This window comes from Hyperolius riggenbachi, chromosome 1, assembly GCF_040937935.1.
Source record: "Hyperolius riggenbachi isolate aHypRig1 chromosome 1, aHypRig1.pri, whole genome shotgun sequence".
Classification (NCBI taxonomy): Eukaryota; Metazoa; Chordata; class Amphibia; order Anura; family Hyperoliidae; genus Hyperolius; species Hyperolius riggenbachi.
The window spans coordinates 498,901,999-499,046,177 of NC_090646.1; positions in this window are offsets into that span (position 1 = coordinate 498,901,999).

The window sequence follows — 144,179 nt, forward strand, 5'->3', positions numbered from 1 at the left end:
TTTGGCTTAGCAAGAGCTCTATAGTGGTCAATTACCTAGCATTTTTGCTCACATACACCTCCTATACACACCTATATTGTTGTTATTTAGATAGACATTGTATTTTAGTTAGTAGCTTGTGTGTTACATAGAGACAGGCAGCTGCTGCAGGCAAGCTTACACAGCTTTAGGCCTCCGGGCCTTGCCTGTGTGGGCAGCTGTCCTCCTGTCCTCTGTTACTTTTATTTCTCATCTTATCTATATCAGTGTTTCTGCTGTCCTTTACTACTGAGTGATTGTATTTTGTAGTTATTATACTGTAACTGTACTAGGACACTCACTGTCACTGTTTAGCTCCTGCGTGTGTGCGTGCACAGTACACACTCTATTTCCTTCTGATTACTACTAATTATTGTAATTTCTAGTTGTACTTACTACTGTTACTACTTACTACTAGGGACACTCAGTCACTGTTCATAGGCTAGCTCCTGCGTGTGTGTGTGCGTGCACTGTCTGTGCAGTACACACACTCTATTTCCTTCTGATTACTACTGGTGATTATTGTAATTTCTAGTTGTACTTACTACTGTTACTACTTACTACTAGGGACACTCAGTCACTGTTCATAGGCTAGCTCCTGCGTGTGTGTGTGTGCGTGCACTGTCTGTACAGTACACACACTCTATTTCCTTCTACTTAATCTGATTACTACTGATTATTGTATTTTCTAGTTAGTGTACTAGGGGACACACTCACTGTTCACTGTTCACGCTTACTGATTACCGATTATTTTATTTTGTATTAGTACTGTACTAGTAATCACTTAGCGATCTAATCACTTAGTGATTAGTGTCACGTCACCCACCAACCCACTCCATTAAAGTACCCCACTTTTTCACCCGCCCTTTTAAAAAACTTTTTTGTTTACGCCCAAAACATCTAAGATGTCTGGAAGTGGCAGCCAGCGCGGTTTGGGCAAGGGGAAGGGCAGCAAGGGAATCAAGAGGAGAGGGAGCAGCATTGTGGCAAGCCGCGGCCGCGCCACCATGCACAGTTCCGCAGCAGCAGCAGCTGCGTCAGTGGCTAACATTCCGCCTATAGTCACTGGCCGTGGACGCCTTGGGCGCCGCCCAGCAGGAGCAACTCACGCTGCAGAGACACAGCAGCAGCAGCGTGTAGTACCTGCTCCTATTTTCCTCCAGCCGGGTCGGAAACGTCCCATTGAGGAAAAGGATGCAGCCACTGTGGTGCAACTGATGACGGAGGATGAGCAGCCCACCATCATCTCTGCATCCGATGCCTCCACCCTCACCACCACCACCACCCCTGTTCGCAGCAGCCGCCCAGTAGGGCCTGGGGAGGAGGCCAGTTCACCGTCACAAGTTGGCGACCTGTCACTCAGCAGTATTTTTACCCCAGGCACCATCAGGGTATTGTCTGCTGTTGTTGGCGATTTGGAGGAGGAGATGCTGATGGGCACTTTGGGGGATGGGGGATTGGACAGCAAGACAGTGGCGACAGTCAAGCAGCCCATCCATGCATCAGGAGAGGAGTTTGGGGGGTCATCATCCCAGCAGGACATGTTTCAGGAGGGGGAGGATGATGATGATGATGATGACGTGGTGACAGACAAAGACTGGGTGCCGCCACCACCAGCACCTGGGGATGTCATCATCAGCAGCTCTGAGGAGGAGGAGGAGGATGCGCTTGTGGGCCTTGCAAGGAGGCGCATCATTGCAAGCATTGGCAGCAGTAGGCAGGTCCCACAGCCTGCTGGTGTCTCAGGCTCAGCAGCAGCAGCAGCAGCATCTGCCAGTACCACCACCAGCCGCCCCCAAGCCCCCCAACCACCACAGGGAGACAGGCAGCAGCGGCTCCAGTCCGTAGGGGGTTGTTCTTGTCACCAATCTGGCGATTTTTCACAATGCCCACAGTTTTCAGCAAGTACGCCACTTGCAACCACTGTCAGCGGAAGTTGAGCAGAGGTGCAGACCCCTTAAAGTTCAGCACCAGCTCGCTCATCAACCACCTTGCTGCTAAACATTTCCACCAGCATGAGGAGTTCCAGAGGCTAAAGGCATCTGGTGCTGGCAGTGGCACCACACCCATCACTGCACAGCCTTCAGCAGCAGCAGCAGCAACAGCAGCCACCTGCCCTCCTGCTCCTCCAGCAGCACCAACAGGAGTGCAGAAACGCACTGCTCCTCCCCCCTCTGCAACTCCTGCAGCCGACACAGAGGCCTGTTCTGGCAGCCAGTCCTCAGTGGCCTCCTCTGCTGTGTCCGCTGATTCCCGTGCTAGCAAAAGGCCACGCCAGAGCCTTTTGAGCGAGTCCTTCCAGGGGGTGGTTAGGGCTCTGCCTCCCAGCAGCCGTTGCGTGCGTCAGCTGAACGGCTTGCTGGCACGGGCCATGTGCTCCCAACTCCTGCCGTACACGCTCGTGCAGGAGGGGAGCGACATGCGTGCGCTGCTTGCTTGTGCAGCCCCAGACTGGCAGCTCCCCAGCAGACACTACTTTGCCCGCAAGGCCATTCCTGCACTGCACTGCTTTGTGATGGCCAATGTGGAGCAAGGGATGGAGCACGCGGTTGGTGAAAGGGTCCACGTCACCATGGACTCCTGGAGCAGCCGCTTCGGGACAGGCCGCTACCTGTCCTTCACTGTCCACTGGGTCAGCTTGGTGGAAGGGGGTGAGGATGGGAGAGCAGCAGCGGGCACAGCAGCAGCAGCAGCAACACAGTGGGTGGTGCCACCCCGCAGGGTCAGGGGAACTGCAGCAGGTTCCTCCGATCCTCTGCCATCCTCCGGCACACCTGGCCAAACCCCCCGCCTCAGCAGCGTGAAGGCCCGCCACTGCCAAGCGCTGCTGCAGTTGGTCAGCCTTGGGAAGACCAAACTGACGGCAACCCATGTGTTGGCCAAACTCCAGGAGCAGGAGAGGATTTGGCTGACCCCCAGAGGCCTCAGAGTCGGAGAGGTGGTGGCCAACAATGGGGCCAATCTGGTTACCACAATTGACAGGGGAAACCTGACCCACATCCCCTGTCTTGCCCACGTGCTGAACCTGGTGGTGCAGAAGTTCTTGCGCACCTACCAGGGGATGGGCGAACTGCTGGAAACGGCAAGGAATGTTGTGCGTCACTTCCGGCGCTCGGCTGCAGCCTGTGCAAGCCTGGAAGACGTGCAAAAGGAGCTGGAGCTGCCACGCCATCGGCTGATCATTGACGTTCCAACTCGCTGGGACTCCACCCTGGCGATGTTGGAGCGTCTGGTTGAACAGAAGCACGCTGTCAACCAGTACCTTGCCCTGGCCACTGTGTCCGCCGCTCAGAAAAGGGACAAGACCAGCAACATCCCGTCCATCGTCCCCGATGACGACTGGAGGCACATGCAGCAGGTGTGCTTAGTGCTGGCTCCCTTTCTGCAGGCCACTAACATGGTGAGCAGGGACCATGCTATGGTCTGCGAGTGGGTGCCCCTGGTTTGTCTGCTGAACAGGGCCCTCGATGCTTTGCTGGAACAGGGAGCGGCAGCCTTGGACCAGCAGGAGCGGCATGCAGCTGCACAGTCCACCTCTGAGGGGGAGGAGGAGGAGGACTTGGTGGAGGTCCCTGACCTTGCTGCTGATGAGGGGGATCAGCACAGCGCAGCAGAGTTGGTGCGGGGGTGGAGAGAGGATGAGGCCAGCACACGTGGCCCGCCTCTTCCCAATGGCAGCGTACATGCTGACGTGCCTGCGCAAGGACCCCAGGGTGATCCAGATGAAGCAGAGGGATGACATCTGGATCAGCATGATGTTGGACCCGCGCCTCAAGGGGAAGTTGAGCCAGTTCCTGCTGCCTGCAGGAGGAGAGCCAGCGCAACAAATAAGGAGCTTGCAGCAGGCCCTTGTTGAGTGCTTGGAGGAAGCCTTCCCCCAGCCTTCCACCCCCACTGTCCAGCCAGCACAGAGGCAGCAGCAGGTGCCTGCATCCAGCAGCAAGCGCCCCACAGACCTGCTGTCTCTCAGAAACAAGCTCTACAGGACTGTAGAGGCTCCGGCAGCAGTGACTAGAGAGGAGGTGCATGCAGCAGCATCCTCCTCCGGTCACAGCCAGCGCCTGACCCGCATGGTGGCTGACTACATGGGGTCCTACAGCGGGCTTGACAGCGATGCCCCTGTTGATCCCATGGAGTATTGGGTCAAGCGCCTGGAGATCTGGAGTGAGCTGGCGCAGTACGCCCTGGAAGTGCTGTCCTGTCCCCCTTCCAGCGTGCTGTCCGAGCGCTGCTTCAGTGCAGCTGGTGGCGTGGTCACCGAGAAACGCTCACGTCTGTCTCACAAGTCTGTGGACAGACTGACGTTTCTCAAGATGAACCAGGCGTGGGTGGAAGGCGAGTTCCTGGCCCCTGTTGTCGGCGAGAGGGGGACATGAACTGGCTGCCGGAAGAACCATCGTTAATGTGCCTTACCACCCTTTACCACCTCCTGGCTCCTGCTCACTAAGCCAGCCTGGTTCACTTTGACTATTACGTCGCCTGCAGCCACACATTTTACATCTACAGTGAGCTGCTGTGTACTGCCCTTCTGCTGTCTGTCTGTGTTTCCCACTGCCAAGGGTACACAGATTTACCTTCTGCTGCCACTCTGCCACCAGCTATTACGTCAAACAATAGCTGCCCCTGCTGCCTGTATTTACCTTTAAAAAACAAAAAACAAAAAAAAGGTTTAATTTTTCTGAGGTGCCCGGGTTGAAAACTGTGTTGTCCCAGTTGTGTATTGGACACGATGTGGGCTGCACGACCGCTTTCTGGGACCTCCTGCTGTGTTTATTTATGCCCTGGTATCACCGCTAGGTACCAGGGCTATTATGTCACGCTGCCTGCCTGCTGCCACACTCACACTACTCCTCCATTCCTCCTGCTGCTGCTGCTGTCTGTCTGTGTTTCCCACTGCCAAGGGTACACAGATTTACCTTCTGCTGTCACTCTGCCACCAGCTATTACGTCAAACAATAGCTGCCCCTGCTGCCTGTATTTACCTTTAAAAAAAAAAAAAAAGGTTTAATTTTTCTGAGGTGCCCGGGTTTAAAACTGTGTTGTCCCAGTTGTGTATTGGACACGATGTGGGCTGCACGACCGCTGTCTGGGACCTCCTGCTGTGTTTATTTACGCCCTGGTATCACCGCTAGGTACCAGGGCTATTATGTCACGCTGCCTGCCTCATTGACTGCCTGCTGCCACACACTCATCCTCCTACTCCTGCTGCTGAATTTACCTCCTGCTGTCTGTGTGTTTCCACTGCCAGGGAGCACATATAATGGCGCTTCCACCATGCGCCACCAGCTATTTGTTACGCTTAAAAATAGCTGCATTTCTTTAAAAAAACGATAAAAATATATATACTTTTTATTAATACTTTGTGATTTTATTTTTAGAGGTGTCCGGGTTGAAAACTGTGTTGTCCCAGTTGTGTATTGGACATGATGTGGGCTTCACGACCGCTGTCTGGAACCTCATGCTGTGTATTTACGGCCTGGTACCACCGCTAGGTACCACAGCCTATTATGTCTCGCTGCCTGCCTCATTGACTGCCTGCTGCCACACAATCATCCTCCTCCTCCTGCTGCTGCTGCTGAATTTACCTCCTGCTGTCTGTGTGTTTCCACTGCCAGGGAGCACATACAATGGCGCTTCCAACATGCGTGCGCCACCAGCTATTTATTACACTCAAAAATAGCTGCATTTCTTTAAAAAAAAAAAAGAGAAATAAGTGAAGAAGAAGAAGACGATATAGAAGAAGAAGAAGATATAGAAAAAGAAGAAGAAGGAGAAGAAGGAGAAGAAGGAGAAGAAGAAAAAATATAGAAAAAGAAGAAGAAATAGAAAAATAATAATAATAAGAAGATATAGAAAAAGAAGATAAAAGATATAGAAGAAGAAGATGAAGATGAAGATGAAGATGAAGAAGAAGAAGAAGAAGAAGATGAAGATGAAGATGAAGAAGAAGAAGAAGAAGAAGAAGATGAAGAAGAAGAAGAAGATGATGAAGAAGAAGATGAAGAAGAAGAAGAAGATGAAGAAGAAGAAGATGATGAAGAAGAAGAAGATGATGAAGAAGAAGACGATATAGAAGAAGAAGAAGATGAAGAAGAAGATATAGAAGAAGAAGATATAGAAGAAGAAGAAGAAGAAGATATAGAAGAAGAAGAAGAAGAAGATATAGAAGAAGAAGATATAGAAGAAGAAGAAGAAGAAGATATAGAAGATGAAGAAGAAGAAGTATATACACTGTACTGAACAGAATTTTGGACACAACTTCTCTTTCCACCTTTTTTTTTTTTAAAGGAACATCCCCACATAATCACTTGCTGTTGTTACTTGGAAAAAAAGATGTTTCTTGCATCATTCACCCTTAAAACAAGTGTTGGAAGCTATTTAAGGCCAATTCGAATAGTCAGCTCGAATAATGAGCTCGAATACCGACTCGAATAGTGAGCTCGAAGTCCGAGGTCGAATCGAATAGTAAAAAAAATTCGATTTGAACATTCGACCGAATGCGAATAATTTACTATTCGAATTCGACCAAACTCGAATAATAAAAAGGGGTATCCGAGCACCACTGGCAGAGTGTTTTTTTAGCAAGAAAAAAATATCACTTTACTTCAGCAGTAAACAAATATCTGTAATTACATGGGTTAAAGCTTCATGTACACTGTAAATTTCTGTCAGCTTTAGGGTGCGTACACATGGCCAACTGATGTCACCCATCGGGGATCAGGAGCTGATCTCCTTGGGTGACATCGCTGGGCTGCACACGCCTGTGTCAGCTGTGTAGCTGACGTGCTCTGTTGCTATGTGGGGGGGCCACAAGGAGTGGCGCATGCGTGATGTCATGCAAATGGCATCAGCGTCGCTGGGGTTGGGTTGGGTACATTCGTCCACTGGCTCACTCACGGGTTGGGGGTCGGGGGTCGTCGGTTGCCATACGTATGCCTGATTGTCAGCTGAGGTGGTTGTTATTGCCTGTCTCAACTGATTTAAGTCAGGCATATGTACAAGGCTATAATAATAATTCATCAATTAATTGATGCTATGGCAGTACAGCTTTAGCCGTACTAAACCAAAGAGGAGGAAGAATGATTGGCAGCAACAATAGAGTGAGTAGCCCACTCCTCACGATAGCTAGCAAGATATGACCCCAGTATTAGGTAGCCCCCTCCCTAGTATAGTAAGCCAGATGTGCCTCCAGTGGCCCTCCCATCCCCAGTATAGCTATCAGATGTGCCCCCAGTATTAGGTTGCCATGGCCAGTCTAATGGCTCATACACAAGGGGCACAACTGTCGCCACAAACACGTCGCACGCGCATGTTGCGGCGGCAGGCCCCCCATGTGTATGAGGCACGCGCCACGAACCATCGCTACTTAGAGCTGTCACCAGGCGATTGACGTGGCCAATCGCCGGCAACAGCTGTCGCCGCAACTGTCGCTAGTCCGCCACGCGTACTGCATGTGTATGCGGACTAGCAACAGCAACCCATCCACTATGCACGGAGCTTCCGGCGGGGGGGGAGGAACCTTCGGCCACAGCTTCCGCCGCATCTCTGTCCCTCTGTGCACCGTGTGTACGGCTGCTGCACAGAGGGACCTGACGACGAGCTGTCGCTGCTTTTTTTTTTTGCCTCTTGTGAGACATTTGTGCCTCGAGTGTACCAGGCTTTAGGTTTCACATTACCCTGAGCAAAACTAGACTTTAGTGTCCCCCAATTATGACCCTCATGCAGGGTACAGAACGAGTGAAACATTAGCACAGGGGCATATTCCCTAAGCAGCGATAAAACTGTTATTTTACTGTCAGCAATTTTACAGTTACTTATGCCATTTGCATGTGCACATTGCTTGTAATAAGCAACAGTAACTGGCATAAGTACAGCTGTCTGCAAATAATAATAATAATAATTTTTGTAGGTCCATGGAGGGCAAAGTCTAAGGTGCCAGGACATCTGTGCCTAAAGGCTCCTGGGATGTACATCCTGGCTTCCTTTTGTGAGTATTATTTAACCAGGCATGTACACTGAAAAAAACATGAATAATATAGATTCTGGGGCTCTGTGCGAAGCTCTGGAAGTCTAGTTGTTTATTCAATCTTACAAAAGTGTGTGAGCAAATTTAGTCTACAGAAAATGTGTAATTTAGTGCATGGATCCCCAGTAAATATAGCTTTCCTGTGAATTAGGTATTTACATTTTTACTGCTGCCTATCATATAATTATGCTTAAAATTTAGGCAACAGCTTCTTTTAAAGACTTTTATAGAGCGTGAAATAACTTTGCTTCTTTGTGATAACATTACTTCGCTATTCTGCATTCAGGAACATAAACCATAGCCTTCGTTTTACATTCCAATTAATTAGGTGCTTCATTTGAGAGCTCTCGTCAAGCAAACGGCATATGCCTCGGAGCTGCACAGTGCCAAATTCTCAGAATAAATATCAAAAGCTATGCATAGCTAAAATAATAATTGTGGCCTCCGAAATGGTATGTGTGATAATGAAATTATCCATTCCAACTGGTACACAGAGTTTTTGTAAAAGTCAGCCTACACGTGTGGCATATTTTTCGTCTTCATAAAAATCACACGAAATGCCTGATGCTGCTTAATCACGCTCAGACATCTGGCACAAATTGGCTGCCAAATATTTATTGTATGACACCTCAGACCTGGCAGATGTTTTGCAGGGAAACGAGATAGGAAAAAGTCACAGATACAATGTTGAAAGCGATTATTATGCATGCGGCAGATAAATCCTCCTGAAGTCTTCCTAATGACACTCCCTGTACCACAAGCTGCTGCACATGAAGAACGTGAACAGCTAATTAACACCAAGGCTGAATGTGTCCTGATTTGATGAATGGGAGTCCTACAAGAGGAAGGGAAAAAAATACAGAGAACTAGCATGGCCTGCCTGTAATACAGCACAGACAAGTGCAAGGTGACGAGAGTCTATAGCAAAAGCAATGGAAGGGTTTTGGAAGCAGGACATTTCTGAATGCTTGTATGCAAAACACTACAGCCTGACAGTGTGGGTATCAAAATTATGATGACATGTAAGTATTTAATAAAAGCAGTCTTAAAAAAATCATGGGATTAAGAAGTGAGCTATATAGGTCATACTTGGGTTAATTTATTGTTTCTGAGAAGTGAGTATATAGCTCAGGGGTGTCCACACTTTTTAGGCCAAGGGACATTTTCCTTTTCTTGAGAAGGCCAAACTCGCGAAATTAAACAACATTTTTGCAGACTGCCATTAGGTACACTATGCCTGTGATATTTTGTCAAAACATTTCCATAGGAAATAACCCATGTACCGCATGCAGTTAGCACAGTAGTAGCTGCTAATCAGTGGCTGTTACTGCTGCTGGCACAGTGACAGCTGCTCCTGACCGGCGCCCAGAGCTCTACTGTCATAGAGATGGCAGATAGAGGGACCTGCAGGGGTGTAACTTTGAATGGGGCCCCCTCCCACCTTCTCTCCGTGCCCAGACTTCTCAAGCATTACTACAGGACACAGCACTTGGGGAGGGGTAGAAAGACTGGATGTATAACCTGCTGCACATTGAATGGGGACTGTCTACAAATCTTTGTCTGCAAAACTTTGTATGATTCCTTATCAGTGGCTGAGCAGATGCAGTCATTAGAACAAATGAGCAAAGAGCAGAAAGTTTTTTTTCTCTCCTTGCCCTTAGTTCTCAGTGTGCCAGGACAGGGCCCCCTGTGGCTTATGGGCCCCCCTGCGGCTGAATCCCTTGCAGGGTCTATTGTTACACCCCTACCTGCGGCGATGGGAGAGCGGCGTAACCAGTGAGAACAATGGATCAGTGCGGTGATTCGTCGGTAAGTGCCGTTTTACGGTACCAGCAGTCAGCAGTCTCTGGTCCTTAAGAGGGCAGAGACTGCTGGTACGGAAGTAGTAAAGAAAGTAAGAGTAATGTGTGTTGTGCTGATATTATTATTATTATTGATTTATAAAGCACCAACATATTCTGTGGCCCTGTACAAAGATCAATAATACCCCAAGAGGCAGAAAAGGACTGCGCTCCACAGCACTTAATCTATGTATATATAGCACCAATGTCACCAGTATAGGGGATCCGCAGACTTTGCTCGAGTACACACACTCTCCAGTAACGATCTAGTCCACCAAAAAAAGTTGCGATCACAATCCTGACCTCTCAGCGTAGTATAGGATTTCCCTGTAAAGAATCCGAATATAGTGCAGTATTGCTTATCATGAACCACCCAGTGATTCACTTCACACAGTTGTGTAAAAGATAGCCTCCACCCAGATACAGAAGAAACACGGGGGAATACTTTTCACCCCCTTAGTGAGTCTCACTCACCAGATAGCTTCTTGTATTCCAAACATATAAGCCCTCCAGCCTTGGCAACAACAATTCAGGACCTTCAGATATAAAAAGCAGGACTCGCATAGCATAAAAACTTTTTACATTTATTACTAAAACACTGCTTAAAACATGCGTACCGGATTTCAATTCACAAGCGCTTATCTGTGTGTGCCAGCACCGCCGCGGTCGGATCTCCGCTGCACGCCACAGTCCCCGCTTACTTCCTCCTTCCGTCCCACGTGACTCCTAGGCTTCGCCCTACGCGTTTCGTCATTTGACTCTGAAGGTCCTGAATTGTTGTTGCCCAGGCTGGAGGGCTTATATGTTTGGAATACAAGAAGCTATATGGTGAGTGAGACTCACTAAGGGGGTGAAAAGTATTCCCCCGAGTTTCCTCTGTATCTGGGTGGAGGCTATCTTTTACACAACTGTGTGAAGTGAATCACTGGGTGGTTCATGATAAGCAATACTGCACTATATTCGGATTCTTTACAGGGAAATCCTATACTACGCTGAGAGGTCAGGATTGTGATCGCAAGTTTTTTTTGGTGGACTAGACTGTACAAAGATATCATGGCACAGTTCTTAGTGTAGTGCAGCTGGAAAGTCAGCAAAACACTAGGCGCTAGTCTACTCTAGGTGATGCAGCAGGAAACCTCATAGGGAAATTTCACTAATGTGACTGGGTGAATGGCACCCTCTCAAATTGTTAAGTTACAGATAGGTTGTCGTAAACCACGCACCCGCTATTCGGCCAATGCTTCATGCTGTAGAGAGTACTGTGACAGGAGAACTGTTCCCTATGAGGTTTCCTGCTGGGTTCTCTAAACACTGCAAATAAGTCCAATAAGCAGAGGAATCTGCTTAAAGGAAACCTGAGATGAAAAAAAGAATGTACTGTATATGTACCTGGGGTTTCCTCCAGTCCTCTTCAGGCCATTGACTCATTCGCCGCGCATGTGGTCTGGCCACCCATGCACCCCCATCACGCTCCATAACTGGAAGCAGTTATGTTGTGCAAGCACAAGAGGTTCCTGGCAATGGGAGTACATCGACTGAAGCCGACTTGTGGATTTACCGGGCCAACTGGCAGTTTGAAGGGGGCTGGAGGAAGCCCCAGGTACATATAATTTTTTTCCCCTTCTCAGGTACACTTTGAGATTCTCTGTAGTTTTTTTGTGAAATTGCAAAAAAAAACCAACAAAAATATATTAGTATCTGTAATACAGTGCTATAGAATGTACATCTAACACTACCCCCTCCCCATTACCCCTTACTCCTAATGGCTCATACTCACGGGCTACAATTGTCGCTAGTCGCTAGCACACGGGAGCGTGTGCGTGACAGACCGGCGTGTCCCTCCGCATACACACTTCGGAAGAGGGATTAGTGGTGCGACGGAAGCTGTCGCCGACGTTCCTCCCCCCCGCCGGAAGCTCCGTGTGATGCTTATAGGTTGCTGTCGCTAGTCCGCATACACACGCGGACTAGCGACAGTTGCGGCGAAGTTGCTGCGGCAACTGTCACCAGGTGATTGACCGCGCCAATCACCTGGCGACAGCAGCGACGAGCGACGGTTCGGGGTGCGCGCGCCATACTCACGGGCCACCTGTCGCCGCAACACGCGCGTGCCACGTGGTTGCCGGGACAATTGTAGCCCGTGAGTATGGGCCAATACTCTCTCACCCTTTTGTGTCTTGGAATTTGTTACACATTTATTCATATTAATTTTGTCACTAATTCTGTATTTTGTGCCAATTCTGTATTTTGTACCAATTCTGTATTTCGTATATTGGTGTATCTCATTGTCTGTATTATTTTGTACCCCATGCTTGTTTCTTACATTGTACTGCGCCACGGAATGTGTTGGCACTTTCTAAATCAATAATAATAAAAACTCTAAACTAACTGACCTTCGAAGTGGCAACCAGTAATTTACTCTTCTCTGCTCCTCTGCTGTGTCCTCTGGAGGTACAGGGGGCGCTAGGCTATAGGATAGCCGACCATCCATTTCCGCTATGCTTGCTGCAGCCATTCACCGACGCACAGAATAACCCCTCGGCTCTTGGCTATAGTACAGCTGAACAGCAGTTTCTTCTGCTACTCCGCTGTAGCCAAACTCCAGTGCCTAAATTATGCACAGGTCACTGCTATAGCAGTAATTAACATTGGACTCTATGTCGCGCCTATATTACTAAAACTTGGTAATCTGCAGCGTTCTTTAAAAAAAAAGTGAGTGATAAGCAAGCCATTGTCTTTGAGAAAACAAAGACACAACAATATTAAATAGTATAAAATGAAAGGGTTGCATGATAATGGGCTTGGGAAGAATGCTGTATAGATTTATTGAGGGAAAGCATCCAGCATCGAGTACAGCATTATAAATCATCAAGGACATGAATAATTGGTGTTACAGAGGAACACAGGAAATAAAACGTAGGTTAAGGAAAGGGCAAAGGGCATTCCAAGAAGAAATCTTCTGCAAACATAATTTAATTCCAAAACATAAACTTATTATCTACACCTGTCTTTATTATACAGCTGCATAATAATCCTCTCTTGTGTACAACAGAAATTACCATCTAATCCTTTTATCCTAGGAAAGGTTTATACACATCTCCTCTGTGAATTAATCTTGATAAGTCCCCCTGATTTATTACCATGGCAAAGGTAGTTCACTTTTTTTCTTTTTTGCTTTAATGAAGGGCACTATTGTCTTTGCCTTTCAAACTCTGCTTCATAACTGACGTTGGAAGATAGCTGTCTGAATGTTTGCTTTTGACACCTGAGTAATCTTTTATAGTTCCTAGTATTGTAAAAGCATTGATCAGCCAAAACATTTACACTGCCTGCCTAATATTTATGTGTTGGCCTCCCTTGTGCTTTCACAAACTGCTTTGCCCCTCAAGGCATGTATTCCACAGAACGTGACCTATGCTATCTAACATCAACACTTTAGCAGCAGAACTTTTAGGTTTTGTAATGTGACAGATAGGGCTTCCTGGACTGGCTGCATTTGCTTAATTCAGAGCCTAAAGGAAATATGATTTATCAAATGAAGCATCTTTCTTCTATTGCTCGATGGTTCTGATCCTCATGTGCTTTTTGTAAGCACTTTCATTGGTGGACAGGACTGAGCACCAGAACTCTGACTGGTCTGTGACTCCAAAGCCTCATAAGCAACAAGCTTTGATGTACTGTGGGACTTTTATCACATGGCCAATTATGTAGCAAGTTGGGTTACAGTTGGCCATCAGTAGGATCAGAGCAGATGAACGAACGAGTCTTCACTCCTCACACACATCAATTCACATCGGGTGCTTATGACTGTGTCACCACTTCAGCGCACTAGTTTTGGTAAGTACTAATAGTAATCATCCACTGCACACCAAAGCTGGCAGAAACCCCTAAATACCTCTTATTTTGGTTATGATGTGACAAGATCTGTAGAGATCCCAATTTGACATTTGCAAAAATTACTCACAAAGCCCTTGTCAATGATGTTCCTGGGATCCCAGGGCTGGATCAGTGGAGGCGAGGCGGACCAGGGTAACCTCTGGATTGCCCAAAGGCTTTACTCTACTGAGGTAACTGCCTATTTGAGTTGAGTTACTTCCCCCCCCCCCCCCTTCAGATACACTTAAAACTAAGAGTTTGAAAATTATAAATTGTGAAAGTTAAAATGTTGGTATTCAGACATGACTTGTGGAAAGTTATTGCTACAGTTTTTAATAGGGTCATGCCCCCTGCCATAAGTACCAGTAAAGAGTTGATGTGTCCTACCTGCAAATAACAAATTTACCGCATCTTTATGCAACAGGCCCTGTAAGTGAAAGAAAAACAGGTTGTTTTTTTAAGGCATCAAAATACCGCAAGAGGGATGAATAGCATAAATTGCATAAAAGGTCAAGCCTGATCAGCAGTTGTTTCTGCTTAGTAACTTATGCCAAATGAGACTCGACATAGACATAGACAGACATGAGCATATAAACTCAAGGCTGGATGTTGAGGCAACTGGAGAGGATATAAAAAACAGCCTTGTGCAGCTAACCTGAATCATATAATGCAGGGTTACTTATCCCTCTCCTCTAGGCCCACTAACATTGCGTGTTTTGCAGGAGATTGCACATATTTACAGGTGTGGTAATTATAGTCTCTGCACAGATACCTCTGTGGATTTCAGAATCTTTGAAGGCCTAAACACACTACGTCCATGTGTCCGCTTTACATGTGCTGCCATGCCTGGTAGCTTTCTGCATATGCTCAGTTTGTTAAGACTGTAACTGCACTTGCAAAGAATGCTCCAAGCTACGGGAGCATGATGGAAGAGGCATGCGACCCAGAACAGTGCAAGCGCAGTGCCTTGCAACCCAGCTGGATTGTATGGACTTCATAGGAGCACAACGGATTGAACCGGAAAGGTATTGAGGAACAAATAAGAATAACAGAAGAGGTGGAGGAAAAAAGGTATCGAGAAAGCTAATGGAATACAGGGGGCTGAAAGGAGCCCCAGGTAAGTAAAAATAATTGTCTCCCATTTGTTGCAGGTTTACTTTAATCACTAACTGAATAAGGTAACTACTGAATGAGCCTCCTGGCACCTCTCATTAGAGTTATAGGCAGTCCAGGTGTGGCAGTGTTTTCCAGGCCCTGAATTTACTAGGGCCCCAAACAGCAGTCCCCCTGTGATGCCCTGAAGGCAGCCCTGGTTGGAACTTGAGTACAGTGTTGGGGATTGGGGAACAATGATATAATGGACTGATTAATGCACTGGAGATAAAGTTTGGACCTGTGCTAATACTAGAATTTTTCTTGATAGTACTGAGACAGTTCTTGATAGTACTAAGACAGTCCTTAAATCATACCTGAAGCATTCCAAATGAAAAAAAAGTCGATACTTATCTCAGTAGAGGGAAGCCACTTTTCTACTCCAGAGGCTCCCTGGATCCTCCTGGTGCACACCGTTTCAGCACTGAGACCTTCTGTGTGTATGAGCATGGTTGTACTGCACCTACATGAATATGGTCCATGCACGCCTAGCGGCATGAAGCCACTTGTGCATGTTTTTTTTCATCCATGTATGAGTGGCTTCATGCTACTAGGCATATAATGAATGCACTCAGGCAAGTGAACTTTGGACGTGGAATTACACAGACAGGAGTGTGGCAATGGAGATGAAGAGGGTCAGGGTCATGGCCAGCAGGGATGGGATTAATGAGCACCCCACTATTACTGAAGGAAATGCACATGGAATTCTTATATGTTATAATCCCGATGACAGATAGCCTAACTTTACCAATAAAGCATGTGATGGATGTTTCCAAACTATCAAATAGACTCTTTTCAGTAAGACAGTTGTCAACCAAAAGAATAAACACGGAATTCCAATGTGATCAGTGAACAATCCAAAATGGCACAAATGTGGTAGCCACAGCCAGAACCTACAGCTCTTGAACACGTTAAGAGTACGGGCAAGACTCTCTACACCTGGCTGGGTACAACAACTGCATTCACATGTGCCACGGATGCCTAGGTTACAGATACCCTATGTATAGCCATGGAACTGATTAAGTGTACCCTGAGAAAAGATCTTGTGTTCTCAGCTTGTCCAGCTACTGTGAAATGTGAGTGTCTCATGAAAGCCAAAGGTATAAGACTTTTAACAAGGATGTAGAATTCTGGATCCAAACACTGACAAAGGGCGTGGCTACAGCGGGCAGGAAGTGTGGCGGTGTATGGAGGAGAAGTCCTTAGATTTTACTGATATGCTTGATATTTCTTAATGCTTGTAATTAGCGATACCATTTTTATTGCTTTGAATTAAAGGTTTTACACTATAGAAGCTTCATTTAGTTGCAGTGGGCTGTCCTTGATCACTGTGGAGGGATTGAGTAACACCGACAGAGGACAACGAAGCATCTGCTGTATGGCAGCAGAGTGGTGCAGCGGAAGCGTGCTGGGCCCATAACCCAGAGGTTGATGGATTGAAACCATCCTCTGCTAGGTGTACTTTGTTTTTTACACCTTGCTTTACCACATGGGCCAATCGGCAGCCATAGCCCCTTAAGATAAAGTGTCATTAGGGCTTTGCTGTAACATAGATTGTAGTGTAACTATTTCAACTAATGTACCCTTCTTAAACTTGAAGATTGTATACAAATGTAAACAGAGTGGTGTAGTGGAAGTGTGCTGGGCCCATAACCCAGAGGTTGATGGATTGAAACCATCCTCTGCTAGGCATGATTTCATTTTTGCACCTCGCTTTATCGCATGGGCAAAACGGTTTCCATAGCCCTGTAAGAGAAAGTGTAATAAGGGCCCTGCGTAACATAGATATTACGGTAGCTAAGACTACTCATAGGCCTTTCTTGTAGTTGAAGAGATGAGTGAATTGTGACATCACACTTAAAAAAACACACACAAAAAAACAGCAAACAGAGAAGCTTCCCCATATTGGAGCATTGGATTTGGTAAAGTCTTAAGCCAATGTGTTGTAAGAGTAGACACAAGTAAGCTTTAGGTTAGCAGGAATGGTTGCATGGCCACCTATCTTTTCATCCTTCCCACCCTTGCCCTGAAATCTTCCAGACTTCAAATTCAGCATGTAGTGTTGGTGGTATAGTGGAGAGCATAGCTGCCTTTCAAGCAGTTGACCTGGGTTCAATTCCTGGCCAATGTATGTGAGCTTGCTTTTGACATCCTACAAATCCCTGGAAAACAAGACAAAACAAGGGAGGAGGAGGAGAGAGAGAGAGATTCCAAAATGGTTTGGAAGCATTTTAAGGCCATTTTCGGTTTTCAATCCGGATATCCGAATCCGACCGGATATTGGGTTCGGATATCCGATTTTACTCGGATACCCAAAAGTTCGGATTCGGATATCTGATTTGGATCCGGATATCTGGATCCGAATCTATTCGGAGTTTAAAAATTGGTATCCGAGCACTCCTGTCAGTGGACAAAATTGAAAACATTATTAACCAATGCCTGAAAAAGTGTTAGTCAGTAACACAAAACAGATGTTGAACTCTCATATTGAGCAAAAGACCAATTGCGCTGGGTATAACTGATCAGTGTTTTAGCCCATCAATAATAATAATAGATGCTTATACATAGAGTAAGTATTATAAAATGTATAGTTGTATTCTTATAAAACATATATCAAACAGTTGTACTCCTAAAGTATATTCATAAAAATATGTAGCATAAAACGACATAGGTACCAATGTAATCAATAAAATTACTTTGAAATATAACATTCATCCATTCAAGCACACTCAGACCTTCCAATGTGTAAAAAAGAAGAAAAAGAAAATGTGTGAAATGGATAGGTGTGGGGCTATTTGGGACAAGTACGCAGAGAGGGGGAGGGGTTTGGGTGCGTACAACTTATTAGGTAGTAGCTAATTGGGCTATGGATGTAGATGGTGAATTTATGATGGAGACTCAGTGGATTGGAGGGTGTCAGTATTTATTGCACACGATTCCTCTTCAGTGGTCTTGCCGTTCCCCTTATAATTAGTCCTACTGAGTAGAAAAATTGCTGATTCACTAGTCAGTGACATAAAGTTCCTTCCCCCATATTAACGCTATCCGGCGTATATTTCAGGAGCGGTATACCTTTGGATGTAGTTTTGTATACTCACGCTCCCCTCTAGGTTGCCTCTAAGTTGCGATGAGGGTGTGAGTCCAGTTCGCAAATTGGAGCTACGGCCGGCTGCTCTACAACTCGTAACAGCTCGCGTCTCCCGTGTATTCCTCTGCCGCTGCGGCGGTGAAGCGCAGTGGCAGTTCCGGGTGGCGGCTAGTTCAGTTCCGGTGATGTCACCTGTTGCCTGCGTCTCCTATTGCGTGGTTGCGTAGTTACCGCTATACAGCTTCACTACACAGAGTTAGTAGAAGTCGTTTTCCGTGCATTTAAGTGGTATACTGTATTCCTTGGTGCAATTCGGATCCCCAGGTAGATTTACTGAAGTGCTGATGCGTTTCAGCGGTCCACAGCCGCCTTTATCAAAGCCAGTAAGAAGTGAACTGCCGCCTGGGATATGTTATAGTCTGTATGTTCCCTCCCATATTGATTGAAGTTTCTCCTGGGTCATAAAGGGTGAGTTGTCCATCAATGTCTATAGTCATAGATCTCATATTAACTGACATATGTCTCTTCTCATAAATATGGTAAGAAGTTTATTCAAACGTATCTGGAAAATAAAAGATAGTGGCTCGGCTTTATATTTTTAAGAGAGAGAAGTGGGATTTAATCTGGTGGTGTGATGTTTGTTTAATTCGACGGGGCATAGTACATTTAGGTCCCCTGATCGTGAAGAGTATATATATATATATATATATATATATATATATATATATATATATATATATATATATATATATATATATATACATACCATAAAGGAATTTTGTTAGAGAGCTCAGTAGGGGATCGATAATCTATTTATATGGGATGGGGATAAAGTCGCATTAAGGTCAGCCTTGAAATCAATATCACCAAACCTACAAATGTGTGTGCTGATATACACATACACACGTAAGTATACACACGTGTGTATGGCTTACGTGTGTATGTGTATATCAGCACACACATTTGTAGGTTTGGTGATATTGATTTCAAGGCTGACCTTAATGCGACTTTATCCCCAAACCATATAAATAGATTATCGATCCCCTACTGAGCTCTCTAACAAAATTCCTTTATGGTATGTATATATATATATATATATATATATATATATATATATATATATATATATATATATATATATACTCTTCACGATCAGGGAACCTAAATGTACTATGCCCCGTCGAATTAAGCAAACATCACACCACCAGATTAACCACTTGCCGACCGCACACTCATAACGTGCGTCGGCAAAGTGGCAGCTGCAGGACCAGCGACGCAGTACTGCGTCGCCAGCTGCAGCCTAATTAATCAGGAAGCAGCCGCTCGTACGAGCGGCTGCTTCCTGTCAATTCACGGCGGGGGGCTCCGTGAATAGCCTGCGGGCCGCCGATGGCGGCTCGCAGGCTAGATGTAAACACAAGCGGATATAATCCGCTTTGTTTACATTTGTACGCCGCTGCTGCGCAGCAGCGCCGTAAGGCAGATCGGCGATCCCCGGCCGGGGATCGCCTCCATGTGACAGGGGACGTCCTGTCACTGGCTGCACAGGTAGGAGAGGGAGGGGGAGGATTTCGCCGCGGAGGGGGGCTTTGAGGTGCCCCCCCCCGCAAAATGCCAGCCAGGAGGAGCGATCAGACCCCCCCTGCACATCATCCCCCTAGTGGGGAAAAAAGGGGGGCGATCTGATCGCTCTGAGTGCCCTTTGATCTGTGCTGGGGGCTGCACAGCCCACCCAGCACAGATCACCTAAAACAGCGCTGGTCCTTAAGGGGGGGTAAAGGGTGGGTCCTCAAGTGGTTAAATCCCACTTCTCTCTCTTAAAAATATAAAGCCGAGCCACTATCTTTTATTTTCCAGATACGTTTGAATAAACTTCTTACCATATTTATGAGAAGAGACATATGTCAGTTAATATGAGATCTATGACTATAGACATTGATGGACAACTCACCCTTTATGACCCAGGAGAAACTTCAATCAATATGGGAGGGAACATACAGACTATAACATATCCCAGGCGGCAGTTCACTTCTTACTGGCTTTGATAAAGGCGGCTGTGGACCGCTGAAACGGGTCAGCACTTCAGTAAATCTACCTGGGGATCCGAATTGCACCAAGGAATACAGTATACCACTTAAACGCACGGAAAACGACTTCTACTAACTCTGTGTAGTGAAGCTGTATAGCGGTAACTACGCAACCACGCAATAGGAGACGCAGGCAACAGGTGACGTCACCGGAACTGAACTAGCCGCCACCCGGAACTGCCACTGCGCTTCACCGCCGCAGCGGCAGAGGAATACACGGGAGACGCGAGCTGTTACGAGTTGTAGAGCAGCCGGCCGTAGCTCCAACTCGCGAACTGGACTCACACCCTCATCGCAACTTAGAGGCAACCTAGAGGGGAGCGTGAGTATACAAAACTACATCCAAAGGTATACCGCTCCTGAAATATACACTGGATAGCGTTAATATGGGGGAAGGAACTTTATGTCACTGACTAGTGAATCAGCAATTTTTCTACTCAGCAGGACTAATTATAAGGGGAACGGCAAGACCACTGAAGAGGAATCGTGTGCAATAAATACTGACACCCTCCAATCCACTGAGTCTCCATCATAAATTCACCATCTACATCCATAGCCCAATTAGCTACTACCTAATAAGTTGTACGCACCCAAACCCCTCCCCCTCTCTGCGTACTTGTCCCAAATAGCCCCACACCTATCCATTTCACACATTTTCTTTTTCTTCTTTTTTACACATTGGAAGGTCTGAGTGTGCTTGAATGGATGAATGTTATATTTCAAAGTAATTTTATTGATTACATTGGTACCTATGTCGTTTTATGCTACATATTTTTATGAATATACTTTAGGAGTACAACTGTTTGATATATCTTTTATAAGAATACAACTATACATTTTATAATACTTACTCTATGTATAAGCATCTATTATTATTATTGATGGGCTAAAACACTGATCAGTTATACCCAGCGCAATTGGTCTTTTGCTCAATATTAGTGTTTCTTGTTTCGTGTGGGCCAGTATCCCACTGGCCCACACGTGACCAGTTAGCAGCGGGTGAAATAGGAACCTCCGAGATCAACCTACAATAGCGCCCTCCACCCCTTCAGATGTTGAACTCTCTGCACTTTACCCTCTTTTTCATCTAAATAATGAGTTACATTGCTATTGTATTTTATGCTTTTGAAGTTATGAGCATTCATGGAATAAATATTTGGAGGACTCCACTACCCACTTTTAAGTCATTGTCATACGGTTATGAAAAAGTGGCAAGTCACGTGAGTATACTGGGTAAAGTGCACTCATGTACATTTGTATTTTGCTTGAAGAGACTCCGTAACATTAAAAAACGCCCCTGGGGGATACTCACCTCGGGTGGGGGAAGCCTCCGGATCCTAATGAGGCTTCCCACGCCATCCTCTGTCCCACGGGGGTCTCGCTGCAGCCCTCCGAACAGCCGGCGACAGACCCGACTGTGACTTCAATATTTACCTTTGCAGGCTCCAGCGGGGGTGCTGTGGCTGCTGTCGGCTCCGAAGTAGACGGAAATACCCGATCTCAGTCGGGTCCGCTCTACTGCGCAGGCGCCGGAGACTTGCGCCTGGGCAGTAGAGCGGACCCGACGGCGATCGGGTATTTCCACCTACTTCGGAGCCGACAGCCGTCAGAGCGCCTGCGCTGGAGCCGGGAAGGAAAATAATGACGTCACCGATGTACGGAGGGCTGCAGCAAGATCCCCGAGGGATGGAGGTGAGTACCCCCCAGGGGACGTTTTCTCGTTACAGTTCCTCTTTAATGTTTAAAGAAATTGGGGTCAGGTTGCTTAGAATCCCATGAGGGTAAAAAGGTTTTCTAGCTACCTTTGCAGGATTTAATAACAGACTTTTTCATTTCACCCTGGCCATATTGAAAACTGCAATATATAATTTCAGTGACCGGAGACACAACGTTCAACAATGACAGGTTCGCTTAAAATGGCTGCAGTCTTTAAATTGCATTCATTCAATTTTGCAGAGATTTAATGGAGATGACAATGTATCTTCTAGAAGATGCAGTCATTTTGTTTTATCATAAAGCCGATCCCAATTCCCAAAATGTTTTGGTGTAGTAGCAGACAAACTAAAATATTGAACCATCTGGTCATCTCATTGTGTCCTTCGCCAAACATTTCTGCATTCTTCAGATAATACTCGCAAAACAGCTGCTTTCGCTTTACCCCCTACTCTGTCTGATGAGGTTAATAATAACGCAGAATGCATATGTACAGCATTAGCTTTCATGGTAACATGCATAATTAAATCCCCAGAAGAACAATAGAGCTTTGGGGAAGCAAACTTCCTTAATGTGCTGGGCAAAAAGCCAGTTTTTAGCAGCTGTTGAGGTTTGATATACAGATTTTGGTTAAGTGAATAATTTATCATGGATATTATCTGCTGCGTGTAACATCGCGGCAGTTTGTATGTCTGCACATATGGCTCTTGAGATTCCGCAATTTCACCATATGCTCCTGGGCCTTATGTCCTTTCAGATGCCTTACCTATTATGCTGCATGTTCTGCTGTGCTCCTAAATGTAAAGGTGATACATGTTGGCTATATTTTGTTGCAGTGGAACTGCAAGTACATGCTATGTGATGAATGGCCAGTGCAAAGGTATAACTGGTGAGAGATGTAGGCCTGGATTTACATCACTGAAGCCTATAGGCACAGATGTCCTGGCACCCTAGACTATGCCCTCTATGAACCTACAAACCCCCACTAAACTGCATTGCAAGTATGCTGGCTGGCCCAGCGGTAGCCAGAGGTACCCTCAGTATAAAGTAGCTAGTAGTGCTCCCGACTGAAGGGAGATCTTGTCAGTGTAATGCCGAGAGCTGAATGAGTAACCTCTCATTTATGCTATGCTCCGGACTCTGCATAGGGAAGGAGAGGGGGAGACACTAGAGGAGGGGAATAAGCCACCTTTCCATCATCAGGCTCATGTAGGCGCGTGCCTGCAGTGCCTTATGGTAAATCTAGCCCTGGCCAGAGGTATACTTTTTTGTTCTTCCTGAGTGCTGTGCCCTCTATCATATTCAGCTTTAAACTCTTCCATTTTCACTAACTTCCCCTCTTCAATGAGCAATTTCTATGTACATCAACAACTCCACTTCTTTATGAAGCAGTTGTGTGCATTCTGTATGCAACCCACATGTGAAGCAATTCATGTACAGCTGATCTGTCTTCTGTGTGCAATAAGCTTCCAATAAGTAACAGCCCCATTCTATGTGTAGCCCCTAGTTCAGATGTACTCCCATTCTAGGTGTAGCTCCCACTTTCATGCACAGATGTCCTTGGTTCCTTGTCTGGGTCTGTATTTTATGTCCCTCTACTCCTTCCCGTTGTGCAGCCTTCTGATTCCCTTTTCACACCTTGCTTTCAAAGCAACAGCCCCTTCTTCCATATTATTATTATTATTATAATTATCTAGTATTTAAATAGCGCCGACATCTTCCGCAGCACTGTACAGAGTATATATTGTCTTGTCACTTACTGTCCCTCGCAGGGGCGTAGGAATAGGCCCTGCAGCCCCTGCGCCCGCGGGGGGGCCCGGCCCCCCCCCGGGGCCCGCTCGGGGCCGTTTTGTGGGTGCTGGAGGGGTGGCAGCATGAGGGGAAAGCCTTGCCCACAGTCGGCGGGGAGAGGGGTAGTTCCCCCCTCTCCCTCACCTCGGGGCTCTCCCCTCTGCGCTCGTAAGTGTCTGTGGGGCTGTGGTGGGCAGTGAGCGGCGGGCAGATACATACCTGCTTCCGTGCGTTCCATCGGAGACTTCTCCCTCTAGCGGCTGACGTCACTTCCGGAAGTGACGTCAGCCGCTAGAGGGAGAAGTCTCCGATGGAACGCACGGAAGCAGGTATGTATCTGCCCGCCGCTCGCTGCCCACCACAGCCCCACAGACACTTACGAGCTGGAGGGGAGCGCAGAGGGGAGATCCCCGAGGTGAGGGAGAGGGGGGAACTACCCCTCTCCCCGCCGACTGTGGGCAAGGCTTTCCCCTCATGCTGCCACCCCTCCAGCACCCACAAAACGGCCGCGAGCGGGCCCCGGGGGGGGGGCGCTCAGAAAATCTGCAGGGGGGCCCGGTGGGGCCTAGTTACGCCCCTGGTCCCTCGAAGGGGCCCAAAACCTAATTCCTACCATCAAATATGTCTTTGTATGTATCGTGTAGTCTATGTATCGTAGTCTAGGGTAATTTTTTTTTTTAGGGGGAAGCTAATTAACTTATTTGTATGTTTTTGGGATGTAGGAGGAAACTGGAGTGCCCAGGGGAAACTCATGCAAACACGGGGAGAACATACAAACTCCTTGCAGATGTTGACCTGGCTGGGATATATTCACCTCTCCATAAACACCTCTCCTCACACCATCCCTCATAGCTTATGAGAGGTTTAGTCTAGGAACTCAGAAACTCAGGAACTCAGGGATCTTATTTGCTGTCTTCTGACAACCTGCTGTCTGCAGCTATCTATGCTCAAGTCAGTTTCCTGAAAAATTAAAGCCCAACTAAATAAACAAAGTAGAGCTGCCTTCAAGTATTTTAGCCTTGAAAAGTAGAAATACCACCAAGCAGGAGGCGCGATCTCCTGCAAAACAGAGCCCCAGGACTTTACGCCGATCGGTGTTAGGTGGTCCTGGGGCTGCCGCGGCGGCCACGCCCATCGACGTGACATGGTCGGCAAGTAGTTAACAGTAGAAGCTCCTGAGAGATATATGGGGAGAGAGCAAGCAAGAGAGGGGACCTCCTTGTCGTTCAGTGGGAATGCAGAGTGGATTTCTTCTTCCCAGTGGCTTGTCACACTGTTTCCAGAAAAAGAGAAGATATGATGGCAAACCTGTAGAGCTTGTTATTGTACCCACTGATAAATTACTCCTTCTGAATCAAACTGGAACTGTTGTCAAGTCTTGCCTGTGTCTCCACCACAGCCCAGGCAGGAAGTCTCTCTGGTTACCTCTAAAGGCAAGTGGGCTGGAGAAGAGAACCCATTGTATCTGGATAGGGATGGTCAATGCGAAGCAAATAATGCTGTTTTGATGAAGGACTATATACATTATGTTTGCAAATGTATGCATCTTGAAAATGATTATTGCCAAGGTTGGTTTTAATTGGTCTTTTTTTCAAGCTGATTACCCCCTTAGTGGCAAGCGACCGCATTAAAATGTCCTGCTGGAGGCTGTTAATGGCTCAAGTATGTTTTAATGCGTCAACGCCATGCACGTGTACTCGCCTGCCCACCACTCTTATACTCTGGGACTCGGAGATCCGTGTTTGGGGAAGGGGAACAAACGTTCCCCTAACCAATCACAATGCCTGGATTGAATAGACAGGATCCCGATCAGGGGCCATGTCCAGTGGCGTAGCTATTGGGCTTCCCCAAACACTCTATACATAACAATTCCACGTATCAAAACCTGCCAAGGACAGCCACAGTATAAGTGCAAGATGGGGATGGGGAACAATTTGCTAATGATAACCACTATTCAAAGCATCTATAGAAGTCATTATTACCAGCACAGGACCAATAAAGAGCTAATACTGCAGTTGAGGGAGGACCCAATGGGGCCACTCTGGCCCAAGGGCCCCAGTGCAGTTGAGACCTCTTCAACCCCTATTGCTACACCACTGGCCATGTCAATTCATAATGACAGGAAGTAGTAAAAGCATGAATTAGTGTAAAAAAAACAAACAGTGAGCACGTCCAGGAAATCAGGATAGTGTTTCTATCATCATCTAGTGGCAAAAAGTTAAATTATACACCCACAATAAATATATAATTAAAAATTAATAAGATTAATACCGTCCAAAAAACACTGTACTCAAAAAAACCTAAAAGAAAACAAAACAGAAAAATTTCACCTGTATTTCCAAATAATATATTGTTGACATACATTGTGATAGGGACATAATTTAAATGGTTTAATAGCCAGGACAAATGGGCAAATAAAATGTGTGGGTTTTATCCACAGAAGAACATTTCATTTTAAAATTATACTAGCTGAAAACTGAGAAATAATGATTTTTTTTCATTTTTTTTCGGATTTTTCCCATTAAAATGCATTTAGAATAAAATAATTCTTAGCAAAATGTACTACCCACAGAAAGCCTAATTGGTGGTAAAAAAAAAAAAAACAAGTTATAGATCATTTTGTTGTGATATATAGTAATAACGTTATTGGCAACTAATAGGGAGGAGCACTGACAGGCGAAAATTGCTCTGGTCCATTAGGGTAAAACCCCCTTGGGGGTGAAGTGGCTAAATTTGCATTCAAAATTTGTTTAATACTTATATTTGCATTTCATAAAACGTCCCTGTACCTGGTGTAGCAGTATGGCTAATAAAGAGCCTGGAAAAGTACTGTCAAGAATGTAAATATCACTCAGGTTTCTCTAATTTACATCCCGGGAGCTGTGGTCCCCTCCAGAAATCCACCTGTCTCTGTTATTAATTAGCATTCAGGTGGGTTATGTTAAACAGCGGAGGCTTGCTCACACCCATTGCTCTGTAACCTGGGGAGCTAGATTCTATCATAAGTTATTTTAACCCCTCGGCTCCCTTTAACACAGTGACCCCAGTCTTGTAGACCTAACTGGTAGGGATGCTCACCGCATTCCGCGGAATTCCGTTTTCCGCAATTCCGGCCGGAATTTGGTGCTTCTATTCCTTCACATCGGAACGGAATTGCTATACCGTTCCGACGGAATTCCGGAATTGCTATGCGTAATTCCACCGGAATGCGGATTTTTGTATGCCAATCACAAGGAAGCCCCTTAAAGTGAAAACATCTGGATTTCTGCATGAAAATAGGAATTTCTGCCCAATTAGAGGCTTACAAAAACCAACCAAACAGATTTGTGCATGAAAATCGGAATTATTTCAGCACCAATTACAGTCTCACCAAAAACCAATCAATCCTATGTTAGCAACCAGCTCCCTAGCTATCTCAGCTATCCCAACCATTTTGTATAGGTCCCATAGCCTATGCGACACCTCCTGCGGCGCCCAAACGACCGCCATGGAACCACTGCCAGGTCCCAAAGCTTACGCGATACCTCCTGCGGCGCCCAAGCGACCGCCATGGAACCACCGCCAGGTCTCAAAGCTTACGCGACACCTCCTGCGGTGCCCAAACGACCACCATGGAACCACCACCAGGTCCCAAAGCTTACGCAACACCTCCTGCGGCGCCACCATGACCGCCATGGGACCACCGCTATGTCCCATGGCTTACCCGAAAACTCCTGTGGCTCCAAACCACACTTATAATGACCGCCGTGGAACCCCATGGCTTACGCAACACCTCCTGCGGCATCAAAACCACCACCATGGGACCACCGCTAGGTCCCATGGCTTACGCGACACCTCCTGCGGCGCCAAAACCACCACCATGGGACCACCGCTAGGTCCCATGGCTTAAGCGACACCTCCTGCTGCCAAAAAAAAAAAATGACCGGTGGAACAGCCAATAGGTCCCATGGGCTACCATTTAGCATAAACGAGGTTTAAATTGCGATTACATTAATTTTTCCGCCGGAATGCGGAATTCCACGGAAATCCACAAAATTCCGCGGAAATGTAACGGTTACGGGAATTTACCTCTGGCGGAATTCCGGAGGAACGGAATTTCCTCTTTCCGATCATCCCAACTAATTGGTCTTCAATGTCTGGAAAGTGGGTTGCACAAACAAAATTTTTATCAAAGCTTAGTTGGGCAATTCCAACCATATCCAGTTAGGATTAGGCTAGGGTTATCTATGAGGACTAGTAGAAAATATTGGGTTAGGAGGATAAGGTTGTTAACGATTGACTGGAGATTTGGTTAGTTGGTTTGGTTAGGGTTGGGAAGTTGGTAATGGCTTGCTGGTGGAGCCCATTTGGGTGATCAAAATCAATGTTTGTACAGTGAATTTTAGATATTTTGTGCCTAACTCAGGTGATAAAATTAAGGCTCACTACTTTAGCAATGATAGGATCCAAATGTAAACATCACAAACAGAACTCAGAGGCTTTTGAGTAGAGCAGATTGGGTCCAAATAAGTATGCTATTATTGCAGTAAAGTTACCTACAAATGTACTTGGCTACTTTGCTGGCATGCTTGGCTACTTTGCTGGCATGCGTCAATCCTTCCTAGCAAGCTGCTCCTATGTGGACAGATGACAGGCAAATCATTCCAGTCCCCACCCCATGCCTCATGACTCTATAAGCAAGGGGGGGGGGGGGGGGGGTTGCAAGTGCGCTGGAGACTTAAGCCTGTATTAAGCCAGTTTTCCTGATTCAAGACTTCTCGTCTGTAAAATACAAGCTCTAGTTTATTGGCTAATTTAAAAGAAAATTATTAACGTTTCAGCTTGTAAGCCTTCTTCAGACACTATTCCTGTTGACTGACAATGTTAGAACATAGAATCGGAGGAAGGTAGAGACATTTTTTTTGCAAATATAAGTGTCATCCATGTACCTTAATTACAAGGGATCTTGCAAGGATTGTGAGATATTTATAGCAAATAGACAAGACCCTTGGTTTACTTAAAGGGATCCTTAACTGAAAGGGATATGGATGTTTCCTTTTAAACAATTCCAGTTGCTTGGCACTCCTGATGATCACTTTTGCTGCAGTGGTGGCTTAATCACACACCTGAAACAAGCATGCAGCTAATCCAGTATGACTTCAGTCAGAGCACCTGATCTGCATGCCTGTTCAGGGGCTGTGGCTAAAAGTAGGCGGCTAAAAGGCGGCGGAGCTCCGGACAGCTGCGACTTGGACTTACTGGTAGCTGAGGCTGTGACTCTGTAGAGCTTCTATCTCCACTGTTGGGTCTGCTTCTCTGATAGAACCTGTCACCTTCTAACTCTGCTGTCGGGCCGCCGGTACTTGACGATCCACTGTCAACCGGGAATGCCCTTACGCAAAAGGACGTACCGTAAGTCAGGTACATGGTGACCGGGTTCCTCTCACAAGTCTCCTGCAGCAGTCTGCCAGGCTTCTATCTCCATATGTGCCTGTAGCCTGTCACAGTACAGCGTGCATGAGAGCTCTGGCCGGTCCGGCAGATATTCCCGCGGCAACATCATGTGGTATCAGCGATTCCATGGGGCAACATCACATGGCATCAGCGATTCCCCAGGGCAACATCACGTGGCACCAAAGAGAAGGGGAAATGGTGCTAGTGTGCGCTGTTTGATGTGCGCTACAATGCTGGCACTTAGCATTAATATAAATAAGTGCGGAAGGTGCTCTCTCAGGCTGCCTGATCCCTTCCTATAGTTTCTCCCAGACCCTCTCACTTAAAAGTATGTTTCCAGCACCAGAGAGGAGCTTCCATACTTATTTATGTGAATGCTAGCGCCAGTGTTGTAGTCCAGCACAGACACAGCATGCTAGCACATCATTTTCCCTTGTCACTGGACGGGCTGGCAGACGAAGGGGAAAGGGAGGTGTCTGGAGCTCTGCTGCCTGCAAGACCGAGCTGTCCTATATATATATATATATATACATACATATATATATATATATATATATATATATATATATATATATATATATATATATATATATATATATATATATATATATATATATATATATATATACATATATATATATATATATATATACATACATATATATATATATATATATATATATATACATATATATATATATATATATATATATATATATATATATATATATATATATACATATATATATATATATATATATATATATATATATATATATATATATATATATATATATATATATATATATATATGTAAGGCTAAAGAACAGAATTGAGGCTAGTTTACAGAATAAAATTAGAGCTCATAAAAGCAGACAGCAGCCACAGTACTGTGGCATGCAGTATATAGGCTTATACCCATTTGCTGTTAGAAAACATTTGAAGCATATAAATATGTACAATGGAATCTGTTAAGATTAAGAATATGAACTACCGTAATTGCTTAAATTTATGGAGTCTAAAAAGGTTGTGACATGCTTTTTTATGAACCAAATTGAAGTTACACTTTGGCTTCACTTCTTCTTCAGCAAAATTCTCAAAGAAATGATCTTAGCAAGTTGCCAGCAATGCATCTTGTAATCAGTATACTGTACTTAATTAATGCAATACTCTCAATAAAACTTTATTGGCCTTTCTTGTTATTTTTCATCTACTTTGTCGAGCGACTCTGAACTAAATTCTTAAATTTACACATAAGTGCTGATATTCTCATTATGGTTGAAGGATGGAGCATATGTTCCAATTTCACACAATTATGAATGCTAAAAGAAATCTGTCTATTTCTTCCCCGAATGCATGAAATTCCGAGTAGCAAGAACGATAAAACGAAAATGTTAATACTTTACTTGAAAGTCAATAGCACCACCTACTGGTAGTGTACATCTATGGATACAATACAAACTGGTGCCGTAAAACAACAGTACTGTTACAGATTTCATTTTATTCAAAGCAACCTGCAATGTACATATAGAGAAAAATAGAGAAATATAGAACAAGCCATCTTTTCCCTCAAAAAAAAAGAAAATGAAACAAAAAAGCCACCTAACGCTTTTGTTTATTTTCTGTCTTTACACCCAAAGTATTTTTTTTTTGTTTGACAGGCCTAGAAGATGTGTGCAGATCTTCTGATCTGATTTAAATCTGACTTCACTAGATTATTATTGTTTTTAAAGTTATTTTGTATTTTTCAACTCTGACATTTTACACAGCACTGGGGTTGTTGAGCAATGACAGCAGGGGTGATAAGTAGTGACAGGTGACAGTTGATAATACATGACAGCAGCAGGTGAAGAGCAGTGGCAGCTGGGGGTGTAGAAGTGAGCGGTGGGGCGCACATTTAATATAGCAGCCTGTTAAATTGGGCACCAGATGTTGCTGGTGGTAAGCAGAACATCAGTAATGTAATGGAGACGTTGATCACAGCGCACAAGGAGACATGTCTAGCTAACAAAATGCACAGTCCTTTATTGGGACGAACAGACATCAGCAGTAACAGGTATATCCTCAAAGTGCACAGCAGCATAGCTGAGCATAAAGCATAGCAGCATAAAGCTTAAACAGCAGCAAAGCCCTGGTGAATCCCAAGTTTCAGCAAGGGACTTGCCTAAGCCAGAGGTACTGTACATGTGCTTCTCCAAAACCAACTAACTCCAGTCTATTGTTTTTTTTCAGGTAGGAAACATCTGCCCTTTTCCCTCCCTCCCACAGCTAAGTAAGTCAGATGTTTTGTCTCTTTTCTAGAAGGGTTTGTTGGATGAAGGAGAATGCATTGTACAGTTAATCAGCACTCAGCAGATCACCTTGGGACAACCTTTTTCCCTCATACATTACAAGTACCTATATGGGAACCTTAACAGGTTCCCTTGATGATTCCTATGAGCTACCAACTGGTTAGGCTTCACCATGGCCAGAAAGTTCATTTGCATTTGATGCTGACTGCTCCACTGATACTGGATTGGTGAAGTTGTAGGTCAAGGCTTACAGTCCAAGGTCGATGAATCAGTAGTCCAAGGTGGCCAGTGTTAGAATGTAAGTATACTTGAATTCTAGCCTCCGGTACGAAAGTCTAGTAAAGACTTGAGATGCAGGGTCTCTTTAAGCATAGTTTCTCGGAGAGAAATGATACAGTCATTTACAAGAACATGTTCCTCTAAGGACACATGATATGTTTTCAGGTCTAACTGTACCGACTACTAGGCGACTAAACGGTAAACAAAGCCGATATTTGGAAAACATTGCATTCTTCGCAACTAGGTTATAAAGCACTGGTATATTAGATGATCATGTGGGTCACATGCACATGCCCACCAATTGTAGGCTTGGGGGTATGGCTCGGGTGATGTCAGAATTTAACTCTTTGATGTTCATATAAAATAGGGAGACAGGATGGCAGAGACTACTTTACTTCACTTCGTCTTCTGCATGCTATCCTGCTCTCTACGCTTCCTAGTTAGAATAATAGCTTCATGTCTGTATGCTGTAAATATATGTGATGTACATAGGACATAGGAAAGACTGTTTATACTCTGAAGAAATCAACATGTAACACAAGATGCCTGATTGCTGAATAAACCCCTTGAAAGGTGAAGGTGGCTGTCTCCGCTCTATCTCCTGTATGCTGTCGCTGTGAGTTGCAGCTCTAATGAGTTGCTAATGCCGGAATAAAAGGTGTGTTGTGCTGTTGCCAATAGCAACCAACGTATAACTTCTTACAGCCAGCATGGGGATTACAGGTAAGGCAGTCTTAAGTTGTTGGGAGGCCTGGTCACAGGCCTGGTTTCAAGTGACTTGGCAGTCTGGGCATGTCTTTTCCATGCTATCAGAACTTATCCATACCTCCCAACTTTTCGAGATGAGAAAGAGGGACACTTAAGTCATGCCCATGCCACACCCATGATCACGCCCCTTCACACCCCTAGTCACGCATACCATAAAGATTTCATAAGAGAAATAATGTTGCTTTATAAATCAAACAACACTGGTCCTTTCTATCCCGGTTCATTTTCCTTCATATTAACATTTTAAAATTAGCAATATATCAATTCAAAGGGTGGGAATAAAGTTTAGAGTCTATCAAACACATTTTTAGTATATAAATGAGGAGGAAAGAGGGGCAGGGCTCCCAAAGAGGGACTGTCCCTCCAAAAGAGGGACAGTTGGGAGCTATGCTTATCCAAACCTCTTAACAAAAGCCCAATCTGCAAACACACAAAATAACAATATCAATTCACTCCATACATTTGTGGACCCTCAGAATAATCCATACTTAGGTGATTCTGGGGTACATGCACAGGAAAAATTAGCTTAAAGCAAAACTGAATAGTTAAAAAACACAAAGTGTTTCACTTACCTGGGGCTTCTGTCAGCCCCTTGCAGCCTCCCTGTCCCGCGCCGGTCCTCCATGATCCTCCGTTCTCCCGCTGCCAGCTAGTTTCTGTTTGGTCGACGCAGAAAATGCACCTGCGCGCCTCGAGCCACTTGTATCTTTCTTCACGTTCCAGCCCGCAGTAGTGTCCTGTGCTATTAGCGCTGGTTGCTATTGCTGGCAGGAATGCGAAAAAAGATACAAGTGGCCCGAGGCGTGCAGGTGCAGTTTCTGCGTCGACCAAACAGAAACTAGCTGGCAGCGGGAGACCTTGTGACCTTAAAAAGGTAATAGTCCCACTTGTCCTCAGTGTTAATGTTCATTGACCTGTAGGCATCAACCGCTGCACCTTCTAATGTTCCCACTCGGTGGCGAATCCACTCTGCTGCAGGGATCCCTTCAACATCACCCTTTGCCTAGTTAAATGTCTTTAAGTCATTGCGAGCGACACAAATGGGCCCTTATGGTGTGGGGTTAGTGTGTGAAGACCTACTGTGGTTTCTAAAGGTCTCTCCAAAGGTCTCTCACTCCTGTCTCTTTTGTGCTCATTGAATGACAGCTCTTCTGTCCTCCAAACTGTTATAAGGTCAGTTGTACAAATGTAAAATTACAAACAAATGCATATCAAACAAACAAACAAACAAAGGCCTGTATACAATTGCAAATGTGAAAGAGCAAACACACAATGGGCCCAATCCAATTCACTTTATCTCCTATGATTTCTCCTAGGCAATAATATGAAATGCCCTTTAAACGAGAAAATACTTAGAAAAATGATATCACTTGACAGTACTTTTTCACCTACTTTTTGGGACTTTTTCAGTTGCTGAGTGCTGAAAAGTTATTTTAAACAGTAGATGAAAAAGAAGCTCCTGGGAGAAAACGTGGAAGAAAAAGTGAATTGGATCAAGCGCTTTGTGTTTTGGATTTGCATTTTGCGATCTGCTGCAGGGGAAACATGGCCTTAGGATCCTAGCAACTTCATGGTAAATATCATTGATCTGACAGATCACATTTGTAACATTCTAACTTCATGCCTTTCTTCAGTGGGCAACACAGATATTTTCCTTTCCACTGTTTTTATTTAAGATTGTGGATGGGAAGGTGGATCCCCATAGCCTAAATCTTATGTAATTTGCTTCCTACTGAGCATCACTAAGATATTTAGTCATCTTCTTCATTCTGTCCTTTACAATTATGTCTGATAACAAGGACATATTGCAGCTGCTTCCGTATGAAGTGACAATTATTGTAATTTACATTGGCTAAATATACTGATTTACATCAGTAAGCTGATGCACACTGACATTTATTAGCAGTACAGTATACATACGTACTGGCATTCACAAGATAAAAACTTCCCACTACTTCCTACAGGGTTTAGGTATATGATTACTGTATGTGAGATCACAAAACAAAGCATGGAGCATTTTAGTAAAGCAACACTGCCTGATTATCAGTACAGTGCCAATTTTTTTTAATGCGCTGGATTGTGTGCCATAGACAGACTTCAGTTGTATCACTGTGAAACAGAGCCGCAACAGGACAGTAGGAAAAGGGCATGAAACAAGGGGCTGTACATAAATGTTGGCCACACATAAATGGGTGAACAATTTATAAAGCCGTGTTTGTATGTTCTCCCCGTGTCTGCATGGGTTTCCTCCCACATCCCAAAAACATACAGATAAGTTAATTGGCTTCCCTCTAAATTGGCCCTAGACTATGATACATGCACTACACTATATAGACATATGACTATGGTAGGGACTAGATTGTGAGCCCCTCTGAGGGACAGTTAGTGACAAGACAATATACTCTGTACAGCGCAACGTAATATGTCAGCACTATATAAGTACTAAAATAAATAAATAAAAATGTGAATACCTAGCATTCACATTAGGAAACATTCATTGGTGACATTTAAAGCAGTGGATGGTGTGAGTGAACACAGACCTGCACATTTTCCTCAGTCTTTTATCTTCTATCAATTAGCTTTGCATGTTCTCAATCATAATGTGACTTTCCTTTAGTGATAAACTCCTATAACCCTATTTCTTCTGACATTCTCTGCTGATCAAAACATATGATAGTGGCAATGCTCCCTCCGCCACAAGGTGGTAGTATTTAACTTTTTAATGAAAGGATAAATGGCAGCACTGTGCATGCAATGCTAAGATATTACCAATTCCAAATCCCACTGAAAAAAATGAACAGTAGAAATCGATCCTACATGATACACACACACGCACACACACACACGCACGCATGCACGCACGCACGCACACACACACACACACACACACACACTACAGTTAGGTCCAGAGGTAATTTTTTTTAAATTTTGGTTCTGTACATTACCACAATGAATTTTAAATGAAACAACTCAGATGCAGTTGAAGTGTAGACTTTAAGCTTTAATACAGTGGGGTGAACATTACAATACAATTGCATAAAAATGTAAGGCAACTAACACGTTTTTTAACACAATCCCTTCATCTCATGGGTTCAAAAGTAATGGGACAAATTAAAAAACTGGAAGTAAAATGTTCATTTTCTACTACATGGTTAGGAATCCTTTGCTAGCAATTACAGCCTGATGTGGACACCACCAGATTGCTGGGTTTCCTCCTTTTCAAGTGTTGTTTCAGTTGCTGTTTGTTTGTGGGCCTTTCTGTCCAAAGTTTAATCTTCAACAATTGAAATGCATGTTCAGTTTGGTTACCATCAGGTGACTGACTTGGCCATTGAAGAATTTTCCACTTCTTTGTTTTAATAAACTTCTGGGATGCTTTGGCTGTATGCTTTGGGTCATTGTCCATCAGTATCATGGAATGCTGCCCAATTAATTTGACTGCATTTATCTGGATCTGAGAAGACAGTATGTCTCTGAACACCTCAGAATTAATTTGGGTGTTTCTAGGACGTATCACATCATCAATAAAAATTAGTGTCCCAGTGCCACTGGCAGCCATGCATGCCCAAGCCATCACAATGCCTCCACTGTGTTTTACAGATGATGTGGTATGCTTTGGATAATGAGCTGTTCCACACCTTCTTTTTTCTTGCCATAACTCTGGTAGAGGCTGATCCGGGTTTCATCTGTCCAAAGAATGTTTTTCTGGAACTCTGCTGGCTTTTTTTACATGTTCTTTAGAAAAGTCCCATCTAGCCTTTCTATTCTTTACAGACTTATGAGTTGCTTGCACCTTGCAGTGTACCCTCTGTATTGACTTCCATCTCTATATGGTAGACTTGAATAACCAGTGTTTGTTTCAGAAGCATATTTTCAGTCTACAATCCCATAACTCTAGCTCTCTACTGCAGTCAAATTTGGGTAGGTACAAAAATGTCATTGTTATATTTGATTGGATAATAACACATCTCTTTTTTCATATAATTTAGTTTATTGAAAGAAAAAGAGTTGCATCCACAAAAAATGCAAAAATACCATCATCAATAATGACACCATAAAGCACCCCTTTCTCTATTTTCTCCTACAAACCCTATTAACTATAATAAAAAAAACAAAACCCAAATCAAACAAAAGACATCCCATCCTCTCCTCTCCTCCCCCTCCAATCATCTATATCAAAAATCTCATATAACAATCTTCAACAAAGCTGATAAACCATCCCACCCTGCAGTCATAATTCCAAATTTTTCCAAAGAGACTCCTCCCTTAAACGCTCATCTTAATTTCATACTCGGACGAGTTCTGGAACATAAACCATTTATGACATTTATCATTAAATACCTCCCATCCAACTTTTCCCATTTCCATCCTTAAAGGAGTCATCAGGGAAAATTAGTAAAATGAGGTTTACTCACCTGGGGCTTTCTTCAGCCCCTTGCAGCAGACTGTCCCACGCCGACCGCTCTGCTCCCCGCCGCTGTCCAGGTCTAGCTGCACGGTGCAGAGGCCGACCGCGGGGTCGGCCTTACTGCGCCTGCACGAGCCGCCACTGTCAATCATCGCCACGTGGTCCACGGCGCACTGCGCAGGCCTGTACAGTGTGCTGCAGACCACGTGGCGATGATTGACAGCGGCGGTTGGCGCAGGCACAGTAAGGCCGACCCTGAGGTCAGCCTCTGCACCGTGCAGCGAGACCGGGACAGCGGCGGGGAGCAGAGCGGTCGGCGTGGGACAGTCTGCTGCAAGGGGCTGGAGAAAGCCCCATGTGAGTAAACCTCATTTTACTAATTTTCCCTGATAACTCCTTTAAAGAGAACCCGAGGTGGGTTTGAAGAATGTTATTTGCATACTGAGGCTGGATCTGCCTATACAGCCCAGCCTCTGTTGGTCTCCCAAACCCCCCTAAGGTCCCCCTGCACTCTGCAATCAGACATAAATCACAGCCGTGCTGTGCTGGCTGTGTTTACATCTGTAGTGTCAGTCTCGGCTGCTCCCCCGCCTCATGCAGAGCTCCAGTCCCTGCCCCCCTCCCTTCCCTCTAATCAGCGGGGAGGGAAGGGAGGCAGGCGGGACCAGAGTTCTGCAGGAGGTGGGGAGAGCAGCAGACTGACACTATAGAGAAAAACACAGCCAGCTGCGACACGCTGTGTGTCGACAGCGAGGTTGTGATTTAACGGGGATTTCAGAGTGCAGTGGGACTTTAGGGGGGTTTGGGAGACCAACAGAGGCTGGGCTGTATAGGCAGATCCAGCCTATGTATGCAGATCACATTCTTCAAACTGACCTCGGGTTCTCTTTAAGGGTAGGAGGATTCTGACATCTCCACTTAACTGGAATCAAACTTTTAGCAGCAATCAATAATTGGGGAACCAACAACCTCTTATATCAACAAATAGATTTCACCGTATCATGCAAAAACACTGTAGAAGGATCCCAAATAACCCTAGTGTCGATAACCTTATTGGTGCATTCCAAAACGTATTCACAAAAACTCACAATTATTGGACACTCCCATGCTAAATGCAATAGTGTACCTTTTGCCCCGCAACCTCTTCAACACCTATCACTCAGTGCTGGTCGTAATGGAAAAATCTACGCTTACGGATCATTACGCGTAATTTTACGCTATTACGCATTACGCAATTACGGTTACGGCGTAGGAAATTATCTACGGTACATCACTGTAATTACGCGTAAACTTACGCAGTTACGCGTAAGGATACTGTAATGTAGGCGCTTACACTACGATGTTACGCGTAGTGCTGTAATACCCATTAATGCGTATTTTTTTACGCATACGGACGATATGTACGCAATAGCCGTCAATGTGACAGTTATTGCGTACATATCATTCGTATGCGTCAAAACGTACGCTTATACTGAAGGGCGGGAGAAGATACTATTAGTTGCTTAGGATGTTGACTGATTGGCTACTCTTAGAAACGGGGAGTTTTTACGTTAGTAATTACGCGTTAAATTACTCGTAAGTGTTCGTAAAATTACGCATACCTAGCAATTACGGTAGACAGTGTAATTACGATACCACTCTACTGCTTACGCGTAAATAATTACGCGTAAGACCGTAATTTACGCGTAGCGCTTACGCGTAAATTTACATTGAATTACGATGCGTAATTACGCTCATGCGTAATTTCGGCCCAGCACTGCTATCACTTATACCAGGATATATAACGGCCAATCTATTAGGTGTTCTGTACCACTTTGTTAGTAATTTAAAGTTAACTTCCTTAATCTTAGAACTTATAGAGGTAGCGTGCGCTAGAACGCAAATTTGATAACACATCAATCACTCACTTTTACTCTCCTGAATAATTATTTCTGGGTGATTAACTCCTTAATGTCATCCCTTAATACATTTCACATGAAAAATGTTAGCAGGAGATTGGTATATATATATATATATATTATATATATATATATATATATATATATATATACTGATATGAGAAAGTTGTGCCATGTTTTTGAACAACATTATCTGATATAATGTGTTAAGAAGTTCCTTTTATCCAATGCCAATGTGACCTAAGCTGTCAGATTGTCAACATATCACCTGTCAACTTCCAGCTGGTCAAAAAAAACCTCCCAAAAAAACAAAAACCACAACAGGACAACTTAACCTCCTTACCGGTCCAAAAAATCCGGCAAGGAGGCAGCGCCGCACTTTTTTTTAATTTATTTTTTTTTAAATCATGTTGCGAGCCCAGGGCTCGCTACATGATAGCCGCTGAGCGGCGGCATCCCCCCACCCACTCCGATCGCCTTCGGCGATCAGAGTATGCAGGAAATCCCGTTGAGAACGGGATTTCCTGCAGGGCTTCCCCGGTCACCATGGCGACCAGGCGGGATGACGTCACCGACGTCATGGACATCGTGACGTCAGAGGGAATCCCGATCCGCCCCTTAGCGCTTCCTGGCACTGATTGGCCGGGCTGCGCAGGGGTCAGGGGCGGGGGGGGGGCTCCGGCGCGGCGGGTAGCAGCGAATCGGCGGTGAGCGGCGGCGATCGCATACTACACGCAGCTAGCAAAGTGCTACCTGCGTGTAGGAAAAAAAAAATATGCAAATCGGCCCAGCGGGGCCTGAGAAATCCTCCTGCGCAGGTTACCCCGAACTGAGTTCAGGATAACCGGCAAGGAGGTTAAGTGAGAACGGAGAGTCATCAGGACAAAAATGGTATGTGTACATCTTTCAAGCTAAACTTTAGGCACATGTGGACGCTATATCTTAGGCCCGCAGAATATTTTGGAAAATAGGAATATTATAAAAGCAAGCAGAAATTATTTCGGTGAAATCAAATAAGATGCTCCAATTATAGAATTAGCCATATATGAGAGCATGTTTTTCCAAAACAAACAAAACCTACTGCTACAGACAGTTTCTATTCAGAAAGTAGCTTCACAGCTCACCTCTCAATGTATGTCTTCACCAGTATCATTCACATGACTGCTGTAGGCGAGTAATCCTTTGATTTGTGCTGAGTCCATAATAGAAATTTCCTTTGTTATGAATACTATATGAAGGACAAGCAGAGTCTTACAGCAGGCCTCTATGTGTATGGTAAGGACGTTGAATGGTGGTGGAAGCTAGTTTAAAGGCGCTATAACAGGAGTGCCCAGTGAAGATTAATGCTTAGCTCTCCCTTATGGCAAAATGTTGCCCCTGCCTATCTATAAAGTAAAAGGTGCTGCACATACCCTCATCCCCATGCAGGACAGGAGCATGGTTGCATAGCGGTTAACACACTCGTCTTGCAGTGCTGGGTCCTCAGTTTGAATCCCAGCCAGGGTACTATCTGCACAGAGTTTCTATGATCTTCCTGTATCTGCGTGAGTTTCCTCTGGGCACTCTGGTTTCCTCCTGCATCCCAAAAACATACGGATACGTTTATTGGCTTTCCTCTAAATTGGCCCTAGACTATGATACATACACTACACGATACATGCATGGACATATGATAGGGATTAGATTGTCAGCTCCTCTTAGAGACAGTTAAGTGACAAAGACAATACAGTACAGCACTGTGGAAGATGCCAGCGCTATAAAAATACTAAATAATAATAATACTAATAATACTATATTCATTCTAGATTGTCATTCATAAGAAGTATACCTTCACTGCCAAACTTATTACGAGAATCTTACCTACAAAACCAGAAATTCAGTCTCAGTGGAGACACCATCTGAAGTTTTTTGTCCTTCTAAGCAAGGTAGTTTGTCAGTGGTAGAACATGTGCCAACTGCAAACAGAGAAAGAGAACTTCATAATGTCCCATCCTGGACTGTGCTTACACACTTTAAATTCCTCTGCAAGGAACACTCTTTTGTTGGCATCATTGTAAGTGACAGCTTTGGAATTATTACTGTACGCACATGTTGTCTGCAAAACAGTCATGTTTTCTTCTATGCAGAGGGGAAGGAAAGGACAAGGAGGAGGCCCACCACTGCAGGAACCTCAATATGAGTCCTGACAAGAACAGAGGTCATTCATAAGTGAACCGCCAATGATGGATCACTTGCATCCATCTTAGTGACTTCAGTATACACCTGTGTATACTCTAGATATTTGCCCAAGATGATCACAATCATTTGTTTCAGCCAAGGAAAGGAGTGGATGTAGGTTAATGGAGAGTTTAGTTTCTGTCTCTCTAGAGCTGCTGATATCAAAACTAGGAAGCAGTCATGCTCGAATGTACCCAAATTCGATTCGAGTACATTCGAACTCGGGTCCCGGTCAAATTCGGATTCGGCCGTGATCACGACCATAGAATTCGATTCGAATTCGAGTCATGATCAGTAATTGAATTCGGGTAATAGTCGTGAACATGAATTCGGATGGCCTTAAAGCAATTTTTTTTTAAAGGGAAATCACAATTAAACAGGTGTAATTAAAAAAAATTGATGGAAAACTTTTTTTCTGCATTTCTTGTTTATTCTTCTTCACCGTCTTCACCTTCTTCTTTTTCTTCGCTCTATCTTTTTCAACAGCATAGCTAAATTTGTGGCGTAATAGCTAGTGGCGCATGGCAGCAGCGCATTATTCTGCGGACCCTGGCGGCGGGAACACAGACAGCAGGAGGTTAAATTTAGCAGCAGAAGGAGGAGTGATGTGTGGCAGCAGGCAATGTAACGGGCCATGGCACCTAGTATTGCTGTAAACACCATACAGCAGGAGGTTCCAGACAGCAGTCAGAAGCCCACATTGTGTCCAATACACAACTGGGACAGCACAGTTTTCAACCCAGACACCTCAGAAATATATATATATATATATATATATATATATATATATACATATATATATATAACAACAAAATGTAGCTATTGTAGTGGTATAATAGCTAGTGGTGCACAGCAGCATAACTCTGTGGACCCTGGTGGTGGGAACACAGACAGCAGGAGGTTAAATACAGCAGCAGGAGGAGGAGGAGTGACGTGTGGCAGCAGGCAATGTAAAGAGCCATGGTACCTACAGCAGGAGGTTCTGGACAGCAGTTGTAAAGCCCAGATTTTTTTTACCACAAAATGTAGTTATTGTAGTAGCATATTAGCAAGTGGCGCATGGCAGCAGCACATACTTCTGTGGAACCTGGTGGTGTGAACACAGACAGCAGGAGGTTAAATACAGCAGCAGGAGGAGGAGGAGGAGGAGGAGTGACGTGTGGCAGCAGGCAATGTATCGGGCCATGGTACCTAGTGGTGGTACCATGACTGTAAATAAACACCAACAGGTTCCAGACAGCAGTCGTGAAGCCCACATTGTGTCCAATACACAACTGGGACAGCACAGTTTTCAACCCAGACACCTCAGAATATCTTTTTCTTACCACAAAATGTAGCTATTGTAGTGGCGTAATAGCTAGTGGCGAATGGCAGCAGCGCATAATTCTGTGGACCCTGGTGGTAGGAGGTTAAATACAGGAGCAGGAGGAGGAGTGACGTGTGGCAACAGGTAATGTAACGGGCCATGGTACCTAGCGGTGGTACCACGGCTGTAAATAAACACCAACAGCAGGAGGTTCCGGACAGCAGTCGTGAAGCCCACATTGTGTCCAATACTTAACTGGGACAGCACAGTTTTCAACCCAGACACCTCGGAAATATATATATATTTTATTTTTTTTACAACAAAATGTAGCTATTGTAGTGGCGTAATAGCTAGTGGCGCATGGCAGCAGCGCATAATTCTGTGGACCCTGGCGGTGGGAACACAGACAGGAGGAGGTTAAATACAGCAGCAGGAGGAGGAGGAGGAGTGACATGTGGCAGCAGGCAATGTAGCGGGCCATGGCACCTAGCGTTGGTACCATGGCTTTAAAAAAACACCAACAGCAGGAGGTTCTGGACAGCAGTCGTGAAGCCCACATTGTGTCCAATACACAGCTGGGACAGCACAGTTTTCAACCCAGACACCTCAGAATATTTTTTTTCCACAAAAAAAAATGTAGCTATTGTAATGGCATAATAACTAGTGGCGCATGGCAGCAGCGCATAATTCTGTGGACCCTGGCTGTGGGAACACAGACAGCAGGAGGTTAAATACAGCAGTAGCAGGAAGAGGAGGAGTGACGTTTGGCAGCAGGCAATGTAATGGGCCATGGCACCTAGCTGTGGTACCACAGCACCTACAGTAAAACCAGGCCACATTAGCAAGGGATTGATGTTGTGAAAAAATAATTCCCAGGCACCTCATGTCCTCCTCTCTCTGACAACAGGTGCCTTCAATCCAGGCCTGGTTGATCTTCAGAAATGTGAGTCTGTCCACGGACTCTGGGGACAGATGAGAGCGTTTCTCCGTGACTACGCCATTGGCCGCACTGAAGCACCTCTCGGACAGCACACTGAAAGGGGGGCAAAACAGGACTTCCAGGGCGTACTGCACCAGCTCACTCCAGATCTGCAAGCACTCGACCCAGTACTCCAAGGGGTCTACAGGCTCCTCGCCGGTGTCAAGCCCACTGAAGGACCCCATGTAGTCGGCCACCATCCGGGTCAGGCGCTGGCTGTGACTTTGAGAGGAGGATGCTGCTGCACGCACCTCCTCTTTCAGCTGCTCTTCCGTCATGTAGAGTGCCATTGTCAAGGACAACAGGTCTCCTGGGCACCTGATGCTGCTGGCTGCAGGCACCGGCTGCTGTGCTAGCTGGACAGGTACATAGGGGATGGAAGGCTGGGGGAAGGCTTCCTCCAATCGCCGAACAAGGATCTGCTGCAACTCCCTTGTTCGTTGCTCAGTGTCTCCAGCAGGCAGGAACTGACCTACCTTACCCTTCAGCCGTGGGTCCAGGATCATGCTGATGCAGGCGTCCTCCCGAGCTTGCATCTGCTTCACCCTGGGGTCTGTGCGCAGGCACCGCAGCATGTGCGCTGCCATGGGGAACAGGGTGGTCCATCCAGCAGAGACATCAGGGTCAGTGGCCTCAAGTTCGCGGTCCTCCTCCTCTGGCCCCTGAGCCTCTTCCTCCTCTCTCCACCCTCGCACCACTGCAGCAGTGCTTTGCTGTTCCCCCTCCCCAGCAACGTACAGGACCTCCAACTCCTCCTCCTCCAAGAACTCAAAAGCCTGCGCAGAAGTGGACTGCACAGGTGGCTGCTGTTCCAGCTGGATCAGGGCCTCCTTTCCCACATCCAGCAGATCACAAAGTGCCCTGTCCAGCAGACAATCTGCTTCTCTTGCACCATGCTTATGCATCTTTTTTTTGCCTTGTTAGCAATGAGCATTTGACAACCATATAAAAAAGATGATTATAGAGGCAGCAATCGTTTTTGTGGAAGCCGAAGACTGCTAATGGGGGAGCCACCGTTGGAACGAGGGGAGCATGAGGCTAGGTTCACAGTGGTCAGTTGTATTACTCATGCGTTATAATGACTGTGAACTGCAATAGAGAATGACCATAGACTTGAATACAAAGCCTGCATGCAGCGCGTTACAAAAATGCAATCTGTTACTGTGAACAGGCCCGTTAAATTGTATGGGCAGTGAATTGACATGTAGAATTTTTCTACAATGCAGCTGACCACTGTGAACAAGGCCTGAGAGAAATGGGAAGGTTCTATAGAAACCAGAGGCTTCCCTCTCCTTAGGTGAGTATCTGTGTTTTATTTTTGTATTTTTTTTAGTTTCAGGCTCACTTTAATGCCAAGCTAGCATGCAGAGAGTTAGAATAATGTGATGCAGTACTATGAGCAGGCCCATAGAATTGTATGGGCAGTGAGTTGGCATGCAGTATTATTCTGCAACGCACCTGAGCACTGTGAACTAGGCCTCAATGTTCTGTTCCTTACCAGAAGTAACTTTGTTTACATTCAAAGCCTACCTTTGAGCCTACCCTTTTGATGCATATGATAGTACATTTTCATTTATTAGCAATGCATAAAATGTTCTACATTGCATATCAATACTATTTGCAGTAAATATATCAAACGTACCTGGCTGACTTTCAGCAGCTCCTGCTAACCCAGAAAACAAGTTAATAAAGTCAAGTAATGCAAAAAAAAAAGGATTTCTGTGCAATGCACACAACTTAATGGATTCTAGCACTCTTATCTTGCAGTATTATAGTCCCAGGTGATTCCAATCCAGAATACCAGTTAGTTATTTGACTACAGGGCTGTGCAGAGGGTCCTTAAGTGGGGGGTGTTCAAATGTAAAAAAGGGGCCTCTCAACGCCCCCCACCTCCCCCCGCATTCTCCCATCCCCTTGTTTCTGGCTAGAGGGTATTGGTTGTCATGGGGGTGCTGAATGCACATTCTGGGTGCCATGTGCGTTCTTGGTGTGGGTACAGAGTGTCATGTGGGTTCTGGCTATGGGTGGGCATCACGTGTCATGCGGGTGTTGATTGCAGGTACTTAGCGCCATGTGAGATCTGAATGCATGTACTGGATGTCATGTAGGTTCTGGGTGCAGGTAATGGGTGTGACATGGGAGCAAATACTTGGTGCCATGCCTGCACTGGGTGCTGTCTATGGGTGGGCTTTGGGCGTCACATGGGTTTTGAATGCAGATACTTTGGGTGCAGGTACTGATTAAGTGGGTGCTTGGTGCAGATATTGGGGGCCATGTGGAGGCTGTGTGCAGGTGTGAGTACTGGGTGCAATGCCAGGCCTGGGTGCAGGTACTTGAGGTCATGGGAGCATGAGTACTGGGTGCCAGCTATGAGGGAAGTGGTGGATGTTGGGAGAAGTAGAGGTCAGTGTGGGTGCTGCAGGAAGGGGAAGTCATTGGAGGTGCTGGAGAGGGAAATGTAGGCACTGGAGGAGGTCCCTATGGGTGCTGCTGGGGACAGGAAGGGTGCTGCTGGGGGAGGGAAAAGTCAATGTAGGTGCTGGGGGAGGGAGGGGTCAATGTGGGTGCTGGGGGAGGGAGGGGTCAATGTGGGTGCTGGGGGAGGCAAGATCACTGCAGTGCTAATACTGGTAAGGAAGTGGTCAGGGATGGGTACACTAGGATTCCTGTATGGCACCTCTTTACTCCAAAGTGTCCCATATGGGGTGGAGCTTCCTGCAGGTGTGGGCATGGCTTCCCGCAGGAAGGGGTAGAGCTTATCGCGGCCAGAGGCCAAGCTTCTTTCTACAGCCAAAGGGGCCTTTTATGGGAATTTAAAGCGAATCTGAGATGAAAGTTTAGATAGTTTACACAGCAAATCTAGCTGCATACAGCTTCAACAGTTTCATGTTTATTTATTCCTGTGATACAATGAGAGCGGCCATGTTCTGTTTGCCATCATTACACAGGTAATCAGCAACTGCATCTCCACCCATCAGCCTGTGAAAAATTCACTCCCTCCCCCCCCTCTGCCTCTGAAATTTCTGGCTAGTAACCTCCTCCTCATGCTCAGACTGGGCTCCCATAAGCCCTTGCTACAAGGGTCTGAGTGTCTTGGTGTTTTGGTGAAGCTGTGGGCGAGGCTTGTTTAGTTTATAGGGAATTAGAGTATTAAAACAAACAAAAAAAAGTATTTGGCTCGAGGAATGCCCTATAACCATTTCAGCCCGCGGGGATTTTTCACCTTATGGACGAGAGGAATTTTCACCTGTCAGCGCTTCTCCCTTTCATTCCCCAATAGCTTTATCAGTACTTATCACAGCAAAATGATCTATACCTTGTTTTTTTCCGCCAGCAATTAGGCTTTCTTTGGGTGGTAAATTAAGCTAAGAATTATTTTAATCTAACTGTATTATAATGGGAATAATAATAAAAAAAATAAAAAAATGCATTATTTTTCAGTTTTCAGCCATTACAGTTTTAAAATAATTAATGCTACCATAACTAAAATCCACACATTTTATTTGGCCATTTGTCTTCGTTATTTAAATGTTACAATTATACCCCTAGTTTAATGTATGGTGACAATATTTTATTTGAAAATAAAGGTGCACTTTTTCAGTTTTACATCCATCACTAATTTTTAGCCCAATATTTATTAATTTTATGTCCTCTTGACATAAATAACCATTTATTTTTATTCCCCAAAGTTAGTAGGTGTGTTATACTATTTGGCCACAAGATGTCCCTACTGAGCAAAAATCCCATTAGCGTACAATGTACGCTAATGGGTATACAATGTATCACTACATTGTAACCAGGGAAGTGACGTAGGCTTCCATCGGAAGCCTCCGATCACAGCAGCGGCGGGGAAGTTATGAATGGAAACATTGTTTCCATTCACAAATTTAACGATCGGGCGGCGGAAATCACGGCGGGAGATAGCGCGGCGGCTCCATTTACAGAATAAACACTGTTTTTGAACAAAAACAGTGTTTATTCTCGGCGGACATGCTCGGATTGGCACAGGGGACTTTTGTCCCCTGCAGCCAATCCCCTCTGCTAGCAGCAGCAGCGCGATCGCGGGCATCTGCCCGCACGATTGCCTGCAGACCACCCAAACTGCAGGGACGTGACTAGCGCGTCCCTGCGGCTCTAGCACTTGCCGCTGCGGACGTGAAGCTCACGTCTGCGCGGCTGAAAAGGATAAACTATATGTAAGGAACACAATTATGCAAAGAATAAACGTTCATCTCGGACCCACTTTAAAGAGGAGAGGTTAATGGGGGCAACCAGAGGCCTCAACTCTGCATGTGCTTGTCTGACTAGGCATAAGATGTTGGGCTAGGTTCACAGTGGTCCGTTGCATAACAGGTGTTGTAATGCATTATAATGACTGTGAGCTGCAGTGGAGACTGGACATAGACTTTAATGCAAAGCCTGCATTAAATAACGTAATAAGTTACAGCGCAGTACTGTGAACAGCCCCATAGAATTGCATGGGCAATGGGTTTACATGCAGAATTATTCTGAAATGCATCTGACCACTGTGAAAAGGGCCTCAGTGTAATATGAATGCATAATAGTAATTCCATATAATATGCATAAAAACCACACGCTTAAAATGGGGCTTTAAGACAGTATGGTATTTTCACCGCACCCCACCGGCGGTCAATAAAAGTCTATGGAGACTTTTATACTGCCATGGTATGGCGCAATGCGATGGAAGTGACGTTTTTGCTGCATCCCCGACGCTGTTCCAGAACTACGTTACCGCGCAGCTTCTGCAAGACTGTGACGACTTGTATCTGCCTTGGCCCGGAAGTCAAGTTAGTCTATGGCGACGCAGGGACTTTTAAAAACTTACTGAGTTGACTTGCGGCGCACATGCGATGAAGCGTATTGTTACAATATGCTTCCACGCACTTCCACATACCTCGGAGCAGGAAGAGACCGCAAGCACGCATCACTTCCTGCTTAGTCAGATGGTGAATACCACGTAGTAACACGGTATTCCCTGTAGGCCTGTTATTGGCAGTGTGGCCTGGTTTGCAGTGTGAAACCGGCCCTTAGGCTAAGTTTACACTTTGTGGACGAGCACAACCCAATACACTCTGCATGGTAAAAGATACACATTATTTTCATATAGTGAAGAGCTGCTATACGTGTAAATTATCACACGCATTATCCAGAAGAACACTGTAAAAAATGGGTTTGAATATCATGATCCATTACAATGCAGAAATGTGAACATGCCCATACAGTTTTGTAGCAATAGGGGATGCAGAGGTAGTGATCACACCAGGAGCCCTAGACCAATGGCGAGACAAATGTGTACAATGGTTAGAAGTCTGAACAGGGATAGCTGTTTTTTATGCTGGCCTGGCATGATGTTGATGGAATTTAACTGGAACATTTTTTTGGCCTAGAATAAGTATTGTATCCATTTTATTTCTAAGTCAACTCATGTACTTTGAATTTACGATCTCTCCATGTTAGGCTGAGGTGTGTAAGGATTAAAGCGGATCCAAGATGAAAAACGAACTATAACAAGTAACTTGTCTATATAACTTATCTAAAGTTTAGACACAGCAAATCTAGCTGCAAACAGCTTTAATAGAAAATGATTATTTCTTCCTGTGATACAATGGCAGCAGCCATGTTGTTTGTAAACATTACACAGAGGCAGGCTTATCTGTATCTTGAGCACAAAAAACCTAATCCCCCCCTCCTCCCTCCCCCCCTGCTTCTGAAATCAATGGCTAGTAACACCTCCTCCTCCTCCTGCCCAGACTGAGCTCCCATGAGGCCTTGCTATTGCCAAGGCTCTCTGAAAACCTGTGGGCATAGTTTATTTAGTTTATGGGTAATTAGAGTATTAAAACAAAAACAAAAAAGTATTTGGCTTGAGGAATGCCCTATAAACAATAGGAAAGGAACACAATTTAGCAACGAGTAAAAGTTCACCTCGGATCCACTTTAAGTAAAAAAGGTGTCTTATGCCGAGTACATACAATGAAATTGTCTTGCAGATTTATTGACAGATGAATTATTTCCAATATGTCTGATCTGATTTCCGATCTGATTTCCAGTCACTTCTCTGGAAAATCGATCGGAAATCAGACCAGACATGAACATCATTTTTTTCTTACTGTAGTCAGGAGGAGAGGAAGACCTTGGCTTTGCCCCTCGAGTCCGCCTTTCTAGCCAGGTTCCTGCTCCTTGCTATGCCAGAGTCAGGGACATGTGACATGTATCAGGTGAGCCAGTCACCCGGAAAGAGCCAGAGAGGGACTAGTCTGTAGCAGAGGCCATCAAGGCTTAAGTCACAGTGTGACTTTAAAAAAATGAACAAACAATTTGTCGATGGGTTGGTTGACGGGTTGGGGTTATGAGCATGTTGCTGCAAATTTTGGGGGATTTGGGGGGAAAAAGAGTCGTCAGGATGTGGACAGAGCAAACCGTTATGAAACTGTATTCTATACAGTGCTGCAGAAACTTCCAGTGCTGTATAAATATACAATAATAATATGGTAGGACATTAGACGATGACTATGGTACAATTAGATTGTGAGCCTCTGAGGACAGTCAGCAAAAGGGGACATATGAAAGAGGGGGATGCATAGGAGGGGTGGGGATAAAGAGGTACAGGCACAAGACAGAAAGAAATGGGTGGAAAAGGAGAAATCACAGGAAGCCATCTCACCAAGACTGCAAACTCCAGTGCTGTTTGGCAGGGACATGCTGTTAAAAGTAGCCACTAAAATCTGAAAAGAGGAAAGGGTCATGAGGGAATACAACAGAGTGTGGGGAGGGGGGCTGGGAAAAGAGATAAGATTACCTGCATTCAAGCTAATCTAAATTGCCTGGAGCTTTCTTCTCTGATCACTACCAGGCATGGTCGGAAGAGCCAATTTCCGATTCCGCGGTAATTCCGCATACCGCCACTACCGAAATTCCGCTTCCGCTACATTCCGGTGGAATTCCGCTACATTCCGCGGAATTCCGCGGTATTCCGCCACGTGCACTTTCCATATTTTTAAACGGACTTCCGTAATTTTTAAACGGATTTCCGTAAATTTAGGAGGAAATACTCAATCGCTCATTTGAAATATCTATTGTTAATAAAGTTGATTTGTATTTTGTAAATTTGGATAAAAAAAATATTGAAACCGTTATTTTAGCGCGGTAACTTTCCGCTGATTATGATTGGTCAACTCATTCCGCATCTCCTGATTGGTCAATTCATTCCGATTCCGATTTTGCCGGAATTCCGAATTCCGGATTGCAAATTCCGAATTCCGCGGAACCATGCGGAAACCCCAATTCCGGCGGAATTTCGGAATTTTAGCTTCCGCGGAATTCGGAAGTCCATGCCTGATCACTACAGAGGTTGGCTGTGTCAGCACCTGTATCACTGGCTTCTGCAACAGCAGACTGCCCTGCATTATTGATTAATTACTCTAATCAGGATAAATAATAAATAGTCTAGGGCACTCTGGTATTACAGCAGCCAGTGCACATGGCTACTAATGACAGGCAACTTCTGAAGCACTAAACACATCCTGCCACCTTTCCCTGCTAATTTCCCAGCTGCAGCACAGCAATCATTCTCACGGGACAGGAAGGGGGAGAGGTGCTACATCTAGTGCAGTAAGTAGTACAGTCCTTTGCACTGCCTGCTGCTATTTGCCCAAATGTTGCCCAAACCATGAAAAAAGGTCCCAGGTGGAAGAACACAGTGACTGAGCACCACAGCAGCACCCCTAGCCATGGCTACACCTGTGCTGCGAGCATCTGCAGCCCTATGATAGGCATGCCACTGTGCAGGACTGTGCTGGTAGTAAGTTTGGTCACAGGCAGCAACAGTAGTCTTGACTAAGAATGACAGGGGAGGGGGGAGGGTCTCTTCACATAACTATGCCCCCTGCACCTCCCCATCTTTTCAAGCAATGCAAGGGGGGGGGGGGGTTGATTGCTTAAGTGGCACAGAGTGACTTCTCATATTCCCACTGTGTTTTCTCTTCAGGCAATGCCGAGTGTGTGTGTGTGTGTGTGTGTGTGTGTGGGGGGGGGGGGGGGGGGGGGGCGGCGGAGGGTGGTTAGGGGTTTGGCTGGCTGGCTTTACTTTAGTAGCACACATTGACTTCTCTTAAAAATTCCTCTTATGCACCCTCTTCAAGCAATGTAGTGGAGGAGGGAAGCTTTATTGGCACAAAGAGACTGTGCATTGATTTAATATGCCCCCTGCACTCCCTTTTCAAGCAATTGTGCAGGCCTTCTTCTACCCCCATGGCCCATTGCTTGAAGAGAGAGTGAGGGGGCATATTTAAGACAAGGAAGTGTCTCTCTGTCACTAAAGCCCCCCGCCCATTGCTTTAAGTGGGAGTGCCGGGGGCATTTTTAAATTAATGTACAGTACAATGAAACCGATTACCTATATTTCATTGTACCCTATGCATTGGTTCTTAAAACCGGCGCCGGACCCTGCCAAGTGGTCTCCCCCACTGCTCCCTGGGGCCCCTGCACATGATTCACTCACCTTTCCCAGCAGTCGGTGGCTGCTTGATTCGTGATGTCTTCAGTCAAGCTGTCTGCCTATTCTCTATGACCCCCGTTTGTGTTTATACAAAACATGCACTGCATAGAGAAGAGGCAAATAAGGTGGCTGAAGACCACATGCATGGTGCAGTGATTAAGGCCACTACATGTGCAGGGGTAATCGGGTACTAACTATCGGTGGGGGGCCTTGGGTAGCCCCCCCCCCCCACGGCTAAAGTTTGCCCCAGGCTCCTTAAAAGACACATCTGAGGAAATGTAAAAAAAAAATCTAATTTGTTTATCCCTTGGAAATATTTTTAATTTTCTGTCAGAGATGACACATTAGAAGAAATCCTCCAATAGGAACAGCAATCAATAGCTGGCAGCAGTTCCTTACCATTAGGGATGCTCGGATACCCCTTTTTATTATTCGAGTTAGGTCGAATTCGAATAGTAAATTATTCGAGGTCGGTCGAATATTCGAGTCGAATATTTTTTACTATTCTATTTGACCTCGAAATTCGAGCTCACTATTCGAGTCTGTATTCGAGCTCATTATTCGAGCTGACTATTCGAATTGTCCTTAAATAGCTTCCAACACTTGTTTTGGGGGTGAATGATGCAAGAAACATCTTTTTTTCCAAGTAACAACAGCAAGTGATTATGTGGGGATGTTCCTTTAAAAAAAAAAAAAGGTGGAAAGAGAAGTTGTGTCCAAAATTCTGTTCAGTAGTGTATATACTTCTTCTTCTTCTTCTGTATCTTTTATATCTTCTTCTTCTTCTTTTTCTTCTTCTTTTTCTTCTTCTTCTTCTTCTTCTTCTATATCTTCTTCTTCTTCTTCTTCTTCTTCTTCTTCTTCTTCTTCTTCTTCTTCTTCTTCTTCTTCTTCTTCTATATCTTCTACTTCTTCTTCTTCTTCTTCTTCTATATCTTCTTCTTCTTCTTCCTCTTCTTCTTCTATATCTTCTTCTTCTATATCTTCTTCTTCTATATCTTCTTCTTCTTCTTCTACTTTATATCTTCTTCTTCTTCTTCTTCTTCTTCTTCTTCTTCTTCTATATCTTCTTCTTCTTCTATCTTCTTCTTCTTCTTCTTCTTCTTCTTCTTCTTCTTCTTCTTCTTCTTCTTCTTCGTCTTCTTCTTCTTCGTCTTCTTCTTCATCTTCTTCTTCTTCTTCTTCTTCTTCTTCTTCTTCTTCATCTTCTTCATCTTCTTCTTCATCTTCTTCTTCTTCATCTTCTTCTTCTTCTTCTTCTTCTTCTTCTTCATCTTCTTCTTCTTCTTCTTCTTCTTCTTCTTCTTCTTCATCTTCTTCTTCTATATCTTCTTTTTCTATATCTTCTTTTTCTATATCTTCTTCTTATTATTATTTTTCTATTTCTTCTTCTTCTTTTTCTATATCTTCTTCTTCTTATTATTTTTCTATTTCATCTTCTTCTTCTTTTTCTTTTTCTATATCTTCTTCTTCTTTTCCTTCATCTTCTTCTTCTTTTTCTATATTTTCTTCTTCTTCTATATCGTCTTCTTCTTCTTCACTTATTTCTCTTCTATATATTTTTTTTAAAGAAATGCAGCTATTTTTGAGCGTAATAGCTGGTGGCGCATGGTGGAAGCGCCATTGTATGTGCTCCCTGGCAGTGGAAACACACAGACAGCAGGAGGTAAATTCAGCAAGAGCAGCAGCAGGAGGAGGATGATTGTGTGGCAGCAGGCAGTCAATGAGGCAGGCAGCGAGACATAATAGGCTGTGGTACCTAGCGGTGGTACCAGGCCGTAAATACACAGCATGAGGTTCCAGACAGCGGTCGTGAAGCCCACATCGTGTCCAATACACAACTGGGACATCACAGTTCTCAACCCGGACACCTCTAAAAATAATATCACAAAGTATTAAAAAGTATATATATTTTTTTTAAAGAAATGCAGCTATTTTTGAGCGTAATAGCTGGTGGCGCATGGTGGAAGCGCCATTGTATGTGCTCCCTGGCAGTGGAAACACACAGACTGCAGGAGGTAAATTCAGCAGCAGCAGCAGGAGGAGGATGATTGTGTGGCAGCAGGCAGTCAATGAGGCAGGCAGCAAGACATAATAGGCTGTGGTACCTAGCGATGGTACCACGCCGTAAATACACAGCATTAGGTTCCAGACAGCGGTCGTGAAGCCCACATCGTGTCCAATACACAACTGGGACATCACAGTTTTCAACCCGGACACCTCTAAAAATAATATCACAAAGTATTAAAAAGTATTTATATATATTTTTTAAGAAATGCAGCTATTTTTGAGCGTAATAGCTGGTGGCGCATGGTGGAAGCGCCATTGTATGTGCTCCCTGGCAGTGGAAACACACAGACAGCAGGAGGTAAATTCAGCAGCAGCAGCAGCAGGAGGAGGATGATTGTGTGGCAGCAGGCAGTCAATGAGGCAGGCAGCGAGACATAATAGGCTGTGGTACCTAGCGGTGGTACCAGGCCGTAAATACACAGCATGAGGTTCCAGACAGCGGCCGTGAAGCCCACATCGTGTCCAATACACAACTGGGACAACACAGTTTTCAACCCGGACACCTCAGAAAAATTAAACCTTTTTTATTTTTTAATGGTTTATTTTTATTTTTTTACAGCAAATTACACATATAGCTATTGTTGGACGTAATAGCTGGTGGCAGAGTGGCAGCAGAAGGTAAATCTGTGTACCCTGGCAGTGGGAAACACAGCAGACAGACAGCAGCAGGAGGAATGGAGGAGTAGTGTGAGTGTGGCAGCAGGTAGGTAGGCAGCGTGACATAATAGCCCTGGTACCTAGCGGTGATACCAGGGCTGTAAATAAACACAACAGGAGGTCCCAGACAGCGGTCGTGCAGCCCACATCGTGTCCAATACACAACTGGGACAACACAGTTTTCAACCTGGGCACCTCAGAAAAATTAAAACTTTTTTTTTTTTAATGGTTTACTTTTTTTTTTTTTACAGCAAATTTAACAAATAGCTATTGTTGGACGTAATAGCTGGTGGCAGAGTGGCAGCAGAAGGTAAAATCTGTGTACCCTGGCAGTGGGAAACACAGACAGACAGACAGCAGCAGCAGCAGGAGGAATGGAGGAGTAGTGTGAGTGTGGCAGCAGGTAGGTAGGCAGCATGACATAATAGCCCTGGTACCTAGCAGTGATACCAGGGCTGTAAATAAACACAACAGGAGGTCCCAGACAGCGGTCGTGCAGCCCACATCGTGTCCAATACACAACTGGGACAACACAGTTTTCAACCCGGGCACCTCAGAAAAATTAAACCTTTTTTTTTTTTCAATGGTTTACTTTTTCTTTTTTTTTTACAGCAAATTTAACATATAGCTATTGTTGGACGTAATAGCTGGTGGCAGAGTGGCAGCAGAAGGTAAAATCTGTGCACCCTGGCAGTGGGAAACACAGACAGACAGCAGAAGGGCAGTACACAGCAGCCCACTGTAGGTGTAAAATGTGTGGCTACAGGTGACGTAATAGTCAAACTGAACCAGGCTGGCTTAGTAGTGAGCAGGAGCCAGGAGGTGGTAAAGGGTGGTAAGGCATATTAACAATGGTTCCGGCAGCCAGTTCATGTCCCCCTCTCGCCGACAACAGGGGCCAGGAACTCACCTTCCACCCACGCCTGGTTCATCTTGAGAAACGTCAGTCTGTCCAAAGACTTGTGAGACAGACGTGAGCGTTTCTCAGTGACCACGCCACCAGCTGCACTAAAGCAGCGCTCGGACAGCACGCTGGAAGGGGGACAGGACAGCACTTCCAGGGCGTACTGCGCCAGCTCGCTCCAGATCTCCAGGCGCTTGACCCAATACTCCATGGGATCAACAGGGGCATCGCTGTCAAGCCCGCTGTAGGACCCCATGTAGTCAGCCACCATGCGGGTCAGGCACTGGCTGTGACCGGAGGAGGATGCTGCTGCATGCACCTCCTCTCTAGTCACTGCTGGAGCCTCTACAGTCCTGTAGAGCTCGTTGCTGAGAGACAGCAGGTCTGTGGGGCGCTTGCTGCTGGATGCAGGCACCTGCTGCTGCCTCTGTGCTGGCTGGACAGTGGGGGTGGAAGGCTGGGGGAAGGCTTCCTCCAAGCGCTCAACAATGGCCTGCTGCAAGCTCCTTATTTGTTGCGCTGGGTCTCCTCCTGCAGGAGGCAGGAACTGGCCTCAACTTCCCCTTGAGGCGCGGGTCCAACATCATGCTGATCCAGATGTCCTCCCTCTGCTTCATCTGGATCACCCTGGGGTCCTTGCGCAGGCACGTCAGCATGTGCGCTGCCATTGGAAAGAGGCGGGCCACGTGTGCTGGCACATCGATGGCAATGCTGTCCTCATCCTCCTCCTCTGCCGCCTCATCCTCTCTCCACCCCCGCACCAACTCAGCTGCACTGTGCTGATCCCCCTCATCAGCAGCAAGGTCAGGGACCTCCACCAAGTCTTCCTCCTCCTCCCCCTCAGAGGTGGACTGTGCTGGGCCAAGGCTGCCGCTCCCTGTTCCAGCAAAGCATCGAGGGCCCTGTTCAGCAGACAAACCAGGGGCACCCACTCGCACACCATAGCATGGTCCCTGCTCACCATGTTAGTGGCCTGCAGAAAGGGAGCCAGCACTAAGCACACCTGCTGCATGTGCCCCCAGTCATCATCGGGGATGATGGACGGGATGTTGCTGGTCTTGTCCCTTTTCTGAGCGGCGGACACAGTGGCCAGGGCAAGGTACTGGTTGACAGCGTGCTTCTGTTCAACCAGACGCTCCAACATCGCCAGGGTGGAGTTCCAGCGAGTTGGAACGTCAAGGATCAGCCGATGGCGTGGCAGCTCCAGCTCCTTTTGCACGTCTTCCAGGCTCGCAGAGGCTGCAGGCGAGCACCGGAAGTGACGCACAACATTCCTTGCCGTTTCCAGCAGTTCGCCCATCCCCTGGTAGGTGCGCAAGAACTTCTGCACCACCAGGTTCAGCACGTGGGCAAGACAGGGGATGTGGGTCAGGTTTCCCCTGTCGATTGCGGCAACCAGATTGGCCCCATTGTCGGCCACCACCTCTCCGACTCTGAGGCCTCTGGGGGTCAGCCAAATCCTCTCCTGCTCCTGGAGTTTGGCCAACACATGGGTTGCCGTCAGTTTGGTCTTCCCAAGGCTGACCAACTGCAGCAGCGCTTCTCAGTGGCGTGGCTTCACGCTGCTGCTGAGGCGGGGGGTTTGGCCAGGTGTGCCAGAGGATGGCAGAGGATCGGAGGAACCTGCTGCAGTTCCCCTGACCCTGCAGGATGGCACCACCCACTGTGTTGCTGCTGCTGCTGTGCCCGCTGCTGCTCTCCCATCCTCACCTAGAGTTGAGCTGAAATTTTCGAAATTTCGCATTACTATAATTACGCATGCGAAATTCGCGATTACGATGCGAAATTGCGGTAGCGTAATTGCCATTAAAATCGTAATTGAAAATACCGTAAGCATAATTTTCAATGCGAAATTTCGCGTTTCGTTCATGCCGTAATTTCGCATTAAACGCTACCGTAATTTCGCGTTAAACCGTAACGCTCCGTATAATCTAAAAAAGCCGCCGACTTTAAGGGTTAATAGCAAAGCCCCCTTAAATGCTAAGAGCCTCAAATTTGGAGAATATATTAAGGAGATCAGGAGGAATAAGAGGAAAAATTTTTTTTTCAAAAAGACCGTATAGTTTTTGAGAAAATCGATGTTAAAGTTTCAAAGGAAAAATGTAAACATTTAAAAACCCGCCGACTTTAACGGTTAATAGCAAAGCCTGCTTAAAGTTTAGGAACACCAAATTCCCAGGGTATATTAAGGGGATCAGTGGGAATAAGAGGAAAAATTTTTTTTTCAAAAAGACCTTATAGTTTTTGAGAAAATCGATTTTTAAGTTTCAAGGGCGAAAATGTCTTTTAAATTCGGAAAATGTCAGTTTTTTTTGCACAGGTAACAATAGTGTATTATTTTCATAGATTCCCCCAAGTGGGAAGAGTTTTACTTACTTCGTTCTGAGTGTGGGAAATATAAAAAAAAAACGACGTGGGGTCCCCCCTCCCAGACCTCTTTAACCCCTTGTCCCCCATGCAGGCTGGGATAGCCAGAATGCGGAGCACCGGCCGCGTGGGGCTCCGCACCCTGACTATACCAGCCCGCATGGTCCATGGATTGGGGGGGTCTCGGAAGGGGAGGGGCAGCCAAGCTTTCCCCTCCCCCTCCGAGCCCTTGTCCAATCCAAGTACAAGGGGCTCTTCTCCACCTCCGATGGGCGGTGGAGGTGGAGGCCGCGATTTCCTGGGGGGGAGGTTCATGGTGGAATCTGGGAGTCCCCTTTAAAAAGGGGTCCCCCAGATGCCCACCCCCCCTCCCAGGAGAAATGAGTATAGAGGTACTTGTACCCCTTACCCATTTCCTTTAAGAGTTAAAAGTAAATAAACACACAGACACTTAGAAAAAGTATTTTAATTGAACAAAAAACATAACCACGAAAAAAGTCCTTTAATATTCTTAATTAACCATTAATACTTACCTGTCCCTTTAAAAGCCAGTTCCCACGCAATATCCTCGGAAATATACTAAACAGTTACAATATAACAAAGTTATTACAATGTAACAACTTTGTTACATTGTAACTACGCCGCACCCGACGCCACTCACCGCTCAGCCGCCGCACCCGCACGCACCCGACAGAGCTCTGAGCTATATAGCTCAGAGCTCCCTAAGCATCTTTGTATTTGGGCTCCAAGGAACCCCATTGGTCCTTAGCAGACCAATGGGGTTCCTTTAAATCAGAAGGAACCCCATTGGTCTGCTAAGGACCAATGGGGCTCCTTGGAGCCCAAATACAAAGATGCTTACAGAGCTCTGAGCTATATAGCTCAGAGCTCTGTCGGGTGCGTGCGGGACGCTAAGTCCCCGCCGGCTCCCGCTGCCTTCCCCGCCTCTCCCACATGTCACCCACATGTCACCCACATGTGGGTGACATGTGGGTGACAGATGTGGGCGGGGTGGACAGCGGGAGCCGGCGGGGACTTAGCGTCCCGCACGCACCCGACAGAGCTCTGAGCTATATAGCTCAGAGCTCTGTAAGCATCTTTGTATTTGGGCTCCAAGGAGCCCCATTGGTCCTTAGCAGACCAATGGGGTTCCTTCTGATTTAAAGGAACCCCATTGGTCTGCTAAGGACCAATGGGGTTCCTTGGAGCCCAAATACAAAGATGCTTAGGGAGCTCTGAGCTATATAGCTCAGAGCTCTGTCGGGTGCGTGCGGGTGCGGCGGCTGAGCGGCGAGTGGCGTCGGGTGCGGCGTAGTTACAATGTAACAAAGTTGTTACATTGTAATAACTTTGTTATATTGTAACTGTTTAGTATATTTCCGAGGATATTGCGTGGGAACTGGCTTTTAAAGGGACAGGTAAGTATTAATGGTTAATTAAGAATATTAATGGACTTTTTTCGTGGTTATGTTTTTTGTTCAATTAAAATACTTTTTCTAAGTGTCTGTGTGTTTATTTACTTTTAACTCTTAAAGGAAATGGGTAAGGGGTACAAGTACCTCTATACTCATTTCTCCTGGGAGGGGGCGTGGGCATCTGGGGGACCCCTTTTTAAAGGGGACTCCCAGATTCCACCATGAACCTCCCCCCCAGGAAATCGCGGCCTCCACCTCCACCGCCCATCGGAGGTGGAGAAGAGCCCCTTGTCCTTGGATTGGACAAGGGCTCGGAGGGGGAGGGGAAAGCTTGGCTGCCCCTCCCCTTCCGAGACCCCCCAATCCATGGACCATGCGGGCTGGTATAGTCAGGGTGCGGAGCCCCACGCGGCCGGTGCTCCGCATTCTGGCTATCCCAGCCTGCATGGGGGACAAGGGGTTAAAGAGGTCTGGGAGGGGGGACCCCACGTCGTTTTTTTTTATATTTCCCACACTCAGAACGAAGTAAGTAAAACTCTTCCCACTTGGGGGAATCTATGAAAATAATACACTATTGTTACCTGTGCAAAAAAAACTGACATTTTCCGAATTTAAAAGACATTTTCGCCCTTGAAACTTAAAAATCGATTTTCTCAAAAACTATAAGGTCTTTTTGAAAAAAATTTTTTTCCTCTTATTCCCACTGATCCCCTTAATATACCGTAGGAATTTGGTGTTCCTAAACTTTAAGCAGGCTTTGCTATTAACCGTTAAAGTCGGCGGGTTTTTAAATGTATACATTTTTACTTTGAAACTTTAACATCGATTTTCTCAAAAACTATAAGGTCTTTTTGAAAAAAAAATTTTTCCTCTTATTCCTCCTGATCTCCTTAATATACTCTCCAAATTTGAGGCTCTTAGCATTTAAGGGGACTTTGCTATTAACCCTTAAAGTCGGCGGCTTTTTTATATTATACGGAGCGTTACGGTTTAACGCGAAATTACGGTAGCGTTTAATGCGAAATTACGGCATGAACCCACTGTAATGCGAAAATTTCGCGAAATCCTTCTTCATTACGATTATGTACTTACGGCCATAATCGTAATTACACTAATTACGCGAAACTTCGCGAAATCGTAATTAGGTCATTACGCTCATCTTTATCCTCACCCCCTTCCACCAAGCTGACCCAGTGGACAGTGACGGACAGGTAGCGGCCTGTCCCGAAGCGGCTGCTCCAGGAGTCCATGGTGACGTGGACCCTTTCACCAACCGCGTGCTCCAGCCCTCGCTCCACATTGGCCATGACAAAGCGGTGCAGTGCAGGCATGACCTGGCGGGCGAAGAAGTGTCTGCTGGGGAGCTGCCAGCCTGGGGCTGCACAAGCAAGCAGCGCACGCATGTCGCTCCCCTCCTGCACGAGCATGTACGGCAGGAGTTGGGAGCACATGGCCCATGCCAGCAAGCCGCTCAGCTGACGCACGCATCGGCTGCTGGGAGGCAGAGCCCTAACCACCCCCTGGAAGGACTCGCTCAAAAGGCTCTGGCGTTGCCTTTTGCTAGCACAGGAACCAGCGGAGACAGCAGAGGAGGCCACTGAGGACTGGCTGCCAGAACAGGCCTCAGTGTCGGCGGCAGGAGTTGCAGAGGGGGGAGGAGCAGTGCGTTTCCTCACTCCTGCTATTCGAGTTCACTCGAATAGCCTATTCGAATAGCTGCAGCTATTCGAGCTCGGTATTCGAGCTAGAATAGCTTAAAAAGAGCTCGAATATTCGAGCTACTCGAATATTCTAGCTCTGCTGAGCACCACTGCTTACCATTATCCAGTCTATCCAAATATTGAAAGGAAAAAGTTTTTGCAGGAGTTTGACATTTAACAACTTGACCTAGAACTTGTTGAAGGAAAGTATTCCAGTATAATACAAAGTGACAAATCTCATATCCTGGGCTGAAACAAGACATTGAATGATTAATGATGTACTACAGAGGTTTGATTACTGTTTTATATCAAGTACACCCCTGAGTAAGATGGATTTAGCAATACATTTTTGCAAGAATTAAGTACACATAAAGACACTTGAGTGATGGATGATAATTAGCTCACGGTGGTGCCTTGATTTCAAGTAAAATGTGTGTTTAGGAATACAGATTTGAATATGACATTGCATATAAATTGGTAAAACGTTCATGCTTTTGTGGCAAACAGTTACTAACACGAGACAATCTGTTCTAATGTGTTAATAATTTGCACCTCCTAAATCTATTTGCTCTTTCATAACATATGTTCTCTTCTAGTACATTCCACAGAAGGCGGGCATTCACCCATTTACCACCAGAGAGTTCAACAGCTCCTCCGCTGTACTGTAATGTCAGCCTGTCAAGTGTAGCCACTTTATGTCACTGTAAGATGTTTGCATTCATTAGAATGAGAACATTCAACTATAATTTTCTTTTCAAGTTTGCCTGCCATGTTCTAAACATTATTTCTTGCATTTTCATTGTAACTTAAATGGCAATAATCTAATATTTTCTACCTTTCTACAAAACTGAAAAATAATTTTGCTGTACCAAATTGAGTTCCTAACAAACATACAATGTCATCCCTTATTTTCATTAAAGTGTACCCGAGCCATGGCTCAGGTACAAATTCACATACTTACCTAAAAAGAGGGAAGCCTCTGGATCCTAATGAGGCTTCCCTCGCTGTCCTCTGGTCCCCACCATGGTAGAACCTCCAAAGATTAACGACGGGGACTTGTCAGTAACCTAATCGGGCTGCACTCCTCTTCAAGCACAAGTGTGACCATACTGCATCTGTGCGAGTACGGCCACATCTGCGCAGTAGGCCAGAGCCACTCATGTATGAGTGGTTCCATGCTTCTGCTCAGGTCAGGTGCAGTTGTACTCATGCAGATGCAGTATGGTGCCTGAAGAGAAGATCGGCCCTGACCAGCTGGAGGGTCCACGAATGACAACGGAGGACTAGAGGATAGTTAAGGAAGCCTCATTAGGATCCAGAGGCTTCCCTCTAAGTGTGTGTTTCTAAATCAAACTTCAACATAGGGTCTCTCTAGCATCACACAAAAAGCCATTGGCTGTACAGTAAGTACTAAGCTTGCCAGGTCTACTGTGATTTCTTCTAGTTCTTGGTTTAAGAGCAGTTGAAAACATTTGGTTTAGGAGCAGTTGAAAAAGTCACAGCAAAAAATGGGCGCAATTGTTATTTTTTCGATATATGTGGGCATAATTGATATTTATCGCAATATAGAAAGCCGTTACGCTATTTAGCGGGTGCCTGCAATTAAGTAGAAATTTATTGTATTATTGGTAGTGGGGATCAGGAGGTGTTAAGGTTAGGCACCGCTAGGGGGGTCTTTGGATTAGGCACCACCAGGGGGGTCTTAAGGTTAGGCATTACCCCAAGAGGGTCTTAAGGTTAGGCACCATCAAGGGGGTCTTAGGGTTAGGCACCACCACCAGGGGGGTCTTAGGGTTAGCCACCACCGGGGAGGTCTTAGGGTTAGTTCAACATTATCTGTACATATCTGTACATACCGCAATTAAATCACTATTTACCGATTTGTAATCGATTTTGTTATTAATGTTGTGCTTAAATTGTTATTTATCGATATTGCTAGTAATATCATTATTTAACTTCGCGCCTAAATTAGCTTGCAACTTTTTCAAATGTATGCGTTGGTTTACTTGTTGCAGTAGACTCCTCATCTGAGTTAGGTTGTGGGAGCTCTGGGACAGAACAGCTGTTTCTTCAACTCACACCAAGTCAAAAAAGGGTCAGCTGCATTTTTTTTGTCTTGGTGGTATTTGTCAAGCTTTGCTGTACCTTCAGAGATTATTGGGACATCTCTGTTTTCCTCTATGTAATAATGCAGGTATACTCGATAAGGTGGTTGTAGACGTGCAGAATCAGTTGTGGAATAACATCTAGAGTGTTTAGACGTCAGCTGAGCTAATGCATGTCCTTACTCACCCCCTTTTATCATCCTTAATTACATGATTCATTGAGACACATTATTATGAATTTTGAAAAAATAAATCAGTAAGAAATTTATTTTAATTGATTAAATATATGCAGTGAATTTATCATACACCATTAAGTTCTCAAGAAAATGGATCAGAATTTTCCACTGTGTTTTCACATGTTTTGACTGATAGGTATGTATCTGTACTGTTCAGTCATTAATTTTTAAGGAATATCCAGACAGCTCATGGCAAACCAAAACCACCTGGAAGGGATAAAGGGCTTAAAGCGGACCCAAACCAAACATTTTTCAATTCAAAATATTTAGTTGCACCACACTGACACATACAAAGATAAATAAACACTCCTTCAAGCCTATGAGCATTTCAATGCATGCTTTTCACTCTTCTCTTTTTATAACTAGGGTTATACAGGTGGCAGCCATTAGCAATTCCTCCTTTGCTGGACACCACCTACTCCACCAGTTTGCCGGATTCTGTCCCGGCAATATGAAAGGAAGGGAGGGGTTCCTCCAATAAATGTAAAATATTTTATATTTGTCACCATGCAGCTGAAAAAAGGCTGCTATTTATTATTATAATTTAGTAAATTTAGTAAATAGATTTTATTTCTGAAATATTGTATTTTTAATTTGGGTCCACTTTAAGGAGACCACAAAAAGCCCTCTATTAAAAAGCAATGCTAAATGAAATTTTAACTTTTTAAAACAGAAGGTATTTGCGATAATTCAGCTGTAAGTGAGTAACTGTGGTTTCCCACTGTTATAATTTAAGTAGGCCTCAGTTATTTGGACTGAGTTAGTCAAAAAGGCTTGAGGAGCAGACCTGCCCTTTAAGGAATTTTCTCTTAGAGAGAGAATCTCCAGTTCTGTCAGCAGAACTAGAACATACCAAGAAGCTGTTCTGTGGACAAGGCCACAGGTCTCCCTGACCTGGGCATGTACCGCCACTAGAACAATAAACATCAGCCATGTTTTGTAAATATCCACATTCCTGCATGTAGGTCAAATGCCTCATTGAATATTAATCGAGTAGGTGGGTATGATGACACCACGAGTGGGTCCACCAATAGTCTGATCTAGGGGATGGCGAAGATGATGTCATATTTAACTCTTTCCTAGTCGGTATTAAAGCCTGCGTAAGCTATGGGAGCTCACTCTGCTTCTGACTTTCCCACTAGATCTAAAGGCTGACTGGAACCTCTATTTTCATTCTATATGTAATCTGATATAATGTATGCTGTACATACTGTAGGTAGTCTAGTGTAACGTAGTTAGGAAGAAGGTACCTGATTGACTTCAGCAGGAAGTCTAATCAAGAAGCTTGTAACGCAACATGGAAATCTGCTTTGCCAAGATATGATGGACTATATCTGTATATATGTTTCCTGAATAAATAACGTGAATATTGAAGAAGCCTGAGAAAGTCTATCTCCTGCTTGCTGTGTGATCGGGTTTGCAACTCTTGAGGAGGAGTTTGCTGGTGCCGGAAAAAGGTGAATTAGAACAGTTTATAACACCCACGATGCATCACTCTCAAATATGCAAATCATCTCTTTATGCCCTAGAAGGCAAGGCTGAACTTCTAGAACCATTGGTGCATGGTGGGCCTGTAGCTAATACATTTTACAAAGCCACACCTATCCAACATATATGCAGCCTGTTCAGACTTATTGGTCCTCATCGGTGGATGGCAGATATTGATATGGTACTATGGGATAGGGCTTGGACCAGTACTAGTACTAAGGAATACACAGACATCAAAGGGCTAAAGTCAATGAATTGAAAAAAATAAAAAAATAAAATTAGATTATTTTTTCTATACATTTGATCATTTATGGGCTAATGATGAAATGAAATGATTTGGTTGCATCGTGTATAGCCATGGTAAACAAACAAACAAAAAGGTTCCCATTTATGAACACTTCACACTCATATCGTCACATCATAACATTGAATTTATGCACACCGTTTTTTGAACAATAACTACAAGATCTAAAGAAAACAATTTCATGGAGGAACATTTGGATTTCAGCCAAGCTACAGTACAAGATGTGCTGCTCCATTTCTGTGACAGACGTTACAATTAAAAATGGTTACTTTTGTCCTTTTCTAAAGGGATTTGATGTACACTTCTTCATATGTCCGGTAGATATATATTGCCCCACTTATATAATTGCTCTGGGGCCACTTGTGTCTTAAAGCAACCCCACCAATGCCTGCTGAAAATTGCAGCTAGGATAAGTAATGTGCTGCATAGCAGCTGGTAAACGAATGACCTGTGATAACTAATTGAGAAACCCTGTGACACTAAATATATCTTTCCTGCTCGTGGCAGTGGTGGAGCAGTTGATATGAGATATGAGGCAAGCAGGTTTTCCAGGTTTCTCACATCTGGGAATTGGATTTGGCTTAGAGCAGCACAGCTTCCACAGCATCAGTAGGAATCAAGGGAAAAAAAGCCAGGCCACATTCCGCACTGTGCTTTAGTATTTTAGTGCTTTTAAATTGGGTTCATGCACTTCTTACAGTGAAAGGAAATCAGTACCATAATGATCTGAACATACATTAAGCAGCATCTTGTAGAAAAATATAAAAAGAAAAATTATTCGTACTCCTCACATTGCGACAGTTTTTTTCTTTAATGCATGTTTAATGGTATATTTTATAGCTTTGGTTTTGAGTGCTCTCTCCAAATGATATTTCATCAAAATTTTTATGCCCATACATCACACATTAAATAGTTTACGGAAAACTGCCTGAAGCAACGCTGAAGTGTTCTAAGAACTGTTCTTTCCAACCTGCTGACAACATAATTTTTTTCTTCAACTCACACCAAGTCAAAAAAGGGTAAGCAAGTTGATTTGGTGTGAAGGGTTTGGGTACACACATGTTTGTCAAGAGGGTACATATATTGGCCACCCCTGGGGCATAACTAGAGGGGAGCAGCCCATGCAATCGCGGGGGGGGGGAGGGGCAGAGGTGAGGGGGGGCAACTACTAATCCTTCCTTCCTCATCATGAAGGTCCCATTTGTTTTATGACCCTTGTGAGAGGGGCCCCAAGGCTGTGAAGGGCACCAAGGGGAGGCAAGGGAAGAAGTGTGAACTTTGGTTGGGGGCCTATCAAAGTTTTGCTGGGGCCCCATGAATTTTAGTTTCGCCAGTGGCCACCACTTTATCACCATACACCTGTTATTGGCACCATTATCGAAGAGGATATTATCTGTGTGGGAAGGAGGGACTGGATGTTGGGTGGTGAAGCTGCAATGGATTGCGTTACAATTATTACGGCCATGCAGCCGCGGGTGGCTTTTTTAAAAAAAAGTTATTTTTTAGTGTAGTCTAGCTACACTTTCCAGCCAAGTTCCCCGGCACTTTGTCCCCTCTCCACTCGCTACCGGCGATATTTATCTGGCCGAGATCCCGCGATGGCCGAGACTTCCGCCATAGCTTCAGGTGTTGCTATGGCGATGATCGGACATGACGTCTGATGTCATTGACGTCATGACATCATGCGCATGTCCGATTGCCACCATAGTGACCCCTGGAGGCTATGAAGAGGCTGTTCCGGCGCGGGATCCGGGGGGGGGGGGAATCAGAGCAGACCGGCGGTGATCGGAGGGGTGATGTAGGTAGCCAAGTGCTAGCTACACCCCCTCCGAAAATTTGGTGCAGAAAGACCCTCCAGGGGCTGAGCAATCCACTCCGGCGGTAATGGACGAGCTGAGCTCATCATTACCGCCAAGGTGGTTAATAATAGTTAGGATTAGGTATAGATTAGGTATCATCAAGGGGGTTAAAGTTACATGCTAACTTGATAAGGATAGTTGTCAGGAATCAGTTAATGTTAAGGGAGAGGTTAGGTTTAGGTGTCAAGAGGGGGTTAATTTTAAGCAAGGATTTTAGATTTAGACAGCAGGAAAATACTTTTTATCAAGAGGACTGGTCTGGGCTATGAGATTGATGGGGACATGCAGAGAAAACACCACCTATAACATCATGAAAAACCCGACATACTTTGATATAAACAATCAGCGTGCCGATAAGCAGAATGTTGGCAACAATTTTGCCAACATTGGGACTCATGACAAATTTAATGTTTCTGAATCCGCATAATACAAAAAGGATACTTAAAGCGGTTTAACACCCAGCATTACAACTTTGCTTTAAAAGATTGCTTACAGCTTACAAACTATTATGCCAGATTTTTTTTAAGCAGAAATTCACTGAATGGGTTAAACATGACATTTTAGTGTTGGATTTAACTAGGAATCCGCATCCGTTCTTATCTGTAGTTACAAATGTATCTTTATTTGGAATACAAATGGACCTTTGAAAAGCCTGCCGGGGAAGCCCTCTTTGTTCTCTCAGAGCAGTGTTTGTTTGTTACATTGTAGGTAGATACATTTGTAACTAAACATGCAAGCACGAGGAGCATTTCTAGCTAAATGCAGCACTAAAATGTCATGTTTAATCCATTCAGTGAATTTCTGATAAAAAAAATAAAATCTGGCATAATAGTTTATAAGCTGTAAGCAATCTTTTAAAGCAAAGTTGAAATGCTGGGTGTTAGACCACTTTAACTGTTGTTGAAGAAGGACTGTTACTGGGCATCCTTGGTAGAATTACACAGCCAGGATGCCGCTAGGCTTGAGAGCAGCACATTGTTGGTAACAGTACTTGGTGCCCACCTCTTTTATTATGTGCCATCTTCCCCGTGAGATCAACACAGGAAAGACACTGGATTGGGCTCCAGATAGTGTTGGTGTTTGAATTTAGGAGAATGCATTGGGCAACCCAAATTCTCCCACACACCATACTTTAGCACCCAAATCAGTGGGTGTTCACTCACTTGGGGTTCACGCCATGCATCATGTGACTTGATTTCTCCTTCCAAGCCTGTTGCTAACCCTTGCCTTGTACGGCTGCCTAATTTGTTGCCGACTTCTGCCTTTATCAAATTCAACTTTTCTGCCAACCATTTCCCTGTCCATGAGCCTGACCAGTTGCCGACTTCTGCCTGCCTGAAAGCCCAATCTGTTATAGAACCTTTGTCTGTCCTGAGACTAACCTGCTTGCTGAGTCATTGCAGTTCCAGATTCAGCCTGTGGGAGCATTCTGGTCACATGCCTGGTCATCACACCATCAGCCCCATGAGTGCTTCGTGCTCCTGCCCATTATTTACTGGAGTTCCCTGTTCCTACCCCACAACTACCAGTTGATAAGCTACAGGAGCTGCTTCCCTTGTGGTCTCCTCCAGCCCACGTGCACAATACCAATTTATTGGTTATATTACTAACAGAAGGCATCAAAAACAGTTAAACTATTTAAAATAAAAGTTTAAAAGGGAACCTGGAACCAACAGCCTTCTTGCCAAGATTTTCCTGCAAATGTCTCTTTCTAGTTTTAGTGACTTATACTGTACTATCTTGCATTTATTAATTTATTATGCGATATATTTATTAAATCATGTTCATGAAATTATCTAAATTAATTTATTTGGTGAAAGCCTTATTATAATCCATTGTAAATCAAACAACTCTGGCAGCGAGTTAGCTGTGCAAACTTGTTTTAAATAAATGAGTATCAATTTCTGATAATATAATTAAAGTAAATGTCTTTTTAAGCTACTTTTATGTGGGGCATGAGTTTTATACAGTCTACAATTTTCTAATCAAGTGTTTGCAAAAACCTTTTTCTCATAAACTATTTGAAAAATGTTCCTTTCTGCTCATTTGACATGGGGTGTGAGTTTTATGTAGTCTACAATTAGCTGTCGTTGTTATAGGAAGTATGTCTCTCTCTGTTGCTCTTTACACTGTACACTGTAAAACTGAATTTCTTATACACGACTAAACTCACCCTTGTCTTCAGCTATCATGTTCACATTAATGCACACCTGAACCGTGAAAAAAAAATTGATTTTTATTAATTTGAGGCCTCTCCCAGCCCTCCTTTGTGCCACTGTCACTCCAATAAAAACTTTCAACCCAGCAGGGTTCACAGCGGCACCATGGAGGAAACCCGGAGGACACTGAGGGACCTCAAAGATTATAGGGCTGGAAGAAGCCCCAGGTAAGAAAATGTAACCCTTTTTTTTCCTGGTTTAGGTGTGCTTTAGGGCTTGTGGGAGACAACACATTCATCACTTTTTTGAAACCAAAAAGTATTAATAGTGTTGCTCAGGTCTTGTGTAAGACGTATCGGGCCATATGCAATTCACTTTTTCACATGAGTTTTCTTCTAGTAAATAATTTTTCATCTTCGATTTAAAATAACTTCCCAGCACTTTTTAACTAAAAAGGACCAACAAGTAGGTAAAAAAGTACTATCAAAATTATTTGGAGTATTTTCTGTTTTCTGATGGTTTAAAAGGCATTTTATTGACTAAAGTTTAAACATATCACATAGGAGAAAACTCAGGAGAAAAAGTGAATTGCTTATGGGCCATCAGCCCCTATTAAATTCAGTTTTTCTCTTAACCCTCTTGGCGGTTTGCTAAAAAATCGCCAGGGGGCAGCAAATCTTTTTTTTACATTTTTTTTTTTTCATGTAGTGAGACAAAGTCTCGCTACATGATAGCCGCTGCTCAGCGGCATCCCCCCAGCCCCTCCGATCGCCTCCGGCGATCGGCGATTAGGAGATCCTGTTTAAAGAACGGGATCTCCTGGAGGGCTTCCCCCGTCACCATGGCGACGGGGCGGGATGACGTCACCGACATCATCAACGTCGTGACGTCAAAGGGGATTCCGATCCACCCCATAGAGCTGCCTGGCACTGATTGGCCAGGCAGCGCACGGGGTCTGGGGGGGCGGCTGCGGCGCGACGGATAGCGGCGGATCGGCGGGTAGCGGCGGCGATCGGGCACTGCACGCAGCTAGCAAAGTGCTAGCTGCGTGCAGCAAAAGAAAAATTATCCAAATCAACCCAGCGGAGCCTGAGCGGTGCCTTCCGGCGGCATAGCCCAAGCTCAGCTCGGGCTTACCGCCAGGAAGGTTAAGGTTTCTCCTAGGTGATAATTTTCATCTTCTGTTTAAAATCACTTTTCAGCACTCTGCAATTGAAAAAGTACCAAAAAGTAGGTGAAAAGTACTATCAAAATCGTATAAAGAGTAAAAAGAGTATTTTCTTGCTTGCTGGTGACTTAAGGCTGCTTTCACAGTGAGACGTTACAGGTGCACGTTATTGCAGCCTGTAACGCAGCCCACCGCACAGCAATGAAAAATCAATGGGCTGTTCACAGTGCCCATGTTGCGTTACAGCAGTTGGCTGAAGGTGTAATGGTTAAGGGCTCTGCCTCTGACACAGGAGACCAGGGTTCGAATCTCGGCTCTGCCTGTTCAGTAAGCCAGCACTAATTCAGTAGGAGACCTTTGGCAAGTCTCCCTTACACTGCTACTGCCAATAGAGCGCGCCCTAGTGGCTGCTGCTCTGCTCTGGCGCTTTGAGTCCGCAAGGAGAAAAGCGCAATATAAATGTTATTTGTCTTGTCTTATTTGTCTTGTTACATTGTAACGCAGCAGGCAAAAACAAAGTGCTGCATGCTGTGCGTTATAAGCGGCTAAGCCGCGTTAGACTGTTTGCACATGCTCAGTAGTGTTGGAGGAGGAGGTCTCCCCTCCTCCTCCTCTGCGGCCAGGCACATGGCTAATTAATATTTACAGTACGGTGTGACGTGCAGTGTTTACTTCCTGGAAAGCCGCTCTATGCGGCGATTGGCTGGCGGGACCACGTGATGCCACATGCGTCCAAGAGTACGCCTCACGGCATCACAGGATTTGTGAAGAGCAGCTTAACGCGGCTCGATCTGACGTCCAGCTTCTACCCCACTATGCGTTGCGTTAGGTGCACGGTATGTGACCTTAACGTCTTAGTGGGAAAGAAGCCTAAAGGCATTTTATTGATAAGGGCCCATATGCAATTCACTGTTTCTCCTGAGTTTTCTCCTAAGAGATCATTTTTAATCTTTTGTTTAAAATAACTTTTCATCACGTTGCAGTTGAACAAATACCAAAAGTAGGTGTCAAAATTATTTTCTTACTTCCTGGTGGCTTAAAAAGCATTTAATTGACAAGGTGTAAAAATACCAACTTGGGGAAAACTAAGGATAAAAAGTGAATTGCATATAGCCCAAGGTGTGAACATATCACCTAGGAGAAACCTTAGGTGAAAAAGGTAATTGCGTATGGGCCATCCTGTTAACACTCCTGTCACCATGCCGCCCATCAACAATAACTTCAACCTACTAGTGCTGCTACTGCAGCTATATAATATTAATTATTGACCTTTATCCTAGGCCTTGTTGAAGCAGAGGTATGGGCTTACCACACTGAAGACTCTAATTCAACTGCTTCTGCCTTGGCTGCTTGATATTTAATTTGTTTTGATCTTGCTGCCACTTCCTACAAAATACTAGTGTTAACTAGTTTTGAGATCGAGGGCTGTCTCCTACCTACCTGAATCATCAAGCTGCAATTCTAATCATGAATCCTAGTTCCCCGCACACAATTACACTGCAATCTGAAAGGTGTTATGCTATTTGCTGTTAAACTTTACAAATGCATGAAATGTGCAGCAGGACAGGTATAGTATATGCAACCAGGTAAAATCGCATCACAATCACTAATGGCAGAGTTCCCTGCAATTTCCATCAGTGGAAATCGGAAAACAGACCTAAGGCTAGAAATGACCCAATTGGCATTAATATGATTTGTCACATATACAATCTCATGAGTAGCAGTAGTTCAGACGACATTTCAATGGGAATGCAACCACACTATAGTATTGGTGAAGTTTGCCTCAGTTCTACAACAGTTTGGCCCAAATGTTCAGATTAATTCAGAGAAAAAAATGTTATCCCCTTTGATGTCAATGGTTGAAAAATTCCATTTTTTTTCTGGTCTCAGAAGAGATTGTACGCGGCAGCCGAATGCAACAAGAACAGCAAAGGAAGACTCTCACATACAGGCAGGACACTGTAAAATAAAGTAGGAGGGGAAGAATCTTCATCTTCCATTTCGAAAGGTGAGGTCCTGCTATCACTTATAATAAAAATATTGCTGCTTGTGTTGTGCAAATGATAATTTAGAGTTTAGTGGCATTCTAAAAGGCTCCTGCTAAAGCTGGCCACTAACGATACAATCTTTTTCATCTAATCTTACCATTTCTATGTAATGTAAGGTAACTGCCGAAATTATCCATTCAATATTTTACTCAGTTTACCCTTTGTACTACATAGATTTGGTAAAATTGGATGAAAAAGATTGTATCATTAGTGGTCACCTCAAGGAACCAAATTAAAATGTATTTTCATCCATTGTGATTTCCAATGTGGAGTTCACAATTTTTACAAAGAAATGAGAGATATAAGTAAAACATGCCTTACAATAAAATACAGACCTAACCCCCAGAGGCCCTGCAAACACATACAACTCTTAAATTACATGATCAGAATATGTATCCGACCTGAGCATTTTTATGGGACCTCTACTCCACCTAATTGATTCCTTAATGTAATCACCAGCTACCCACATTTAATATATTTATTGTGAGGGATAAATAAATGTTTTGCTGGATGGTGCCTGTAGTCTAATGCTTGCGTTGGTACTTGGACACAGAAATTGGATTGTTAGTTCTATTTTTCTTGCTGAACTTTTTGAGATCAAGATCTAGGATTAGAAAAGAGAAGCATACAGAAAAAAAAAATCATTCAATATGTATAATGTGTCTTTCAAATAACTGTTTTCTCTGCTGGTGCAGCTAATTTCCCCTTTCTTGTCTGATTTTATCTATTAACCAGAAATGCAATGCCATTGTGATGATTTTTGGGACTTGTTTAGGAGCTTCTGCAGTACATAAATACTGCAGTGCTAGGAAGGACTGATTGACCCTTTTACTGTGCTTTTCACAAGGCATTCACATTTAAGCTCTCTTCTAGGCACAAATGTTTTTATAGTCCTGTACAGAGATTCATTTGTGTAGATGTTCCTTGATTAGCCTATGTCAAATAAATCACTATTTAAGTACTCGGTCAGGAACTGCTTCGTTAACCAGGTCCTGCATCACAGAGTGAAATAGAAAAAGAGTGCTTTCTATTTCTTGACTCATTGCAACAAGATGGTGGCAAGCCAATCAGCAACAGTGGCAGAAACCACTCCCATGTGGCCTTATTTTTTAAACAAAATTATTAGCTGCAGAGTCCTTATGAAACATAAAAAAGACTACATGTGACTGTTCTGCTTACTAAATTGCTTTATAGTATATTTAGATTTGTGCCCAAAGATGGGCTTTATGAAGTACAACTAAAATGGTGGAGAACATTTGCCTAAGCAAATGACTACCTACAAGGCCCAATAAAACTTGCTAGAATTAGTGTTCATGAGATTCTAGTTTCCTTGATGGAATCTTCAAATGAAACTGCTTTTGTTGAGAAATATAATCCCGTTAATTCTTGCCTAAGCCTTTCTAGGATTAATGGTGACCATTATTTCCAATAGTTTACCTTGTCTAAAGGTGCGTACACATGCACTTCTATAAGGAACGACTGGTCCATCAGACCCTCCCACTGGCCGGGCATTCCAGCAATAGTAGAGTGTGTGTACAGTCTGTCGGTAGACTGATAACACTGTTTCTGAACGATCCGCTCAGCGTTCCTTATAGTAGTGAGTGTGTACGCACCTTAACCACTTGCCGACCGCACGCTTATACCGTGTGTCGGCAAAGTGGCAGCTGCAGGACCAGCGACGCAGTACTGCGTCGCCAGCTGCAGGCTGATTAATCAGGAAGCAGCCGCTCGAGCGAGCGGCTGCTTCCTGTCAATTCACGGCGGGGGGCTCCGTGAATAGCCTGCGGGCCGCCGATGGCGGCTCGCAGGCTAAATGTAAACACAAGCGGAAATAAGCTGCTTTGTTTACATTGTACGGCGCTGCTGCGCAGCAGCGCCGTAAGGCAGATCGGCGATCCCCGGCCAATCAGCGGCTGGGGATCGCCGCCATGTGACAGGGGACGTCCTGTCACTGGCTGCTCAGGACGGATAGCGTCCTGTGCAGCCCGGATCACCGGGGGGGGAAAGGTAGGAGAGGGAGGGGGAGAATGTTGCCGCGGAGAGGGGGGCTTTGAGGTGCTCCCCCCGCAACATGCCTGCAGGCAGGCGCGATCAGACCCCCCCTGCACATCATCCCCATAGGGGGAAAAAAAGGGGGGCGATCTGATCGCTCTGCGTGCACCCTGATCTGTGCTGGGGGCTGCAGAGCCCACCCAGCACAGATCACAACAAACAACGCTGGTCCTTAAGGGGGGGTAAAGGGTGGGTCCTCAAGTGGATAAAGCGGATCCGAGATGAAAAACTATAACAAGTAACTTATCTATATATATCTTATGTACAAATTAACAAGCTGACACATCATTGCATTCCAGCGGTTCTGGAGGTTTGTTTAGCTTCTAAGGGTACAATGGTTAATTTGCATATATTCAGCAGTGATGCTCTGGGAGACATCTCAAGCTCACTCCAACCTGAATTATAGCAAATTCGTTCTGTTTTAAGAAAGCAAACTTTTGTTTTTCTTAACATCTTAGTAAGGGGGCTTTTAGGACCATTGTAGTCCCTTACACACTCCAATGAGTTCTGGGTCACCATGAGCTTGCTGGTTAGTCTGTACCTCTCAGTGTTACAAGCCCTACTGCATAGAGTCAAATTAATCCATGCCGTGCACTGATGAGGATCAAAAAATCCAAAACAGTCTGTATGCATGTTGGATTATTATGGCTCTGTACAAATTAACAAGCTGACACATCATTGCATTCCAGCGGTTCTGGAGGTGTGTTTAGCTTCTAAGGGTACAATGGATAATTTGCATATATTCAGCAGTGATGCTCTAGGAGACATCTCAAGCTCACTCCAACCTGGATTATCGCAAATTCTTTCTGTTTTAAGAAAGCAAACTTTTGTTTTTATGCACAGTTTATAAGAGAAGGATCCGCAGACCAGACTTGGCTTGATGAAAAAATGTCTGTTCTTTATAAGAAAATTCCACATGACAAAAAATGGTGCAATAAAATCACAGGATCAACTAACGCGTATCGGGCCTATAATCTGCCCTTAATCATAGTCTATGGGGGTGGAGCGTTCATGAACTTGTCTTTGCTCATTATGTACAGTTTAGATGGTTTAAACAGAAAATCTGTCTGCATACTGCTTTAATAGAATATGATTATTTCTTCCTGTGATACAATAACAGCAGCCATGTTGTTTGTAAACATTACACAGAGGAAGGCTTATCTGCACCATCAGAACTCAGACTGAAAAAAACAAATTCCCCCTCCTCCTCCTCCCTCCTCCCCTCTGCCTCTGAAATCTCTGGCTAGTAATATCCCCCCTTCCTCCTGCCCAGACTGAGCTCCCATGAGCCCTTGCTACTGCCAAGGCTCTCTGAAAACCGTGGGTGGGGCTTATTTAGTTTATAGGGAATTAGAGTATTAAAACAAAAACAAAAAAGTATTTGGCTTGAGGAATGCCCTATAAACTATAGGAAAGGAACATAATTATCCAATGAGTAAAAGTTCATCTCGGATCCACTTTAAGTGTGCACAAAAGACCAGCTAATCCACAGTGATCCCAATGCTCCCAGACTGGGAGAGTTAAAACTGCTACCAATAAATTAATTAATGCAGATGTAAAAATAAGAAGCAGCAGCAGTTCTAAACCAAGAACACTATAGGACTGCAATTATATACCAAATAGTATCTTCAACTTTCCTTTCTTGCAAATGGGGAGGGGCAACAAACCTCAATAAACCTAATAGTAAGTAACACAGACAGCAAACCAAAGATAAAATAAAAAGTTTTATTATCAAGATTGAAAAAAAAGTGTAACTCAGAATGTTCAAATTGTCAAAATTCCCTGCTTTGGAATATATAGCCATCAGATGGCAGTATCTGCTATGTAGCAATATTTGTTTGAATAATGTAAACAGTAATTTATATTTAATAATGTTATTGGGAATGAAAAATTATAGTCATATACACATGGCAAAGTTCTTTTTAGGATGTATGGAAAACTCAATGTGGATGGATAAAATAAATCTTACAATATAAATGGAGTGCTATATACAGGGGGATGCGAAAGTTTGGGCAACCTTGTTAATCGTCATGATTTTCCTGTATAAATCGTTGGTTGTTACGATAAACAATGCCAGTTAAATATATCATATAGAAGACACACACAGTGATATCTGAGAAGTGAAATGAAGTTTATTAGATTTACAGAAAGGGCACGATAATTGTTTAAATAAAATTAGGCAGGTGCATAAATGTGGGCACTGTTGTCATTTTATTGATTCCAAAACCTTTAGAACTAATTATTGGAACTCAAATTGGCTTGGTAAGCTCAGTGACCCCTGACCCACATACACAAGTGAATCGAATTATGAGAAAAAGTATTTCATGGAGTCAAATGTAAGTTTCCCTCCTCTTTTAATTTTCTCTGAAGAGTAGCAACATTGGGGTCTCAAAACAACTCTCAAATGACCTGAAGACAAAGATTGTTCACCATCATGGTTTAGGGGAAGGATACAGAAAGCTGTCTCACAGATTTCAGCTGTCTGTTTCCACAGTTAGGAACATATTGAGGTAATGGAAGACTACAGGCTCAGTTCAAGTTAAGGCTCGAAGTGGCAGACCAAGAAAAATATCGGATAGACAGAAGCGACGAATGGTGAGAACAGTCAGTCAACACACAGACCAGCACCAAATACCTACAACATCATTTTACTGCAAATGGAGTCACTGTGCATCATTCAACTTTTTGGCGCACTTTACACAAGGAGATGCTGTATGCGAGAATGATGCAGAGGAAGCCTTTTCCCCGCACACAGCACAAGCAGAGCCGCTTGAGGTATGCTAAAGCACATGTGGACAAGCCAGCTTTATTTTGGAATAAGGTGCTGTGAACTGATGAAACTAAAATTGCGTTATGTGGGCATAACAAGGGGCATTATGCATGGAGGAAAAAGAACACAACATTCCAAGAAAAACACCTGCTACCTACAGTCAAATATTGTGGGGGTTCCATCATGCTGTGGGGCTGTGTGGCCAGTGCAGGGACTGGGAATCTTGTTAAAGTTGAGGGACGCATGGATTCCACTCAGTATCAGCAGATTCTGGAGAGACCAATGTCCAGGAATCAGTGACAAAGCTGAAGCTGCGCCGGGGCTGGATCTTTTAACAAGACAACGACCCTAAACACTGCTCAAAATCCACTAAGGCATTCATGCAGAGGAACAAGTACAATGTTCTGGAATGGCTGTCTCAGTCCCAAGACATGAATATAATTGAAAATTTGTGGTGTGAAGCCATCAAACCTGAATGAACTAGAGACGTTTTGTAAATAGGAATGTTCCAAAATACCTTCAACCAGAATCCAGTCTCTCATTGGAACCTACAGAAAGCGTTTAGAGGCTGTAATTTCTGCAAAAGGAGGATCTACTAAATATTGATTTAATTTCTTTTTTGTGGTGCCCAAATTTATGCACCAGCCTAATTTTGTTTAAACAATTATTGCACACTTTCTGTAAATCCAATAAACTTATTTTCACTTCTTAAATATCACTGTGTGTGTCTCCTATATGATATATTTAATCTGACATTTTTTATCGTAACAATCAACGATTTATACAGGAAAATCATGACGATTAACAAGGTTGCCCAAACTTTCGCATCCCACTGTAATTAAATAACAATTGAGAAGATGGGCAGCATGGATCCAATTTTATGTATTGCAAGTGATTATTCATGGTCCTGGATTCCTAAAATACAAAAAAACAAACAAAAAACACTATGTCCATCAGTCACAAATTTCTCCCCGATCAATATTTATAATCTAGTATCTCTTTAAGAGATGTTAGAACCCTAAAGCTGCATATCATTTGCTAGACCTCCATTTCCAGCAGTCTATAAAGCAGAGGAAAAGTGTTTGTAAATAGGGATGGCAGAAGCGTTCGTCGAGCGAATGGTGGCCGTTCACCCGTTTGTGTCTAACGCAAACTATCACCTAACCTTGATGTGAGTTTACTGTTAGTGATATCAGACAGTGTGTGTGTTGTTAAAAAAAAATACAGTGCCACAGGCGGCATGTGTGTCCCTGAGTGATTAGCAACCTACAGCATTACACCAACACACCCATCATCTAACCTTATTGTGAGTTTACAGCCAGTGATATCAGTCAGTGTGTCCTTAAAAAAAAACAGGAGTAGAGACAAATGGACACCTGACTCACAAGACATGATTACCTCGCAGGTGTACACATGGTTAGTACCTTTATTTAACTTTGCATTTTTATTTTTTCCTGCATATTGAGATGCAGCAAGAGAAGCATGACTTGTTTTGTTTTGGGAGAAACAAAACCATGTGCGATATTTGATATTATTTAATAATATGTTGTTTAACCACTTGTGGTTAAGACCAGAGCTGTCTGTGCACCTGCCTGGGTGCAATGACATAAACAGCGGCATGAACAACAGCGAGAGTAAGCACATGTCACGGTGGCGTTCAGTGAAATCGATGCCCTGCCAGGTATAACCGCACACAAACAGAACATAGATTTCAATCAACCCCATCCAGAAGACATTAATTTGTACATATTTGTTTTGTTTTCTCTTCACTTTATGAATACCTTTAGTGATTATTGTTTGACACACAGGGCCGACTCTAGCATGGGGCAAAAGGGGGCATCACCCACTTAAATAATTACTCTGCCCCCTCAAACAGGGGTGGCAGGGGAGAGAGAAGCAGAGAGAGAAGAGGAAGCTGTGGGCACAGTAGGGAAGGGGGGAAGTTCCCCCCCCCTTCCCTCACCTTGGGGCTCCCCCTCTCTCTCGCTTTCCCCTCCAGATAGTGGCTGGCAGCGGCGGTAGAACACTTCCTCACTTCCCAGCATGGGAGAGCGAGAGATCTGTGACTAGACTAGACCAGAGTAGTGGCAGCGGCGCACAGATCTCTCCTGTGCTGGGAAGCGAGGGAGTTTTCTTCCGCTGCTGCCAGCCGTGATATCTAGAGGAGAAAGTGAGAGAGAAGGGGAACCCCAAGGTAAGGGAAGGGGGGGGAGACGGCCCCTCTTCCCCATCACTGTACCCATTGCTCCCTCTTCTCTCTCATACTCCGCTGCCACCCTACTTGGAAACATCTATACACCTTGCTATACTGGGGACATCACATGATAAGTCCTGACCACATTTACTGGGGACACTTATAGACCTGGTGACATATACACCTGGCTACATATGCTGGGGACACCTCAATTCAATTCAATTCACTTTATTGTCATTGTGTAACACAACGAAATTACTTTTCATGAAAACCCCACGGTGCATATAGGGAACATAGTGATAGTAACAAGGAAAAGAAGAAGTTATACAAGTATGCCAGGTATTACAGATGTTTAAACAATTTGTACACAGTGTTAATTATTTCCGAGAGGATTCAGAGTTCATCAAGTTTATGGTGGATGGGAAAAAGCTGTCTTTCAGTCTGTTTGTGTGTGTGCGGATTGATCTAAAACGTTTACCTGATGGAAGGAGCTCAAACAAGGCATTTCCAGGGTGAGTGTTGTCCTTGATAATGTTTTTGGCCCTTCTCACGCTGCGAGTATTATACAAAAGTTCCAGTGATGGTAGTTCAGTGCCAATAATGGCTTCTGCTGTTTTAACAACTCGCTGCAGGGCTTCTCTAGTAGCCTTCGTGCAGCTGTTGTACCAGGCCATCATGCAATCGGTCAGAACGCATTCTATAGTGCATCTGTAGAAATTAACCAGCAGCTTCTGTGGGAGGTTAGCGCTCCTTAGTTTTCTCAGAAAGTAGAGGCGTTGTTGTGCTTTGCCAGTTAGAGCTAAACCATTGTCAGCCCAGGACAGGTTCTCTGCGATGGTGACTCCCAAAAATTTGAAGCAGGAAACTCTCTCCACAGCCTCTGCATTGATCATTAGCGGTAGGTGAGTGGTCTTTTTGGTGGTCCTAAAGTCCAGAATAATTTCTTTGGTCTTCTTTGTATTTAATAACAGGTTGTTAATGTCGCACCATGCAGTCAGGTTCCTAACTTCTTCTCTGTATGCAGCTTCCTCATTGTCTGATATAAGCCCAATGACAGTCGTATCATCTGCAAACTTAACAATTATGTTTGAGGTATGGTTAGGCTGGCAGTCATGGGTGAAAAGTGCATAGAGCAGAGGGCTTAATACACAGCCCTGTGGCACTCCAGTGCTCAGGGTAAGGGTGGAGGATGTCTGTTTTCCTAGTCTGACAGTTTGAGGGCGATTAGTAAGGAACACTAACACTAAACACCTGGCTACATATGCTGGGGACACCTAAACACCTGGCTACATATGCTGGGGACATATACACCTGACTACATATACTGGGGACATATACATCTGGCTACATATACTGGGGACATATACACCTGGCTACATATACTGGGGACATATACACCTGTCTGTCCTTATGTGCATTTACTGGTGAAAGGCTGTCTGTCATTACATGCATTTACTGGTGAAAGGCTGTCTCTTATGTGCATTTAGTGGTGAAACGCTGTCTCTTATGTGCATTTACTGGTAAAACGCTATCTCTTATGTGTATTTAATGGTGAAATGCTGTCTCTCATTACGTGCATTTACTGGGGAAACGCTGTCTGTCATTACGTGCATTTCCTGGTGAAAGGATGTCTTTCATTACATGCATTTACTGGGGAACCACTGTCTGTCATTATGTGCGTTTACTGGTGAAACACTGTCTCTCATTACATGCATTTACTGGTGAAAGGCTGTCTGTCATTACATGTGTTTACTGGTGAAACGCTGTCTCTCATTACATGCATTTACTGGGGGAACACTGTCTATCATCACGTGCATTTTCTGGGGAAAAAGCTGTCTCTCATTACATGCATTTACTGGGGGAACGCTGTCTGTCATTACATACATTTACTGGTGAAATGCTGTCTCTCATTACGTGCATTTACTGGGGAAACGCTGTCTGTCATTATGTGCATTTACTGGTGAAACACTGTCTCTCCTTACATGCATTTACTGGTGAAAGGCTGTCTGTCATTACATGTGTTTACTGGTGAAATTCTGTCTCTCATTACATGCATTTACTGGTGAAAGGCTGTCTGTCATTACGTGCATTTACTGGTGAAAAACTGTCTGTCATTACATGCATTTACTGGTGAAACGCTGTCTGTCATTACATGCGTTTACTGGTGAAACGCTGTCTCTCATTACATGCATTTACTGGGGGTATGCTGTCTGTCATCATGTGCATTTACTGGGGAAAAAGCTGTCTGTCATTATGTGCATTTTCTTCACTTTTTTTATGTAACTTCATTAGCTGGTATAACTACATTACAGTTAGCCCCGCCCACACATCGTCATGACCACGCCCATTTTTTTTTTCACCGCAGCATGCAACTTTCCCCATTCATGATGCTCCCTACCCATTTTTGACTGCCTCCTCATATGTGACTGTCTAGAACCGGCCCTGTTGACACATCAAAGGGTTACGATAATGAATGATGACATTTTAAGATTATACTTGTCTCTATATAAATGCAACAAGCTGTGCTAAGCTGACCTCTGCTGTAAATTGCTTTGTGGAAATTTCAGGCACTTTTTGTTTGTACGAATTGTTCTAATCTTCAGAAAAGTTGTGATCTTTCTTTCAGGCTTGTTTGATGACTGGTGTTCTTTTCTATTGGGCACGGAGGATGTTGTGGCTACGGGGATGTTGAATTTAAATATTTGAAATGTTGAAATTTTAGGTCACAAAACAGATACATTTGCAATGGCATACCTTTCTAGTCTCTGCTAAGGTGGCTGAACATAAACATTTTTAGGTAGGTACTCACAGTGGCCATTCCAAAGACCTTTATTTGAAAAATCTAGAAACTATATGAGATTTTTGGCATTTACACATTAAAAAAATATGTATTTGTGTAAAATATGTATTTTTTGTGGGACATTTAGCCCTTGATCACCCACTAGGGGAGATTCACTCACAAGTTGCTCCGCTGCTCCCTACTCTGCAGGGGGACACAGGAAGGGAGCCGATGGAGAGGGAGGGAGGAATGACGTTGCCATGTCACCAGACTCCCTAACACCAACTGGCTCCATTGACTGGAGCCTTGATCATTCTGCCCAAAAGTCATCCCCTCCATGGTGGAACCTGGTGAATCCCGCCCTCTGCACGCTGCTTAGTATGCCACACTGCCTCAGTTACTAGTCAAACTTAGTAGACTGGCCAATGCTCAGCACAATCTTCTCCTCATTAATTGATTCCTTTACCACTCCTGGCCCGAGGATGATTTCACAATCCACCAACTCTCATCTAAAAGCACTCAAGTCTTCTGATACCAAGATCGGATCCTGAGGAGAGTGCTGAGAGATCCCCTAACACCATACTTTAGAGTCAGCTGACTCCTCCAGCTGCCATGGAATGTAGGTCTTTTTAATAACAATCTCTCACCATTACCTTCATCCTCATCCTCTATCCAGAATAGAGAATGATAGAAAAATGCAATATATTGTTTTGGAAAAATGGACCCAATGTCTGGAAAAATGGGCAAGTTGACAGTTTTGTAAATGGTGAAATGGAGATGCAGTCAGGCAGCAGCAATGAGGCCGTAGCATCTGACAGAGTGACAGGCACCAATGAGGAAAGAAAGCTACACACCCATTAGACTATAGAAAATAGCTGTTCTGACAGGGTGGAGGGAAAGTATTTTCCCTTTAACTAAGACTGATTTGGATCGCCAACTAGAGCCCTGAATAGTATTTTAATGAATGGAATGACAGCAAGTTACACTTAGCAGAGTCTAAAACACAAGACTGACATTTCCAGTCAATATAAGTGAGGAGACAATTGAGATTTTCCTCGGAATTTACCTGGAGTTTTCTTTTAACTTATTCCCAGTCAGAGTTCTGCATAATGATGAATACCCACTGGGAATAATGTGCATTTTGTGCATCCCTGCTTTTCCTGTCCTACTGAAAATGTTAATTACACTCCACATATGCTGGCTTCCTCTCTGCACCTAGAGGCTCAGCTATGCAGATCTGTACACAGTTGAGTGAAAGAGCTCATTTAAGCTGGCAGGGCATTAAGCATACTTTTTCTACAGCTGACTAACAGGCACAGAGTGCCCTGTACTCTATTGTATCCTTCAAGGGCTGGGAAGAGTTTGCATGTAGCTCATTATTCATTAGGATTTCCTGACTGCCTTGGGCCCTACATATTTGCTATGCTATGTCTTTGGCAGATGGAAAAAAACTCATCTCAAACCCCTCTGGATAAGAAGTGGTGACACTTTCAAGCACAAATGGATTTACAAAATGCAACGTATTGAGAGACAGATTTTTATCCTTGTGTATTTACCAGACAAATTTGTTCTGGCAAGCTCAGTGAGCATAGTGGGATGCTGATATGTGTTCTACAATTTTTTATAGAATAATGGACAGCTTTTAGCTTCTCAAACAACAACAGTGTTTTAAAAGGTGTTTATAGGTTTTTATTTTTAAATAGGCATTTGAGTATGATCACTAAGCACTAAGACGAAAACTGTAAAATTTAAAGTACATAAGTACACATATAGATAATGTCTACATTTGTGTGTAAAGCACACCTAAACTGACGGATGTGGAGGCGCATACATCAAATTCACGTGTGCCAGGAAAAAAGGGCGCGAGGTACAGCCGTAATTCATAATATTGTCTATAACAATATTTTTATTGATTCTTAATGTAATAAAATCACAAAATATTGTCTATAACAATGAAAACAAAAATATATTTACAATCATAATAAGCATAGCAAAACAATGGTTAACTACTTCCCGACCGCCGTATAGACAAATGGCGGCCGGGAAGCAGACGCCGCAAGGACCGCCGTATTGACAAATGGCGGCGGTCCTTGTTTGGGCATGGGCGGAGCGATCGCGTCATCCGTGACGCGATCCTCCGCCTCCGCCTGTCGCCGCTCACTCGCCGCAACATCCCGCCGGCCATACGGAAGCGCCGGCGGGATGTTAACCCGACGATCGCCGCATACAAAGTGTATAATACACTTTGTAATGTTTACAAAGTGTATTATACAGGCTGCCTCCTGCCCTGGTGGTCCCAGTGTCCGAGGGACCACCAGGGCAGGCTGCAGCCACCCTAGTCTGCACCAAGCACACTGATTTTCTCCCCCCCCCCCGCCCCAGATCGCCCACAGCACCCATCAGACCCCCCCCTGCCCACCCCCCAGACCCCTGTTTGCACCCAATCAACCCCTAATCACCCATCAATCACTCCCTGTCACTATCTGTCAACGCTATTTTTTTTTTATACCCCCCCTGCCCCCTGCTCCCTCCTGATCACCCCCCCACCCCCCAGATTCTCCCCAGACCCCCCCCCCAGACCCCCCCCCATGCACTGTATGCATCTATCCCCCCTGATCACCTGTCAATCACCTGTCAATCACCTGTCAATCACCCGTCAATCACCCATCAATCACCCATCAATCACCCCCTGTCACTGCCACCCATCAATCAGCCCCTAACCTGCCCCTTGCGGGCAATCTGATCACCCCCCCACACCAATAGATCGCCCGCAGATCCGACATCAGATCACCTCCCAAATCCATTGTTTACATCTATTCTCTCCTCTAAACACACACTAATTACCCATCAATCACCCATCAATCACCCCCTATCACCACCTGTCACTGTTACCCATCAGATCAGACCCTAATCTGCCCCTTGTGGGCACCCAATCACCCGCCTACACGCTCAGATTACCCTCAGACCCCCCCCTTATCAATTCGCCAGTGCAATATTTACATCTGTTCTCCCCTGTAATAACCCACTGATTACCTGTCAATCACCTGTCAATCACCTATCAATCACCCATCAATCACCCCCTGTCACTGCCACCCATCAATCACCCCCTGTCACTGCCACCCATCAATCACCCGCTGTCACTGCCACCCATCAATCAGCCCCTAACCTGCCCCTTGCGGGCAATCTGATCACCCACCCACACCATTAGATCGCCCGCAAACCCGCCGTCAGATTACCTCACAAATGTATTGTTTACATCTGTTATCTTCTCTAAACACCCACTAATTACCCATCAATCACCCATCAATCACCCCCTATCACTGTTACCTATCAGATCAGACCCTAATCTGCCCCTTGCGGGCACCCAATCACCCGCCTACATGCTCAGATTACCCTCAGACCCCCCCCCCTTATCAATTCGCCAGGGCATTATTTACATCTATCCTTCCCTGTAATAACCCACTGATCACCTGTCAATCACCTGCCAATCACCTATCACCCATCAATCACCCCCTGTCACCCCCTGTCACTGCCACCCAACAATCAGCCCCTAACCTGCCCCTTGCGGGCAATCTGATTACCCACCCACACCAATAGATCGCCCGCAGATCCGACATCAGATCACCACCCAAGCGCAGCGTTTACTCTCCTCTAAACACCCACTAATTACCCATCAATCACCCATCAATCACCCCCTATCACCACCTGTCACTGTTACCCATCAGATCAGACCCTAATCTGCCCCTTGCGGGCACCCAATCACCCGCCTACACGCTCAGATTACCCTCAGACCCCCCCTTATCAATTCGCCAGTGCAATATTTACATCTGTTCTCCCCTGTAATAACCCACTGATTACCTGTCAATCACCTGTCAATCACCTATCAATCACCCATCAATCACCCCCTGTCACTGCCACCCATCAATCACCCCCTGTCACTGCCACCCATCAATCACCCGCTGTCACTGCCACCCATCAATCAGCCCCTAACCTGCCCCTTGCGGGCAATCTGATCACCCACCCACACCAATAGATCGCTCGCAGATCCGACGTCCGATCACCTCCCAAGTGCAGTGTTTACATCTGTTCTCTACCCTAAACACCCACTAATTACCCATCAATCACCCCCTGTCACTGCTACCTATCAGATTAGACCCCTATCTGTCCCTAGGGCACTCAATCACCCGCCCACACCCTCAGAATGCCCTCAGACCCCAGCCCTGATCACCTTGCCAGTGCATTGCTTGCATCTATTCCCCCCTCTAATCACACCTTGAGACACCCATCAATCACCTCCTGTCACCCCCTAGCACACCTACCCATCAGATCAGGCCCTAATTTGCCCCGTGTGGGCTCCTGATCACTCGGCCAAACCCTCAGATCCCCCTCAGACCCCCTTCCGATCACCTCCCCAGTGCATTGATTGCATCTATTTTCCCCTCTAACCACCCCCTGAGACACCCATCAATCACCTCCTGTCACCCCCCTAGCACTCCTATCCATCAGATCAGGCCCAATACAACCTGTCATCTAAAAGGCCACCCTGCTTATGACCGGTTCCACAAAATTCGCCCCCTCATAGACCACCTGTCATCAAAATTTGCAGATGCTTATACCCCTGAACAGTCATTTTGAGACATTTGGTTTCCAGACTACTCACGGTTTTGGGCCCGTAAAATGCCAGGGCGGTATAGGAACCCCACAAGTGTCCCCATTTTAGAAAAAAAGACACCCCAAGGTATTCTGTTAGGTGTATGACGAGTTCATAGAAGATTTTATTTTTTGTCAAAAGTTAGCGGAAATTGATTTTTATTGTTTTTTTTCCACAAAGTGTCACTTTCCGCTAACTTTTGACAAAAAAATAAAATCTTCTATGAACTCGTCATACACCTAACAAAATACCTTGGGGTGTCTTCTTTCTAAAATGGGGTCACTTGTGGGGTTCCTATACTGCCCTGGCATTTTAGGGGCCCTAAACCGCGAGGAGTAGTCTAGAAAACAAATGCCTCAAAATGACCTGTGAATAGGACGTTGGGCCCCTTAGCGCACCTAGGCTGCAAAAAAGTGTCACACATGTGGTACCGCCGTACTCAGGAAAAGTAGTATAATGTGTTTTGGGGTGTATTTTTACACATACCCATGCTGGGTGGGAGAAATTTCTATGTAAATGGACAATTGTGTGTAAAAAAAATCAAACAATTGTCATTTACAGAGATATTTCTCCCACTTAGCATGGGTATGTGTAAAAATACACCCCAAAACGCATTATACTACTTCTCCTGAGTACGGGGCGGTACCACATGTGTGGCACTTTTTTACACCCTAAGTACGCTAAGGGGCCCAAAGTCCAATGAGTACCTTTAGGATTTCACAGGTCATTTTGCGACATTTGGTTTCAAGACTACTCCTCACGGTTTAGGGCCCCTAAAATGCCAGGGCAGTATAGGAACCCCACAAATGACCCCATTCTAGAAAGAAGACACCCAAAGGTATTCCGTACGGAGTATGGTGAGTTCATAGAAGATTTTATTTTTTGTCACAAGTTAGCGGAAAATGACACTTTGTGAAAAAAAAACTATTAAAATCAATTTCCGCTAACTTGTGACAAAAAAATAAAAACTTCTATGAACTCACCATACTCCTAACGGAATACCTTGGGGTGTCTTCCTTCTAAAATGGGGTCATTAGTGGGGTTCCTATACTGCCCTGGCATTTTAGGGGCCCTAAACCGCGAGGAGTAGTCTTGAAACAAAAATGACCTGTGAAATCCTAAAGGTACTCATTGGACTTTGGGCCCCTTAGTGCAGTTAGGGTGCAAAAAAGTGCCACACATGTGGTATCGCCGTACTCGGGAGAAGTAGTATAATGTGTTTTAGGGTGTATTTTTACACATACCCATGCTGGTTGGGAGAAATACCTCTGTAAATGACAATCTTTTGATTTTTTTTACACACAATTGTCCATTTACAGAGGTATTTCTCCCACCCAGCATGGGTATGTGTAAAAATACACCCCAAAACACATTGTACTACTTCTCCCGAGTATGGCGATACCACATGTGTGGCACTTTTTTGCACCCTAACTGCGCTAAAGGGCCCAAAGTCCAATGAGTACCTTTAGGATTTCACAGGTCATTTTTGAGAAATTTCGTTTCAAGACTACTCCTCACGGTTTAGGGCCCCTAAAATGCCAGGGCAGTATAGGAACCCCACAAATGACCCCATTTTAGAAAGAAGACACCCCAAGGTATTCCGTTAGTAGTATGGCGAGTTCATAGAAGATTTTATTTTTTGTCACAAGTTAGCGGAAATTGATTTTAATTGTGTTTTTTCACAAAGTGTCATTTTCCGCTAACTTTTGACAAAAAATAAAATCTTCTATGAACTCACCATACTCCTAATGGAATACCTTGGGGTGTCTTCTTTCTAAAATAGGGTCATTTGTGGGGTTCCTATACTGCCCTGGCATTTTAGGGGCCCTAAACCGTGAGGAGTAGTCTTGAAACGAAATTTCTCAAAATGACCTGTGAAATCCTAAAGGTACTCATTGGACTTTGGACCCTTTAGCGCAGTTAGGGTGCAAAAAAGTGCCACACATGTGGTATCGCCGTACTCAGGAGAAGTAGTATAATGTGTTTTGTGGTGTATTTTTACACATACCCATGCTGAGTGGGAGAAAGATCTCTGTAAATGGACAATTGTGTGTAAAACAAATTAACAAATTGTCATTTACAGAGATATTTCTCCCACCCAGCATGGGTATGTGTAAAAATACACCCCAAAACACATTATACTACTTCTCCTGAGTACGGCAATACCACATGTGTGGCACTTTTTTGCAGCCTAACTGCGCTAAGGGGTCCAAAGTCCAATGAGCACCTTTAGGCTTTACAGGGGTGCTTACAATTTAGCACCCCCCAAAATGTCAGGACAGTAAACACACCCCACAAATGACCCCATTTTGGAAAGTAGACCCTTCAAGGTATTCAGAGAGGGGCATGGTGAGTCCGTGGCAGATTTCATTTTTTTATGTCGCAAGTTAGAAGAAATGGAAACTTTTTTTTTTTTTTTTTTTCTCACAAAGTGTCATTTTCCGCTTACTTGTGACAAAAAATAATATCTTCTATGAACTCACTATGCCTCTCAGTGAATACTTTGGGATGTCTTCTTTCCAAAATGGGGTCATTTGGGGGGTATTTATACTATCCTGGAATTCTAGCCCCTCATGAAACATGACAGGGGGTCAGAAAAGTCAGAGATGCTTGAAAATGGGAAAATTCACTTTTTGCACCATAGTTTGTAAACGCTATAACTTTTACCCAAACCAATAAATATACACTGAATGGGGTTTTTTTTATCAAAAACATGTTTGTCCACATTTTTCGCGCTGCATGTATACAGAAATTTTACTTTATTTGAAAAATGTCAGCACAGAAAGTTAAAAAAATCATTTTTTTGCCAAAATTCATGTCTTTTTTGATGAATATAATAAAAAGTAAAAATCGCAGGAGCAATCAAATAGCAGCAAAAGAAAGCTTTATTAGTGACAAGAAAAGGAGCCAAAATTCATTTACGTGGTAGGTTGTATGAGCGAGCAATAAACCGTGAAAGCTGCAGTGGTCTGAATGGAAAAAAAGTGGCCGGTCCTTAAGGGGTAGAAAGCCCTAGGTCCTCAAGTGGTTAATATTACCTATATTTTACTACAACTAACCCTACTCTCACACAGAACCCTCCCTCTACCGATGCCTATTCCTAAGACCTCCCCAGTGGTGTGATGTCTAACCCTAACACCCCCCCAGTACTGTAGTGCCTAACCCTAAAACCCCCCTTCCTGAAACCTAACTCTAAAACCTCAATTCTGAAACCTAACCCTAAAACTCCCTTTCACAGCTACAAATAACGTTAATACAAAAAACTCTTAAAATGAATTTCAAAATGATATAATAAGTTAAAACAGACTTATGCAAGTAACTCATCAGGATTCAGGAGTGCAGTCAAATGCAGGACAGAGGTAGTGCTTTATACCTATGTACATGTTTACAATCCTTTAAACATATAAAGAATTGTTTTGTTTTATTTGAACCAAGTACACACTTGTCCTTCCAGCTGCTTTTTAATTTTAGGCATACCAGTCTATATCTAATAGAAAAACAATTGCGCTCACACACACAGGAACGTACACTCATACATTTGTCATGTCATGAGGTTACACTCTAATATTGCTGCTTGCATTGAGCTTAAGGGGAAAAAGTTGTCACAGTGGCAAGCATGATAAAGAGACAGCAATAATTTATAGTTATTTTCTGAAGAATAGCAAGAGAATATACCATTTCGGAGATCAAGATACCCCAGTATTCTGCATCATAGTCCTATCTTCACCAAGCTAGCTTACAGTGTGCTATGTCTATGCTCCATCTCTGTCCAGGCTCCTTTTATTCTCAAGGTGACAGGTTATTAGAATCTTTGTGTGAAAAATGGAGCTAGTTGTTCTGTTCTGCTCAGATAACAACCATGGTGCAACTTTCAAAGACCCCAGGCTGTTGTGCACATGTGTATATGAATGGGCTCTGTAGGGCTTGTCATAGATGGATTACAAAAGTAGATATCTACGTACATACATTTTTGCTTTAACATATGACAACACTTGAATTCACTATTTGCCATTGTTTATGCCTAAACAAGTGCAACAGCTAAAAACTTACATTGTGCATATTCTTTTAAAGACTCATAGAACAAATGTTATAAACCTTGAAGCAATAAATTAATTCAAGGTTGGGAATCTATATTACTCATTGTGATCAATGGTTTGGTTATAACATCAATACATGAATAGATAACTTTTATGTCCTTTTTTGCCTTTTCCTTAAAAAAACAAAAACTTGTAAAAAGACGGAAATTATTTTCATGAATGGTTAAGGCCGTTCACAATCTAAAGGCACGTAGCTGATAAAACTGTCTACAGTAGATCAATTGTATGGAAAAACTAGGCTACCTTTCTACCGACCATCAAGTTCACAGTAGAATTTCTTTGTCCAGGTCCTCCAAATTTGTAACCCTACTTTATATAGTGGTTAAAGAAAAGAATCCCCACACGATACTATTCACATTTTGTTGTATTGCAGTCTGAAATAAAGACACACACAAATACATTTCTTCCTGCTGTATTAACTCAATGCAACATCCAAGCAAAATTTAAAATAGCACATTAGTACTTTGTGGGACCAACTTTTGCTTTAGTTAAAGCTTTCAGTATGTTAGGATAGTTCCCTAACAAATAGGCACATCTTAAGGCGTACGTTAAAAAGGGGCGCTGGGAAAAAAGGGCGCGGGGTTTTAAACGATAAACATGGATAACGTTTAAAAATATAATGTACTATATTTCGTTTAAAAATAATGTTTTATAAAGTTATAAATCATTAAATAATGTTCATGAAATCGGCAATTGTGAAAACGTTAATCTTCCGTTTAAAAAGTGAAACGTATCATAACGTTTAAAAAAAATTAGTAAGTAACCCTCCTTGTACCTACCCCTAACCCCTAGACCCCCGTATTGGTGCCTAAACCTAAGACCCTCCTGGTGGTGCCTAAACCTAAGACCCCCCTGGTGGTGCCTAAACCTAAGACCCCCCTGGTGGTGCCTAAACCTAAGACCCCCCTGGTGGTGCCTAAACCTAAGACCCCCCTGGTGGTGCCTAAACCTAAGACCCCCTGGTGGTGCCTAAACCTAAGACCCCCCTGGTGGTGCCTAAACCTAAGACCCCCCTGGTGGTGCCTAAACCTAAGACCCCCCTGGTGGTGCCTAAACCTAAGACCCCCCTGGTGGTGCCTAAACCTAAGACCCCCCTGGTGGTGCCTAAACCTAAGACCCCCCTGGTGGTGCCTAAACCTAAGACCCCCCTGGTGGTGCCTAAACCTAAGACCCCCCTGTTGGTGCCTAAACCTAAGACCCCCCTGTTGGTGCCTAAACCTAAGACCCCCCTGGTGGTGCCTAAACCTAAGACCCCCCTGGTGGTGCCTAAACCTAAGACCCCCCTGTGATAAGCATTAATAACGTTTCAAAAACATATTGTGCGGTTTTTTCGTTTAAAAATAATGTAAAAAAAAAAAAAAAATTGTACTGCTTTTCGTTTAAAAATAATGTTTGAAAAAAATATTGTACTGTTTTTCGTTTAAAAATAATATTAAAAAAATTTATAAATCATAGTTACATATAGTTACATATAGAAAAAAATATTGTACTGTTTTTCGTTTAAAAATAATATTAAAAAAATGTATAAATCATTAAATAATGTGTAATCATGAGAAGCAGTAATAAAACATTAAGTCTCCGGGCGCCGCTTTTAAAACGTTATTTTTCTCCGGCGCCCTTTTTTCCTATCGGGCGCCCATTAAACGATATTTATTATGGGAGTGAATGGCGGCGCCCGATTTGTCCACTAGCCTCCTGCGCCCTTTTTTACTGTTACCCATCTTAAGTGTGCGATTCTCTGCAGTTTAAATCTGGATTCTAACTAAGCTATGCAACATTCACTTTTTTTTTCTTTTTCAGTCATTGTGTGGTCAAATTTTCTGGGTGCCTTGGGTCATTGTCACATTGGATGGAGAACTTTCTTCAGAGGACAGCAGGTTTTCCTTAAGAATTTTCCAGCTTTCAGGACTACAGTTCAGGAGCATAACTAAAAATCAGGAGGTCCCCAGCTCAACTATGATGGGGCCCCCCAATGTTGACACTCTTTCCCTTGCCTACTCCCTGGTGACCCTCACAGCCTAGGGCCCATCTTGCAAGAACCATACAAGTGTGGACATCGTAATCTTCACACCGATAACAAGTGTAGCCAAAAACATCTGATCTGAAGGACAGACCCCTTTATCACAGGGAGTGAAGTAGTAGGTGGGACCCCCTTACAGCTCTGGCCACCCTTTGCAGTCGTAGGGGCTGCTCCTCTGTAGTTAAGCCTATGCTACAATGTATGTACCAGAAATCTTTATTATTAATAATAAGTATTTCTATAGTGCCAACATCTCCCTCAGCACTTTACAGAGTACATATAATCTTGTCACTAACTGTCCCTCAGAGGGGCTCAAATTCTAACCCTGCCATAGTCATATGTCAATTGTAGTCTAGGGCCAGTTTAGGGGGAAGCCAATTAACTTATTTGTATGTTTTGGGAATGTGGGAGGAAACTGGAGTGTCCAGAGGAAACCCATGCAAATACGGGAGAACATACAAACTCTGTGCAGATAGTGCCATGGCTGGGATTTGAACTGGGGTCCCAGCGCTGCAAGGTGAGTGCTAACCACTATACCACCATCCTGACAGCCATGTCACAGACACGTTGAACACAAACATAGTATGAAATAGTTTTTCCCCAACCAACACTTCTGAGGGTAGGGAGCTCAGACCTAAATAACTGTGACTGTGTACTTAGGTTGGGTGTAGTGACTGATGGGGAATCAAATGTCAGAGATTAAATTCAGTTGTTGTGAAATATGCTTTTTTCACCTAAGGAAAATTGCAAATATTAAGCACCTTCCAATCCTAATTGAATGTTTTCATCACATCACAACTGGGCTATTACAATGCCCTTTATATAGGACTTCCAAATAAAGAAATGCATTGCCTGCAGTTGGTACATAATGTTGTGGCTATTAAAGTAAACCTGTATAAAAAAAAAGGACACACACACAATAAAAGGATCGAATATAGAGGGAACATAAATTGGAACTTGCATAATGTTGGCAAGGCTCAAAGCTGGTATTACGGAGATTAAGTCCAGTCTTATTTTGGGTCTATGCAGCATATTTTCTAGTACTCTTCTCAGGGTGGTGCAGAGTTTTCCCACCCAATTTAATAATTTGGAGAGTATGTGCTGTAAGTGTATTGGATGTTTCGAAACACTCAACAAAAAAAAAAAAAAAAAAAAAAAAAAACATCACCAATTTGTGGGTAAATACATATTTCTATGGAACAAGGCTTCACAATCCAAATCTATGTTATCACTTATAAACATGAAATTATAATCTGATACACTCCAAACATGATCTGCGTTAGCCTTGTACTTCTCCAGAAAGGTGCCTACTAGACATTGGAAACTTGTAAGCCATGTTTAGTGTCTGATCTCTATTTACTTTTTATTGTGATGTGCACACATTGCAGAAAAGTAACACTGCATCACAGCAGAAATACTGGAGTATATAGGGTGGATGGTTCTATGTACATCTGTTAGAGGCTTTATAAGCTAGCTGGAAGTGGAAAATCAGTTTCTTTTCAATTTATATTGTAAAATCCATCCGCGTTTTTATGTTTAGCTTTACCTCATTTACAACTTCCTTTTGATAAATCTGAATGAATTACATTTGTAAAAAGATATAGCATTTCTCTCTTAGTTATGTCCTTTTTTGGGGGGCTGTGGGGGGTTGTCAAGTCAAGTGTGCTAATGGCATGGTGGCTTAGGAAAGGACAGGGAAATGTGTAATTTGTCTGACTTGTTGTTGACTTTCAAATTTTGGGAAAGTGACAATGCCTATTTGTTTACCACCAATCTCCTATTAGCCCTACAGAGTTTAGTATTTATCAAGCCTCAATATCATAATGAGCGAGGTCGTTTAGATGCAGTCTTTCCAAAATTAACTAGTTGGCTATGGTCTACTGTCTAAGATTAAAGGGAACCAGAGATGAACGATTCACACAAAATAAACATATCAGTTGATAGCTTGTAAAGAATAAATGCTCTACCCGATAATTTTGCCACTCTGGTGTGCCTTTTTGAGTGCTTTTTATCCATTATTGCTCCAGGAAATATCCAACATGGCCGCCGGCTCATATTCCTTCTGCTTCCAGGTTATGAGGTGTTCTGGATGTGCTGTCTAGGCTATATGAGACTATAGACAAGCAGGGCTGCTGTAGGCTTTCATCTGTCTGCTTTCAACTTCATATTCTGGTATGCTGTGTGGCTGCCTGTAGGAAGTGTCTCTCATAGTAATGAAACTGCATACAGTAGATAATAATGATGACTGGCTGCACAGACAGAGCACACAGATCACACAGCCACACTTGTCTGTTAGACAGAGATTTTTCCTGCAGCAGCAGCCCTTCCCATATCATCACAGCTCTCAGTATGTAAAGCATGAAATTTGAGCCAGGAGGGGGAAGGCTTGGGCTTGAAAAGACTCCACAGAGAGGAGTGACTCAGCTATAATGATTCCAGGTCAAACCTCGACTGAATAGTCGGTGGATTCTTATCACAGTTGATAACAGATAGATTAGACTGAGAAGAATAAAACTAAAAGCAGGGTAGGTGTTTACTGTCATGTTCCCACTGATAAATGTAATAAAATACATGAGGGTGCTTCATCTCTGGTTCTCTTTAAAGGCTAGGGATGCTCATTCGGATTTCGCGGAATTGAAATTTCCGAATTTCCGATCAGAAATCTGAATTTCCGATCGGAACTCGGAAATCAGAAAACGGAACTCGGAAATTCGGTAATTTTAGGCCAATCACAGAACTCGGAAACAATGGACCAATCAGAGAATGCAGAAATAACTTGAAAGTATTTGGCCAATCAGAGAATGCAAAAAAAACCAAAACAAAAAAACCACTACTCGGAAATCGAAACCGATCGGAAATCAGATTTCTGTACAAATACTGCATTACCACAACTCTGTAATTTTAGCCCAATCACAGAACTCTGCAGCACTGGACCAGTAAGAGAATGCAGCGTCAACTTGGAAGTATTTGGCCAATCAGAGAATGCAAAAAAGGACCAAAAAAACCCACTATTCGGAAATTGTAAATCCGAACTCGGAAATCGGAAACCGATCGTAAATCCTCAAAATCGGTAATCGGCATTGGCGGAAATTGGAATTGCTGCAGAATCGGAAATCGACATTTCCGACCTTCCCTATTAAGGGTGTTGCTGCTCTGTTATAGACTGCCACATCTGGAAATGGGGGAAATATTTTCTAGAAATCATGTGGCATAAAAGCATTTATTAGCACACTCTAAGGTAGATAGTTGTTGTGAAACATTTATCTAATGCAAAAAAATCAGGACCTGTAGCCTATGTGAAGTTCCCAAAAAATGGTTGTCACAAAGAAAATTAAAAAGTAGTGGATGGAATGTGGCAAAGGGCCAGCATTCTTGCTTTGCTGCACATTGGGGGCTTGATTCACTAAACCGTGATAACTCAAATATCACACCTTATCAAAGATCACACCTTATGAAAAGATATCACACCTTATGAAAAGATATCACACCTTATGAAAAGATATCACACCTTATCAAAGATATCACAACTTATCAAAGTTAATACGCCTTATCAGAGTAGCATAGCGAATGCTACAAACTTATGCCTGCTAATTGGCAATGGCACTCGTCCTGCCCTAAGCCCCTGCAGGTTCGTAGTGCTCTCTATGCTACTCCGATAAGGCGTGTTAACTTTGATAAGGTGTGATATCTTGGATAAGGTGTGATATTTAAGTTATCAAGGTTTAGTGAATCAAGCGCAATCTGTGTGGAGACTACATGTTCTCCATATGTTATCTGGGGCTGTCTTTAGGCACTTAAGTTTCCTTTCGCATCCCAAAACAGACACTAGTATGTGATGGACTTGCTGCACACAAATAATGTAGGTATAAGAGAAGAGATTAAAACCTGGACTTACCACAGTAATTGTAATTGCCTGGGCCACCTTAATCTTTTAGCAGCCAAATAAAGGTACATTTTATTTGGCTGCATTGCCAAATTTTTCCTGCCACTGGGGAAGTGTGCCTTCCCCAGCATGGCAGGCTAGCAGGGTATGCAGAGTGGGCGGCAGGGAGCTTTTATAGTTACCTGTTCAGACAGCTGGATTAGCTTCATCTCTTCTCCACCATGGCAGCAATGTAACCCTCGACATGTCTTCTGATCACATGATATGACATGTGATCAGGAGACAGTGTAAGCATTTCAGCATCACCCGTTGGGGAAAGAGGTGTAATGGAAGATCCTCTTCAATCACCACTCTTCCACCACTTTAACACTGAAATGGTCTCCTGGATCCAGATCACGTCATATCATGTGATTGGATGTGATCGTGATCCAGAAGGCATGTCGGAACTTCAGAGCTGCGGTTAGAGGAAGAGAAGAAGCCATCCGGAACAGGGAACTATAACTGTGCAGCCAAATGAGATTTGCTGGCCTCTTTCATCGGTCTCTGAGGAAGCGGAAGTGCTGCAAAACGGCTGTTAGGCCATCACTCTTGTGCTACTTGTATTGTGTCTGTGATGGTTGGCAAATAAAACTCTCCTAAAACTCTCCTAAGCATTGTGGATGGTACCTCGTCTAACTCTCTTGTTGCTGCATTAGACTGTTTGTTTCAAGAGCTGCTAACCGTCACCCAAAGGTCCTACAGAGCATTTAGTGCCAACCCTGTACTTCTACTTCTGAGATTTGCCAGCAGATGTTTACAGTGCAGTGCAGTATTCTGTGGTCATGGCTGCCAATTAAGGCCTATTAAGTTGCAAGAGAGAAAAGCAGAATTATTAATTGTTACAGAAGTGTTTCATTTATCCGGCACAGGTGGCAATTGCCTGATGCCAGATATGTGTTCTAGACAGTTGCTTGAGAAGTCAAGCAAGCAGCATTATATATAACACTAATCTTGCCCCTGGATGACAGGCAGAGTGGGTGTGCAGCGCAAGTCACTTATGAATCATCCAAGTGCTGATCTTCCTCACTGCTGTAGCTCCCAGCAGCGTTACGGCATTCATGCATAGCTCCAATGCACTGGCGTAACAATAGGGGATGCGACCCCTGCCGTCGCGTGGGGGCCCCCCTAGGGCACGCTCAGGAACTTTTGGGGGGCAGGAGGGGTCGCAGCATAAGGGCTCTCCTCTCAGCGCTCCCCCTACTGTAATCATTGGTGGCAGCGGGCAGCAGCAGCGGCGGCAGCAGGCAGGCTGTACACATTACCTCCTTCTCGCCGGAGCTCTTCCGTTCTCTAAGACCTTCATGCAACTTCCTGTGTAAACAGGAAGTTGCTCTTAGAGAACGGAAGAGCTCCGGCAAGAAGGAGGTGATGTGTACAGCCTGCCTGCTGCTGCCGCTGCTGCTGCCCACTGCCACCAATGATTGCAGGAGGGGAGCGCTGAGAGGAGAGCCCGAGGTGAGGGAGGGGGGGGGACCCTCCTGCCCCCCAAAAGTCCCTAGGGGGGACCTGGATTTTTTTTTTTTGCAGGGGGGCCCGGGGATTTCTAGGTATGCCCCTGCTCCAATGCATCATGTGACCTGATGCAGATCAGGTGACACTGCAAGGAGCAGTATAAAGAAGCCACAAAGCCACTGGGAGCTGTAGGAGAGAAGAAGACTGGCACCCGGACGATTCTTAAGTCACTTCTGCTACGCACTGCTCTGCAATTAGTTATAGGAATGCCCCCATTCTCCCCTGCCGGTCAGTTGAGACTTCCGGATGCTTAAGTTCCGGTTAATCAGGACTTTACTATATTATTCTGTTTTGCTACACGGTCCAGTTTGCAGACAAGTAAGAGAAGAGAACTTTGCACAGACACTGGCCTCAATTCACTAAGCTTTTCTCCTGTCTTTAACCTCCTTGGCGATATGGACGAGCTTCTTAATTTTAAAAAAAAAACACGCAGCTAGCACTTTGCCAGCTGCGTGTTGGGGACGATCGCTGCCGATGCGCCGCTACCCGCCGCATAACAGCCCCCCATCCCCTTTTCAGAACGGGATTTCCTGTTGGGTTTGATCGCCGGCGGCGATCGGAAGGGTGGGTGGGATTCAGCAGGGAGGGGGGGAATCATGTAGCTAGCGCTAGGCTAGCTACATGATTCAAAAAAAAAAATTCAAAAAATACTGCGGAGCAGCCACCCTGCCGATCTTAATAGAACGCCAGGGTGGTTAATAACGTTTCTAGAGTTATCACCATGGTGATAAGGCATGTAGTATTCAGGAAACATTTTACCTCAGGCAAACCTAAAGTTAACTCTTCTGTCTTTAAGTTAAGGTGAGATCACTAAAGTTAACTCTTCAATCCGTAAAATAACTCCAGAATTCTAAAGTAAAAGACAGGCTGTTAATTAACTGCATGTGAAAATAACTACAGAGGGTAACTTAAGGACTGAAGAGATAACTCTCTCACTGTGAAAACTGATCTCCACACCTTAATAAGGCAAGATCAATGTGCGGAGGTAAGCTTACTCTTGCCTTATTATCTCCAGCATGATCTTAGTGACTTGAGGCCATAATGGCCTCAATTCACTAAGATCATGCTGGAGATAATAAGGCAAGAGAAAACTTACCTCCACACAGTGAGAGAGTTATCTTATCTCTTCATTCCTTAAATTACCTTCGCTGTAGTTAATTTACCTCCTCTGTATTTATTTTCAGAATTCTGGAGTTATTTCAAGGATTGAAAAGTTAACTTTAGATATCTTATCTTAACTTAAAGACAGAAGAGCTAACTTTAGGTTTGCCTGAGGTAAAAGGTTTCCTGAATACAACATGCCTTATCACCATGTTGATAAGTCTAGAAACATTTTTAAAGACAGGAGATAACCTTAGTAAATTGAGGCCTATGTGAGGAAATTGGCTATGGCGCAGAGCTGATTATGTGATGGTTGGTCTAGTTGAATCTCGGGACTGTCAGTGGCGTAGCTGGGAGGTGAAGGTGGGGGGGAGGGCATATGTCCCTGGGTGCAACATCTGGAGCCCTGTTACAATACTTATAGCACACATGAAGCCCTTCTGGCTTCAGGTACTTTGAAGGGTAGGTATGTGCCTTTATGGCACACATATTTGTTGCCTCAGTCCAGACTGCACCATCCTGTATGAAAGAAAACCCGGTTTATGAAATGTTGGAGACTGCCAATCAGAAGTAAAAATAATTCATATGCAAGTATCTGAAGCCAGAATGGCTTCTGGAATGCTTTGCTTGCACTTCCGGTTTATTTGTATTTGTCATTGTGTATGTCATTTCCAGTTTCAATCTGAAATTTAACCACTTGAGGACCGTAGGCTTTACCCCCCTTAAGGACCAGAGCCTTTTTTTCCATTCAGACCACTGCAGCTTTCATGGTTTATTGCTCGCTCATACAACCTACCACCTAAATGAATTTTGGCTCCTTTTCTTGTCACTAATAAAGCTTTCTTTTGGTGCTGATAGCAAAAAGAAAATGCGTTCTTTTCCTTGGCCTCTGAGGAAGCTTTGTTTTTAAACGAAACAGCTGTCAGGCCTCCCTCACCCCCACTGTTCACCCCGATGTGTCTCCCCACCGAGGATTAAAGGTATATCTTTTTTGCAAGCACAGTGCCTCCCATTTTCTTTTTGCTATCTACACAGTGCTTTGCTCAGAGTTGCACGTGCATGCATTGAATACGGAATCCGGTGAATCGGACCCATGCATTACTGTTGACATCTAGTGCCAGTCTTTTCTTCTTATCTTTGTGCATTTCTTTTGGTGCTATTTGATTGCTGCTGTGATTTTTACTTTTTATTATATTCATCAAAAAAGACATGAATTTTGTCACAAAAAATGATTTTTTTAACTTTCTGTGCTGACATTTTTCAAATAAAGTAAAATTTCTGTATACATGCTGCACGAAAAATGTGGACAAACATGTTTTTGATAAAAAAAAAAACCCCATTCAGCCTATATTTATTGGTTTGGGTAAAAGTTATAGCGTTTACAAACTATGGTGCAAAAAGTGAATTTTCCCATTTTGAAACATCTCTGACTTTTTTGACCACCTGACATGTTTCATGAGGGGCTAGAATTCCAGGATAGTATAAATACCCCCCAAATGACCCCATTTTGGAAAGAAGACATCCCAAAGTATTCACTGAGAGGCATAGTGAGATTATAGAATATATTATTTTTTGTCACAAGTTAGCGGAAAATGACACTTTGTGACAAACAAAAAAAAAGTTTCCATTTATTCTAACTTGCGACAAAAAGAAATAAAATCTGCCACGGACTCACTATGCCCCTCTCTGAATACCTTGAAGTGTCTACTTTCCAAAATGGGGTCATTTGTGAGGTGTGTTTCCTGTCCCGGCATTTTGGGGGGTGCCTAATTGTAAGCACCCCTGTAAAGCCTAAAGGTGCTCATTGGATTTTGGACCCCTTAGCGCAGTTAGGCTGCAAAAAAAGTGCCACACATGTGGTATTGCCGTACTCAAGAGAAGTAGTATAATGTGTTTTGGGGTGTATTTTTACACATACCGATGCTGGGTGGGAGAAATATCTCTGTAAATGACAATTTTTTGATTTTTTTTTACACACAACTGTCCATTTACAGAGATCTTTCTCCCACTACTCAGCATGGGTATGTGTAAAAATACACCCCAAAACACATTATACTACTTCTCCTGAGTACGGTGATACCACATGTGTGGCACTTTTTTGCACTCTAACTGCGCTAAGGGGCCCAAAGTCCAATGAGTACCTTTAGGATTTCACAGGTCATTTTGCGACATTTGGTTTCAAGACTACTCCTCACGGTTTAGGGCCCCTAAAATGCCAGGGCAGTATAAGAACCCCACAAATGACCCAATTTTAGAAAGAAGACACCCCAAGGTATTCCGTTAGGAGTATGGTGAGTTCATAGAAGATTTTATTTTTTGTCACAAGTTAGCAGAAATTGATTTTTATTGTTTTTTTTCACAAAGTGTCACTTTCCGCTAACTTGTGACAAAAAATAAAATCTTCTATGAACTCACCATAGTCCTAACAGAATACCTTGGGGTGTCTTCTTTCTAAAATGGGGTAATTTGTTGGGTTCCTATACTGCCCTGGCATTTTAGGGGCCCTAAACCGTGAGGAGTATTCTGGAAATCAAACGCTGCAAAATGACCTGTGAAATCCTAAAGGTACTCATTGGACTTTGGGCCCCTTAGCACAGTTAGGGTGCAAAAAAGTGCCACACATGTGGTATCGCCATACTCGGGAGAAGTAGTATAATGTGTTTTGGGGTGTATTTTTACACATACCCATGCTGGGTGGGAGAAATACCTCTGTAAATGACAATCTTTTGATTTTTTTTACACACAATTGTCCATTTACAGAGATATTTCTCCCAGCCAGCATGGATATGTGTAAAAATACACCCCAAAACACATTGTACTACTTCTCCCGAGTACGAAGATACCACATGTTTGGCACTTTTTTGCACCCTAACTGCGCTAAGGGGCCCAAAATCCAATGAGTACCTTTAGGATTTCACAGGTCATTTTGCGGCATTTGATTTCCAGACTACTCCTCACGGTTTAAGGCCCCTAAAATGCCAGGGCAGTATAGGAACCCAACAAATTAGTCCAATGACTACCTTTAGGCTTTACAGGGGTGCTCAAAATTTAGCACCCCGCCCACTTGCCAGGACAGTTAACAAACCCCACAAATGATCCCATTTTGGAAAGAATACACAACAAGGTATCCCATGAGGGGAATGGTGAGGTCATTGAAAATGTTATTTTTTGTCACAAGTTAACGGAAAATGACACTTTGCAAAAAAAAAAAAAAAAAAAATTCTGCTAACTTGTGACAAAAACTAAAATCTTCTATGAACTCACCATGCACCTCACACAATACTTTAGGGTGTCCTCTTTCCAAAATGGGGTCATTTGTGGAGTCTGCCCTGGCATTTTAGGGTCTCTGCAATCATTACATGTATGACCAGTATTAGGAGTTTCTGCTATACTCCTTATATTGGGTATACGGGTAATGCACTCTGGGCTGAAAGGAAAAATTAACGGCAAACATACCTTGCTCCACATCAATGGCACATCTTCCTCCACATCAATGGCAGTGATAACCTCAGGAGAGAGACACACCGTGCCACCCTGCACTCAGGGTGAGCCACCAACTTATGTGACTGGGCCTCAGAACTTTAGTATACAGCATTATGCCTGTAGTATACAGCAATATGCCTGCCAATATAGATGACTCTGTGTGGCATTAAAGTATCATCATAGGCCCAAAGTAAATCACATATAAACTGGGGGTGTCCACACTCAAGGGAAATTCAAACATGCCGTCTTATATCGCCAACCCAGCACAGATCAGCAATATCAAGCATGGAAACCGATCCTTATTCCGACTTTTATGCTTACCTGTTTGTTTGGTTTTCAAGCTTACCTCTTCTCCCCCTGGGACAATGTGCGAAATACTACTGAGTGTGTGCCTACTCCTGTGTCTGGAGTTCCCTAGGTTCTAATAGTGTACCTGCTCTTGGTACCTCTCAAAACACTCCCCTAGGCATAGGCCAGGCTGGTCAGGACATTTGGGACAATAAAAACTGGTGTCAGTCCTTCTTCTAGCACTGCTGCAGACACGGCAACGTTTTCTTCGGATGCGTTGACCTGGGGTACTCGGAAGCTGATAGGCGTAATGCCTTCCATACAGTCGGCTAGTTGCATCTGGGGGGGGGGGGGGGGGCCTGGCACCTCCTGGATACAGGAGGTCCAGAACGATCTGTTCCTGAAATTGAAGGAAAGATCCAGTTCTCCCAGCCTTACTGTAGAGAACAAAGCTGTTGTAAACTGCCAATTGAATCAGATAAAAAGACACTTTCTTATACCAGCGTCTTGTTTTCTGGGAAATTAAATAGGGCGCTAACCTCTGGTCATTGAAGTCCACCCCTCCCATGTTGGCATTATATTCGTGGACGACAAGGGGCTTTTCAATTACCTCAGTTGCCCATTGAATTTGGACTGTCGTGTCTGTGTAAATGGTGGACAGAAAGTACACGTCCCTCTTGTCCCTCCATTTCACCGCGAGCAGGTAGTCAGTACGCAAGGCGGCCCTCTGCCCCCGGTCAAGTCTGGTGGTAACGAGCCGTTGGGGGGAGCCTTGGTGACTAGGCCGCGCAGTGCCACAGCATCGGATTCCTTCTAACTTTAAGTGCTGATAGAGGGCCACACTTGTGTAATAGTTGTCCACATAAAGATGGTACCCCTTCTGGAACAAGGGTGACACCAAGTCCCACACAACCTTTCCACTGCTCCCCTGGTAGTCAGGGCATCCGACCGGCTCCAATTTTGAGTCTTTTCCCTCATAGACCCTAAAACGACATGTATAGCCTGTGGCCCTTTCACAGAGCTTATACAGTTTCACCCCATACCGGGTGCGCTTGCTTGGGATGTACTGTTTGATGCCAAGGCGCCCGGTAAAGCGTAAGAGGGACTCGTCTACGCAGATGTTCTGTTCAGGGGTATAAGCATCTGCAAATGTTGATGACAGGTGGTCTATGAGGGGCTGAATTCTGTGAAGCCGGTCATAAGCAGGGAGGTCCTTTTTATGACAGGTTTTGTCGTCATTGAAGTGCAGGAAGTGCAGGATGGACTCAAATCGTGTCCTGGACATGGCAGCAGGGTACAAGGGAACATGATTTACTGGGTTCGTAGACCAATACGACCGCAATACATTCTGTTTCATTAGTCCCAAGTGAAGGATAAGGGCCAAAAAGATTTTAATGTCGGAAACTTGGACTGGTTTCCACCGGAAAGGCTGGGCATAGCTGCTCTCCGGGTGCTCGGTGATGAATTGTGTGGCTTTACGGTTGGTCTCAACCACAATTAAGTCCAAGAGAACCTGGGTGATGAACAGCTGCAAAAAGTCTAGGGCCGTTCCTAGATGAGCTGTCGCCACCTGGATTCCAGACTGGGCAGTGAAAGGGGGCACTAAGGATGTGTAAGGCTTGGTGGTGTATTCTCCACAGTCAGCATGCAACGCATGAGCTGACGTGGAGGAGGTACACACACTAGCACAAGGAAACAGGCTATCCCTAGTATAGTGGAGGGGAGGACTGACTCCAATAGGAGATTGTGGCGCACAGAGCCGGTGCAGATCTGACAGTTACAAACAATGCTTTCGTTATAACGTCTCAGCGCAAAGTAGCGCTGAGCGCACAAACCAGAACTGAGGAGATCAGGACAGGTAGACAGAATGAACGCTTGCTAGCTAGCGGCTACTTAGCGACAGCAAGCGTCCAAAACCAGACAGACTGGAATGAGGCAGCCAATGCGATGCGGCGATGGCGTGCCTCACAAAGACAGGACAGGACAGTCAGAAAATAGCAGGATTAAGATAGATGAACGTAACACAGATAAATATACAATAAGTATGTTTTCCTAGCGTATTACAATTACAGCTATCAATGAAACTATTTGTAACTTCTGACTAACATATGTATATATCGGCAATGAACCGATATATGACATAAGCAGGAACGCTGACTAGGACTGGAGTAATACAGGGGACAGGACTCAGAAGGATTCGCTATCTCTTCGCAGAGATAAACGCAATCCACAAACGGTAACAGAACAGGATTCAGAAGGATTCGTTATCTCTTCGCAGAGATGAACGCAATCCACAAACAGTAACAGAACAGGATTCAGAAGGATTCGTTATCTCTTCGCAGAGATGAACGCAATCCACAAACGGTAACAGGACAGGATTCAGAAGGATTCGTTATCTCCTCGCAGAGATGAACGCAATCCACAAACAGAACCAGGAGCAGGGTAACTACCTCAGCACGGGTGGTCACGGTACGCGCAACCTACCAAAACGTGCTGGAAAACTGACTAACTGAACACAGGATATAAACAGTTCGTGTACGTATACATCAGCGACACTGATGTATCACGTAACACAAATACAAGGAAAATAATAAACGTGCTGGTATGCATATATATTGGCAATGAACCAATATATGATGCAAAGACCAGCAAAGTATCTTTAACAAGAAACACGATCGGGGGCTAAAGCGACAGCAAGGCAGGCTTAAGCTGAAGCTATGAAAAAACCCAAGGAAACCCTGCAGGAAGCAGATCTTTATACTGAGGTCATCCAATGGGAGCAGACATGCAGATTCCCACACAGGTGAATGATAATCAGTCACAAGCTGACAGCAGGGAAAGACAGACAAAGCTATGCAACTTGCATGGAAATAGATCAGAACTGCCTGAGCTGCAGCACTAATACTTCCAGTAATAGCTGCTGCAGCAGCGATCATTACAGTACCCCCGCCTTTAAAAGTGGATTCCAGACGCTTTTCAAAACTGAAATTTCCAACAAAACAGTCTGACTGATAATTCATGATGACCGGGACAGCCCGGCAAGACCGAATTCCAGAATCAGTCCCCACAAGACTGGACCCATCAGAACCAGAACCTACAGAACCATGCCCATCAGTACTACAAGCCCCAGTGTGACACCCATCAGAACCATGATTTCCAGAAGAAAGCCCTCCGAAACTCCCTGAGCGATACCCACCGCCTTCCAGGAACAGTTCAGAAACGCCAAAGCCTTTGCAATGCCCACCGGTACTGTCTTTACCAACACAAAACCCACTGTTGAACCAGTCCAAGGCACCAGGACAAGTTTTCTCAGAGACCTCCCAGAACACCTTGAAGCTCCAAAGAGATCCCCATAGGTCAGAATGCCCCTTAGGCTCACATGGAGAACTATCAAGAACCCCTATGGAACCTAGGGCAATTCCCGAGTCAGGGCCACAAGGACAAACATCAATATCAGGGCTTTCAGGGACCAGAACCATCTCTGGGCATGCAGGCAGACTGGCAATATCAGAACGTGTTCCCACTAAGGAAGCATCAGAGCACGCTAACACCTTAGACACACTTGGGCATTCTGGCACACAAAGAACATCTGGGCACACCGGCACAAGAGAAACCTCTGGGCATGTCAAGGAACTGTGAGCCTCAGGGTCAGCCAAGACAGGACCAAAACCAGGACTGGCCAAAAAAAAATCATCATGACTAAACTTCGCAACTACTGGACTTTTACACGAGAATGCTGGATCAGACTTAGATGTCGCTGATTCCAGCAAAGTCAGTAACAAATCAGATTCAGGGGCACTAACAAGACAGGACAAATCTTCTGATGTATGCACTGAACCAGACAGGGACTCCACAACTACCTCTGGACTGGACAGAGACTCATTTAATACACTGGATTGGAGCTCATGAGGCGCTGCAGAACAAGTCAGTATTGCAGCAGCCCCCACTGGACTAGGCAAAACTGAGGAATTCCCTGGACAGGAAGGGAACTCTGGAACCTCTGCCACAGCGGCCAGAGAACCAGAATCTTTCAGGATACAGGGCGGGGTTTCAGGAACACTCATCAGACCGGACTGAAATTCTGAGATTTCTATTATTTTGACCAGAGAATCAGAATTATCCATGTTACAGGGCAAGACTTCTGAAACATTCAGAGGACCGGGCTGGAGTTCCTCGGCTGTTACAACACTGGAGAGGGACTCAACATTGGTTAAATCAGACTGTGTACAGGGCAAGGTATCTGACACACTTGCTGACGAGGACAATATTTCAATGGCTTCTGCTTTGCTGGGCAGAAATTCATCAAGTTTTATTAGAGCAGACTTTAATTCCAAAACAGCTGCTAGACAAGTGAATATTACTGCAACACCAACTGAGGTAAGCAGTGCTTCAGCCTCCTCTGCTAGAGGGTTTAAAGTATCCAAAATACTGGGTGAAGCATAAGACTCTGCGACCACAGCTTCACTGGACAGGATCACTGAACAGTCCATATTGCAGGGCAAAACCATGGAAGCACCTGCTGGACAGCATAATGATTCTGTGACCTGAGTTTCATTGGAGAGATCTACTGCACAATTCATGGTACAGGGCAAGTTTATTGGAAAATTTTCTGAACAAGGTAATAATTGTGCGATTTCAGGTTCACATAGCAGATGCTCTGAGCTATTCACGAAACTAGAGCGAGGTGTAGAAACAGGAAGATCAAGACACAATGTTTGCGCATCTGCTGGATCAGACAGGAGTTGAACTTTATTAACACAGGTAATTTCTGCAGAAGTGTTTGCAGAGACAGGCAAGATTTTTCTGGTGTCTGTTTCACTAAACAAAGAGTCATGAGTACTGGCTAGGCTGGACTCGGAAGTCAGCAGGACCTCTGGATTCTCTGCTGAGAAATTTGCACAGGGCAAGGTTAAGAATGTATCAGTGGCTTCTGTTTTACTGGGTAGTAACACTGAGTTATCCATGGTACAGGGTGGAATTGCAGGAACTTCAATTTCACACAAAAAGAGCTCCGAATCACCTGCTGAATCAGCCAAAGGTGCTGAAGCAGGCGGGTCAGAACGCCAAATTTGCGAATTCGGAGTCACAAAAAAATCATCCAAAATCAGTTCCCACACATCAATCAATGGAGCCACAAAGTCATACTCACACACACCAGTTTTTATTAGGTTATAGGCAGACTTAATGCATGCATTCAATACCAATTCACTTTTTGCACTGTAAAATTGACAAAATGAACTTGAATCATTCTTCCATTCATTGACCAGAGCTTCCATCTCTCCTTTCTCAAATGGAGGATTCCAAGCATACTTAACAGGCAGATCATGGTTTGCAGATATGATTGTGGCAGGCACATGTATAGGGTTAATTAGCAGGTGATTGGCAGATTCCTTATTCTTAAGAATCTCCAATACCTGTAGCAAGTGTTGAACTGTAGTGTATGCAAACTTCCCTTGGTTCACAAATAAGTTGATTTGTTCAATACTCTGAAATATCTCATCATAATCATACTCAGATAATTCTTTTAAACAAAAATCTTTATTTTCCCTAGCCAGGGAGGAAAGTTCATTAGTAGTTTCATAAGTCCATTTAACTCCCCTGAAAGACAATTGCATTTCATTATCTGTTAATGGCAGAATCTCATTATAGGTCTCAGTCGCTAAGGATAACGATTCTGCAGATTGGACACGTTTCTTAGAACGTTTGCGTTTTGCCTTTGACATTGCGGTTTTTGGTGATTTATTCAAAGCTGCAGGAAAATTATCAGTAACACTTTCTGCTTGCTGCTCATTCTTGCAAGCAATTGAAGGAGCAGCTGATTGGCCTGCTGCCAGGAGTTCATTAAGAGGAAAAGGCAATGGATCTATGCGCAACCAGTTATGGATCACAAACGCTAGAAATTCCAGCGGTCTATCTTTCAAATCGGAATGATTGAGAACATCAAATGCCCACTGAAATAATTCCCCTTTAAACAAAATATAACTTAGTTGGAGTGCCCAGGTTGAAACAGGAGTCGCTTGGAGATCAGGATTGGTCAGGAACCTGGCACATTCAGAGAAAAACTCATTTTCTGTTTCAGAGCTAAGTTCTTCAAATTTCTTAAAGGAACAGGAACCATAATTAACAGTGTCATACTTTCTGGGAATCCCCCCCACAATGGGGATTGGTAATGGGGTTTTCATAATGTAAGGCTTGGTGGTGTATTCTCCACAGTCAGCATGCAACGCATGAGCTGACGTGGAGGAGGTACACACACTAGCACAAGGAAACAGGCTATCCCTAGTATAGTGGAGGGGAGGACTGACTCCAATAGGAGATTGTGGCGCACAGAGCCGGTGCAGATCTGACAGCCACAAACAATGCTTTCGTTATAACGTCTCAGCGCAAAGTAGCGCTGTGCGCACAAACCAGAACTGAGGAGATCAGGACAGGTAGACAGAATGAACGCTTGCTAGCTAGCGGCTACTTAGTGACAGCAAGCGTCCAAAACCAGACAGACTGGAATGAGGCAGCCAATGCGATGCGGCGATGGCGTGCCTCACAAAGACAGGACAGGACAGTCAGAAAATAGCAGGATTAAGATAGATGAACGTAACACAGATAAATATACAATAAGTATGTTTTCCTAGCGTATTACAATTACAGCTATCAATGAAACTATTTGTAACTTCTGACTAACATATGTATATATCGGCAATGAACCGATATATGACATAAGCAGGAACGCTGACTAGGACTGGAGTAATACAGGGGACAGGACTCAGAAGGATTCGCTATCTCTTCGCAGAGATAAACGCAATCCACAAACGGTAACAGAACAGGATTCAGAAGGATTCGTTATCTCTTCGCAGAGATGAACGCAATCCACAAACAGTAACAGAACAGGATTCAGAAGGATTCGTTATCTCTTCGCAGAGATGAACGCAATCCACAAACGGTAACAGGACAGGATTCAGAAGGATTCGTTATCTCCTCGCAGAGATGAACGCAATCCACAAACAGAACCAGGAGCAGGGTAACTACCTCAGCACGGGTGGTCACGGTACGCGCAACCTACCAAAACGTGCTGGAAAACTGACTAACTGAACACAGGATATAAACAGTTCGTGTACGTATACATCAGCGACACTGATGTATCACGTAACACAAATACAAGGAAAATAATAAACGTGCTGGTATGCATATATATTGGCAATGAACCAATATATGATGCAAAGACCAGCAAAATATCTTTAACAAGAAACACGATCGGGGGCTAAAGCGACAGCAAGGCAGGCTTAGGCTGAAGCTATGAAAAAACCCAAGGAAACCCTGCAGGAAGCAGATCTTTATACTGAGGTCATCCAATGGGAGCAGACATGCAGATTCCCACACAGGTGAATGATAATCAGTCACAAGCTGACAGCAGGGAAAGACAGACAAAGCTATGCAACTTGCATGGAAATAGATCAGAACTGCCTGAGCTGCAGCACTAATACTTCCAGTAATAGCTGCTGCAGCAGCGATCATTACAGGATGCAGTGGAATCAGGGGATTGCCAATCTGGATGTGCCAGCACCTCCTGTGCCACCTGCGGTCTAACGACATGGGGTCTGGTATGCCTGGCTCTAGCCGGGACCAAAACCTCATCTTCACTTTCGGTCAGAGAACCACTGCTTTCCACAGGTTCAAATTCGGACCCGGATGATTAGTCGGCTGAGTCTTCCCAAACGCTCTCATCCGAATGGTCCATGTACCTGTATACCTCCTCATCAGAAATCCCCCTTCTTGCCATGGTGGACTGCTAAATTTATGGGGTTTTCCTCCGAGACTACCCAGAAAAAAAGAGCACCTACCTAGCCAAAGGGAGTATTTGAGAGGTAGAAAGCTGTGGTCACTGAGTTTTGATAAAAAAAAATCAAAACTGATCTTTACAGCGCCACAGCTAGTGTGCAGTGCTTTTGCAGTGATCAGAAAAAAAAATCTGTCACTACAGTGGGGCGGCTGAACGCAAGGGCGGGCGAACGATCAGGCCTGATCAGGTAAACACTGCGTTTTTAGTGGAGCCTACACTAAGGTGACCCTAATGTACTGCTATAGATCTGCCCGATCAGGAATGATCACTAGATACTATATAGTACCAATGCTGATTAGCGACAGTGATGGCGCTAATTGGCGACTAATCGGTGAATGCGGTGCAGTGGGCTGGGACTAACTGACCCTAACAAAGGGGCCTAGCTAACTGGCCTAACTGCTAACACTAGTAATATTAAAAAAGTGTCAGTTTTCAGTGATCACTGATCACTGTTTTTAGATCACTAGGATACTAACAGGGGGATGATCGGGGGTGGTGGGGGTTTGGGGGTGGTGGCGAGTGGGGTCTCAGAGGCAATCAAACAATCACGGGACGATCAAAGCCGATCACGGGACAATCAAATACAATTACAGCACAATCGAATCCAATCACAGCACAAGCAAATCTGATGCACTCGGAAGGTGGTGGTTGGAGGTGGGGGGGGGAGGGTGGGGTTGGAGGTGGCGGGAAGTGGGGTCTCAGAGGCAATCAAACATTCACAGGACAATTGAAGCAGATCACGGGACAATCAAATACAATTACAGCACAATCAAATCCAATCGCCGCACAATCAAATCTGATGGACTTGAAAGGTGATGGGGGTGGTGGTGGGGTGGGGTTTGGTGGGAAGTGGGGTCTCAGAGGCAATCAAACAATCACGGGACAATCGAAGCAGATCACAGGACAATCAAATACAATTGCAGCACAATCGAATACAATTGCAGCACAATTGAATACAATCACAGCACAGTCAAATACAATGCACTCGGACGGTGATGGGGGGGGGGGGGGGCTGAGGACGATTTGAGGGGGTGGGGGGGTTGATCAGGAGCCCGCACGGGGCAGACTGAGTCCTGATCTGATGAGAGGCAGACACAGGGGGTTACTGATCGAAGATCAGTTAGTGATTGCTGGGGAGGACAGATGTAAACAATGCGCAGGGGATGTAATCAGGAGGGGGGTCTGAGGGCAATCGAGGGTCTGGGCAGGTTATTGGTTGCCCCCGCGGGGCAGTTAGGGTCTGCTCTGATGGGTGGGGGTGCTGAGGGGTGATGGACAGGTGATAGACAGGTGATCAGAGGGGGATCAGAGGGGGATCAGGGGGTAAGCTAGCTGTATACAGATGTATACAGTATACAGGGGGGTAGTCTGGGATGGGGTCTGGGTGTGATCTAAAGGTAGGGGGGGGGATCAGGGGTGATTAGGAGGCAGTTAGGGACCTAATGTAGGGGATAGCGTCGATAGTTAGTGACCTGTGGGGGGGGGGGGGGGGTGGCGGTTTTAGAGGGGTGCAAGGGTGCTGGCAGTGGTCTGCTGGGGTGATCAGGGGGGGGGGGGTCTGAAGGCTGGGGTGGGAGATCAGGGGGGCTGTTTAAAAAAAAAACAATGTGTAGTGTATACTCACTATGGCTTCCTCCTCGCTGGTGGTCTCTGGAACAATGAGACCATGAGGCGAGGAGGAAGCATGTATAAGGCACTTTGTTTACCTAACAAAGTGCCTTATACGCATTGATTGGCAGGGATTTGTATTCCTCCGCTCGCCGGCGCTGCTAAGTGGCCGGCGGACTGGAGGCTAAATCCCCGGCCATCGATCCCCGGCGGAGGATCGCGTCACGGATGACGCGATCGCTCCGCCCATGCCTGTACAAGGACCGCCGCCTCTGTGCATGCGTCGGTCCTTGCGGGATCCACTTTCCGGCCGCCCCTGTGCAGTGGGCGGTCGTTAAGTGATTAATGTTCCTCACTAGGGGGCCAGGAGAGGTGCTGAAAACCCTAGTCTGTACAGAATTAACTTTTGGCTTGTGATACATTTTCCTATACTGTATTTTGATTCTTCCTAACTTATTTTAGCTGCAGTCTCAGTCCCTCTTGCAGAAATGGATCACTTTCTGTCAGGATATAAAATGGCGTAACAATAGACCCTGCATTGATGCAGCTGCAGGGGAGCCCAAAAGCCACAGGGGCCCTATCCTGATAGACTGGCAACCGTGGGCAAGGAGAGAAGAAGCTTTCTACTCTCTGCCCAATTGTTCTAATGACTGCATCTGCTCAGCCGCTGATAAGGAATCATACAAAGTTTGCAGACACAGATTTGTAGACAGTCCCCATTCAGTGTGCATCAGGCTCTTGTGTACAGCACCTAACCCCCTTGGTGGGAGGGGGGCCCATGCAAAGCTTCGCAGGGGGCCCAGTGATTTCTAGTTATGCCCCTGAAAATGAGAGTAATTCTCCCCACTGGTTGCACAGAGAGAAACAAAAACTAGAAATTGGTTCCAACTTGAATCCAGAACTAAGCTGAAACAATTAAAGAACATAGCAAACACCCTTTTAAACTTTAAATGGGAAAATACAAGTTTCTTGTCACTGTAATAACAAATATTACTATTTATTTCTTATTCCTGGTATTTTAACAGACAAAAATGGTGTTTAAACTGACTCATATGCAGTTTCTCATTGATCTTTAAGTGAAGAAAAGTTATTTTATTTTCAGTATTGGCTTAAAAGTGACGCACACAGCATACAGCTGGCAGAGTGCCTATCTGATTTGTACAGTAATAGAACTCTTTTATAAAGAACTGTCTTGGCTGCTGCTTAAAACTCATCCACAGGACAATCAAGATGATGAAAACTCATTTAAGGAAGCTGTACAGCCGACTAGGAGTGACCTTGTAAAGCTGAATGGTCTCCAGTGTTTGTGATACAGGAAGTTGTCTTTTCAATGATTTCTCCAATACAAAGTCAGTATAGCTCAGTACTTTTTATGTAATATTGAAAATGCAATTTAATACAATTTATGGGAGTTTCATAATCTTAGATTTTCCAAACACACTGTGTTGATTTGTATCTGAGTGGAATGGCAGTAGAGAACTGTTTCTTTGAGCAATAGACCATATATCATGATGCCTAATTTCTTAAGAATAAAGTATTTATTTCTATGAGCAGCTTTAGAAGACTTAGTAAAACAACAGTTCCAGTGTACTGCACATAAAGACTGCAGTAAACTATAGGTTAAAGCAGATCTCAAGCGTAAAAATAAAATCCATATTGTAAACATGGGCTGCAGAGGTTATAACAGAGTAAACCAAATGTAAAGAAGAGGCGGCACACCACTGCCTGCAAACAATGCTTGTATTGTGGACGGTTCTAGACTTTTTGCTGCCTAAGGAAAACTTGTGAGAATGTCTCCCCGCCCCCACCCCCCCACAATTCGGAATGATCGCACAGCACCCGACAATTTACTCTGCTTAATTTAATGTTCTCACATGACATGCTGCAGCTCAACACAATAGCACACTGGCTGGCTGTGAGTCTGTGACATATAATCTACTCGCCCTCAGCCACTCAATTCCTCCTCAGTCAGGTCAGCAGTGCCACTTCCTCCCTTCTGCTGTGCGAGTCAAATGAAACACTGCTTCTCTCCTACCTCCCCCCTCCTCACTCACTGTCAGACTTCTCACACAGCACAACAAGCTGCTTTTCCCCAGTGATGACATCTTCACCTCGCTCTCCTCTCGCTTCTTCTCCTACTCTGACTGCATGCTGTTAGTGTAAATACGGTACAAACATGCTACCCCTGTAATCTCTGTGCCTTATGCAAGTGTTTCACCTTGCTTCATGAGAGAACCGGCCCTGGTTACAGAACAGAACAGGTTCAAAGTGCAGGACTGATAGCTGTGTGCTTTAAATAGCAACATTTTCATGTCTTCATGTTTTAAGATCCCTTTATGTGCAGCCTATATACTGTATTTATTTCCACTGGTGCATTCTCTACAATATATAACTCCCTTCGTGTCTCAAATTATACAATCTCCAACATGGTTATTTGCTTCTCATGAGAAGGAGGTTACTGCACTGATTTTATTAAGTGTATAATTTATTTATTTATTTATTTTTACAGTTGATACATCTTTTAAACCCCCCTTCCACCCTATTACACTTTTTCCTCTGTCTCAATAGCCATGCAAATGCTTAAAGAGACACTTAAGTGAACACTACTACTGAACACTAGTAGCAAATAAAATATTCTCATATTCTTATTTTAGTTAAATAGTGTTTTTTTTTTATAACATTGCATTGGGGGTGGTGGCTGGACAGCGTACTGGTTAAGGGCTCTGCCTTTGACATGGGAGACCAGGGTTCGAATCCTGGCTAGGTCAAGTACCTATTCAGTAAGGAGTTCAAGGCAAGACTCCCTAACACTGCAGGTTGGCCTCTTGAGCGCGTCCCAGTGGCTGCAGCTCTTGAGCGCTTTGAGTCCGACAGGAGAAAAGCGATATACAAATGTTCGGATTATTCGGATTATTATCATTCTCTAATATTTTCAGTTTATACACTATGCAGCATTCTAAATTATTTTACATAGCAGGCTAATGAACTATTGACCTGACCTCTGCAAGAAAAAGAAAATACAGTGACTGACAGTTGAGATAACAAGCTTCAGAAGACAGAGCTCTCTGCGGCTTTGAAAGTCGTGGAATTCAATGGCTCTTTTGCATAGATAACAACTGGAGTTTCTTAACTCTTCCTGTACTGGAAACAATATTAGACTTATGTCTCTGCTCCTAATGTTTTATTTCTTAGCTGTACTAACATACAAATCATTATATCATCATTGTTTTTTTTTCACTTCAGTGTCTCTTTAAGTAAAAAAAATAAAAAATAAAACTTATATTAATATTAACTGACTCTGGAACTTTATTTCTTCTCATTAAATTATATCTGTACTCCCAGTATGTCACTTACAGGTTAGCGTACCCTGGAGTGAACTGAGTGCCCCTTGCTGTACTGCTCACATAAAAAATAAGTCATGGTATAACAAATTTCATCTAGAATAGATTTATGTTGGTTATCCTCCATATCTCCATCCTGACTCATATTGCACACATTTTGCATTCTATTACTGTATAAACTAAGCACAAGCCTATTATACTTTTGTGTTTGAATATTTCTGTTAAAGGTTAAATCTTGATAGCTTAAAAGTTTTTAAACCCATTCCAAATATTATTAGTCTTCCTGGGGGTCTGTACAGACATTTATGTATTTTTGGTAGATAACAAACTATTGGTACTTTTGGAAATGTTTTATCTACATATTCATGTTTCTGCCAACTGATAATTGTTTTACCTAAAACTTTTCCCTCAAACTTCTGCATATTTTTTTATAGTGACAAAAATAGCCCCCTTGAATTTGAAATAAGTGCTCTTACCTTCCACTAATCTAAGGGCCTCTCGGGTAGAAAATTCAGTATCCTGATTGAATCACAATCTCTTTGTATCTGTAGAATAGTGATACCAGATTCATTTTATAGATTCTTTTAGTGCATATATTTCTGTTGTTCAATTATAGTGGATTCAATCATCAATCTTATTTATTCTAATGTCTTGCTCAACTAAATTCTCAAATATAGGAAGTAGGTCACTAAATTAACTTAATTACTACTGGCAAAAAAAAATGTAAAAATGTAGATGTAGTCTTTAAATTGGTATGGGTAATCTTTGTTTCAATCACATTATGTATAATTGGATTATTCATCTTTATATAATACCACACAATTTATGCATACATTTATTTTTATATTAATGTGCATTTCAAAATTACTAAACTTTCTAACTTTCTATAGTATGCAAATTTGTATCCTTTAGTAATTAGCTATTGTCAATTACTTGCTCAAATTATATATAGCCTTCTGTGTAGCATTTATTGCTTGTGGTTTGTTAATTTCTTTCTTATGTACTTTTTCTTCCCGCCTCTAAAGCATTTTTTAAACAATAGCTTTAAATTACGTTCTTTTTTAGAGATTTTACAGATTTTTTTGTTGCTGTTGTTGCGTGAGATGTCCCAATCTTTGATTGTGAGTTGCTGTGCATTTCCATGCATTTCCATGAGTTTTAACTCCGGACGAGTTGAAATGTAATGCACAGCAACTCACTGTTGAAGTTTGAATGATAAAATGCAAGTCTATGAACTTTCATGTTCCCATGAAAAATGTACACTATGTGCAGTGAGTTAAAACTCACTGCAACTGCAACTCACATAGTGTGAATGAGCCCTTCATAAACAGCATAACACAAACAGAAGAAGGTCGTTGAGAAAGCGATAATAGTGATTCAGCAGGTTATTCAATATGTACAAAAGCAAGCTTCATTTCTCTAAGAAGCATGCCAGTTTGTTTCGTTTAGGCCTAATGGTTCCCGGAGCATTGGTTTGCATAACCCAGCGGGCCTCATGTTGCAAGAGGAGTTGTTCTCTGTCACCTCCATGGTGAACACAAGGAACTGTCTCCAAGGCAAGAAAACAGTAGCGTAGAGGCCACGGTCGCAGTGGTCACCTGTGTGACCGGGGCCGGGGGGCACTTGTCATATCCATGTGCTGCATGAGGGGGCGCAGTGGCAGTGGCAGACGCACAAGGAGCAGGTGAGGGGGTCATTAGATATTCACATTGCTGGGATCCAGCGCTGCATGTAACAGTGCCCCCTGGGGGGGCGATATTACTGTGAGATGGAACGCCGGAACAGGAAGGAGTAAGTAAATGTGGCACGTGGACCTCGTCAATGTAAGTATCTGATGACCCCTCAGCCGCTGCTTGTGCACTCACCACTGCTTCCCCCTCCTCCTGGCTACCTATACTGGGGCACCTATTTCTGGATGCCTAAACTGGGGGCACCTATTCCTGGCTACCTATATTGGTGGCACCGATCACTGGCTACCTATACTGGGGGCACCTACTCCTGGCTAACTATACTGGGGGCACCTATTCCTGGCTACCTATACTGGGGGCACTTATAGCTGGCTACCTATACTGGGGCACCTATTCCTGGCTACCTATATTTGGGCACCTATTCTGGTCTACCTATTCTGGGGCACCTATTCCTGGCTACTTATACTGGGGCACCTATTCCTGGCTAGCTATAATGGTGCACCTATTCTGGGCTACCTAAACTGGGGGCACCTATTCCTGGCTACATATACCGGGGTATATATTCATGGCTACCTATACTGAGGCACCTATTCCTGGCTACCTATACTGGAGGCACATACATCTGGCTACCAAACAGGGGAGTGAGGGAGTGGGGCGCATCTGGTCCCACTGGGGTGGGAAGGGGGGCACATTATTTAATGTAGGGGGGCACCGGGTCCAAATTCCGCATCGGGGTCCCAAGGTCTGTAGCTACTCCACTGAACACTGGCATAGCAAGTTTGAGGACTTATAAAGTGTAATGATCGGTGTAACACAGAGAGGATCTGATTACCGGTGATCTGCAGTATCACCGAGAATACAGATATATACCCGATTATTGATGATCTGCAGTATCACAGATAATCAGATATATCTCTAACCTCTGGACACCTGAGTAATATGAGTGTTTGGTGCAACAGTAATACTTTGAGGAGGGTCCCCGTAAAGGGGATACAAGGCAGTATGGGATACTGCCTGAAGGACAGGCTCCTTCCTCGGCCTGAGGCTCCCAAAGGGGGGGGGGGGGGTCAGGCTGAGAGAAGGAAGGACCAGAGTGTGAGTGACACCAAGGGTGGGGTGTCACTGACAGATCTGTGAACTATCTCTAAACAGAGGAGATAGTTCTCGAGGTCGGACTAGCCAGGTCGGCAACAGACAGACAGATAAAGTACAAAGACAGAAGGCTTATTCGGTATCCGAGACAGGCAGGGTTTGGCAACGTGATAACAGATATGCGTGGTACCGAATCAGAAAGCAGAGGAATGGTCAGGAAAGCAGAAGGTCATAACAGATAATATACAATGCCTAGTCTCGGTGTGAGCTCCGTGATCATCAACACCCTGGAACTAGTCTGAAGAATAACAGAATGATCATACAAGTCCCTAATCTGGGTGTGAGGTCCGTGATCATCAACACCCTGGAACTAGTCTGACGTATAACAGGTTGGTAACACAAGTCCCTAATCTGGGTGTGAGCTCCTGGATCATCAACACCCTGGAACTAGTCTGAAGTATAACAGAGATATAACACAAGTCCCTAATCTGGGTGTGAGGTCCGTGATCATCAACACCCTGGAACTAGTCTGAAGTATAACAGAGATATAACACAGAATCTAACAAAAAGGTCTGAGTGCTTCCACGTAGTGATCGCAACGGCAGACAACCAGAGAATGACCAGCACCCAGTATATATAGCAAAGCGCTCTCCAGCGCCTCCCCTAAGTGCTGGACCAATGGGAACTTGTTGAATCATCAGCTGACCGGCTTGGTCATCTGACTCCCTTCTGGCTGTCATAAAAGTTCTGCCTCTCTGCGTGCGCGCGCGCGTCTTTCTGAACCTGTGTGGACTATCAGTCCCAGCCACACCAGACATGTGTTGCAAATCACCTGCCGTGCTGGACGCGGAATCCGCCGCACCGCTATCACGGCATGCGGCGGTTCCTCCGCGTTCAGCGATCTTACTGGATGTAGGCCTATGCGTGCAAACCACCGCATTGGACGTGGAATCAGCCGCCCCGTTCTGAGTACACGCGGCGGCTTTTCCACGTTTCCTCACATAAAGGAGTTTAAAGCATCCCTTACTTGTTACTTTAGTGATGTCTGAAGAACCTCACGAGCAGTTTCCTCATCTTGCCATCACTGCCATTTATTTGACATAATGTTAGCACCACATTTTGATCACTTGACACCAGAACTCTTGCAGGCCATGTGACCTCCACAGGGTCAGGATCAAATCTCCACAAAAGGATGCTCATGAAGTCAGTATTGACAAAGGGATGAGATTTCTGCCATGTCCTTAAAAAATAGCCAGCATTGACTGAAGACTTTGGAATAACCTGAGATCACTCTACGGTAAAGCCTGTGAGAGATTGGAGACTGGGATATGGAGACTATATGTGGTAAATGAATATGAGGCTCAAATTACTACTTTTTACCAGTTTACTGAGCATACAGTTCACTGGGTCAGCAGAGGTGAATGTCTGTTTGTAGGTTGCCTTTATCCATTTCACTGTAAGCCTGAAACATGAAACAATCTGCTTCACTCTTTTACTAGGAGTGTCCAGCTTGTGACAGTGCAGAGCTGGTTAAAGTATGGCCGGCTCTTGAAATCAGCTGTAACCTTTATTTATTACTTCCTCTTACTTCTATTACTAATTCATCATAGGCATCACAGCCTGGGGCTAATCAAAATGCAGAGCTGAGGTTAGAAATGCTTGCAGTGTGATGCTCAAATTTGCAAGTTAAATGCCCTTAATGGGAATCAAATCACATTTACATTTTTAAGCAGGAGAGTTGCTGTTGGTTTTGCTACTGGGAGAACTTGGTAAATCTACAGAAAACATTTCAATTTTTCACAGTGGGATAGCTCCAGCGTAAACCCTTCTGGAATATATTTATATAAAAAAATCTCTGACAAATTAGCTAGCAGTGTTAATTAGTACAGCAAGTGCATAAGTCCCATTTGTGGTTTGCTAAATTGGTATCTCAGTTGGAAGAGCAGATGTACGTTCTTTCATTGTACAAAGGAAGGCGGTCCAGCTCAGCAGTACTGTTTGCTCTGAGGCAAAGATCTATTTCTGTGCGGCTTCTGCTCGCTCACAGATCAGGTATCTTTTACCATGTAACCAATATATAAATTGCAGTGTCAATATTGCTCTCTCATTCAGCATGCATTTTTATTATTAAGAATAAATTGTGATTATTAGATATTCGTGCGCTACCCAAGGCCACACTTATGATACACTACAATTGGTATAAAACACTGTGTGTGTGTGTGTGTGTGTGTGTATGTATGTATGTATGTATGTATGTATGTATGTATGTATGTATGTATACTGTATATATATATATATATATATATATATATATATATATATATATTTATTTATTTATTTATATATATATTAGATAAAATAATAATAATAATAAAAATATATAGGTCGATGAAACATATTGTACTATAAAAGCACGCTGCCACATATACAAAAAATCCAATCCTATTGTACTTGACTATGCCTGAGTATCCATAATACAGTCACGGTAAGTAAAGCTAAGTCCCAGCAAGGATCCTCTTATTTCTCCAACTTCAGATGCCATGCCGTGGCTTAAAGGACAATTGAAGTGAGAAGAATATGGAGGCTGCCATATTTATTTTCTTCTAAACAATACCAGTTGCCTGGCAGCCCTGCTGATCTATTTGGTAACAGTAGTGTCTGAATAACACCAGAAACAAGCATGCAGCTAATCTTGTCACATCTGATCTGTTGTCATATATGCTCGTTCAGGGTCTATGTCTAAAAGTACTAGAGGTGGAGGATCATCAGAAATAACCAGGCAACTGGTATTGCTTAAAAGGAAATAAATATGGCAGCCTCCATATCCCTCTCACTTCAGTTGTCCTTTAAGGGCAGGAAGTGATCAGCTGGATGCTGTGGAGGAGACGTCCTTCATTTTATATTCTTGATTTTAGCTTACTTATGAGTAGTACTGCTTTTATGTGAATAAATAAGGATGATTTTACCCTACTATGAGGAGTGTCTTAGCCTTCAGGTGAGTGGAGAGGAAAGCCTGACACAGTGGAACACAGAGTGTGGTCCTTATGCAGGAGGAGATAGGGGAAATGCTGAATAGCTGTCTGTGAGATCTGGGCAGCCACTGTTATAGGTGACTGCATTTCCTGCCGGTGGTGGGCGGACAAGATATAGGCTGGTGACCCTATAGCCAATATGGTGTGTTTCTTCCAGCCAAGGATGGTGGTTTTCATACAGTCTACACTATTGTTTGTCTCTTCTCTTTTTCCGAGAGAAACTCCGCCTTTTCTGGACTTTCTGGAGAAATAAGTGGGTCCTTGCTGGGACTTAACTATACTTACCGGGACTGTGTTATGGATGCTCAGGCATCGACAAGTACAATGGGACAGGATTTTTATGTGGTAGGGTGATTTTATAGTGCAACCCATTTTTATTGCTAATGCAAGCTTATCTCTAACACTAAACATTCCCTGTATAATAAAATGTTTCCGTTGCTCAGTATTATATAAAAAGTTTTAAGTTACCACATGAGCAGCTTATGGTGCCAATACATGGTACAATTTTTTTCATTTTTTTTAGATTAGATAAATTAGTTTAATTATTCTGTTAGATCGATTATACAAATTTTTCTAACATGTCCAATCGGATTTTTATTGAAAAAAACGGTATAATCCTTGTTTTTCTTGAGCAAATAAAAATGTTATTTTTAATTTGATAGTTTTGGTTGAATAAGCGGGAAAATTGAACGTTTTTATTGTACCATCTATGGGCATCTTTAGTTCAGCAAAGGGAATCTGCTCCCAAATCAGCATGGCTACACCGATTGTGATGGCGTTGCCACATTAACAAAATATTTTTCGGTTATCCGTTGCCCACTTAGGCTCGCTTTATTAAGATTTTTCCCAGCTTTAAAAATATTGTTATGTGCATCTGCATGTGTTCTCCCAGCCACTACTGGGTATAGTAAAAAAAATGCTGCTAAGTTTTTTGTGGCCTCAAGTGGCACATCATTTGAGGCCCTTCCCCTCCACCAGTCAGAGGCCCATTGTCAGTAATGTCTTAGATACCTCTGCTGCGGGAAGCGGCGCAACCGCAGCTTCCACTTCCGATGTCACCGTGGCTGTTGCCACGTCCCCGCAAACTCCTCTCGCTCCTTCTGGTAGGCCGGGCCTCTCTCCTTTACACCAGCGCAGGTTAGCACACGCGCACACCAGTTGGCGTGATCTTTATGCGCTAAGGAGACGAGTCAGCTGACTTGCTGGTCAGCTGACTATTGCTTGCCGTTCCTCATCCCGGATTGGTTGACTCGCCTGGGGCGGGTCGTTTGGAATTGCTTGTCTCTATTTAAGCTTAGAGCTGTCAGAGGCTCGTTGTCTGTTGTTGCTGATACTTCGCAGTGAAAGCTCTCAGACCTTAGTCAGATCTGTGTGTGCTTGAACTGGCAGGACCCTGGGAATTCACACTTAGCTTAGAAAAAACATATTATACTGTATTGTTATTACTGTGTATGATCTTTGCCTGTGTTTCCGACTATTCTCTGCCTCCTGATTCTGTACCTTAGCCAATCTGATCTGTTGCCGACTTTAGCCTGAACTCTTACTTCGATTTAGCCTTCTGATTCTGTACCTTTACCCTTCTGATCTGTTGCCGACCTCGGCTTGTATACTCACTACTAGAGATGAGCGTAATGACGTAATTACGATTTCGCGAAATTTCACGTAATTAGTGTAATTACGATTATGGCCGTAAGTACATAATCGTAATGAAGAAGGATTTCGCGAAATTTCGTGTAAGCGTAATTTTCACGTAATTTTCGCATTACAATGGGTATTTGTTCATGCCGTAATTTCGCATTAAACGCTACCGTAATTTCGCTCCGTATAATATAAAAAAGCCGCCGACTTTAAGGGTTAATAGCAAAGCCCCCTTAAATGCTAAGAGCCTCAAATTTGGAGAATATATTAAGGAGATCAGAAGGAATAAGAGGAACATTTTTTTTTCAAAAAGACCTTATAGTTTTTGAGAAAATCGATGTTAAAGTTTCAAAGTAAAAATGTATACATTTAAAAACCCGCCGACTTTAACGGTTAATAGCAAAGCCTGCTTAAAGTTTAGGAACACCAAATTCCCAGGGTATATTAAGGGGATCAGTGGGAATAAGAGGAAAATTTTTTTCAAAAAGACCTTATAGTTTTTGAGAAAATCGATTTTTAAGTTTCAAGGGCAAAAATGTCTTTTAAATGCGGAAAATGTCAGTTTTTTTTGCACAGGTAACAATAGTGTATTATTTTCATAGATTCCCCCAAGTGGAACTAGAACATTTCCGAGGCTATTTCGAGGGATCATTTATTTAAAGGGACAGGTAAGTATTAATGGTTAATTAAGAATATTAAAGGACTTTTTTCGTGGTTATGTTTTTTGTTCAATTAAAATACTTTTTCTAAGTGTTTGTGTGTTTATTTACTTTTAACTCTTAAAGGAAATGGGTAAGGGGTACAAGTACCTCTATACTCATTTCTCCTGGGAGGGGGGGTGGGCATCTGGGGGACCCCTTTTTAAAGGGGACTCCCAGATTCCACCATGAACCTCCCCCCCCCCCCCAGGAAATCGCGGCCTCCACCTCCACCGCCCATCGGAGGTGGAGAAGAGCCCCTTGTCCTTGGATTGGACAAGGGCTCAGAGGGGGAGGGGAAAGCTTGGCTTCCCCTCCCCTTCCGAGACCCCCCAATCCATGGACCATGCGGGCTGGTATAGTCAGGGTGCGGAGCCCCACGCGGCCGGTGCTCCGCATTCTGGCTATCCCAGCCTGCATGGGGGACAAGGGGTTAAAGAGGTCTGGGAGGGGGGACCCCACGTCGTTTTTTTTTATATTTCCCACACTCAGAACGAAGTAAGTAAAACTCTTCCCACTTGGGGGAATCTATGAAAATAATACACTATTGTTACCTGTGCTAAAAAAAACTGACATTTTCCGCATTTAAAAGACATTTTTGCCCTTGAAACTTAAAAATCGATTTTCTCAAAAACTATAAGGTCTTTTTGAAAAAAAAATTTTTCCTCTTATTCCCACTGATCCCCTTAATATACCCTGGGAATTTGGTGTTCCTAAATTTTAAGCAGGCTTTGCTATTAACCGTTAAAGTCGGCGGGTTTTTAAATGTATATATTTTTACTTTGAAACTTTAACATCGATTTTCTCAAAAACTATAAGGTCTTTTTGAAAAAAAAAATTTTCTCTTATTCCTCCTGATCTCCTTAATATACTCTCCAAATTTGAGGCTCTTGGCATTTAAGGGGGCTTTGCTATTAACCCTTAAAGTCGGCGGCTTTTTTACATTATACGGAGCGTTACGGTTTAACCTCCCTGGCGGTTTAATTATTTTGCCAGGGAGGCTGCGGGAGGGTTTTTTTTAAATAAAAAAAAAAATATTTCATGCAGCCAACTGAAAGTTGGCTGCATGAAAGCCCACTAGAGGGCGCTCCGGAAGCGTACTTTCGATCGCCTCCGGCAATCGAAAGTAACAAGATAGGCCGCAATGAGCGGCCTATCTTGTTTCGCTTTCCTCGTCGCCATGGCGACGAGCGGAGTGACGTCATGGACCCTCGGGGGACCCTCTTTCGCCGCTGCACGCGGCGGATCGCCGCGGAGCGGCGGCGATCGGGCAGCACACGCGGCTGGCAAAGTGCCGGCTGCGTGTGCTGCTTTTTTCAGAACTTAAATCGGCCCAGCAGGGCCTGAGCGGCGACCTCCGGCGGCATACCCCGAGCTCAGCTCGGGATTACCGCCAAGGAGGTTAACGCGAAATTACGGTAGCGTTTAATGCGAAATTACAGCATGAACGAAACGCGAAATTACGCGTTGAAAATTACGCTTACGGTATTTTCAATTACAATTTTAATGGCAATTATGCTACCGTAATTTCGCATCGTAATCGCAAATTTCGCATGCGTAATTATAGTAATGCGAAATTACGAAAATTTCGGCTCAACTCTACTCACTACGATTTTGCATGACGATTCTGTACCGCTGCCTGACCGACCTGTTACCGACCTCGCTTCCTCGACCACTCTCTACTTTAGTGATAGCCTCTGCCATTAAAGGCTATCACTTTGGAGTACTCCTGTATATTACTGTGCACTTAATCACGTGTGATCACACTCTGAATAAAATACTGACTACTGTGCTGATAGAGCTTGCTCTGATCATCAGAAGCACCACTGATCATTACACCCATTCTCTCATAATAATAGGTAGCCAAAGGTGCCTCCCCCCCAAAAAAATAAAATAGATATCCCTCCAGTATGGATAAGTAGCCAAGGAGGGAGGGGCATTCTCACAACTTGAATTATACAACCACTAGTGCACTATAAATTTAGCAATCCTTGTTATGGCTTGATATGACTAAGATGAGGATCTAGACCTTTTGACAGATAATTGCAGATGAGTTTACTAAATGCAGGCCAGGCTTACAAAAATGTTCTTTAGCTTAAAGGGAAGATCCGAGGCCTGGGGTCCCCTCCGTTGTAGATGCCGACCTCGCCAGGTTGGCATCTTCTGTGCGAGAGTGTATGGCCAGGCCATGTGCCATGTGCGATCCCGCTCACGTGGCTTGAAGCATTCTGTGCAAGCACAGAAGTACTGCACTTGTGCCGAATGCTCCTAACCATGTGAGCGAGATCACGTGTGGCGTGGCTGAATGCTCATGCAAGCAAAGAAGAGGCCGACCTCCAACGGAGGGGACCCTGGACCACCGGCTGGGAACAGAGCTGCTGCGAGGGATATATCAGCTGCCAGGGGCTGGAGGAAGCCCCGGGGTAAGTAGAACTTTTTTTTTTACCTCGGATTTTCCCTTTAAGAGACCCTTAGTAAATCAGGTCCAGGGGTGTTTGGTTGTACTGTCCCTAAAACAGTTGCACAATATTGTATTTAAACATCTTTGGTCACAGGTCCATTGTTACTTGATAACAATAAAGTAGTTACTCCTCTATTTCCGTAATGTGCACTATAGAAGTGACCAGTGTGTTGTGTACACAAAATGAGTGCAGCTACATGTACAAAGCGCGCTTCACTACTTACGTAAAAACTGGTAAAAACGCTTTACCACAGTTTAGTGAATATACCCCTACATAATTAAAATATGAATAGTAGTAAAATAATAACAGCCTATTGGATTGAACAGACTTTTGCTGAGAGATCTACTAGGAATCTTCAGATATTTACATGGCACAGTTTAGTGAAGTCACAACTAGAGCTCTTATGGTTGTTTATCTGTCTGAACTTTGTACAAGGTATCTGGTGCATGGATGGAGTAGCTGAAATATTGCCACTGACAAGATATTCTTTGATAGCTGGAATACATTAAGTGAGCCACCTCATTTTGTTTCAGTTAATTCTGGCTACATATGCAGAGATGGTAGCAAATTTTGGTAAGCAACACTCTCTATTGGTTAGTAAAAAACAGTCTGAGATTAAACAAATCAGCATGTTTTGATAGGAATGTAACATACAAACATCGGTGTTAATACAGCTTAGCCTGGAGGTCAACTTTAAGCTGTAAGCAATAAATAACGAGTTGGACATCATGCTTTACTAGAACAGGAAATCAGAGTTTGTGTTAGAGAACACAAGCTGAAAATTTACCTAAAAATATGTACGTGATGCCTGCCATGTACCCTTTATTTTTAATAACAGCATCCCATGTACATATAAATAGATAGATAGATAGATAGATAGATAGATAGATAGATAGATACTGTATGTACATGGGATGCTGTTATTAATAATAAAAGGTACATGGCAGGCACAAGAGTGTAACTAGACTTAATAGGGCTCCCCTGCAAAAATGATAGTATGGGGCCCCACGGGATTGGGAGTCGGCGAATGGCAGCAGAGAGTGTTCTACTATGAATGAAGCAGCTTCTAGAAGCAGGAAAAAATTACTCTTCTGCAGACGGTTTTCGTGAGTGAATGGGAAGCTTTCTTTGCTAATTGTCTACACTTGCGGTTGGGGAGAGGGAGGTGGTGGGGCCCCCAAAGGCTCTGGGCTCCCCTGCGATGGCAGGGGTCACAGGTGTGATTGCTACGCCTATGGGCAGGCACCATGTTTCATAAAAGAGTACATTATTATTATTATTTAGTGTTTGAATAGTGAAATACCTGCAGCACATATAATCTTGTCACTAACTGTCCCTCAGAGGGGCTCACTATTTAGCCCCTACTATTGTCATATGTCCACCATAGCCTAGGGCCAATTTAAGGGGGCAGACAATGAACTTATGTGGGTGGAAGCCAGAGTGCCCAGAGAGAACCCGAGCACACAGACAGAACATACAAACTCTGCGCAGATATTGTCCTGGGATTCAAACCGTGGACCGAGCTCTGCAAGGCGAGATTATGCCATGCTCATGTACATGCTGTAAGAATGTTAAGTAACACTCACTATATGATAAATTACATTAATTATTGGTAGAAGAAAAGTATAATGTTCTTGGCTTTAAAACAACTTCCCAATACTTTGAAATTTCCTGCAGCACACTGAAATAATTGTAGACTACTAAACCTAGCTTCCTGTGCCCCTAGAATTGTTTTTTCACCAATGGCTTTAGGTGCAAATATTCCCAATGTGCATTTTTATAATAGATATTGTAATGATGACCCGCTTATAAGACTATCATTATAGTATAAAGTTCCCAGGACGTCACATAAAATACAGTTTAGTTACGGTTAGCACCCATTCTTGAGGCCCATTTTCATGTTACTGGGCTTTGTGCAGATTACAATACAACATCTTACAATATAACATAGTACCTGGCATTGAAAAAAAATAATTAGCTCTTTCAGAAGAGACTGCAGAAGTATTGATTGTCTTTCAAAGCCATGTAAAATTTATTGGATCCGTTTAAGTGGCTGCCAAAAGGCCAAATAAGTAAGCATTAAAATAAATGGGAGGCGGGCAGGAAAGAAAGCACTCAAGAAAGTATGCCATCCAGTGTTTTGTTGAAAGGCAGCGTTTATTTTAATATATTTCAGTTTTTAATATGTGCGCAGCTCAGACAGACGTTTTTAATCAATTTGTTCAGAAAACCATGAAGAAGAATATTGAAATTATTGTGTTACCGGAGATGCTTTCTTTCATAGTTATTTAGAAGGAAGAAAAACGAGAGGCACATTTATCCATATATCTCCCTTTTTGATTTACTTGAAGTAGAAACAAATTTGATACAGGATTAATTCAACGTATATGTTGGACGCATCTATTAAATTGTAAAGCTAATTACCACAGCTGAACCATTAAAATGCAATTTAGTGAATCTTCCATTATGATCAGCTAAACACAAAAACCAGTCGGTGCCTTGATCACACACAGCCTGATGTCTGCAAGGCTGAGCATTCAAATTTGACTGTATAATGGCGGGAGATGCCTTAGCATATATTATAGCTGTACTGGATGTTTCCGCTATACAAATCAGGTATCTCCTGCGGATTCCTACCTGACTAAATCTTCTTTCCTTCTAGCCTTGTCTTCTGTCTTTAGTAATAGGCAGGGCCGGATTTAAAGCTCATGAGCCTATAGGCACAGAAGTTCTGGCGCCCTAAACTCCGCCCCTTAGCACAGGCCACACCCTCACCCAGTCGTCCCCCCATCCCTTATGAAATAAAACCACACAAGGTAATGCAGATATTGCCAAAGACAAGAATACCAACAATATGCAGATATTACTAATGACACACACAATTGACAAAATACTGTATAGGCCAACATTTCCAACAACAACCAGTTAATACCAAGGCAGACAGTGAATGGTAGATATTTAGTACTAAGCAGGTAATAACAGTTAGGTGACACACAATTAGTAGTAGTAGGTGGTTGCTGCCCAGTTTGCCCTGCATGGTCAGTATAAGATGTAATCCCCAGGCACTACGGTGGAAAAAGGGAGGGGGTGTCACCTCTTCCATCCCATCCAAACAGCAGAGTGGCGGAGCACAAATACCTACTCAAAGTCTGCTTACTCTGGTCTCCTATTCACTGCAGCCATTCAGCATGCAGCAATGTTTCTACATAGGCTCCCGATGTCACATGACATGCATTTCAAACCCCAATGGAGGAATGCAGCAGCATGAATGGCAGCAGTGAAGAAGACAAGAGGACCCAGAGCTGAAGTTGGTATTTATTCTCCGCTGTTCTGAATTTGGATGGGGGGAGAGAGGTGGGCCATCTTAGTCTTCAGGCCTCACTGCAGTCACAGGACTAGTGGAGGTAATGGTTACACCATTGTCTGCCTGGGGCCTAGATGATACCTGCGCCTTATAAAGCTTTACTGTGGCCTAGGCAGTATCCCTCTCCCCTGCCTGTTACAGTACAGGCCCAGCTGCCTGTCATGAGCACGAGTATACATGCAAACACCAGCCAGCCTGTCCTTGTGTACCTCTTGCTTTATCCCTGCTGTGAGTGCCCTCTGTAGTGACACAGGCTTTAATATAACCAGAGACACAGCAGGAATGAAGCAAGATACTACCATTCTCGTGGCAGGTAGCAGGATCTTTTGCATGCCAGTGCCACCCTGTATAAACCCAATACCCTAGACAAGAACCCCCCCATAAAGCCTACCTCCTTCGAACACCCTTTCTCTCTTAGGGCACTAAGTTAGCCCCAGGCCTAGGCTATACCTCCCCGCCCCCCCCCCCACACACACACAGACATACATGCACAGACCGGGGCAGGAAAAAATGGCGCACAGCTCCACTGGACCATTATGGCACCGCCATTCAAATCAATAGTAAACGATGTTTACTGTTTTTAAGCGTTACATTATGGCGCACATGCAGATCCAGTAAATTATGGCGCAGGTCAAACGATATTTATGTTTTAGGTATATGTAGCAACTTTAAAAAGTTATTTATCGTTCCTCTGACCCCAATGTCCAGCTGTGTCCCCGGTGATCGTCCTCTGACAACCCCTCCCCCCAATGTCCCCCAGTGTATATCCCCTGCCCCGGCCTGAAGTGTAATCCTACAACAATCCTACACGAGCAGATCTTACGAGCAGCTGGTGGATGTATTTGCACGCTGGAGACTTCCTGATCCACCAATCACGCGGGCGCTACCCCAACCGCCAATCAACGCTACTCATTTCTCTGCTCCGTCTGCTAATTGGACGTGATGGTCTCGGAGGCGGGGGCATTGGGACCAATTAGCAGATGGAGCAGAAAAATCAGTAGCAGTGATTGGCGGTTCTGGAACAACACTCCACGCAGCCCCCCCGTGATTGGTGGATCAGGAAGTCTCCAGCGTGCAGATACATCCACCAGCTGCTCATAAGATCTGCTTGTGTAGGATTATATTAAAATTAGACATGCGAGGGAAGGGGGGAGGAGGCAGAAGACGGTAACCAGGGGACACAGCAGAACATGGGGGGCAGGGGTCCGACAAACGATAAATATCATTTTAAAATTACTACGTACTCCTAAAACTATAAATATTGTTTTAAAAGATTTATTGGTGGCTCCGTGCACACACACAGACACACATGCACACACATGTACAGACACTCATGCACACATACAGACACACATGCACACACATGTACAGACACTCATGCACACACACAGACACACATGCACACACATGTACACACACAGACACACATGTACAGACACTCATGCACACACACAGACACACATGCACACACATGTACACACACAGACACACATGTACAGACACATGTACTGACAGCACACACACACATTCAAGCAGATAGTAAGGAGAAAACAATGAAAAAAACAATAAAAATAAATGCATCACTACAAACTTGTATCGCAGGTGTCACTCTGTCACGACAAGCCCTCTTTCCAGCTGGGGCTGCAGCACTAGGACGGATGTTACAAGCCTTCCGAGTCCAGGAGAAGGCAGCTGCTTCCCCACACGTCGGAACACCGGCAGAAGAAAAGTTATTAAACTATCGGCGAGCGCGTGCTTCCCCCTTCCCATGCCTGCGATTGCCGGCATCACGAAAGTTTTTTTTACACTAGCGACTAGCGGCCAGCGTGTGCTCCCCCCGCCCGCCCCATGCACACGCACACTGTGCAGTGCACTGAGTCCAAGTGCAAATCAGCGGCCGCCGCGGACATTCGTGAATTTTGCTGCTATTTGAGACCCAATCGCACTGAAAGCGGGCAGGAGAGAGAGAGAGCGGACCAGGGCAGGCATGATTTACATTGTGCTCCCATGCGGCCGCTGACAGATCACACGGAGCGGGCGGGAGAGCGAGCGGGCGGGAGAACAGCGAACGGGCTGGGGCAGGAAGAGTCACACCGCGCTCCCCACATTCCCTGTGCATATTGGGGGACATTAGGGGAGCCGCCTCTGACCTTTTAGGCGCCTGTAGGCACGTGCCTACAGTGCCTTATGGTAAATCCGGCCCTGGTAATAGGGTATGTGGCCTATCCTGACATATTCCTCAAGGTTTCCCACATGTAGGTAAAATGGGTGTGGTGATATATTGGGGTGCTTATGATGTAAGGATAACAGGAACATATTCTTTCATTTTTCTGCCTGTGTTCCATGAAGGGAGCTGTGGCCGTTGATTGCTTGGGGCAAGGAAGTGGGTATTGTCTTGACCATATGAGGTGTTTTGAGTTTCTGCTAATGGGATTATCTGCCTGGCTTTTGAACTCAGGAGATGGCCCATTGTCTCAATACACAAAGCAAGCCTAGTCAGGAAAAGTCTAACACATGTCAACTTTTGGTGAAGAAAAACTATTTCACTGTGAGGAAATTAAATTATTGGTGGAGGTGAAAAGCCTCACTTCACAATCTTTGATGTATAGACTGTTACCTGGAAATGGAATGTCTGAGATTTAATTAAAACCTAGTTCCTCCCCTCCCCAAGGAAGTTGCAGCCTCCAGGCGTAGCTCAGAGTATAAAAAGCAGAGGCAGATACCTAATAAAGATCTGCTCTTGGAGATAGCGCATAGCTAGAGTTGATCTCGACTTCTGGTCGAACAAGTGGCATGCTCCTGCCGACAACGTTGAGACCTTCAAGTTGGTAACGTTTTTTTAATCCCCATTTTTATTTTACGCAAATATCCGTGTGTGTTATCTTTGCAACTTTTATCTTGTAACTATTTTTACTTTGTTTTTTGTAATCTTTTGTATATATTAAGTTCTGCATTGTTCTATGTTTTTCTGGAATATTAAATTATTATTTAATAAGCTTGACTTCTGCCATACTAAACTAACACTCATAGCCTGAAGGAGACTGCAGTGTAGCTGTGTATAAGTCCGTGCCTAGTTGTATGTTTGAGCAACACTACCATATGAAATTGTAATTGCATTGTGTGTGTTGGGGCGTTTGTCATACGTTGGCCTAAAGCGCGCAGCTGACCCAACGTACGAAACGCCAGTGCGAGTAGCTAACAGTATCATTCGGAACGACTGTTAGTGGTTTTGCTGCACGACAGTGTAACTCGCATTACAAGTCAGTGTCTGATTGTGCTGTGTTACTGTACAACTGTACTGTGTGTGTGGGTGCGTGGCGTTCTCGTATTCGGCCTAAGCGCAAAGCTGACCCAAATACGAAAACGCGGAGTGCGCGCTGAGGACTCGACAGCAGAGTGGAAGTGTCTAGCGAACCGCTAGTGGTGGCAGTGAGAGGTGTTCTGAGGGGTCCCAGCCTTGTTTTAGCTTGACTTAGGCTGCTTCCCCTCTCAGTCTGGTCAAACCCGCAGTCGGGAACTGTATACGCAGGCGTGCCGCGGGCCGGTTCCTGACAATGGGCACCTCATGTGCCTGGTAATTTGGGTTTAGCCATAGGCCGCAATGTAATATATGGCTATGGTGGCACCGAGTGTGTAATTTCGGCACTGGAGTGTGCCAGAATTTGGACATAGTGGATGTAAACACCAAATAGCAGCTTTCATCTGTAAGGGCCCATTCACACCTGAGCGGGAATCGCACAATTCCCGCTCGCGGCAAACCGCTAGCGGTTCTGCAAGAACCGCTACACATTGTAGCCAGTGGCCGTGTTCTCACTGCCGCGGTTGCGGTTAGCGATAACCGCAACCGCGTTGCATGCAGCGGTTTGCCGGCGACGAGCGTTCCGCGATTTGCGATCGTGATTAGCGTGCATAGCACGCTAATCGTGATCGCTCCAAAACCGCCGCAGTGTCCAGTGATTTTTCCGCGCTAATCGCGGGAAAATCACTCCCGCAGAACGCCGGCGGTAATCGCCGGCGTTCTGCGATTGTAAGTGTGAATGGGCCCTAATGGGTGCTTGGCTATAGTATAGCGATGCACACTTCAACTGTGACAGTTCAGAGATTGGGCCAGAGCAGCCCCGTTTCTAGGGGCAGGCCAGGCTGGTCTCCACCTGGGGTGCTGTGAGGGAGGTGGGCACAGTGATGACGGGGGGAGCTGCTGCCTCACTGAGACACAGCTACTGCCTCACTGGGACTCAGAGGGAGCTCCCTCCTTCTCCCCGGGGCTCCCCTCTGTGCTTCCCCCTCATGGCAGAGTAAACACAGTGGAAGACCGTAGGAAATGCTCACCTTCCTCCCTGCTCCAAGCGCTGATCACTTGCCACTGGTCTCCTCTGTCTGCATAGCCGCTTATACTCTCTCTACTTTCTGATTAGCAGGAAGTAGTAACAATAAGTGGCTATGCAGACAGAGGAGACCAGCGGCAGGTGATCGGCGCTTGGAGCGGGAAGGAAAGAGAGTAGCTAATACCAGTCTTCCACTGCGCTTACTCTGTCAAAAGGGGGGAGCATGGAGGGGAGGGCCCAGGGGGAAGGAGGGAGAAGTTGGCCTATACCTAGCTAATCCTTATTGGGGGAACCTATACCTACTTACCTATACTGAAGGCACATTTACCTTGCTACCTATACTGAAGGCACCTATACCTAGCTACCTATACTGGGAGCACCTATACCTAGCCAACCTGTACTAGTGGACCGATACCTAGCTAACCTATACTGGTAGCACCAATACCTAGCTAACCTATATTTGCGGCACCTGTACCTAGTTAACCTACACTGGGGGCACCTATACCTAGCTAACCTATACTGGGTGCACCTATACCTAGCTAACCTATACTGGGAGCACCTATGGCTATCTAGCTATACTGGGGCCACCTACAGCTGGCTACCTCTACTGGGGAACTTATGCCTGGCTAACCTATACTGGTGGAACCCATAGCTAGCTACCTATACTAGGGGAGTAGTATGGGTTCTTGAGTCCACAGGGAAGGAGGTGTGGTGCAATTTTTACACCCCTGCCCTGGGTGCAATTTAGCCTAGAAACTGCCCTGGGCCAGAGTTTTGCTATAGTATAGCTAAATTCTGGCTTGCAGATTTAACCCCTAATGGGCTCTCAGCTATAATTTAACTGAGCACCTTCCAGCTGAGGGCTACAGTATAGTTCAGCATTGGAAGCTAGTTTTAGCTCTGTATTTACTTACAGTGGGTGCATAGTTAGCTATGGGTGCTCGACTATAGTATAGCCAAGCGCCTGGTGTCTTGGCACTGAGCGCTGTGCACTGACACCCCCTGCTTTGGTCTATGTATTTATCATGTAGTGTATGTATCGTAGTCTAGGGCAAATTTAGGAGGAAGCCAAAAGATCGGGTCACGCCAGCAGACAGGTGAGTACACTCTACTGTCAGCAGTCTGCAAGGGCCTGGGGGGAGAACTAATAGATAGGGGAGACCTGGGAGGCCCGTCAACTGACCCAATTGCAGACGTAACGCTTTGCGCTTAGGGCCTAAAAATTGTGGGTTGTATAACATTTAGGGGGATTGACTGATGCAAATCTATGACATAAAAGAATTTCTGTGTCTTTGTTAATAATTCATAAACTTAACAGCATGTAATGCTGCTAACTTGCTTACAGATGCAAAGGTTGAATACATAATTTTCCCTTATACATACCGTAGGATTTAGTGATGAGCAGAAATAACACCTATGCATAATTACGCATCGTAATTCACAATTATGCATTGTAATGCAAAATTTCTGGGAAAAGCGTAATTAATTTCGTATGTAATTGTAAGCATTTGTAATTACACATAATTTTGTGCCGACTTTGGCGGTGAATACCAAAGCCCCCATACATGCTATTGCTACCAAAATAGCTGCATATGTTAAGGACAATAGTGGGTAAAAGTTTAAAAAATAATAATAAAAATGCAAAGAAAAATGATTTTTGAACTGTTATTTTTCTGAGTTTAAAAAACATTTTTCTTTGCATATTTAAAATCGGTTTTCTCAAAAACGACAAGGTCTTTTTGAAATTTTTTGACTATTCACCACTAAAGTCGGCACACAATTACGCAAACATTAACCGTAAATTAATGCGTAATTGCGAATAATTATAAAAAATCAATTGAATTAACAATTGGTAATTACATTAAATTAAATTTACATTAAATTTTGCGTAATCGGAATTAGCTGATTACGATTATCAATGGAAGAATCAACAACGCTACACCTTGAATACGAAGTTCAATTCTGGATTCACAAGAAGAGCCAAACAGAAAACTTTGTGGACAGTAAAAGCTAGTTCACTGTAAATAGGAACTTTACTGAAAGATAGTAGTGGTGGTGGTGGTGTGTGTGTGTGTGTGTGGGGGGGGGGCAGAGCCGTCTCACCCACCAGGCAGCTATAAATTCCTGCCTAGGGCGGCAGGAGGAGCCAGGAGCGCTGCTGAGTAGTGAGAGAAGAAATGCCTCTCAGCCCACTCAGGTATCAGTTTACACAGCAGCAGCTAACAGCAGCGCCTGACTGGACTCATAACTGGATTTACTGACTGATTATTTCAGTTCCTTCAGCTCAATGATTCAAAGAACCACAGTAATGAGTCAGTGAGAGAAGGCTCAGAGTACAGCATCAGCTTCTGAGTCCTGACTCTTCACTCTGATTCACTGATTCTTTCAGTTCCTCTCTCTCTGCTACTGGTAACTGCTTGGATGTAGAGACTGAGCATAGCAGGATTAGCAGCCAGGCATGGACTGCCCCCCAGGCCGCCTTTTATTCAGTGATTTAGGGATGGTCTGGTGTATTCAGGTTTGTTGTTGTACAGCAATGTGAAACACTAGGCTAGCTGATAAAAGTGCAATTAGAGGACAGGCAAGCTGGTAAATATACACAGCATGATGCAGAGCTTGCCTGGAGGGTCCGTGGGAAAACATCTGTCTTGTCTCTCCCCATTGTTATAATGACTGCATGTGCAGATAAGGTGTTAAACAGGTTGAAAAGTTTTGACAGTCCCTAGACTCCAGGAGGGCTGCTTTCTGACTTATGTGGGAGACTGGCAGGGACAGCAGTCCTATTACCGGCAAATAGTCTCTGTGTAATTTGGGACTGCAATACAGATTAGCTCTCTGCTCCATCTCCTGCTATTCTCCTTTAGATTGTAAAACTCGCAAGGGCAGGGCTCTCTCCCCCTTTTGTGTCTTGGAAATCATTATACATTTTATTCATCATGTTATTTTTATCACTGTCATTACCACTTCTGTATTTTGTATTCTGTATGCTGTATCATTTTTTTGTATTTTGTCACTAATTATGTATCTTGTATATTATTGTACACCATTGTCTGTATTATGTACCCCATGTTTGTTTCTCACTTTGTACAGCGCCACAGAATATGTTGGCGCTTTATAAATCAATAATAATAATAATAATAATTCTCAGTCTCACTCCTCTCCTCCTCTCTCTGGGCTAGTGCACGACAAAATCGCAATAGCAATTGCTAGCAATTTGCATATGCAACTTGATAATTTGGGCTGAGGCTGCCATGATAATGGGCCTCAAGTCTGTTTCCCCACAGGCCAAAAGGTCCCAGTCCTCCCCTGGTAGCACCATAGTGTGTGTGTATAGTGTGTGTGTGTGTGTGTACTGTGTGTGTGTACTGTGTATAGTGTGTGTGTGTGTGTGTGTGTGTGTGTGTGTGTACTATGTGTGTGTGCTGTGTATAGTGTGTGTGTGTGTGTGTGTGTGTGTGTGTGTGTGTGTGTGTGTGTACTGTGTATAGTGTGTGTGTTGTGTGTACTGTGTGCATGTGCATATTGTGTGTGTGTGTGTGTGTGTACTGTGTATAGTGTGTGTGTGTGTGTGTGTGTGTGTGTACTGTGTATAGTGTGTGTGTTGTGTGTACTGTGTGCATTTGCATATTGTGTGTGTGTGTGTGTGTGTGGTGTGTGTGAGTGCATGCCGCAATAAGTATATTTTATGGTGAAATGCTCTGCTGCATTACAACTATTTTCTGGTGAACCTATGCCGCAATAAGTGTATTTTCTAGTGAAACGCTGCTGTATTATGATTTTTGGGGGTCTTGGGGGGTGGGGTTCACCACAGGGGTGGGGTTCACCACGGGGGTGGGGGGTATGGGGCTTGGGGGCAATCACCTTTGGGCGCCACAGAATTTCTCGCCTTGAGTGACAAAATGGCTAGAGACGCCAATTAATACATTGCAAAGTAAGGAGTTAACAATAGAAGAGAGATCAAGAAATGATTGATAGTCGCTGCATAATTCTTTCATGTTGTTGGATCCAGAGCGAGTCAGCATGCCATCATCTTTACTGCTGGCAGACAAGAAACAACTAGAGATCACCAACTGCCATTACCTATAGCGACACCCACTAACAATGTGATAGGCTAAAATGTTGTTTTTTTAATAGATATGCACAGAGGGAGCTACTGGTTGCTTGACAGTTGGAAACAGCTGTTATTTCCCACTATGTGTGGAAAGAGTCCCCAGCGTCCGCCTTCTGGGCACAACCATCTCAAATGACCTGAAGTGGAAGGCCAACACTGCCTCCACACAGAGGAAAGCCCAACAGAGACTTTTCTTTCTCCGCCAACTAAAAAAGTTAGGTATGGCCCAAAAACTTCTGACAAACTTCTACTCCGCTACAATCGAATCTGTCCTATGCTCTTCCATCCTGGTTTGGTATGCCAGCTCCTCTGCCAGCGACAGACTCAAACTGCAGAGGGTCATCAGATCAGCGGAGAGGATCATCGGGAGACCCCTCCCCTCTCTGGACCTCCTTTACCATTCCAGGCTGTTCTCCAGAGCATTAAAGATCACCAACGACCCCTCACACCCAGGCCATCGCTTCTTTAGTCAGCTCCCCTCGAGCCGGAGACTCCGGTTCCGGTCCATTTTCACCAAGACCTCAAGGCATAAAAACAGCTTCTTTCCCTCGGCCGTCAACCTTCTGAACTGCCCAGCCCCACACCACAACACCATGCCGGCACTTAGGCACTCTACACACAGATAGACGGCGCTCTAGCTCAAGCTGACTTTTTTCTGGCTCTTCTTTTTTGGATGTTTTTTTGGGTTGTAACTTATGCTACATTGTCTCTCTGCAAATGTTGTGTTCCTTTCTAACTGCTTGATTTGTCCTGTATCTGTATCTATACCCTGTATCAGTACCCTGTACGTGCCAAGCCCAATTCCGGGCACGACCCAGTCGTGCTTGGCGATAATAAAGATTCTGATTCTGATTCTGACAATGTAATGAGGTTCACAGACAGGAGACTGTCATGACCTTGGTCATGACATCACACTGTGGGAATGGTTTAACCACAATATCAGCCACACAAACTTACCTGATGATCGAATTGGGAAAAAGTAAAGACTTCTCGTGGGAAAGGGGGTATCAGCTACTGCCTGGGATGAAGTTCAATCCTGAGTTAAAGTTCCTTTTTAAGGTTATTTCCAAAGGCTCCGAAGCACTGTTAGTTTCCTGCTGCTACTAAAATCATGTGCAAGATAAACATTACTGTTATGTTTATGTTTGAGTGCTCAGGGATGGCAGTTAATGTTTGATGCTCTTAGTGTATTCAGGACGCTTGTAGCTGGATTGATGTAGAATTCTGAGAGCCAATTACAGAAACAAGTCGGAATACAGTGTCTGCAAACTTACTACTGTTTCCTGCCTTAGTTGTTAGGAAAAAAAGAGAAAAGAATGTGATATTTGTTGTTGGCATTTGTAGAATTATAATTGGCTGCACACTAAAGGAAAAAGTTAATTTTAATAACATGAGATTACAAAATGGTTTTTGATACAATTATATTTTCTATAAATTTTTGATCAAATTTGGATTTTTCCTACAGGATTCGATAAGTTCCTAATGATTTTTGTTTACTAGCTTTTTCCTGGCATTGGCTTTGGCAGCTGACACGTGAAACCAGGTTTATATTGGTTGCATAAATGATTGAGTATGCGCTGATGCGATGGATCAGGAATGTAATCATCAGAAATATGTCACCCGGGTCCAGCGTTCTCCAGTGTGCAATGTTGACTGAAATCTGATTAACAGAACTAGCGGTTTGCCAGTCGCCCTCCCCCACCGCATCTCTGAAAGAAAATTCATTTTCTTACCACGGCTTCAGAAATTATACATTGATTCTTTGGTGTTTGCGCAACATCCTAGTTCAATAAATAAACAATTGCAGCAGAAAAAATGTCCTAGCTCACAGCAGCTTGGCCTGGTGATTAGCGTTAGAGTCGGCACGCTTCAACATCACGCTAATATGGAAAGTATTGAGCAATCAGAGCAGCAGATGAGAGGCTATAATATGGATTCAGGACAGCCATTCTAAAGGATAGTCTGTGAACCTGCATGGCAGCCACAATGAGAGATGAGTAAGAGCAGCTATAGTCTTTGTTAATTGTAAAACAGTACTGGGATTGACAACACTGTTGATTTACCGCCAATGAATAGCCAATTCAATGCAGTCATTAGCAGTTCAGCAGTTTGCAAGCCCAGTCTCTATAATTTATTCTGTTTTATATAAACCGTTTCTTCCTTGCTTAGAATAATAATATATTCTCATTATCTTTTTCTTATGTGTCTTGTTAGATTAGACTGAGGTAGTGCATCAGACTCAGCAAGGTTCGAACGGGCAGCTTTGCAATGACTGGTGTGCTTTTATTTTGGGTATTTAGAAATGTTATTAAAGCAGAAAATTTGCCTAAAAGTTATTTCTATAAGCTGCTAGATGCAGTACATTACTGTTATTCATCATTGATGGACAATGACTGGGAGGACTGTGTAGGCACCTTAAAGAAAATAATGAAATGAATAAAATGCCTATTTTTTTTTACAATATTCATTAATACATTTTTTAGTCAGTGCTTGCCCATTGTAAAATCTTTTCTCACCCCCATTTACATTCAGAAATGTATCTCAGGTAGTGACTTCTTTAGTCCTGGCAGGTGATCTCTGTGTAATGTTTGTTTACTGAAAGCTCTAAACCCAGGTTATAATACCCATGTGAGGGGCAAGGGCTTTGGGAAGAATGCTGCACATTTAACAGCCTAGGCTAAGCAGCGCTGGGAGGGAAGGGTTACATATTAATATACAGCAATATATAGATACAGGAAGTGTTTCTGATGCTGAAACTAAGAAAATTACAGTGAAAGTGGATATCCTGACTAATTTACTGTTTTCTTCTATATGTCACAACAATGCCTCTTTTAAGCAGATTTACAGTCTGGCATAGCATACAGTTAAATACATGTCTCCCATCGTTCTGAAGACAAATGCAACTGAAATGGAAGTCATACACATGGGCGTCCGCACATGGGGGCAAAATGGCCAGCCGCCCCGGCCATCCCCGCTGCCTATCAGACCTCCGATCAGCCAGCGACCAGTGAGAAGTGGGCGCCAGTACCTCATGGACACCGCAATGATATGCGGAAGTAACGTCATATGTCACTTTTGCATATGCAGCGTGGTGTCCACAGGGGGTTCCATGCGCCCACTTCTCACTAGTCGTTGGCTGATTGGAGGTCTGACACTGGCTGCTGGCACGCTGCCTGTTCCATGATAGCCATGGTGAGTGGGGTTACAGATTTTCTTTAAGGTGCCCAACTGCCCATACATATACTGATTTGGTGGCCAATCAACCATCTAATTCTATAATTATAATCGAATGGTATAAAAATCAGTGCTGCCAAAAGCATGCCTGATCAATGATTCGACCAACTTCTGTACCTCATAGTGTAAATGTACCCCATCGTTGCCCCTGCATTAATACTTTACCTCTCTGATACCCACTGGACTCCTTTTCCGGGTTCTTTCCTCCCGTTGACAACCACATGGGGTGCATGTCCGGAAGAGGAGTCCGGCGGGCGGCAGGGAGGCAACCAGTGGCGTAACTAGAAATCACTGGGCCCCCCTGCAAAACTTTTGATGGGGTGCTCTTGGCTCACATGGTGTGCAGAAAACACACACAGAAAACCGACAAAGGCATGTGCTCCTAGGCTCAGCTTATTACACTCATTCTGTCCACCTCTGATGGAGCAGAACTGGCTCTGAAGACTGCTCCAGCATTACTACAGTACAGAGCACTTGGGGAGGGGTAGAGAGATTGGGGGCTGGATACTGTACAGAAGAGCCTGTTGCACACTGAATAGGACTGTCTGATTCATTTCGGTGACTGAGCAGATGCAGTCATTAGAACAATTGTGCAGAGAATAGAAGAAGATTTTTCTCTCCTTGCCCTTAGTTGTTAGTCTCTGAGGGCAGAGCCCCCTGTGGCTTCTGGGCCCCCCTGTGGGTGCATCCCTTGCAGGGTCTATTGTTACACCCCTGGAGGCAACGTTTTAATGCAAGGGCATGAGGGGTATATTTGTATTATGGGGACAGTGGCCAGGGTGGCTGAAATCGGTCAGAAATTGGCCTGTGGTTTATGGTGGCCAACAGATCTTTCCCCGATCATATTCGATCAGCGAGAGATCTGTCTATTATTCGAATGGCCACCAAAATCGCTAGATGTATGGCCATCTTTAGGAATACGGGGCTCTCAATGTCAATTTCTCTTTAATCTAACTAGTTAGGTATTAGTTTATCTCTGATAACTGACCACAGCCCTCGTTTTGCGGCGGGGACACGGCGGATTACTTGTAATGTGAGCACTGAAGCGAACTATAAGGTAAATTAGGCAAAATAGTTCGCTTCAGTGTGAATTTGATTTTGAAATAAAATTCAATGCAAGGGGGGGGGGGGGGGGGGCGGGGGGAGGTTCGGGAGCTGGTGATTGTGAAATACCTTATGCGGCCCAGCCTCATCCTGACTTTGCCTCCTGCGGCCCCCAGGTAAATTGAGTTTGAGAGCCCTGGATTAGATACAGTTTTTTTTATCTCAGAAGTTTATTTTTGCTTCAGGTTTGCTTTAAATTGTGCATAAGAAACACTGCGTTGACAGATGAGAAGCTGTCATAAATAATTTGGTATTGCCAAATGAGATAATATATGAGTGATTTAACACACATCCATCAATTTTTCACTGAATTATTCACGATATTAAGACAAAATGTTTGCTGAACGTGCTTAATGGTTCTGAAGTATGAGCTAGTATGTCAGGACACAGCTAAAACTTGACATACAGCTAATGTTTCAGGCACTAAAAAGTTTATTGCATCAGGTCCCGTGCTTTAAATCATGCAAATGCAATATTAGAAATATGTATTTAAAATATTGCTTTAATTATGTGCTAGTAGTGACTAGTATTCACATGCATTTAGGTACATTTCTTGAATGTATTATCTGTTCAAAGAAATCTTTTTTATGGTGTTTACCCCAAATGTCTTCTAATATTTTTGCAATAAAAAGAAATATGTTTTTATGTATTTGTTGCTAACAATAGATAGTTTCTGCACTAGCATTGTCTCTCATGCTAATCAAACTCACATTAGCGTCCAATCTTTTGTCATTACAATGTCAACTTTTGTTTTAAGAAACACCCAGGATTCATTACGGGGGTTACTTTACAATAGAGGAAATATAGTTTGTTGTAGCCATGGCCTTATTACATTGTATCTAGTTACCGCATACATTTGCATATAAGCCTACTCAAGTATAACCCGACCCCCCAAAACCTACCTAAGAAACCAGGGAAAAAACATTGACTGAGTATAAGCCGAGGGTAGGAAATGCAGCAACTCCTGAGGAGGCTTTCCCTCTCACCCCCATTCGCTTTTCTTTGTTTCAACATTTGTTAGCGCAAATGTCTAACTTTGGGATAATGAAAGAAGCAACACAAATGAGTTGTGTAGCAGATATCTCCTGCACATAATCAAGCCACCAGTACCAAGTCCATAAATACCCCTTGGAGACCTGTAAATACAAAGTGTTATGAGAAAGTATCTTCATTGGTTAGCAAGTCTAGCCCTGATAAAGCATTTTGATGTCAACAGGGGCCACCCTGCTCTGCATGGAAGGACATGTTCTAACATTCGTGAGTTAAAAACCACCCACATTTTGCAGTGGGACCGTTTGATTAGTGGTTACTCCCTACCCCAGGAAAAAGGAGCTGAATTATTTAAAAAATACCTACTGTGAAAAAATTGTACTCTCCCAGAGTAAAATTAACTACCGTATATGTTACAGTCAAAGTTTGAAAGCAGGCATTCTATAGAATGCCTTTGCAAATGACTACAATGCCTGAAGTGTTTAGAGGCAAGGTAATGAAATAGCTGTGTCGTTACATACATTTCATAGGCATTCTATACAATGCCAGAAGAATACAGTAGTCTCGTTAGTGATTGCCTAGGCATTCTATAGAACCACCTGCTTTTCTCCACAAATGGC